The following is a 144,179-nucleotide window of genomic DNA, read 5'->3' on the forward strand; positions in this document are numbered from 1 at the left end:
TGTCCACTATGATTGGGAAAATGAAACAAGGATGATGTAGATTTTAAAGATATACATTCACCGTGACCTTTTCAGGATATGAGAAATTTCTATCAGATTTTTCTTGGTACTCTTTTGAATTTGTACAATTTCAAATGGCATATGTGGGTCTTAGAGGAATATCCAATTTATCAATAAAAGGGAACAGAACCATGTTAATTGAATTAAAAATGAACCTATAACATTGTTCTACAATATCACATACAGCACATGGTTGTTTTTCCAGATAAAACACATGTATAGTCCATACAAAAAAATCTTGCAAATGAAAACAACAGGGGGTTTTTGTTACTACAAATATAGTTTTGTTAACTCCGTGAAATGCATTCTCCCTTTTTTTTTTTTTCTTATTGAAAACATTAGAATCATCAAAACATTTTGAACTCTCGTTAAAACATTGTTTGCCTGACTACAGACAACATAAAAGGTAAGAACCTCTTGCTGTGGTATTGTCATTGTGTCGTGTCATTATCCGCAAGCCGCTTCTCCATTTTTGGGGTTTTGGAGACAGCAGTTTGAGTCCAGGGGTCCCAATCCCACCAGATCCTCCAGAGTTTCCTGGGGGATCCCATTGATACCAGGCCTGAGGAAATACATAATCCCCCCCCATCATAATCTGGATCTGCCTTGTGGTGTTCTCCCCGTTGGACGTGCCTGTTATACTTCCTGGATGCATCCAGGTGGCGTCCTGGTCAGACGCCAAAACTGCCTCAGCTGGCTCCTTTTAATTGTGTAGGAGAAACGATTGTTCTCTAAACTCCCTCCAAATGTCGTAGCTCCACACCCTCCAAAATACACCAGCATGTTTTTCACCAAGCCAGTAAGTGGTTAATAACAAACAATAAAACTAAGTTAAAAAAAAAAAAAAAAAAAGAAGCAAAAACTGAGTTTCAAGTATTTTTGTTGAATTGAATAATCATGACTAAATTAAGAACAATACAAGTTAAAGTTTGTAAAAAAAAATAAATAAATAAGAAAACCCCAGTTGGATATGCTTAATTAAGACATTATGACTCAAAAGTTCAGCTAATTCATCAAGACTGTGTTCGTGTGGTTTGATAAGATTTGATTGACGGTGCCTAAACAACCTACAAACTGTGATTTTAGTATTGATGCTGGCTTCCCTCATGTGAAATCACCCAGACTGTTCAAACTGCTCAAGCAGTGAAGAAACTGATGGAGAAAACAGCTTTATGGGGTCTTTAAACTTGTTTTCCTTCTTGTCGTAACAACAAAACCTGAAAGACTCCTTTCTGTCACGTTAACTATAACTGGTTAGGGACATCATTAAGTTATCCTCTGCATGACTCTGAAGTCATTTACATAATGCAATAACTCTAAACCCTAAAGTGCAATTACATTGCTCATACCACCATGCACTAGGAAATGATTCCCCTAACTGCAGTGTCAAAACGTATCACAAAACATATCAGAGCAGGATCTGAATGCGGAAAAGGCTACAGTGCAGTGTTAATTAGGTTACTGATACTTTCCACTGCACAATTACTCTGTCAGAGTGCCTCATCTTTCATTTTCTCTGGTCATCCCCTTCACTCTTTGAGAATTATTCTGTGGAAGTTATTCCGCTCCTGAAGTGAGCGAGGTAACGAGGGAGGTTGAAAGCACGATGTCATTTTGAGAAAACAGCAAGTGCACGCTGTGTTCAACCGGACTCATTCGGACACTCGGGGGGGGGGGGGGGGGGGGGGGGGGGACAGTGAGATACTTGAGGAGCTTGTAGAGGTGGGGGGGATGGGGGGGGGGGGCAGATGGAGGCTTCGGGGGCAGTTCTCAGAAGCTGAAATAAACGGTGCCAGGCAGCATCAGAGCTTTTGCTTCTTGGACATATGTAAATAGAGGCTTACCCCGCCAGATAGAGGAGGGCTTTGAGGTAATTGTTTAGAGATCCTCTACTCACCATTGAAGAGGGCTGATGCATTTTAGGAGAAACCTGGGGGATTAAAGAGAACCCAGGCAGAATCAGTGGGTCACAGCCTGAACCATCCAGGCCTGCAGTGAAAAACAGTGAAATCAAGGTGATGCAGCCGTTGCTGAAGCAGTGTGTGTATTCGTGAACGTGCACATGTAGGTGTGTGCGTACATGTAGGTGTATCCCTGCGAGGGAGTGCATGAGGCAGGGGGTAATTGGTATTAGCAGTGATGAAGCTCGCCTCGGACAGTCGGGTTATCACCTGCACTCCGAGCTAATCTCGCTGCATTACCAAAGCACCACAGACCAGAGCCGGCTACTACTCCATTAGCTAAGGCCAGTTGTTGCCAAGCCAGAACTCGCCTTTGGGACAAACCCGGCCTGTTATAGGAAAGAAGAGAGTAATTTGGCCCTTTATACGAATCCTCCCACTCCAGGGTGCTCTACTATAATTGTGCACATCGTACGTGTGAGAGTTTGAAGCTGTCGTTGCATGCAGAGTAACCTTGTTACAGGCCACTTTATGGCAAACTGGTTTGAATGGTCAAATCGGCCTGTGTGATGAATGGATGGGCAGAAATAAAAGACTGGGGTATTCCAAATATACTTGTTAATATGAGGTGACATGTTCAGTACCTGTCACATACTCACTGAAGATTTTTTTTTTCTGTATTTGCACTGTTTTACAGACTGGAAGAAAACAGAAGGAAAAAAAATGAAATAACATACATGCATTATACATGCAAAAAAAAAAAGTAAAAAACAACAACAAATTGTGTCATGTTTTTTTAGTTCCTCCTCAAAGTAGCCACTGTTTACATTGACAATTTTGCACAACTTTGTTAATATTTTAACCCATAAAGTATGAATCTAATGAAATGTCCTCCTGAAAAAAAGAAAAACAGAAAATCCCAAATTCATTCAGTAACAGCTCCAAAACTAAAAGGCTAAAAGGGACAAACTTGGGCTCTAGTTACAAGAGACACTTATTGTTTTTTTTGTTTTTTATATAACAAGTTTCCTTATTCACCCCATTACCAGAGATCTGAATTATATTTTACTTTTAACAAATCAAAACTGTAAACTAGAATAAATACCACCCTTATAACAACAGGTCAGTAAAAACTGATATTAGTAAACCTGTTCTAAAATGTTCAACTGCATCTCTCACAGAACAGAACACACAGAAATGAAGCACAACAATCCTACACCCATGTTTGTCATAGTTGTACTACTGTAGGTACCCTCATCATTAACTGTTCTGCACTAAACAATTTCCAGAAAAACAGAGTTTTTTTTCAAAATTTGTCAAAACAGACACCAACACAGTGCTCTGGTACAGGTTCAGTCAAGAGAAGCAACAGTCTGTCGTTAGCTTAATACATGAAGGTCAGTCAGTCTGGGGCAGAACCTTTAAAAGTTTCTGCAAGTACCGTCTCAAAAACCATTAAACTCTGTGATGAAACCGGCATTCATGAGGACCGCCACAGGAAAGGACGACCAAGAGTTTCTTCTGCTGCAGAGCATCTGTTCGTTCAAGTTACCGAATTGAAAAATCACCAATCAACAGCACCTCAGATTAGAGCCCACATCAATGCCTGAACATCAGCTGTTGGGATCAGAATTTGAATCAAACTGTAACACACGGGGTTAACAGAATACTCAATATGATATGGACCAGTGTCTGGAGTCGTAAGGGAGTGGTTGTAAGGAGATAACAGGCACAATAAGCAACTGGAGCCACAGGGATATGTTCAAAAGCAATTGTAATCAACTTTAGCAAGAAATAAACATGAGACTATTTACACTCACATTCTAGGTTTTCAACATATGCGTTTAAATGTTTAAGATGATGCCGTGTTGAGGTCGTAACAGCTTTTTCAGTCAGATAGGTCCAGTCAAGTCAGTTTAGTTCAAAAGAGCTCTTTGGTTCAACAAAAAAAAAAAAAAATAGTCCGAGAGGCAGGGCTTTGACTGTCCTCCCACGCTGGTGCACTCGGATGAAGGGACGAAGGAACGGACAGTCTCCTCCGTGGAACAACAGCTGATCGTGGTCCAACTCCTCAGGGTTAAAGGAGGCTCGCCATCTCCTTTGTTAAGGAGAATCCAAATCCAAAATCCACCGGGTTTTCCAGGTAACTAAAAAACCTAGCCGGTGTAAAAACAAGGCTGTTACTCCATGGCATCACAAAATTCACTTCTCAAAGGCCTGAAAATCACATCCACATTATCAATGTACTACTGTGACACAACAGTAACCAAATTAATGAATTGGTTTCATTGTGCAGTATTTCTTATGTAATAACATTTTTCTTTTCATCATGAATTGTTTTTTTTAAACATTTACTATGACATTAATGTGTTTACTTTTTAAAACATCTGCTGAACATAAATAAAGCATATTACATGCTCACATTCTTTCAAAAATGCAAAAAGAAAGACATTTGTTTTCAAATGACCGATAGACCGATATCTTCGAAGGGTCTCTTCATTTATTTAACTACTCAACAACACAGGTAACAGTCTGAGCCTTCTGTCAACAACATTATGACTCATCTGCACTATAGAGTGACTCCGCTGTCAGGGCGTTATCATTTTTAAAACATTACGTTGGAACACCACGTGACTGGTTGCTGCAGCCTGCAGTAAACCATCAGTTATCACTATCTGTTTCATTGACGGAACGGCCAAAGGAAACACTGTCCCTACTCATCCCTGAACTTCCTGAAGTCCTTCCCGAGGTGATACTCTGTATGGGCGTTCTTATGGGTAGGCACAGGAGAGCCAGTGGTCGGCCCTCCACCCACAATGGCTGTTAATGCCTCTTGGTGCGGTCAAATTAAGGCTATAAACCACCGCTGAGGCAGACCAATAAAAAGAAGAGAACTGCTTGGGTAAAGAAACTCAAGGAATGGACATTAGACCAGTTGAAATCTGGGCTCTGGTCTGATGCGAGATTTTTGGTTCCAACCATTGTGTCTTGGTGAGACGCATAGAAAAATGGATGCTATATGCATGTGTGGTCCCCACTGTGAAGCATAGAGTCTCAGTTGTAATGGCTTTGTTGGTCACACTGTTGACGATTTATTCAGAATTCAAGGCAATACACAACCAGTGTGGCGACCACAACATCCTGCAGCAAGACACCATCTCATGTGATTTATGCTTGGTGGGACTATCATCTGTTTTCAACAGGACAATGAAGCAAAACATACGTCTAAGCTCTGGAAGGGTTATTTCATAATGTGACCGACCTCCACAATCACCCAACTGAGATGGTTTAGGATGGGCCAAAAAAAATGAATGAAAAGCAGCCAACAAGTGTTCAGCAGATGTGAGAACTTCTTCAGCGATGGTGGACTTCCAAGTGACGACATCATGGAGCAGGTTGAGACAATGAAAAAAATAGCAAAACAACAACAACAAAAAATAATGACTGTGTGGTTTTGTTTTGTTTTTAATTGTTAACACAAGACCAAAACCAAAACTGTGCGACTTGGTCTCTACCTCTCTAACTTCCCCACTGTTTTTATCGCAATCACCTGCAGGTCTATTTGTCTGTACTTAGGGCATAAATCATCAGGTCTAAATAAATACAGTTTTATTTTTAAGAATCGGCTCAGCGATTTCCTAAAAAGGTGATTGAGTGCACTTTTAATCCAGTGGTACTCAAATAGAAGTAAGTAGTGCCTTTTTTGGGGAGCTATTTTCAGCTGTGGATAAATACACATTTGTTGCTGTATTGAGAAATTACAGCAGCAGTGTGAGACATTTGTCAGTTTTTTTTTAATTTATTTTTTGGACAACAAAACTTGCTACATAGGCATTATTTAATATGATAAATCTATTGTTGAAAGAAACATTATATAATCCTGCCAGCCTGATACTTTAGTGTGCTCAGAGGAAACAGACCCACATCCATGATACAGAACAGGACCGTGGTGACTCCTCTACTAAACATACTAAAGGTAATTTCACAAAAAAAACAGACAATTTCTGAAATACCATTGGAGTCGTTTTCAGGTTAAGCTGTTTACACGACTCTTTGATACCCTGTGATTAATGCTCCCTGTTGAAATGACTAAACCATCTGACAAAATATCCCCATCCACAGATATAGAACATCCGCCTGCAAGTATGAAACGTTACGCCCACCAGCTTCCCACACTCTCTGAGTGAGCAGGAGAAGGTTATATCTAATACATGGGAAAGAAATGGTGATCCTGTAGTAATGTGCTGTTTTTTTTTTCTTGGCATTAGAAAGCAGCCAATATTGGATTTGTTCAGACAGTGAGGATCAAGAGTCAAAGCTTTATGATGTTGCCATGGAAAAGTAGCCAGTAAGACAGTAAGTCAACATAGATAACATAAATTAAAGTGTATTGGAAACATGACATGTTACAATCATGTCCTACAGTACTTTAATCCCATTTCGTATCTCTGTTAAATGAGTGGGGGCATGTACATGGATTGAGTAAATGTCCAGAGACATGGTGCCATGATCAGATACCAAAACGATACACGAGTTTTAGCAAAGCAATTAAATTTTCAAAGCTGGTAACAACAACTTGTCTCCAATAGAAAACATACATTCATATTTCCTCAATTTATGTATTCTGTTTAATGTTTAGTTCAAGTTCTTTACCAAAAATGTCTGCACACCCCGAGGGCTCTTTTGGCCAGTCCTTGGTGGGGATTCATTTGCCACTGAAATGCTGCAGACTTTGCATTGTTAACCTCTGCTCTTTGCACAGTGATGTTTATCTACATGTGGTATACTGTATGGTCATACTATGTGGACACATGTTTCTAAATAAAACAGCGTATGGCTTCATTTTTTTGCCTTGAACAGGGTGCAGACTTTGGGACTTGTGGTGCCAAAAGCCTATTTAATGATGATGTTGTAAAACAATGTAAAGACTGAAGGCAGAGTTGTAGAGGATAACGTATAGCCTGGAAGTTGCATTTCATTGTGGGGAGATTAGATTTAGCAGTATGCATTTTTCCCTGACTGAATTGAATCTGCAGGTAGTTCAGGAAGCTGAAAGTAGTGCAACCTTCATCAAAGTCATCTGAAAAGTCTAGCATCCTTTTGACATATTTACAACACTAGGTTATCAGACAAGTGACACCCAATTTTACAAAACAAAAGCAAATACTAACTGCTGGTGCAAAGAGTACAACATTATTTTACTTGAAGAACGTTTCTGTTACCAGGGTAAAAATGTACTAAAGTAAATGTAAAAAAAATATTGTGTAAACAAACTTAAAAAGTTGTGTAAAACTTACTCATTTAGTTTCTTTATTTTGGTACATGAAGCCTGCGCATACAGAGCATCCGGAAAGTATTCACAGCGCTCCACTTTTCCCACATTTTGTTATGTTACAGCTTTATTCCAAAATGGATTAAATTCATTTTTTTCCTCAAAATTCTACACAAAATACCCCATAATGATAAAGTGAAAAAAGTTTGTTTAAAATTTTGGCGAATCTATTAAAAATAAAGAACGGAAATATAACGTGTACGTAAGTATTCACAGCCTTTGCTCAATTCTTTGTTGAAGCAGCTTTGGCAGCAATTACAGCCTCAAGTCTTTTTGAGTATGATGCTACAAGCTTGGTTCCTATTCTTGGGCAGTTTCTCCCGTTCTTCTTTGCAGGACCGCTCCAGCTCCATCAGGTTGGATGGGGAGCGTCGGTGCACAGCCAGGGTGGTATTGGCCAGGTGATGAGCGGTGCCTGGTTTCCTCCAGACATGACGGTTGGCATTCAGGCCAAAGAGTTCAATCTTTGTTTCATCAGACCAGAGAATTTAGTTTCTCATGGTCTGACAGTCCTTCAGGTGCCTTTTGGTAAACTCCAGGTGGGCTGTCATGAGCCTTTTACTGAGGAGTGTCTTCTGTCTAGCCATGTCTCAATGATCACACAAACACAGCTTTCTCTCATGTCCCGCTCTATACATGTTCCTCTATACGTATATATTATTCTCTTTTCATCCATTACATTTCCCCCCCTTTTTTACTGTTCGTGTGTGTGTGTGTGTGTGTGTGTGTGTGTGTGTGTGTGTGTGTGTGTGTGTGTGTGTGTGTGTGTGTGTGTGTGTGTGTGTGTGTCATGTATTTTAAATCTTTATTGTAGTCTTACTGTGCATCACTAAAATCTACTGAGTTAAAAAAAAAAATACATTTTGTGTTAAGTAAACAGATCCAACGAAGCAATGTTATCCAAAGATGATTTCACCATGTATAAACTACTAACTACCGTGTTGGTTTTCCCCGTGTCTGCACACACACAGCTGTAACACACAACTCGGTGCACCATGGTACCAACAACAGCTGCTTCATTCGTCGTTGAAAATTGAGAAATAAGTAGGAAAAGTTGAAGAAATGTGGTTCTTTAATAAAAACAAGTTGTTTTACCTTTCAGCTGTTTCTGTGAAACATTTGACAAACTGTGGGACAAAGACGCATCGCTAACGGCCAGTGGACGCTGGATCAATACACAATAGAGAACTTTTATGACGGCCGCCTCTCTCTGTGTGTTTTTGTGTCAGTGTGTGTGCGCGTGTGGTGTGTACAGGCGTGCGGCCACATGTGTGTGTTGTGTTGCATGCGTGTATGCCTTAAGTAATGAAGGCTCTGCGGCTGTGTTGCCTGTATGTGTCACAGCCACTCTCAGACCGCAGGGGAGGAGAGGACGGGCTGCTCAGAGCTTAAAATATGGAGCTCTGGTATAAGCATGTAAGCATCTCGCCTCCAGCTCCCATAGTCATGACCCCTCTCTCAGCCCAAGACAATTACAATGGATGAGAATCAGAAACTCGGGAGCACAAAAAGCCTCCTGCAGAAACAACACAATAAAAAGTAATTTCCAATTCCACCTCTACCCGTATGTATTGGAAACACATGAATGTATTCTCTTTGCACTATCTGCTTATTCAACACAACAGTGGAGGGGAGGCAACGCTGGTAATAAGAAGCTGCTGGGTTTTTGGGCTGTACTTGAGTGAGCAACGCTAGTGTGACACAGATAAATAACAGAGAAGAAGATGACAAGGCTGTGCTGTACCTGGAGCAACTGAGCCGGAGCCAGAGGGCTGCTGGAGCAGCATTGTGTCGCAGTGTAACAGTAGAAGGAACCACCTCTCTGCTACCCGGCTCCACTCCCCTGCTTTGATCACCAACTGGAGTGCCATTCATCGCCTACAGCGCTGCTGAAGGGTGGCGATGGTCTGTGTGTGTGTGTGTGTGTGTGTGTGTGTGTGTGTGTGTGTGTGTGTGTGTGTGTGTGTGTGTGTGTGTGTGTGTGTGTGTGTGTGTGTGTGTGTGTGTGTGTGTGTGTGTGTGTGTGTGTGTGCAACGTGCCGTTTCTGAACACCAGTATTGTCTCATTTTTTTGTTTCAACTTTTATTTTCCTGAAGTCCACACAGAATGTGAGAGCAGAGAAGGAGCCTAGAGGAGTAGTGAGGCAAACACAGACAGACAGAGGGAGATTTCATTTAAAGTTTTCATTTGGAGAAGATTGAAAATTAAATTTTGACACCAAATCAATATTCTGATCCCTTAACCAATTATCATTTGACATTGACAAACACAGAACATTTCCCTTTTATTTGATTTTTGAGAAAATACAATAGAAATAGAAATAGAAAATACATTCAGGAATTATGAATTCCTTTTAGTTGACTCGAAAACTGTGAAACACACAATACAGGACGTGAATTGTACAAACAAGGATGTTTATGTCTGACTATTTGCATTTCACTGCTGCTAATAACACATTTCTAAATTCTGAATAAACCCCCACCAGTGACCTGCTAATGATGCAGCTTCAAGCACCAGCTCTAACTTCTGTGATATCCTCGTTGCTTTCGGTTAGGCCTTTGATATTGGGACTGAAATAAATCGAAGCTGCTGTTGTGAACTTCATGAAATGCCCGCTGAAGTTCAAATCTTCGCAGTAACCAGAAACCCGAGGACAACAAAGTGAAGTTATTTTAGTCTGGAAGATAAAAAGTTACTTGACAGGAGATTAGAGATGGAGCTCATTAGCATGGATGCATGTTTGCTAAAGCCTCTTGGCCAGTTATACAAATACAAAACTGGCATTTGTCTATAATAGTAATTTATAACAGCTAAATATATGTTGTGGGATAAACTCTGTCCATGCTGAGCCTGGTTTGAGGCTCAGTCTTTGAGTATACAGGCTGCAGAAGAGTTCAGCTCTGAGACCACCCAGCCCACCGTCAGCTAAGCAGCCACAGGGGAGCGCGAGAGGCAGAGGGAAGCGAAATCTCAGAAGCAAGGCGGGAGTCTGAAGCTCAGTGCGGAAGCCCTGGTGGGGAGCAGACGGGATGCTCCACATCAGAGTCTCTGTAATTTGAGACATTTCCTCGCCAGGCGGTCTCCAGAACACCAGCCAAGTGGCTCCTGACCAGCTGACATAAAACTAGTGTAAAACTGCAATACACAAAAGCCTGTGATAACAAAATATTTTCTTTAGGATTACTCTTCCTCACAAAAAAAATCTACAAAATGAGGACTTAACACCGCACCTACTATCTTTAATTCGTTGCACCAAATCAATGAGAATTGATGACAACTACACTCGTTATGCGACTGTAAAAAAAAAAAAAGTACCATAAAAGGCTAAAGTTTAAGCTATAAATGGACAAAGCTCAACTTCAAACTTCTGAAAACCAAACCAGAATATCAGCATTTTTAAAATGCATCCTACCTGTATGCACTGAACGGGGGGTGACGACTCACCCCGCCCTCTCAATGCCGTCTTCCTAGTGGAAACACTGAGCAGGGAGAAGAAATAACCTTCACAAGTAAAGTATTCCAAGTTATGTCGCTTGATCATCACAAAATGTTACGTATGCTCTCTTCTGAAATCATAAATGTGTGCGTACCAGCAGTCACAAAAACATGCACAAGACAAACAACATTCTTTTGTCGTTAAATTGAGTCAAGTCACCACAAAACCTGTTAACACAACCAAATGAGCTGTAAATGTACAGTATATTCAATATGCAAACTCTACTCATGTGGCTGCTGAAGAACAGATGTTCCACTTTCCAAAGTATTCCACTGCATGTTGGAACCACAGCAGTCATAATGGAGCTGTGGTAACAACACGACACCCATATAATACAGCACAACTGTTCAGGAGGCAGAATGCCAAAATATAGATGGCAGCTGTAACAGAAAATGATCAACATATAACACATATTTTGTGACTTAAGTAAGGAATATCATGTCTGATCCATATGACTATTTGCTTGCATGCGCAGGGGAAAAGCTAATACAATTTGAAATGGATCAGTTTTCCTCCCAGAACATACAGTGTATGGTCCCTCTGACATGTATGTCGAAGTAATGCATTCTGAAAATAACAATACAGTACGTGACATGCCTGGCTGAGACATGTTGTGACTACCAGGGCCTATAAATAAAGAGTCAGAACTGAAGAAAAACAGCCGAGGGTTCCAAAAGTGACACAGTACGACATTTTAATTGTCATATAATTATATTGTTAATGTAATTATGATTGAACAAAGTTCGGTATTTGTTGTAAATCCACTGTGCATTAGTTTGACACCTCCTCTGTGGCAGCAGCGGCTTGACAAAAAACTGGAAATTGAATTACCAGGGGAGCTTTTTGTTTTATTTGTGCCCAATATCCTGATTGTGTGGAGTGCCTTTGAAATCACGGCAGGCTCCATGCCAATAGATTTAGAAATAATCACTCTGACAAAATATGCAAAGACATACAATGTCACATTACAGCAGCGAGAGGAGAGGATAAGCAACTTGCAGACAGCAGTGTTGGAGCGTCAGTTGAGACAGAGGGAATGGAGAAAAATGCCATACCCTCAGGTACATTGTTGCTTTGTTGCTCATTAAACTTGCATTGTTTGAAGTGTTTAGCTGCTGAGCTTGTTGACACAGAGGTGCCGCGTGATGCATACGAGGCAAACAAGTTCTACTGCCAACCAGGAGCTGGGAGCCTGGATGCCGGTGCAGTAATGAGCCTGGAGAAAATGTAAAGCAGGGGAAGATGAAACAGACTGTGTGATCCATCAGCTGTTCAACCTCGTGGATTTCTAACAGCTCCTCTGAGCTGCGATGAAAATGCTGATTGACGAGTGGAACGGACTGGACGGGGCAGAACGGTGGCTGAGACGTGATGGGGTATCAGGTGGGAGAGAGCTCGGGGAATTTCACAAAAGCACACGTCTGAAATATTCAATTTAGCACTGATCAACAATTGCCTTTTCCAGGCTCAGATTGAATTATCCTATATGGCAATGCCGTTATGTTGGGGATTATTACATGCTCTCCAGGAGATTTGGTTTATTCATCTTGCCTATTGTTGACAATGACTGGAGCACTCCCCTGAGAGCAGCCCAGTGAATTGATTTCTGACAATCCATGATTCACCTCTTCGAGTCCCCCAGTCTTCTGTGACACTCCTGCAAATCAACTTAAAGGAAGAGGCTGACAGCTCCTCACATCACATTCCATATAAACAGCCATTATTTCTTCTGAAAGCTCTTTTTGTCTTGTACGGGGGCTTCAAAGCCAGCACATCCCTGTTAAGACGAGCCACGCTTTAGAAGGCACACAGTGGGACTTTGAAGCCGCCGAGACGTACAAGACGCCGGAGAAGGGATGAGGGCGGGAGAGGCAGGTAACTTTCTATAAAGCCAGATTAGTAAAGAGCTTCCTCTGTTCAGCATCGCCGGGGACAGCGTGATGTGTTTGAGCAGGGGAACGACCTCTAACACCAAACTGTCACACGGTCAGGACACGCTGGTTAAGTATCGGTCAGATGGACAGTTGCTTTTATTATACTGACATAAATTTAATTCACTTACTTGCAAACTCCTCCCATCTGCCTCCCCGGACAGATTAAAGGAACGGGTCAGATAATACATGAGCATTTACAATTTATTGCCAGGAGTGACTGCATGTCTATTTCTATCATGTATGACTTTTTCTATTAGTAATTAAACTAATCACTGCTCACTGCATTTTCCAGCTCTTTAGCTTGTTAAACAAATGCCAGATTTGTATAAATGATACAGAATATTTGGTCAAATGATTTCATGTTTGACTATTTTGTCTTTTATTGAAATTAACAGTAATATTTCTATAATAATGGATATGATTTTGAGCATCTAACTGCAGGTTATTTTAAAATGGAGAAGTGTTTTTCTTCACCTGATAGTTTTCCTGAAAGTGAAAGAGGCAATCCATCATGACATCACACATTCATTTTTGAACTACTGTTTTGAAGCCTCTAGTCTGGCATTTTGTCCGTCGCCATTTTCTTTTGTTTTTAAACAATCATATTTGGATGAGCTGGGGAGGAGTGAGGGGTGGAGCTGACTGCGAACCCTCGAACCCTATAACCACCCGCAAGCTGACTTACCCCAGACATGCCAATCAAACAGAGAAGCCCAAAGCATAGCTCTCTATGAGGCCTAATATCCAATTAATCATGGAATATTTTTAAAAAAAAAAAACAGAACTCTGATCGGAAGGAGTGAATCTAGCAGACAACACCATATTGACTTGTGTAAAAAAAATATTGACTTTGCATTCAATGAGACAAATTGAATGGGAGTCTATGGAGCCAGAGGTTTTTTGGAGCCATCCCCGAGCGGCCCTCGGTAGTTTTGAACTTTGTATTAGCCTCACTTTTTACACCCCGAAGCAACACTTTTATACACAGTCTATGGGTGGAAGGAGCAGGTCATGTGACAAAGTACAAAGAATGAGAAAGTCCGAGTGGGGAAGAGGTCAAATGTGGACTTTATACGGACAATCTTTTTTTTTTTATTGAAGTCACACTCATAACAATTCAATTTCAATTCAATTCCTTTTATTTTGAGTGTAAAATCGTCCCCGGTACACTTTACAGACAAAACAAACACCATTGGTATCACAAGGTATCTAACTTAAGTCACACAAACACCATACTTTTCATGCCAAGATGACATTGACACGGTATATCATCTCGTGGGCTGACTGTTGTATTATATGTTTTGGTGTTGGAAATTATGCACAAATTAGTGAACTTAATGGCTTTCCACCTGCTAGCATAAAAACTAGCCAATCTTTCTGTTATTTTAAACTAAGTTGTCTCACAAGCTGCAGCTTCAGACTGAGGCAACAGTTTTGAGAGCGGTAAACCTGCATATTTATGAATCCTTTTAATTATTTATATAAGAGCAGCTTTTCAAAGGTGCACACGTGCAACAGCCATCAGAATCACAGTGTTTTAAGAATAAACCCAACCAAGATCATCATTTAGCTTTTACTCACTGTAGAATATGTGATAAACAAGCTTTGCTCGCTGATCAGCCTAATCAATCACACACTGAATTTGAGCCAGTACAGATTCTTATTTAACGGTGTGGGGGAGATTCAACTGTGTCAGAAGACATTGTGATGGATAAATGGCGTAAGAATGGGCCCCCCTCCAGTCAACATCTCTATGTTTCTGACATGACCATTCCACGTCACACTGCTTGAAAAATGAGCTCCGTGGAGGCATGAAGTCCTGCTATGAGATTGCACTTCATAAAGGGGAACAGCACACAGGGGTGAAATTCCACTGTAGGGTTATGGATTTTCCAGTACATCACTGATAGATTGCACTAATATAACCTCAATAAAGAGTTTGAGAACAACTTTATGGATGTTTTCCCTCTTTTGTCATCTCATTTTTCTCTCCTTTGATGTGTGCTCCATTTGATTTGTCTGTTTTTTTTCTCGTACTTTGCCTGGCTGTCACTCACGGGGCGCAGAGTAATACACTCTGAACACATTAGTCATGGGATGTGAACCATGGAGTGTTTCATCCAAAGTTTCACAACTAGAACCTCAAGCAGCTCATTTTGTTTGTTTTTGCTTCAAGCAGCAGCAGCAAGATGTTTTGGAGACTGTGATGTGTACATTTCACATAAATTCCTAAACAGCACCACTTGGCACAAAAGGGAAGAAGAGTTCTTTGTAGCTTTCTGCTTGAGTATCTCTCGGAGCTGTGCCTACAACTCACGATCAGCTTCAGTTGGCTGTAATTACAACAAATAATACAAAGTAGACTGTGATTAGTAGAAACAAATACATTAAATTGCTGCTTTAGATGTATTTTGTGCCAGTCACATTGTACCATGACCTCTTTATTTTATTATACACATTTGAAGTTTTATGATATTCTGCTTTATTACACAATGTACTACAGTACAGACTGTCTGTGCTGGGAGAGAGAAAAGGCAATACTGAGATTGAATTGAATGTGTCTGCACCATGAACAAACACCAGTTTCAAAATAAATATCATATTGAATGTAGGTTTAATACTGTAATCAGCAGGTGAAAGTCACAGCACATTTCAAAATAAATATCTGAAAGTACAGTATTTAAATACCTTTCACAGGTATGTGTACTTTATTTGGATAAACCTTAAAACGTTTAAAACGGCAATTATTTCTGTCATATGAACATTTTTACATGAATTGCAACGTTTGTTTTCAAGACAGACTCACGATAGATTAATAAGTTAGCTGCCTGGAATCACCATTTTCTAAACTCTATTCAGAATCTCCATCTAGGACAACTTGATATGTGAATATTAGTCTTTTTTGGAATAGTTATATTGGTTATTGAGACAGACACAGACAACCTAGCGTGTCATTTTTGATTTGTTGTGCTTTCATTATGTCCCTCCTTTTATTAAAATGAGGAAATACTATTGTGTTCAATATTGTATTGTATTGTATGCTGTTTATGTGATCAAATGGAAAATATAGAAGTTTTTCATTGTGTTATGCAAATTAAACTGTGATGTTTTCATGGGAGTTACTAAAATACACATTTCTGTCTGGAAAACGGAGGAAACTTTAATCCTGTCTGAGATGCTTTTAAATAAGCCAGCAGCTGCAGTCTGTCCATCGGAGGCCCTGTCTGCTCAGTCACCAAGTTTTACCTGCTGAGCCCATCTCCAACTTATCTGACCGCTTGCGCCTTCCTCTCACTTCCAGTCCAAAACTCCGCTGTGCCCTTCCTCAACCCGGTCAGCAGGACCTCGCCGCCCCCCCCCCACTGCAGCCTGTTACTGAAGCACACAACCCTCCATCAGTCTCCCCGTTTTCTCTCTATCATTGTCCCTGCCTGCCACCTGAGGGAACGGTTCAATCACCTATGACCCAATCCATCTTTTAATGATGTTCGGACACTTCAAGGCCCACCTGCGCCCTGCAAAAGGCTCCTCTCTCAGTTTGTATTCTCTCCGTGGCGTATATACCAAAACTGGTTCTGCAGGGTACGTGTGAGCGTGTGTGTGTGTGTGTGTGTGTGTGTGTGTGTGTGTGTGTGTGTGTGTGTGTGTGTGTGTGTGTGTGTGTGTGCGCGGTGGATCAGATGCGTGTGTGTGTGCGTGTGTGTGTGTGTGTGTGTGTGTGTGTGTGTGTGTGTGTGTGTGCGCGCGCGTGTGTGTGTGTGTGTGTGTGTGTGTGTGTGTGTGTGTGTGTGTGTGTGTGTGTGTGTGTGTGTGTGTGTGTGTGTGTGTGTGTGTGTGTGTGTGTGTGTGTGTGTGAATATCCCCTTCAGCTTTTCCCCATATTCCGTCTCTTCTGAGACCTTGACCAGTTTTTGGTTTGTTTATGAGCGCATGTTGGGAGAGTCCGGAGGTGGTGAGCCTATGTGCCAGGAAAAACATATGGCACTGCTGGGATACCGACACCTGCCGTTGGGCCGGTGAGAGCGCTTTCAGAATCATTAGGAATTAAAAGAATTTAATGACTTCACAAACAATGCAAATTAATTTCTTGGTTGGTTTCTTTTGCCCCCACATGGTTAACTTGTCCTTTTTGCAGCCTGGTGTGCCTTTGCTATAACTCAGTGAATATGTGTGTGCGTGTGTGCGTGTGTGCGCGTATGCGCGTGTGTGCGTGTGTGTGTGTGCGCGTGTGCGCGTGTGTGTGTGTGTGTGTGTGTGTGTGTGTATTAAGAATGTGGTGTTTCTGTGGTAATAAAGGAGTGGAAGAAATTACAACAAGGAGCAAGTGTGCAATATGAAACAAACTGAGGCAAATTGTTAGTCTGCCATTATAACCCCTCCCTGACTCCCTGACCCGGCAACAAGCGTACAGCACATCCATTGTAGTATTTCCAAGCTGTTTGAAAGCTGATTGTGGAATTTAACATTAGCAGCTGGGAATGACTCATCTTCCAAAACACTTTTCTCATCTAATATTAAAGTTAAACATTGTGTTCAAAAATACAAATGTAAGCAAAGTAAACAAAAAGTGTCAATGTTAAAATAAACAAAGCTTTTCTTAATTGTTTACTTATCAAACAAGCATAATAACAGAGACAAGAACAATGTTTCTTTTCTAATAACAGCCAACTTTAGCCTCAGTCTTTTAGCACTTTATAGTATAATTTATGTTATGGAGCCATTAAGTGCATATTCACAACTCTCAGTTTTGAATGAGAGAGCAGTTTAACCAACATTAGAGGCTGGCTAGCTACAGCTGATACAATCTGATAATGACAGTCACGAGCTGCAAAGTAGCTTGTCCTCACAATTTAAAGAAAATGTCATTTGGAGTTTAAAATCAGTCATGGCTATAATTGTAAACATCTGCAGTGACAGGCAAGCTTGCCAAATCGGTCAATAAGTATTGCATAATAATATTGGCTCTTGTGGCTCTTTTTTGCCACGGACACTGACAGCCAAGAAAAAAAATGTCCCACTGATGTCCACTTTGTGCCATTGGCCTTGCATAGCCACACCTACTGGATCTCCACCGCACTGAGCCAGCACCAGAGACAGTGCCCTTGCGAAGAGTGTTGGGTCGGAACTGGCGAGACCTGGCATAGAAATAACTAAATCCCCGCAAAAGTCACAAAAGAATCAAGCAGGCCTGCCTTGTGGCCTGATCTGAGTCTTTGTCAAACTTCAAGGTTGCTGCTAGCAGGTTGTTGTTTCCCATTGCAGGCTTAGATCAACATTCTGAGGCAGTCTAATGTGCTATAATGAAGTTGTCAAATTAATTTACACTACACATAAGTCTGTCATTATCTAGATAACAAAGAACACCAATGGGCTTCTATAACCCTTCTGTCAACAGATCTGTTGGTGGGGTTGAGTGGTCCAGCATGGAAAACATTTTTGCTCCACTGGATGCCAGACCAGGCACTTCTAGATTAGCTCCAACTCATCTGTACTGCTATTAGGACTGCTCATGTACAACTTAAGCCATATTTTCATCAGTGTTACACTTCCTGATTGTGGTACAACAAACTTTCACACCTGATTGCTATAACCCCGGAAGTATGTCCGTTCTAAACCTGGATCTGCCTCTTCAAAATATACCTGGGCACATACGTATGGCCTACTTAGCCTGGTTACAGTGTGGAATGGAGTATCAAGAACCCTACGAAGAATGTTTTTTACTTCTATTTTTATTTAAACGTGTTCAAAGCCTGTGGTAAGAACACAAATTATGCACTTTGCATTTTAACCAGGGCTCAAAGCAACATTTCTAAAAGTGCAGCATTCGCTAAATCATTTCATTCCATGCTGTCGTTTGTGGAACTCACAGGAGAGTTTTTTCCTAAAAATTTGAGCAATTATTGTAAAAAAAATCAAATTCCATTAAATTAACCAGGCAACTAGACTAAGTATTCAACTGTTACAACTGCAGATTCTATATGGTTAGAAAACAGTAAGAAAGTGCCTGGCACGGCAACGTTTTAAATCTCTATAACCACAACTGTGCATTTGTTTTTAGACATGTTAGCATGGATGCAATAGCTTGTCAAACAGTCAAAGTCCAACAATTTTGAACAGCACAACTACATTGCATGTGTGAGGTTGTCAGACGATTAATCCGACTGAGCTTTCTGGTCCCCAACTTTTTCTCTATCACCACCTGATGGATGACATTTGGTATTTAAGTGAAAGACTTTCTTCGGATACTTACAGGACAAAAGGTGAGCAACAACAGCATCATTTAAAAAAAATATATAATAAAAATATAATAAATACAAATCTCTGTCTTGGGATGGACCCTCTGTCTTGTCATTACTCTTTTCAATTAGACCTGAATGATTATATGGCTTTTAATGATTATATGCTAAAGCAGTTACACCTTTAGTAATGATCTGTTTTCAATAAATGTACAAACACCATTCTGTAGGAGGACATATTTATGCCAAAGCAAAATTCGAATGGTGCAGAAAAACCATTGATGTGAGTCAGCTTGTAGATTGCTGTTGTTTCCCCCTGTCACATGTTGTTTTTCCTCCAGTGAGCATCATGTTTATGCATGTGCAGCAGCCAGATGTGTTCGCTGACTTTTACACCTAATAGACTTGGAGGAGCCTCGGTAACACTTTGGTAATTGTGTCTGTGCGGCTTCACTGGTAGCATCTCACTCTTGTTACAGTTTCTTCAGTCACCCAAACCTGCTTGACAATGCAAAGCACAGGATAGTTAGTGTTAGATGTGTTGCAGGGATTTGCATCTAGTGTAGACTGTGACTGTGTGCAGAGAGGAAGCAGGCTGTTGTGAAACAGAAGGGGAGTCAGTATTTTAATTAAACATTCATGAAGGCTCAGGAGGAGACACTTACTGTCAGGTGCTAATTAAATAAAGGTCAGCCACTCAAGTTTTGTTTATTGGAACACGTTGTTTCCTTAACCATTGTACAAGAGACTGCCCTTATGTTATTACACTGAATACCATAGAAATGTGTTTTACTGAAAATGAACAATTTGCCTCAGCGAAATCTGTCTCTTCAACAAATAGGTCAAGATTTTGAAAAATACGATGATTTGCTTTGTTGCTGAGAGTTACAGAAGATAATTACAAGTGTCATATGTGGCAAGGAAATATGAGACAGAAAGACATAATTTAGCTCAGCTTAGAACACCTACCAGCTCACTAATTAACATGTCAGATTTGTTTAATTAAAAGAATAATATTATAATTATAAACTATATTTAATTTAGCACCTTAAGGTGGTGCAAAAGGCTTTACAATTAAAATAATTACAGCAAGTATACAACACGGTTGAATAAAATACCCCAACTAGAATAAAAAAAAGAAAAGTATCAAATTCAGAGAAACTGAAAAAAAAAAATTGAACGTTGTACAACTGTACATTTAATAAAATGTTCATTTTAAAAGAACGTAAGCATCAGGTTTTCGGATATTATTCAAGTTTCTATGCATATCTGGGCAGAGTGACAACCAGCAAAGACTCCAGGAGGTCACTGCACCTAGCCAATAAATACTCCCCACATAATCCTTACTAAAACCAACATTTAACATTTACATATTTGGTTGTTGTACAGATTAAACAAACATATAATGTGTGGGTTTTAAAGGTGCTGGTGCAGTTTGTGTTATTGTTGGACCGAGACATGCTGACCAGCTAGCCAGTGGTTACTGGTTAACCTGGTGGGTTAACCTGGTGGGTTAACCTGGGTGGTGCAGATGTTCTGATCCATCTCTTAATAAGAAGGCTAAAAATCATGCTTCCCAAAATAATGAACTATTTAGGTACCTGGCTGCTATGCTACTCAGTGCTGAATGCAAAGAGTAAATGGATGGTAATCAGTGCTGTACTAATGTTATATATACATATATATACATGGCACACCAGTGTTTATGTGACAAGGGATTTCTTTACCTGCTCACAAATTGCAGTGCTCGTACACATAGCAATCAGGTGTTATGTAAGGAGTTAGTGTGGCTGACGTAAATCATTATGAATGACCTTGATTAAAAAAAATAGAGTTGCAAATATAGTCAATGATTTAGTAAAGCTTTTAATTGCTGTTTTGTCATAACTGAACCTATAAATAGTGAAAAGAAACGTACTCAGAATGATTGTGAATGAAGTCCAGGAGCTGATGAAGCATCGGCTCTCCGATTAAGTGCTCTTTTTTTTTTTAGTGTATCGAACTGATTCTTGATTAACAATTGTAATCAATCCCGGGCCTTTACTCACCGAGCCCACTCACAGTAGGGGCCAATCTAGAAGCCTGTGAATATTTTTTTTTGAGCACATTCACCACATGCTGCCCGCTATCACAAACCCAGAGCACTTAACACCAATCACATGAAGGGCCATGAATGCCGAATGGAGACAATCAGCAGAAACTCACCCAGAATGAATCTGTTGTCTTATACTCTTGGTTCCCCTCTTAAATTTTCAATGAAGTTTCTTAAACTTTGGAAAAATAATTTTCCACCTTTTGTGAAACACAGTATTGCTTTATGTACATTATGTGCTTAAATGTCAAAGATGCTTACTTTTTGTATCTTTTGAAATTCACCCACCAGTAGATCCTGCAGAAATGATGGGGACACAGACTTCTCTTTTTTAAATCAAAGATTTATAGCTTCAAAGCATTTCTTCCCTCCACTGATGTGACAGGTGGTAGTATTGGGCTCGTGATAAATAATAAAAAAAAAAAAAGGCAAACAGCACAGTAAGCTAATTATTCCTGGGTTTTAGGGATTGTATGCTTAGAGCTGCAGACCTACCTACAGTCTTTCTGTATGCTTAAATATTTGCTTAGCGGTCATGTTTGTTTGGATGTGTGGCCATTGATTTGCTGTGCAAACAAATTCCATGAGCAAGACCAAAACAGCACGTTCCACTTCACTGCCTGATTCACATTAAAGTAAGGGCTGAGGAAGAAGAGGAGATGTTGACAGAAAATAATGCCATGTCTCAAAAACCCAACAATGGTTAGCCGAGTGGCTGAGGTAAGTGCTGTTGCACTCCATGAGAGAGGAGGGGTTACATTTAATGGACCTGCTGATGAATATGCTGATGTGCAGAGCTCCATGGCAGAGGGGATGCTGTATGCATGGCCACATTTATCTTTCAGAGGGGAGGGGACCTGGTGCAGAAGTGAACAGTCGGCTTCTATTGACCTCATCATGCATGTACCTGGACATCTTCAAGCACCCATCAAGTACAGAACAAATAGCTGCCTCCACATGGCAGCATAATAATAAACCACCAGAAACCACCACGACTCAACTGCGAATTCCCCTCGGCCCCAAGTTTGCAAAGTACTAACTATTTGTAGTAATTAATGACTTATTTATATCAGAAAATGCACCAATAAACAACTTTACCCAGCAAATATTTAAGCACAATAGCAAGGGAGACAGAGCGTCAAGATGAGGTACTAATGTAGGACCGTCTCATTACAGTTAGGCAGTACAAGTGCACATTCCCAAACAAAACTGTATTCAGGTTTATAGAGGTGAGGTAACGTGTGGGTGAACTCTACCTAACAGCAGCTACTCTATTGTGGGCCCACAAATAACCATAGGCCCACGTAAAAGCTTATAACGATCTGCTAACTTTACAGCCTTTCTTTAATAATGTGATTTCACAATTTAAAAGGTGGTTAAATGACATTTCCTTCTCTTTAGCCTCCAATATACCAATAACAAGTACGTGCACATCTGTGGACTTCAGCAAAGAACACACGTCAAATTTGATGTCAAACTTGGGAAGTCATCAACGCAGACCTATGCAATACTTCAGAGGTGATGAAGCGATGAGCTGGGTGAGGTGTTCTGAGTGACATTCATGTTTCAAGAGGGGCAGAACATCACTGTTCCAGACCGAAGAAGGTCAGGACCAGTTGGGTTTTCTTTGACATTCGCAGGGTTGTGCACCATGAAATCGTCCTCCAGGGTAGGACTGTCAACGCTAAGTTCAACTGTGTTGTTCTGAAGCATCTGAGGAAAAACATTTGTTGGTGCAATGGCACTTCGGTTCTCCAGTGCAACAATGCACCTGCTCAGTACGTTGAAACAACATTTCACAATAACACAAACCTCTCACCTCACCACCACTACGCACCTGTAACTTTGACACGAAAGGTTCAGGTTTATAGTGTGATTGCAAATGTGCACGTCTCAGTGGTCATAAAAACATTTGTAACGCAGATGCTGATGTTGATGAAGAGACGTAACTTGGAATGCTAATTCAAAAGAGTTCTTACTTCCCCTGCATGCACATTACTGTGTTGCTTTTTGATGGACCCTCGTATCCTTAGTTCTATTCTGATAAACTTTTTGGCTCTTTTATTTTTCTTTCTTATCCTTCATAATATGTGCTTGCTATGTTCAATTGTCCCTTCACCATCTTCATTGTTTAATATGGATGCAAATGCAGCCTGTTTGACTATAAATGTGAGACAATGTGGACAAATGAGAGGGAATTTGTGGCTGAGGCCTGCTGACTGCTGCAACAGCTGCTACACATACAAATTATCCTCAGGAAGAACTCTCCGTCCCATAATCCCCCTCTCCCCTCTCTCTTTTTTTATTGTGTCTCTGGTCTCTCACTCCATCCTTTCTGTCTTTGGATTTCCAGTAGCGCTTAACATTGCACTCACATTGTTCCGAGTCATCACTGAGAGGGGAAGGTGGAAAATCATGTTAATAGTAGCTGCATAGCCGGGACAAAAGGCGGGGTGGGGTTGGGGGTGTATTTATTCATTTATTTTATAGCTTATTAAGGATTGGTCTCAAGGACGTGCCAACATTGTCCTCACAGGCATTCTCATACAGACATGACCTTGGCAGTAACCAGAGGTGTCCTACCGCTCATAGAACATACTGACAAGTTATTTTGTGAGAGAATCCATTTTAATTTATGATACTCTACTGCATACCATGTGGTGCATTCATGTTTAATGATACTACCATACATGAGCTGTTCCATACTTCTTTGTGCACGTTATCAATACAAACATCCATACAGATAATAAAATAGAATATTTCAAAGTGCAGCCTCTTTAAAAAAAAAAAAATGCACCCTCAGGCATGATAACAATAAGTTAGCCTGTTTATTCATAGCTGCACCTGCTCATTCGTTGATTATATAGTCATAGACTATCACCATTGGCTAATTCTCTCTCCCAAACAGTGAGTGTCCAATCATAGATTAGCAGCAGCAGGCCTGTCCACACATATAGATATACACAGATAGTACACTGACATATTGTACCGTAACTCCAGTCAGTTCAGGCAGTAGAAAATGACAGACCTTTGTGCTCCTTCTCCCAAGCTAACACAAAGCGAGTGTTGATCTCCATAGATGTATACACATGTATATCCATAGTCCACACTACAAAAGTCACTGTATGGAAAAATAAGCAAACTATCAGGGGGAAAGAAAAAAAAAAAAGAAAAAAAACATGATACATTTTTATTTCCATGATATAACAGTAAGATGCTGAAAATCATATTTACCAATCCATTTGTGGCTTTCGGTTGTCTCCTTGCTCCGATGAGCGTCAGCTGGTATAACAGAAGCCAAACATCACAAACACCTGCCTGATGTCTGTCTAATCTGTCTAAGAGCTATTTAGTATGCATTTCTGTGACAAGATTCACTGTATTTATATATATTTTTTTAAATAAGAAGACTTAGACTTGGGTATGTGTTGGCACTGTATATTTTATTAATTAAGCTTTCCAAAGTTATAATTTTACAATGTATTAAAACATACATTTTATGGATTTTAAATATCGTAATACAGAAATATTATTTTTACAAGCTACATATACTGTATATGCAGCATATGTATTATTTAACCAGACAGTTCTGATTCAGATTAAAATCACTTATCTATAAAGAGACAAAGTAATCTGCCATAAAAAGACACATTTTTAATTTAACCTAGTATCCTGTTTGATTGATTCATATCTGGTATTTGTCACAAACCAAACATTTATAAAAATTGGCGACTTGTGCTTATTGTAATTATGGATAGATATCCTGTCCTCATCCACATGCATGCATCAGGAGGAAGGGGGATTTACTGGAGCAACATAGCGGACATGTTGATGCTCTGCTACAATGAACACTAGCAGCCAATAAGGTATCTGTGTGTAAATGCCGTTTTAGTATTGCACATATGTTGGATTTCTCTGCTCTGTAAAAGCTGGTCTGAGATCTTACTTCTGTGTTTTGGTGTGTTGAGTGACTTTAGAAGTTTGGTTACCCTTTTTTATACTGTATTTGGGGCAAGTTTACCAGTCAACCGGTGAGGATGGTGCTTTACATCTGTGAGCGTTAGCCTCAGTCTTCTAATATCATATCATGTATGAAGCCATCAAGTGCATATTGAGGACGTTTTTAACAGCATTCTTGTTCAATTTAGTGGGCTGCAAACATTCAAGAAGACCTCCCCTGACTCCTGGACCTCACATTGGCTTAACTAGGAAATAAACTACAATTTCGGTGTTGGATTGTTTTTTGTGTTTGTCTTGTGTGGCTCTATGTCATCCGATACGTTGAAGAATTCGGTTGTTTGCTAATATAATCTGTCAGCAACAGTCCAGATGTTAAAATCAATAGTTGAAGGCTTGAAAAAAATAAACCTGGGTTTGTCTACCTATGTCTGAAATCAAGGAGTCATTGTTTCAGAAACCGAATAAGAACTGTGAGAGGTAAGTCTGACACTGAGCTCACTGTAAACTGATGACGTGGTGAGGGAAAATGAGAAGCATAACAGTCAAAGCAGCTAAGCAGAGTTGTTGTAAATCAGAGAAAGTTCTTTGCAAAGTTCAAACACATCCACGCTCGAAATATGTAACGCCTAAATTTCTGCTATTTTGCACCAACAAAGTGCCAAAGTACAAGAAGAGCTTCTGCTGTTCTGTAACTGGGCATCCCTATAAATAAATACATCCAAGATACACATCAGTTGGAGCAAATACAGACACTAATCCCCCAATGCGTGACATTCATTGAAATCTGCCTTCACAGCTCACCTTTATTTAGTCCTTAGAGCTAAAGAGATGTGAAACTATTTGACTTTCCCCTTTTTCAATGAACAAACACTTGTTTGATGGGAGGGATCAAGTGTGCCCTGTGGGTAGAATCATCTCTTCACCATCCCTGTGAGATCTGAATGTTTGGCTTATGGCAGAAGCACTGGGGATGCAGTTACACTGTTCAAAAAGTATTTTTTACTTTGACTGTTTAGCTTTTATACATGTTAGGCTTTGTCTTGGCATGCGTGTCTGGATGTGTCCCGAGAGTGAATTATCGCACCTCACTTGTCTTAAGCTGTGATGTGTGAAAATAAGTCAAGGCCAGCTAATTGATTTAGTTCCTGTCCCTGGGGTTTCTTTTAATCCAATTATTAGAGTGCACTTAATGCTTTTCATTTAGTTTCTGAGATGGAAAGCAAATATTATCCTGCATTTTCTTGTCAAACAACAACTGATGACAATAAAATAATATGCCTTTGCAGTGACACTGAGGTAATATGATCACACAGATTTCCCTACACTGTTACGGTTGATTATACGTATATGTGGCAGATCCTTGCCGCATATGTCTGGTAATTTTGTGTTTACTTTGTGTGTGTTAGTTGTTTTTTTCACAGATTCAGGGCTCAGGTGGTGCAGAGAGGTGAAATTCAACAAGACAATTATAGCAAAAAAAAAAACTGCCCAATGCTGTGTGGGGCTTGTAAATGAATTTCCCCTATTATTTCACTGCTGGCAAGAATTTTTAATAACTGCAACCCTGCTTTTTTTTTTCAAGGAATAGATTAGTTAAATGTCATGCAAAATGTAAATTAATTAATAAACAGAAGCTGCGGATATTAGGTTTTGTTTTATTCAGCTTTGCTGTGTTTAATGTGGTGTCCCGTCCAATCTGATTTCTTGTTTGGCACCCAGAGCCGGGGACGCATGTGATTGGCAATGTGTAAGTTTTACTGAAAAGGAAATGGAATTACACTCAGAAATAGTGTCTGGGTCAAATATGTGACATTCACATACTGTTCATATTGAGCCTAGACAATTAAAAATGCCACATGGACTTTACTGCATGTCTGCAGAGCGGAGTGTACAGCTCGATAATAGCTGTACACTCTGTATGTTCACCTGCCAAGTGGCCAGATTGCAATAAGGGCTGCTATTAACTTCCACTTTCTTCAACTCCATGTGGATGTATTGTTCCTCTGTGTTGGAGACCCATCTTTCGATCAGATTTACAGTGTGGGGAAATTTGCAAGTATACAAGAGCAGACTGTTGCCTATTTGCCTAAAACTCATACTCTTAAGTAAGCATGGAGTCAAGGTCATAAAAGACAAATGAACAGATTTAAAAACTAAGGAATACATCCAGTATAGCTGGATGTTCATAGTGTCCTCAGTTAGATCCTCTCCTCGCTTCTTCACAGCGTATCAAAAATATGGCCATTTGGTCCCTAAAAACCAAGATGGCGACAGCCAAAATGCGAGACTGTTGGCTTCGAAATGGCTCCTTACAAATCAGTGGGTGACAACATGGTGGGTGCCGCTTGACTGTAATGAAAAAACGTCCCTGACGCCCATAAAGCATTTTCCCCATTGACCACCATTATTAAAACACACTCTTGTAAAAACTGTGCAGAACTCGTCAAACTGCAAACATGGTTTTTTTTGTTAATTCTTTCTGGTTTTAATCCATGCAGTTGTTACATCAGTGGGAGAAACATTATTGTGCATGTTCAGTGGGACGCACAACATGAAAGCAAATCTGAAAGGTAGAAAACGTTTGTATCAGCTGAGTGAACAAACGAGCATTCAAGTGAGTGGCACTGCCGTTTAGTTTCCAGTTCTCCTCGACCATAACTTTGAATGATAATGAGTCCTTTCAGATAGTGTTGTTGAGTCATGGTCGGATTCGAGTAAACTTTTAGATTTAGCATGATTTAAGTATTATTTGTTTGCAAAGTGTGGTTCTGTGAGAATAAATGTTGCTGTGCTGGATTGTATGATATATATACATACATATTTATATTTTCAAAGAGATCAAACTTGAAATTGACTACTATTACTACTTTTTGGTTAATTTTGAGTAGAATTACAATTTCTTTTTTTCAGGTTTTTAAGATGATACATTCGGCAATAATAAGCACTTTTTTCCCCCTCATTTATAAAGAGACAAACCTTAGTGGTAAACATGTGGTAATCTGTTGAACTGTATCATCTTGTGAGCATGTACTTCTTAAGCCTGTCATAAATACAATTCTGCTTTCAGCAAGCATCACCATTTCTGCAGCCAGTGTTTGGACACAGTTCAAATATTACAGTTTTTACACAATCAATAGACCCAAATGTTCACAGAGAGCAAAGAGCAACGAATGAAACCAAGACCAGGAGCCTTCCTCAAATCTAAACAACAAATACTCTCACAAAAGCATCCCACTGCGATACACTCGCAGACAGGGAGATGTAAAATACCACAGGGGAGGTTGTCCTGCTTCCCCGACATGTAACTTATTCACTTCTATTGTTCAGGACTCCATCAACTACAGCAGCGACTGTACCATAATTAGAGCTAGAAGGTTTGAGCAACATGAGTGATGTTTTCATAACTCCTTTTGCTGCTCTTCATCTCCCTTAACTTTACCCCATCTATCAGAGCTTAAGAATTAATCAATGTATTTATAATGGCCTTCGAGCCCCGTGGCATGTCTCACGGCTACGCAACCAAATAGGATGCAAAGCTGTGATCCTCAAAGAATTTCCATCACAGGAATAATGCGGTCCCAGGGCACCGCTGCAAACGCTTGCCCCGAGCATTAGGCACAGATAATTTAAACACATAAGCAGGTTCTTAGCGCACCTTAATCAATGCCAACGGTGTCTTTTAGTTGGGAGGGAGGGGAAGGCAATAAAGAGATAACACTGGTATAACCTGGGGACTCGCTGCAGAAGAAATATGGAGCGCTGAAGCCCTCTGGGTAATGAGAAACAAAACTCCTGACAAAGACTTCTCCTACTGGAGTTTCTGCACCACAGAAAAGTCACATAATGAGCAGGATCACACCGCATACATTTGATGAATTCTTATGAGTTCAGGAGAAGCTTACCGGAGTACCATTTGACTCAAAAATAAACAGAGCAATAGAGTTAACAGGAGCATTCACCAAATCAGTGTGTGGCACATGATGTTTGGAAATAGCTACTTTGGAGGAGACGTGTCAGCGCGGATATTGGCAATCCTCTCAAAGTCTCATTGTGCTGAAATATTTTATGATATTGTCAAAAATAAAATGCATAAAAAAAAGCAAACAAAGCAGACAAGTGGAATTCCATATTGCAGTGTGTAATAAAATAGGCAACGAGTATAATTCAAAGACCTTATCGAGAGAAGTGAAATTCCTCAATGTAGCACTTCCTGCTGTAACCAGGCATCCACGCCGACAGACCCCCCCCCCCCCACACCTCCCACCTCCCTCCCATGAAACTGATATATGAAACCATTTCCCCAAAACCAAACATGCCCGAAAACATTATTAGTGCCATTTCCTCTTCCGTATTAAGGCAAGAAATGCTGAAGGCAGATCGGAGAGAGCCTTTCCCAGTGATGAAGTGCCTTCCTCTTTAGGTCTCTCTCACATCACAGAGGAAATGTGTTAGATTTATCAGCGCCGGCCCTCTCAGGAGCTTTCTCTGTGGCAGAGCAGCTCTCCGAGGATGCTGTTGTGATGCTCTTTCTCAGGGAGCAGGTGTACTTTTGCCACATCGGGGCTTTGAATTATATCTTTGATAGCATTGTCAAAAACACAAAATGAGAGATAGATAACTGGAAAACAGCAGGCGTGTGTGTGTGTGTGTGTGTGTATAAATAGAAAGCTGCATCTCCAGCTAAAAAACACAGCAAAAGATGAATCGATAGTAAGCCCATGCCTCTGCTCATGTATAGCTTTTGTTTTAAAAGTTAATTTAAAGGCTTTTCACTTTTTGTTCTTTGACCTTTGTGGCTCTTTTGTTCGTAATGCTAACCTCTGCATGTACTAGACCAAACTGTGCACCACTTGCTGCGCCTTAATTATAACAATGAGGTCACAGCCTTTACTCGCTGCACATAATTAGGTCAGCAGTAAATTACATAGGGACCTTTAGTTGGAACTGTAGATCTTTACATAAGATTTTTACATACCTGTAGGAGGAGGAGTGTGTGTCTGATCCTCTTGCGGTTTGAGATGTGCCTCGATAAATGGTATGGTGTGTTCCAGAGCTGAATTAATTCAACCAATATCCTGTTATGACTTAGCTTTTGTATAACAAACTGTATATGATTTATGGGATCTGACAATAGACTGTATATAAAAGTGGACATAGTCTTCGAGTCTGAAAAATTAGGCTAATGCAGAAGTGCCTTAAGGTGCGATACCACTGAGTGCCACTAGAGGTTGGCTCCAAAAAGCCTGCGGCTCCACAGACTACTATTTCACTTGTCTCCTTAATTTCAAAGTCAATACATTGTTATTTTGGTGTTGTTAGCCAAAGTCACTCCTTCTTATTAGTTGTTCTGGTGGTCCATCTGAAAATAATCCCGTCATTAATTAAAAAAACAAGCTTAAAAAAAAAACTTAAAAAAACCCAGTTTTTTGGGGGGTGTCTGTTTCATTGACATGGCTGTAGTGCAGTCAGGTTATGGCTCTCGGCGGGCGGGACCTAGTGTCATCGGGTTTCCAATTCGACCGAGTCGGTGGTTCGTTCCCCCACCAGCTCGTCCAAATTTGGTCACTACCTGCTCCAAACTAGCAAGATGGCGACGGACAGAATTCAAACTCACCTTATAACGACCCTTCATACACCAATGGGTGACATCACTTAGGTGCAGTGATCTGACAGAAGGAGTTGGTGATTATGTCTCTTTAACAATAGTAAAGTGTGTAGTTTTGTACAGCATTAGTGATCCAACCTTTTATTTTTTTTTGCAGTGTAAACAGTATTATACATTTTATAATAACATGTGAAAAAGTGAGTACCTCCTATGGAAATTGTCGAGTCTTTCAACTTATTTGAACAGGAAAACGTTTGCTAATCAATAATGCTAATAGACTCAAACAAAAGGCCCATACATTTGATATTTTGTAGTCATTTTCATAATTTGAATAAATATACAGCTCTTTTGGGGCTGCAATAATCCAGTTTAAACTCATTTTGTTTGTCATAACAAGGAAATGATTGAAAATTCAAACAGTGTCCTGCTTTATCCCGAACAGCAGGTTGAAAAGCTCTGTGACACCTTTACTGCTCATTGGAATTCGTGGCACGACAATCTGCAAAATGTAGTCCAAACACAAAATTTACGACATCTGCTTTGGTCAAAGGACCACAATACTTCTTTATGAACAATTTACATCAGACAGACATTTTTTTTTCACAACTGTAATACAAAGTTTGAAAAACTCGCTAAAAGTTTCAAAGGTTGAACAGACAACATCAGCCTCTTCTTCATATCTGAGTATCAACATTGCAGTATTGTGCATATGGATGTTTCCATAGCTACACATGGGATATGACATCTCAAATCAATAAAGTAACTAACAAAATAGGAAACCGGTAGCCTGGTACCAATGAGAACATATCCTTTTTGTGCAATGCATTGCTGTAGTTACATAAATTATCATTACACATCGACAGCATTTCCAGTGACATAAACAACAACAAAGATTTAGTTACAAAGATATTTGGTCAGATTATTATTCATGCATTATTTTTGAGTATTATTGTGGTTTGTTGAAGCTTCAAAGAGATGAACTTCTTTCACGTGAAACACTGCAGCGTCTCTCTTTCAGGACTACTTAAAGGAACAGGTAACTGAAATTACTGAGGATAAACATTCTCTCAACAAACTCTGGTGATAAGATCTCCATTCGGCTTGTTCGTCCCAAACCAGTGCATTTACTTAAAAAGAAGACAGACATAGATTATATATGAAAATGGATGTAGCCTCCATGTCACCCTTACGTTTCCCGGAGAGATGTTTTAAAGCTCAGATCTGCGCAGGCCTAGCTGTTTCCAACCTGGCTGATTACACCTGGCTCTTCCAAAATTGAGCAAAGAGGTGGTGCATGGGTGGAGATGAGGCCGGGCCAGTGCCGAAGAGAGTCTCTGTCTGTATGCGTGACAGGTAGTTAGTCAACTATGATGGCACCCACCTCTCACTCAAAGCAGCCCAGCCCTTAATTTTGGGTAAATGTAAGCCTTGATACAGTTTAAACAGCTGAAATTAATTGAAGGGATTAATCTGTTTTTTGTTTTTTTTGTACCATGCTGTTAATTTCTGATGTACTATGTGGGTATTTTTAACATTGACTCACTTTTGGCACCAACCTCAAGAGGTCATTTTAGAAACTGCAGCTTTTGGCACCTCTACATTGGCTTATTTTTTCAGCACCAGAGTTTGCCGCTTGTTTAATACGTAATGATGGTGCTCAATGAACAAGAGGAGTGACCACCGAAGTTATTACAACTTAAGGAGGAGTTGATTATCTGCACCAATTCGAATGGTAATCCATCCAATAGCTACTGAATCAGGGATGGACAAAACCAAAATGTCCATCCTTTGAGTTAAACCTCTGGCTTTTTGAAAGAGGAAGTATATTCTGACCTTCAAACACAGCAAAAAAAAAAAAAAAAAAAAAAAAAAAGCTTATAGTTTAGTTTTAGTTTAAAACAGGACAGAACTACAGTAAGTGTCTAATTTAATGATCTAAAGGTCCACACAGGTTGACTGTCCACATCTATTTTTAGGGCTATTTGGCAACTAGAGAGCTTTGGATTCTCAGCTCATGTTCTTAAAAAGCACATCAGACATGTACTCCAGCTGCTGGTTCGACTTCACAATTTATTTAAAGTACTGCAAGGTGTTGTTCGCATTAATTAAAACTTACTGGACCGAATCGTCAACACATCTTTGTGGCAGGTCGGTTCAACCTCGTGGTGCTCATTAATAATCCCTATCACTTGTGAACGTTGTTGACAGCCTGCAACTACAACTGTAACCGTGTCAATCAAGCAAACATCAATGAAATCAAGCAGCTGAGCGAATAAACTCATATACATCTCAGGAGTGACTTAACAAAGCTCCATGTTTTAGACAAGAGAAGGCAGATGAAGTCATTCCTTACTGAGAGCGTGTCCTAGGGTTGCATTCCCTCTTGCTGGGAAGCATTTAATTTCCCCTTTCAGCATAGTGACACTTCAATCTTTTCCCTCTAATTACACATTATTCATGTACTGTGATTTGGCGAGACAGAACCTTGGATGCAGTGGCACCGTTATTGACATTAGCCAGTGATGCTTCTTTTCTATGGCTTCAATGAAAAGACTGTTCCTAATTATAGTCTCTTTTTTTTTTTTTTTTTTAATGTGTGAGTGTGTTACTGCTGACAGCACATGGACACAACTCCACACTGTTTCCAGTGCCAGGAAGCTTGATATTTCCATCATGTTGGATTATATAAATGCTTCTAGTCTTAAGTAATGCATTTACCTATTCACTTGTTGTTGTACAGTGTGAGTCTGTCCACACATCATCTTTAAATTCCCTGTTAATTTAACATCTGATTGATCTCTCCAAAGTAAAGGTGGAGAGCCGATGTGGAAACTTCAGAAACTGACCCACATTTTATCGTCTTACGCTTTCAGGAAAGAAGACAAAAAAAATTTGCATCATCCTCAGAGTGCAATAAATAGCGGAGTGAAAGATGACATTCTCAGATGTCATTTCTACCAGTAATGGCTCCGTAGCTCTGACGTCTTAGCTCTCTCTTGTAAGGTAATTGAGGTATTATTGCATGGTGAAATTGGGTCAGTTTTACCCTGGGAGGAAATAGCCAACAAGACAGCAGACCTTTCTTTCACAGAGATTGCCATCAAAAGCACATATAGAGCTTTGTGGCGATGATCGATACTCAGAATCAGAAGCAGTGACTGGAGGTCGTGGCCTCGAAGATCATTTCAAAACCCCAGTGGTTTGTTTGTGACCTTTTGTAATAGATCATTTTGTCACATGCGTAATTTTTTTTGCATTGGCACTTAGTTTTATTTCAGACTGAAGTCACTTTTTTGTTCCAATAATGAATGTGTTTGATTTCGACCATTTTCAGGTCAGAGTTTAAAGGTCCCATATTTTAAATTTCTTTTGTTTTGTATTTGTACTCTTTGTATCCATTTTTCTGTGGTTTTGAGTAGCGAAAATCATCTCAACATAGTTGTACATCTCCTCTCTTAAACTTCTCTATGGAGCTTTGCCAAGAACAGGCTGTTTTATATCCGTGTCTTTAAGGCGCATTGATTTCCGTGCCCCTTTCTCCTGATTGGCTGACTTTTTTTCTGAGTGCCGCATAGCCAGGCAAACCACACGTTTTTGTGTAGTAGCGTACTAGCTCCACGATGGAGTGAATCCTTGGTCTTTTCTTCTGCAGAAAAGGTTGAACAGTGAGCTGTGCTGTGGGCGGACTGATGGTATTAGCACATGCTTATGACATGTCCAAATGGCACAGTCGCTGAGTACATCGCCGTGGACTGAGGGTTTTGACACTTTCACAGTATTTATTCAGTGTATAGACCTGCTTTATTATCAAAAAAGAAATGGAAATGTGATTTTTTTTTTTTTTGATATATATATATATGATCTTTAGAGCTCCCTACCAGAGTTTTGGTGAATGTTACCGCTCTTTGATGTTTGAGCATGGCTGTACAGAGTGGTGTATGCTCAAAATTTGACAGTAGAAGACTGTTCTCTGACTCTTCTGCTCAAAATGGAAAGTTTCTCTGAGCTCAACTAAAATCTGAGTTTAAGGCACGGTCCTATGAGGAGAATATGGGACATCACCAAGTCTGGAAGCTAATCCTAGCCCAATGATCTACTCTCACAAGTGTGAAATAGAAACCTAAACACTGGGAATGGTATTTCACTGATATAGGAGACATCGTGTATTGGGTAGCAGCAATTTTCAAAAGCAAAAAATATTTTAATATTCATAAAATCGGAATATTTCCATGAGGGAAGAGGTGTTGATGTGATTTTCATAATTTCTAACCGGATAATTGAAGTATGACCTGCAAACATGCCTGGAGGATATTGTATGAAACAGTTTTAACTCATTGTACTGTAGGATGGTTAAAGGTCACACTCGTGAGCACATCATAATGTAGCACTATCTCATATTTTATATCATAGCATCTGCCACTTTTTTTTTTCACCAAAGATGTATTTATTTATTTTTGTATATACAGTTTGTGTGTGTGTATTTATTCATTGGTCTTTATTTTTTGTATACTTTTCTAACACTTTTTTTTTTTATCCATCTTATTTTTATTGTAATTTTATTTACATTTTTTCCCTAACTGTATTCCTATGCTGCTGTGATGACAAAAAAAAAAAAAAAAAAAAAAATCCCCACTGCAGGATTAATAACGTCTTATCTTATCTTATCTTATTTAGAAACTCATGAAAACATGTTATTGTCCCAGCGCTCCTGCCACGCTTGGAACACTCTGTGGAAGTCCCGTTCTCTAAACACGTTGGGTCGCCTCCACAGCATCAGTGTGGAGACTGTTCAGCTTAAACTTCCTTTCGGGCGGACATGTCCAAAGTCCGGCCCGCGGGCCAATCATGGCCCGAGGTCAGATTTTAAACGGCTCGCAGCTTCCCTCTTAAAATGTATTATTTATGGCTCGCCAGCACGGTTAAACAGAATGAATAAATGATCGAGGTCCAACATGCAATTCCTCTTTTTACATCATGGTGGCAGCACCACTCTGTCACTCTGTCTGGCAGTGTAAACCATACTCTGACCACTGGGCGCTAATTTCTGCCATGACGACTGTAGATAAAAAGAAAACCGAAACAATTATGTTTGCCTATTTTGTAGAGAAAATGTTGCCTTATTTAAGGAATTGATTGTAAAGAGACACTACCAAACAAAACATGCTAACAGGGAGCGACCATGCTGAAAAAGTGAAGCAACTTCCAAGTTGTCTTGGCCTCACAACAGCAGTTCTTCTGGTGGGCCCGTGAGTCAAATGAAAACAAAGTTGGCATGCTAATCGCTAAACATGGCGAACCTTTTATGGAGGGTGAGTTTATCAAAGACTGTGTAACGCAAATGGCGGAGAACATCTGCCCCGGGAAGAAGCAAGAGTTTGCTAATGTCTGCATGGCTCGTAACACTGTGGCCCCGAGAATGGAAGACATATCATCAGATATTAAGAGACAACCGGGGGACAGGGGAATGGATTTAGATTTGTTTTCGTTTGTCTGTGATGAAAGCAACGCACTTTTAGAGGAGCTGACGATGACATGAACGTAGCAGAAGAGCTGCTTGACCTCCAAAGCCTTAAAGGCCAAACAAGAGGAACGGATTCATTTGTTTCTGTTTGTTCAGCTGTTGATGATATCATGGAGGAAAGTTAGTAGGATTATTATTTATGCCGCGCCTGCCATGACTGGTGAAATGGATTATTCACACTGATTTGTAACAAAGTCAGCGAAGAAGAACTCCACTGTATAATTCACCAGCAGGTTCTCTGTGCGAAACATCTCAAATTTGATCATGTTATGAAACCGGTTGTAAAGACAGTTAATGTCCTTCGCTGTGAAGCCCTGTCCCACCACCAGTTCCAGCAGTTCCTGCTTGAAATCCAGGCTGAATATGGAGATGTACTATATCACGACGATGTGAGGTGGCTCAGTCGGAGGTCCGCACTGCAGCGATTTTTCTCTGTCGGGGAAATTGGAAACATTTTGGCTCAAAAGGGAGAACCAACGCAACAACTGTCAGATGCTGCACGGCTGACAGATTTGACTTTTTTGGTTGACGTAACAAAGCATCTGAATGTGCTCAATGTTAGCCTTCGAGGGCAAAACGCAGTGGTGAGCAACGTTTCTAAAGACACTTGTCACAAACGGAGCCCAGCACCGCACATTTCCCAGCACCGCATGAGGTCATGGGCCGTTACCCACAGGACAATATCGGTGAGCAAATGAAGAGGTATGCAACATCGCATCTCTTACTTTGGAGTTTAACGAATGCTTTCGAGATTTTGCAGCTATCGAAAAGGACATGTTGCTTTTCTCTTCCCCCTTCGTGGACCCTGATGAAGTGTGACGACAAGCAGAGCAGCCGACACCAGCAGCTTTTTCTTGTGAACTTTTACCGGCGGTTGGACAAGGGCAGGTTTAGAGAAATGTGAACATTTGCAAAGAAAATGTTGAGCTTGGTTGGCTCCACATATTTGTGTGAGCAGACATTTTCGGTAATGAAGACTCATCAAGACTAAGTTACTCCCACCTACGTTTTACGCATCTCAACCACTGATCTCAAACCAGACCTGGCCAGTGTACTGAAATCCAGATCTCAGTATCACCTTTCTCATTAGTGTCAGTAAGTTACCAGTTTCTTGGACATCTGAAGTTCTAGTTTCTGAGTCTTTTGAATTTGTGTTAGAAAGATCTATGCATTAGCTTTTTCAAATGGTAACATTGTCACTATTAACACTGAAAAGCAAAAAAATCACGTGGACTTATGGCACTTATTGTGTTAAACTTTTGAATATGATATGTCTATAACTGTTGGAGTTTGTACCTGAAGATGTGACACAAAAGATTACTTTCTGAATGATCTTGTGTGAAATACCAGAGCCAAGTTTCATATGTTTTGAACTTAAATATTTCATTACCCATAATAAGTCATGTTTAAAATGAACCTGAGGTAAATATATTTATCAGCTTCATGGAAGTTTTAGGTATTGTAGACAGCTTGTTCATTATGTTATCTGACTCTAGATGTGAAAGAAAGGCAGACTATTTTGTTTTTGATTTGTCACACCTGAATGGCTTACATTTTCATTTGAAGAAATTACAGTTATTGTCTTTGCAAATAAGATTGTTATAGAACAGTGCATTTGTATGTAACTGTTATGGTTCAAAAAGTGTCAGGAGGGACCGTTGGCCCTTTTCACATTATCAAATCTGGCCCTCTTAGAAAAAAGTTTGGACACCTCTGCTATAGGGGAACGGAAATATGTCACAGGAGTAAATTCAACGAGTAGGGGGAGAGGGGAGTGATGATTGAGGGAAAACATTTGGCCAAATGAACTGAACAGTTGCACCATGGCGGTTGGGTTCTCCAACTCTCACAGCACTGACTTCTCAGAAGGTCATAGTAGAACTCAGTGTTAACGATCTGACCCTGTAAGACAAATTTATGGTGCACAACCTCACTAATGGAAAAGAAAAGGGTTTCGCCCTCTGGACACACCTCACCCAGCTCGTTGCTTCATTGCTGTAGACTTTCTAAAGAATTTCAAGGGTCTTGGTTGCTGATTCCCTAAATTTGACGCAAAATGTGATGTGTGTGCTCTCTGGTAAAGTTTCAGGTCCATGGTGAAATCCCAAATGTGGTTGCAACAACCAGTGGTTGCAAAAACACGTTTAAGACAGGGTACTGATTTTGGTCGAGCAATGTTTCATTTCCCGGTATCTCTATAACAAAGATGGAGATCCTTTAAATGCCTTTATTTTCAGTTGTGTTTAGTTGAGTTATCCTATAATATTTTAGTCAGGCCTGACTTTTAAATCTTAATCTGAAGGAAAATAGTAAAATCCCATTTAATTGTTGCGCTTTCATCTCACAACTTTTGCATCTTAATATTAAGAAAGGGGCAACGTAAATAACTCGCATGTCATGACCAAATACAAGTCATATAATATTTAATAATTACAATCTGCCTATAAAGCCACTTAACCAGTGGGAAGTCAGAAGCAGAAGGCTCCATTCTGAAAGCTATTAGCCTTTTAGGGTTGATAATGTGGGGGCATTGAGGGGTACTTAAAGGCTTTTTGATCCAGTTCACACTGACATGTTTGGGGCAACCATGCAATCAGCTGTCTGTTACTTCGCTGTAATCCATCCCAAACTATTACAAAAACCACTTGTGTACTCACTTGCGTCATGTGAACTGATGTAATTTTGATGGCTTACAGTTACTGAAACATTTCCTTGTTGTTGGATGCCTGTGTAAGTTCAGTGTGAGAAAGCAAGCTGTATTGTTTACTGAAGGCTCCCGACCGAAATTGAAAAGCAAAAGAGTAAGCATCCAAAGATAACTCTGATCTTTTGGTTGCCCCTCAACAAAAATAAATATGCTTATTGCTGCCAAAACATGTCTTTGAGCAGCTATTGCTAGAAGATAGTGTGTCAAAATAAGACACCAAGCCTTATACAATAAAATGAGAAAGAAAAGAAAAACAGGCAATGGAATATGTCAAAGGTTATGCCTTTGCTTTTTTTAAGCAGCAATACACTGTCATTTCCAAGCCCTTGTCAGACAGGACACAACATGAGACCATCTAAACATGCTTGTGCACTGCAAGGCCAGGCCAGCATAAAACCAGCCATTCTACAATATGTGTAAATGGACTGCTAGATTCACAGGTGACTGGACACTGCCATCATTTTGAGAGAGAAAAAAACTAAAAATGTTTCCAGCCAGCTGACAGGTTCACAACAGAAGTACTTACGTGGCTTCATTTCTGTGTTTTTTCATGAACAATTGCAGCGGCGTGTCCCTGAAGTTCAAATAATTTACTGTGCAGAAAATGCAGCATCTGTGGTGTGAAAAGCAAGGATGTGTGTCTGTATTTACTACAGCCTGTGTCGTTTGATGCCACTGTAACCTGTCATGTTTGAACTCTCCGCTCTCCTCTCATCCCGACCGGTCAAGGCAGACAGCCACCCACAGTGAGTCTGTTTCTTTTTGATGTTTCTTCCTGTTAAAAGGACGTATTTCCTCTCCACTGTCGCCAAATGCTTTTTCAAGTACAAGTGGTTGGGTTTTTCTATATAATACTGTAAAGGCTTGAACGTAGTGTACAAGTGCCCTGAAATGACTTTTATTACGATGTGGCGCTATACAAATGAAATTGAACTAAATTAGATGTGGTCTATACTTTTTACAGCAGATGTGAATTGACTATCTTGGCTGATTTTAGTCTCTCAGATTTGTGCCTCACTGTAAGCATACAACAGTAAAATGTTTGACATTTATTATGGAACTTCATGCCAATTTTTGAATTGCATCAAAAGACATGTCCAGGGCACATTAATTTAGTCTGTTAATTAATTTGTTTTTTGTTGTTGTTTGTTTTGCAGACAAAAATGAAAGAACGAAACAACGAACTGCTTTCGCCTGTTTTCTCATTTTTAATTTCTCAGTGTTGTAGGCTGGACTTGGAGTTAACTGTTACACCCTCGTGAGAGAAAATCACTACTGGAGTAGCAGCAGGGAGCCATTAACTGAGAAGGATCAAGTGATCTTCTGAAATTGTTAGTTTCATAAAATGGCTTTTTGCTTGAAGAGGACCAGTGAGAACCATTTACATCTGCAATTGATTTTTTTTTAAACCAGGGTACATCTGATTGTTCAGAACGGCTTTATGCCCTGAACATACTGTATAATAAACCATAAAGCAAGTGATGTAAGGCAGCACAGGTTGGATGACACAATGGACAGTCTGCTCGTAGACTCCTCCCCTTTCAGTGGTGCCCTGTGCTCTCCCCATCACCTCTTCCTCATGCTCCTGTCTCTCTCCCTGTTTGTTATTGTCTGTCATGTGTTCTTGTTTTGGTCTTTGTCTGGAGGGTGTGGACTCGTCCCCTGTCCGCCTCCAGACACCTCCCACTATCACACCTAATCAGGTTGGCACAGCTGTCTCTCATTTCAGTAATCACCACCTGGCAGTATATGAACCCCGGTCCTGCACTCCACCTGCGTCAGTTCCTACGATAATCTCGCCTGACACTACGCTGCGGTCTCGTAAGTCAGTTTGCATGTTTTGCAATTCCGGTTCTGACCCTCCTGTCCGTCTCCGGCCTGCTGCAGTTCTACCAGTGTGCCTGCCGATTTGACACCCCGTGGTACAAAACCTGCTGTCCAGTGTCGATCCACGGAGATCACCAGCGAAGTAGAATCCGTCCTGTGTCGTTCCTCGGAGATCACCAGTGACGTGTCCTGCTGTCTTGTGCCGGTCCAGGGAGACCACACGGTCCATCCGGCCCTCCAGCTCGGCGTCGGTCTGGAGAGACCACCTGCCTGTCGCCGGTGCGACTCCTCTCGGAACCAAACCACAATGGTGTAGAGCGCTGGGCCGCTCAGACCACTCAGTTGGACCAGTTTGCCTCAGCTCCGGTCACCTGTCTGCTCTGGCCCGGCTCACTCCAGTGAGGACTAAGGGGGAGACTCTCCCCTTCCGGACTCGGTCTGAGTACCCGGCCTGATTGTATGTTGGCTTTCAGCCATTCCGGACTTGGTTCTGTGCTCACGCACGATTCACTAGGCTGTTCTTCTGCTGTCCTGTGTTTAATAAACATTCTTATCTCAAGTCTGCTGTTGTGCGTGTGTGTGCTGCGTTTGGGTCCGTTTACACCTCGTATCATAAGGCTTCTAAACTAGGTTCCTCTGTTATACTGTCTGTCAATAAATACTGTAGCATGAGCACCTTTCCTGCAAGAGTTAAAAACTTCCATTGCTCACCTCTAAAACAGAGACATCTGCAATGTTGTTAGAATATGTCAAATTCAATCTTTCAAAAGCAACCAAACCAATTGCTATGGGAGTTGTGATAGCAAAGGATGAAGTGGCACGAACTCATAATGTGGTCCTTCAACGTAACGTGAAGTCTTTCATTTATATGGTCTTCAACTTCAAAAGTAGATGTCCACGATTGCGTTCTTACATTAAGTGCAGCAGGAACCTAACACTTAAGCAAGGACAGGTTTATGCAGCAACAACAAAACACATTAACTACCGGAAATGGACACCAGTCTTAGATTGCTATTGCATTTTCTCTCTCTATAAATGGTTGGTAAAAACAGGATAGTGCATCATTGAGGAGCTCTATGTGTAGCATTTGATATTTGCTCTTTGATATTGATCACACAATCAATAGAGCTTTCCTATAGCAGAGCTGGTAATATTACTCAATTTTCTCAGTTAGGTAATATTAGTCCTGTAAGAGCTTACCTATTGATCTGACCGCACAGACCTTGTACTCTCATGAGCACTGCTTGGAATCTAGAATGGGAACTCCAACACTGTCCAGTTACGAAGGCAGCAGCAGACTTCACGTTCAGCAGATGAGTTCCTCGTTATCTCATTCTGTCTGTTATTTGGCAAAAGTAATTACAGCTGGACTGAAATCAAAGCAAGGAAAATATTAATCAAGGAAAGACAATCAACTGTGATATAGTGATTACAAACCACCAAATGAATGTAATATATCCAATTTGTACATTAACCATGAAAATGTTTTGGCTTTTTTATGTCTAATTGCAGTAGAACATCTATTCATCCGTGTCGCTGTTGTACTGCTTATTATGTTAACGCCTTTGTGCAGCAGCTGTTTTGTTTCATTCCTCTATGTCATGTTTAGTAACTTGTCAAACAAAAAAAGTACTGTTTTAGGACCTTCAATATTGTTCGGAAAAATACATTACATTATTATATGATAATTACACAATCATATAATCAGAAATACATAAGTGATTTCTCCTGTTTCTATGGGTCTTAAATAATTTTGTTTTCAAGGTAAAAGTGTTTAAGGTCTTTTTACAGATGTAACATAAATACTAAATTGTTGGAAGACACTTTTGTTGATAACAAAACAACAGTAGAACTTATAATCTTCTGAATTGATGTGTTTCTAGGATATACAGTAAGATGATAATATTTTCAAGACCATACTTTTAATCATATTGTATGAGACTTCTTTTGATTATACCAGTAAGCAACTTGTTTCACATGTAAACAGACTGCAGATGCTGGAATCCACACACTGGGGAGCATTGCAGACCTCAAGGGAAATGTGCAGTTTGTTTTGGTGAGAAACACTGAATGTAATTATATCTTTTGTTTGTTTACAAGAAAACTACCGGGTATGTTCAATTTGCAAAATTTTCATGCAAGACAATTTCAATTTTCCTGTTTTTACAGTGGCTGATGCTGTAGGGTACCAATCCAACCTGGTCTGAAGTTCATACAACATTATATTATGCATTTGCTGTTTGAAATACTTACTTTTAACTGGGAAAAAGTCTCTGAGGATGTTTCTTATGAATACGTGAAGCAAACAAAAGAAAAGGAAAAAAGAAACAAAAAGAGACTATAACTGCAACCATGAATATTACCAGTCAGAAATGTGGACACATCCATTGTACTGCCATGTTTCTACTGTGGTCTGGAACAAACAAACGAAACACTGGCTCTAGAGGGGGCCTAAAGACTTTATTCTCTCTCTCAAACACGCTGTAACAGGAGGAGTGAGGGGAAGGGTAATCAGGGGTTAGCAAACCTCAATGTCACTACTTGATGCCACTACTGATCCTGTAACTTTCAACATGGCTCACCTACTAAAGGAAAACCAGCCCAGGTAACGGCTTCCCAAAGCTGGTTAACATGTTGCCAATAGTTTACAAAGACAAACCATTGTTACGTTGAGGAATCTAAAATGTGAAACACATTTTAATTTGGTTCCACTATTTTGCTCAATATATAATGACATTTTTGGATTTTCATTGTTTTTATGTTTTCAATAGAAATAATAGAAAGTAAAGAAAAAACATTGAATGAGTAGGTGTGTCCCAACTTTTCACTGATACTTTGTTGCATATTGAAAAGTGTTTCATTGTTTAGTGATTGCAGGCTTCAAAATATTTCCAACTAATATTAAAAGAACTGACAGGTATAAAAACCGATATGATGTCAGTGACGTTTACAGTTCCATTTGCTGCATCTCTCAATAAGCCTTTTTTTGTTTTACTACACTATAGATTTTCAAAATTGCTATGTGTCTTTCCACTTTCACTTCACTCGTGATGTCACTTTTCATACCTGGAGCGTCTTCAGTTCAAAATACTGTACACTATGCTCAGTTTTGAGTTCTTGTCTGCTTAAAAAAAATAACATTGAAGTAAATTAGCAGTGGTGCTTCTGTACTGAAAAGAATCACTTCTCTAAATAGTTACCTCCATTTGGATTTATGTTGTTTCTGCCTTGCTCCATCTGTTGTACGTCTGTCAGCAGAATATTTGAGAAAAGTTTTCCATCCATTTCTTGAAGTGAGTGGGTGAAGTTTCTTTCACAAAAAGGTATTTAAGTTTGACATATTCCAGAAGTATTGTTAAAGTTTGTTTGTCACCAGAGGTGGAAGTAACGGATTACAGGTATTCTTGTTCCATACAAAAGTCATTAACTATACTTTTACTTTGCAGTCATAATAATAATAATAATAATAATAATAATAATAATGATAATAATGACAATAACTTTATTCACATAGCACCTTTAAAAACAGAGTTTACAAAGTGCTCTACAGAGAATCAAAGCATAGTCATACATAATGTCAATACCGGTAAACATTTAAGAAAACAGGAGGCAAAAAAGACCAAACCATGAAGGTAATGAATACAAGAAAACCAAACAAATAACTAAAATGAGCAAATGGAATAGAAAACAAATAAATCAATAAATGAATAAAATAAACAAACAAAACAGGGGAACAAAAGAACTGCATAAAAGGACATAAAAGGATGACATCATTTAAAAGCAATTCTATAAAAATGTGTTTTAAGAAGTGATTTAAAAGAAGTTAATGATTCTGCAAGCCTTATCTCCTCAGGTAGGTCGTTCCAAAGTCGAGGGGCTCTAATGGCAAAAGCACGGTTACCCTTTGATTTAAGTCTCAACTTTGGAACGGCCAGTTGGCTCATATGGGGCTAACATTTCAACAATGTAGCTCGGGGCCAGACCCAGGCGGGCCTTAAAAGTGATCAACAAAATCTTAAAATCAATTCTAAAACCAACCGAGAGTCAGTGGAGAGAGGCCAGAACTGGAGTAATGTGATGTCGTCTGTTAAGACCAGTAAGAAGCCGAGCTGCTGCATTCTGGACTAGTTGGAGGCAGGAGATCGATTTTTGGTTTATGCCAGAAAGGAGGGAGTTGCAGTAATTGAGTCAAGAGAAAATGAGTGCATGAATTACTTTTTCCAGGTCAGAGTGTGACAGTATGGGTTTGATTCTGGAGATGGTTCTTAATTACAGAGTAAAACACATGAACAAGCCATTTAAATCTGTGAGATGAGAACAAAAGGATGGCGTGAATCATCAGATGCAGCAGAGAGCAATCTGATGGTGTTTTTTGTGGCTGCTGGAGGGCAGAGGAGACACGATGAGCATATCCCGGCTCTGCCCAAATGTTGCTCACAGCTTCAGTCTTTGCTGTGATTATAGTCTCGCAACCCCGTTCGCATACATGTTTGTTCAGCCACTCTGTAAGGCTGGACCAATCAGAAACCAGTGGGATTGGCTAAATGTGATGACGCTGGAGTCGTTCCAACAATGGTGGCAGTTGCAGTTTTTACACATAACGTATGGTATTTTTGGTCAATGTTGATTGGTTACAGACTGCCCATTTCAAAACGAATCCAAGGTCTTCACCAATTAGGGTTCAACAACGGAAAACAATCCTCAATGGAGGGCGATCAGACTTAGTTATCCACGCATTGAATTTATGTCTGTTATAACCAGGCCAATTGTCTGCCGTTCTTACGTCTCATTCTATATAAGGTATGCATTCTAAATGTGTACTTGTGTTCTTGAGGCTCAGATGACTGAGCAGGTTTTCCTCTAATCACAGGGTTGATGGTTCAATCCCTGCTTCCGCCTGCCCATATGCCAAAATTTCCTCAGGCAAGAAATTGAACCACAAGTTGTTCTCAATAGCATCTGATCGCCTTGGCAGCTGTGTTGCGAGTGTGTCTGTGTTTGTGTGAGTAAATGGGAGGCAAAAATTGTAAAACACTTTGTACACCTCGATGGTAGAGTCGTCACATAAGGGCAGACTGTGAATGTAACTGACCAGCATTGCATTAAGTTTAAGGCTGGCACCATTATAGACATTGTGGTTATGGTTAGTTACCACAGCTAAAAAAAAAGTTGACTTTACCATAAAATAATCACTAATTTATAGCATCTGAATACGTGACCCAAATAAAGCACAATGATGCCATGACCAACAAATAGGTGCTAGGTCTGACTAAATGCTAAAATGCTAATTATGGATCCACCTGCTTTGATTATGCAGAATTACTGCACAATCTAACTTTACTATTTGCCCAGCAAGATAGTTTTATAAACGTATCAGAATAACACTCCAGTGAAGCTCTTCTTGATGTTTCAGACTTTAGTGGACAAAATAATGGTGAAGAAGCTACATAATTTCTATGAACTGAACAACACAACTAGCAATTGCAACACACATAAAGTGGTAGATAAGAATGATTGAAAGAAATGACCAATAAGGAAACACGATATTACAGTCTAATATGTGTGCAGATTAAACAGATGAGAAGACCGTCACCTGACAGCAGCTGGTGATTTAGGTGCTAATTTGGAACTTGGGGGAACTCAAGTTTGCAGGGAGAGAGAATTTAAAAAGCTGCACCTGGTTATCATCGTGTGGAAGTTTACTTTGTTGTCGTGGTGTTGCAACAATGGCAAGGAAAAAGCGATGAGTCTGATGATGAATGGATCTGTTGGAGGTCAGATCGGCCTGCTGGCACCAGTCGGAGTAGCGTCTGGACAGAATTGAGGTCTTTATTGGTCAACAAGATAACTTAATGATGTGTACAAGTAACAGCCTTCAAAAAGAGTTCTTACATGTTTATTATCCAGGAAGGTTTCTGAAAAGAAGCCTTTTCTTATCCAATGGTACAATGATTAATTAATTCCATAGAATATAATTGTGTTACAGAAAACAGTTCTCACAAATGCACTCCAATGAAGGATACATTATTTGTTAATCATTTAAATATTTTAAAAATGAAATGTGCCTGTCCGGGTGATATAATGTCATGTTTAACGTTTGCATGCAGTTGTCGGATTCTGACTCCTCTGTCACTGATTCTATTACAGGATGAATGCAATTCTTAAATGGGTACAAGTTACAAAAACTAGTCAGGAAGCAAGTGACAGCGATGGAGAAAGCTGTAGTCATCACTCATTAAACTGTTCTCTACAGTCAATCGCAGCAGGAAATCAAAGCAGACTTCCTGGGTTATGACGTGACACACTATTCTAACTGTGCCCCACTGTGCACACATATTCCTTATATTTGTGTCTGTGACAAATACACTCATGAATTGTTCCACAGATCAGGAGTTGATGGCAGTAATGTGCAAAGAAAACATATTTACACATTATAATTTTACAAAGAAAAAATGAGCAACACAAACAGTTTGAACTCTTAACTTTCACATTCCTCCCTTAACCTTTTTACTGTGTTAAAGTGGTGCGTAAATACAGTGAAATTGCATGAACTTTTGCGTAACTTAAGCAGGAATATCTTGTTTGAATCCTGCAGTAAATACACCGATATAATCACCTCCTTGTCTCCATAAGTTATATGAAGAACAATCAATTCGTGTGAGGACGGGTGAGTGCTTCTGTGATAAATTGGAATGAAAAGTGTAGCAGCTGGATCCAGACTGACAGCTCCAAGTCAATGAGCAGCGGGGTATAGACGCGTAATATCTCCTAAGAGTCAATTCTTCTGACTGACAGACAAGTTCACCCAGGTTACGGTTTTCACAGCGCAAGGTGATTCTTCAAGCGTGCAGATCCACGACCCTCTGAGGGAAATAAGAGGAGACGATGCTGTCAAGCTGCTTCTGGAGGAATGAACACAAACATGAAGAGTGAGATTGAGATGTGGATGGTGCCGTTTAAAAGAACTGACACAGGTACATTGACTGACAATCCCAGCAAATACTTTTGCCACAAAAACACTGCTTTACAAGCTGTATTTCCTCTCGTGAGCGGTGTTATACTGCTCACTGGATCAATTAATTTCATTCCTAATTGTGTGTCTGTGCACCGACAAATATGCTTAATTTCAAAATGGGTTCCCAGTGGAAAGCATGCTGGGAATCACACAGACTGTTAGGAGATCAGTGGCCAGAAAATAACCGAGTATTATATGGCTAATTATTTTAAAAGAAAAAAAAATAGGAGAACTGCTGGCATAGTGTACAATTATATTTTTCCATTAAATTTGACTTTCTTAAAAAAGTTTTAAAGTTTAGAACTGCAACGTAGTTTGGCCCCTGATGCTGAACTGTAGGAAACAGAATAAAGATCTTGCAGACTGAATATCTTTGAAATTTTAGAAAGAAAAAAAATAATAATATTGATGATTGCTTTTTATCCTGGATATTTAACATTTTCTGACTGTTCTCCACAAAGGGAGCCAACTTGAAAACATTTACGGTCACCTTACCTTTCAAACTCGTATCTAATCTTATTGTTTGTGCTGGAGATTGAGGTCTTTATATTTTCCTCCAGGTAAACCATCATCTCTGCGACACTACATTTTTTCTCAAAGGATTCTGACAGAATGTCTCGCCTTGAGTGAGGGAATAAATGGGCTTGATGGGCTTGCATATAAGGCTCGGATTAGAATACCTATCAAAACTGCAAATTCAATGGTTGTGGCTACACATTCATTCATGCAGTCATCCAGGTCACGGTCTAAATAAATGTTATTCAAAGGCAATTGGACTTGCTTTAGGTTCTTGAGATAAGTGAAGAAGCCTTTCGGAAAAGAGCTGAAATGTCTTTTAGAACTTCAAGCAAGTGCAGTTGCTTTCACATAATGCTCAGTGTTACTTTGAGTTACAGCTTACAGGGATTACTCTCATTCATAGAGACTTAAAGATTTGTGCAGTGTGGCATCAACAGGGCCTTTTTCCTCAGTCTTCCGAGTGTCACATACTTTCCAGGTCTGACAAATTAGACCAACACGGAAGTGCCTTCAGGTGCAATACCACGGAGTACCACTAGGGCTGCCTCCAAAAAGGTAATTTATTTTTCAATACATTTTTACACAAGTCATTATGGTGTCATTAGCAAAATTCACTCCATCTTAGTAGTTTTCTGGTGAAAATAATTGAATTGTTAATTAGATATTAGGGCTAAATAAACTGTCATGTTGGGGGACGTGTTTGTTTGATTGACTGGTCTGCAGTGCAGTCAGGTTACCATGGCAGGTGGGCGGATGTCAGGTTAGGTTAGGTAGGTTAGGTTAGGTAGTTACTTTATTAATCCCCGAGGGGAATTTTTTTTCACTACAGCAGCATACAGAAGCAATAAGATAATAATAGAAAAGCAATAAAATAGCAGTAAATAGCAGTAAAAAAATATAAAATATAAAATGCACAGTATATACAGTACAGTATATATCTATATATATATTATATACAAACAACCAAGAAACACAGTCAACGGTGTTATTGTTGTGTGATGGATTTTGCCAGAGGTGAGTTATTGTACAGTCTTATTGCGGTCGGCAGGAATGATCTCCTGTATCAGGAATGATCTCCTGTATCGGGAATGATCTCCTGCATCGGTCCTTGTGACAGCGGAGCTGGAGGAGTCTTTTGGAGAAAGTCCTCCTCTGTCCCTGCAGCAGGTGGAGAGGGTGGACAGGATTATCCAATATGGATAATAGTTTGTTCAGCGTCCTCCTCTCCACCACCTTTTCCAGGCTGTCCAGTTTGTAGCCGATGATGGAGTCGGCCTTCTTAACCAGTTTGTTGAGTCTGTTGGTGTCACCGGCTCCAATGCTGCTCCCCCAGCAGACCACAGAGAAGTACAGTTCACTGGCCACAACAGACTGGTAGAACATCTCCAGCATCATGCTGCACACATTGAAGGATCGAAGTTTCCTCAAGAAAAAGAGTTGACTCATCACCTTGTAGACAGCGTTGATGTTGGTCTTCCAGTTCAGTCTGTTGTTGATGGACACACCCAGGTACTTGTACTCCTCAACCATGTCCACCTGCTCTCTTTTATTTATTTATTTCACTTTTATTAATCCCTGAGGGGAAATTTCTTCACTACAGCAGGGGGGAGCTGCTGCAACAGGCTGCCACTAGCGCGGCGCCAGGTAACCGGACCTAAGGTGCATGTTCTTGGATGATGGGAGGAAGCCGGAGAACCCGGAGAGAACCCACGCAAGCACAGGGAGAACATGCAAACTCCGCACAGAAAGGCCCAGGACCAGATTTGAACCCGGAACCTTTTTGCTGTGAGGCGACAATGCTAACCACTGCACCACCGTGCCGCCCCAGACTCAAAGCAGTCCTGCAGGGCTTCTTTAGCCTCCTGTGTCCACCTCCTCACAATCCTGGTGGTCACAGGCTGCCTCTGCACCAGGGGGACATACCTGGGGGTCAGCAGGACCAGGTTGTGGTCTGATCTACCAAGGGGGGGGAAGGGCAGTAGTACTGTATGCATCCATGGCATTAGCATACAGCAGGTCCAGAGTTGTATTGTTCCTTGTGGGGCAGTTCACATACTGGTGCAAAGTTGGCAGTACTTTATCCAGACTGGTTAAAGTCTCCAGTAACTGCCAAAAATGCACCGGGATGCTTAGTCTGCAGTTTAGACACTGTGGAGTGGATGGTGTCCACTGCTGCCTCTACGTCAGCTGATGGAGGAACGTACACAGTGATAAGGATGGTGGACGAGAACTCCCTCGGTAAATAATAGGGGCGCATCCCCACGGCTAGAAGTTCAATGTCCGGGCTACAGAAACGTTCCTTCACACACACGTGGTCAGGATTGCACCACCTCTCGTTCACATAGACTGCAATCCCTCCACCTTTCTTCTTGCCGCTCTGCACAACGTCTCCGTCCGCCCGAACAGTCCTGAAGCCGGGTACGGCCGCGCTGTGGTCCGGGAAATGTGAGTGCAGCCACGTCTCGGTGAAACACATGATGCTGCACTCCCGGTATTCCCTCTGGGTCTTGACCAGCGCGCCGAGCTCATCAGTTTTATTGGCCAAGGACCTCACGTTCCCCATTAAGATCGCCGGTACCGCTGGTTTATATTTCCTCCTTTCCGCCTTTAGCTTAGCTCCAGCTCTGCAACCCCGACGTCTTCTCCGAAGTTCGTCGGGGATCTCAGGCCTCGCTCCGGGCAGCAGCAGTAGAGGGCTACTCAGTGCGATCAGCTGATCACGCGAGTAAACAATAACAATGCCCTCTACCAGAAAAGTGGAAAAATTACGGGCCATTGTCTGACCGTTTACTTAACACGTCCACGGAGATCGAGTCAGATTGGCCGCTCGCTCCTCCCCAGCTCATCCAAATATGGTCACTTCTGGTTCCAAAATATCAAGATGGTAAGTGCCAAAATATCAAACTCGGGGCTACAGAACGGCAGTTGACAAACCAGTGGGTGATATCACTGTTGATTGCTGCTTGGATTGTCCTTTTTTTTTTTTTTATTTAGCCTCGCAGAAAACCTACATTCTGCAATCTCAGTTTTCCACAAGCTTCGCTATTTGGGAGGAACTCGTTCACTGTGAATCAGCAAAACCAGAAACTGGACCTTTCAGAAGACCAACAAGGTCAGTTAGGTGATGATGATGATTACGATTAGCTCTGCTGCCTTTTGAATTAGAGTCAAACAGAACCATCTCAACTCCCAATTTATGAAATATGTACACGTCTCATTTAAAATTTACACAGAGGCCAACCGGTCAAATTTGAAAGCATTACAGACCGATACCTTTCACATTTTTCCAGGAGAAATCCTAAAGCAAAAACCCAAGACTGTCATAGTTGCAAGCTCATCCACTCAGGTGGAGGGACAGTTCAGACTTCTATTTCAAAAGAGGGAGAGCCTTCAATGTGTCAATCATCTCTTGACTGGTTGAAAATCAAAGATAGCACATACAGTAAACACACAACTCTGCAACGCTGAGTTGAACTATATTTCACTTTTGAGAGAATTGTACTTTGTTTCTATATGCTGCTTTAATTCTACCTTCCAGTGCATCATCTCTGCCTTGCTGCATATGAGTGGTTTGATATAGTGTGAGGGGCCTTTGGTAAGAGTTCAAGCTGTGAAATTCTCTGCATTCAGTGATTGGCCTGCATCCCCAGGCTGCAGCAGCTGCTCTTGCTGCTGCTGACATCGTCAGAAGTCCTGATAATCTCCCGGTTATTGAGTCGGCTGTTTTTAGGTGTGCGGTAATTCACTGAACCTCAGAGATCAAGGATTACAAGCCACTTTGGGCCGCTGGCCAAGCTAAACAGTCAGACATTGAGGGGGGGAAATGAAGCTTGGTAAAGGCCACAGCACACTATCCTACATGACTGAGGGGGGAATATGGAGCTCCGACTTTAGTCAAGAAAAATACTATTCAGTGGAAATGTTTAAACTGACTTCTTACGTGTTTTTGATGTCTAATAAGTGCCTTTTTCAGTAATTAAATATAGATTTTGTGTTTTTTACTTTTTTTTTTTTTTACAAGCAGAGGAGGTTTAAGGATTTTAGGTTTTATTTTTAGAGTGGGCAGCATTGCTTTTGGTGGCTTGTGAACATATGTGGGCAGTAACAATTTGGATTTACTGTGTTATTGTATGTAATTAACTAGTTTTACATAATTTGTTCTAATTAGGCTTGATGCAGTATACTTGTTACTTTTGAAAATAAAATACGAATCGTAATGTGCTTTGTTCATTTTTAATACATCTCTCGTGCTACTTTCATTTATTTATTTGTATTCATCCACATTATATTAAGAGGCAGGTATGCTGACCCCAGGTCTGCTGGTGGTCTGTATCCTGCCACAGCCATGCCCTCTCATGACTCTGTGCATAGCAGAAGAACATTTGAGATGCAGTGGGACCAGCAGAGCATATGTTGCTTTGCCTTTTTTCCCCGCTGTTGGAGTTTGACTTTCAAAATGGAGGGAGCATAATAGCGCACAGTGCAGTGAGCTTCTGGTCTGACATCAATACATCAGAGAACTGTGCTGACAGAGGGCACAATACAGTCACTTCAGACAGTATTTAGATCCCTTCACTTTATTTGTATGTTTTTCCATCAATTTAATAACCCCAATATAAAATGTGCCCTTAACTCTGTACTTTGCAGCCAATAAGGCTTTGGGTCTTCTTTAGACATCTGGATTTGGGAAGTTCATCCCATCTCTGCAGACAGATGCTTCTGTGAACTGCTATCCTCAGTTCTCTCCACAGATATTTGATTTGGTTTAAGTCTGGACTTTGGCTGGGCCATTCAATGACAGTCAGAGCCTTGTCATGAAACCAGTCAAGTGTTGTCTTGACTTTATGATTCTGGTCTTTGTTGTGCTAAATGGAGAAAAGTTACCTCAGTCTCAGGTTTGTATTCAGAATACGTTTTTTTCTTCACATCTCTGCTTTTTAGGCTGCATTGAATCTGCCTTCAATTCTGACCCTTGTCCTTGTCTCCGTTGCTGAGAAACAGCCCATATTACGATGCCACCACCACCATGCTTCAATGTAGGGATGGTATTAGCCAGGTGATGTACAGTGCTCAGCAGACATAGTTGTTGAAGTTATTTTAGATTATACTCTCCATGTCCTTTCAATGCTGTTTGGTGAACTCCAACTATCCTTGTCACTCAAGAGCGACTTTTGTCAAGCATGCAGGCCTGACTGATGAAGTGCTGCTGGGATGGTTGTCTGTCCAGCTGGTTATCCCATCTCTGAAGACTTATGAAGCTCTGTCAGAGTGGCTGCTGGGCCTCTCTGACCAAAGACCTACTTCCTCCGTTATTCAGTTTGGCCGGACAGTCAACTCACAATCATTGCTGCCAGTTTGTTTATGGGAACACTCAATGCTTTAGAAATGCTTTTATACCATTGCAGTGATTCATGTCTTTCCATTATTTTATCCTTCGTGACATGGCTTGTTATTTGACCTGGCATGCAATGTGACTCCAAATATTCACACATATGTGCCTCTCTAAAATTACAATGGACCTCAGGTTCGAGGCACATCTTAAGGATTAATAAGGAACATAAGGCTCTGGCCATAGTCTGAAGCCACAGCAAAGGGTCTGAATGCTTCTGCAAATTAAAAATAAGTTTTTGATTTAATAGGGTAGCTTGATGGGAATAAATGCCCACTATTTTTGATTTGAAATGAAATGTATATTGTGCTGCAGTCTTCAAAAAAGTGAAGGGTCTGAATACTCTGTGTATCATGCCTCAAAACCACTGCTCCTCCTGCTTTTTATTGTAATGTAAATATTGGAGCTAACGATGAGCATCTTTGCTTAACTGTCATTACTCATGTTTACTGATGAAGAGAAATAGAACACTAAAGAGAAAATTATGCACATGAAAAAAGACAGGATACTTTTATTTCCATGAACATGACTGATGAGTGTTTCAACCACGGATGGTCTTTGTAAGCTAAAAACAAAGAAGTAAACACACCTGTATTTAATAAACAACACATGATAAATTGTCACCTTATTATCTAACAGTGAGCCTGTAGTCAGTCATCTGATTTGTATCTGAAGTCATTCTTATTCTTGATTTTACATTCTTATTTGTTTTGAAAATATTTTCACACACAAATAAACTGTAATGTTAGAATTAAGCAAGCCAGTGTCCCTCTGTTGTTCTAAAATGTGCTGCCATATCTTTTTGTGGATGATTATCTCACCTGGCCGACTCAGTATTATTCACATATAACCCCATTTTCAATAGGATTATTGACTGATTTGGACAATGTCAGTGTTTAAGTAACTTGTAACAAGTCTGTCCATTTTGACGTGTATTAACATGTGCCATACATACCTGCTTTTCTGATTTATTTTCAAATACATTATATAACTTCATAAAGGGGACAGCAAGCAAAACATAATTAAAAATGTCCTCTCAGAGTATAACTCTAATTTAATATTTATTATATTAGTGATACCACCTTACAGATACAGACTGGAAGTGTTGTACTGGTGTTTATGTCACAGTTTGTTAAGTTAGGGGTTCGTTTTTTTTTTTTGCATATATTTAACGTAGTCGGATGGTTATTTGCAAGGACTACTTTTAATTCCACTGAGAACTTGTTTTCACTGCACTTTTACTTGAGTACCTGTTTTTCTTTTCCCAAAATAATTCTAAATAAACTGTCTTAGATTTTATCAGATTCTTTCTAACTTAATTTCATTGTTATTTGTTTAACGCTCATATTGCATTAATGAGTTTTGCTGCGAATTTGTTTCATTAGGGAGTTTCAGTTCAGAAAGTTGGAATAAAACTTGGCATACTGCATAAACTGGAGGTTCACAGCTGATAAAGCACATAGAAACCCATAAACACACCAAAGTACATGCCACTTGAGAAATCACTAGTCTTTAATCTATCACCCCCACTCGAAGCCAGTCTACAAACAGTGTTTCATGAATTTTTTAAAAGCACACTCAACCCTTTGTGTCCCATTTATAAGTGTCCAGGTTCATTTGCCCTCTCTCCTTTACACATCGGTCCTGAGCAGATAATTTTTTTTGTTGCTCAAGATGCAGTGGACCTTTAACTTAAATTTCCTGGTGCTGGCAGACGTAAATTGGAAGAATGTTTCAGCAGAGAGTACGGCTCCCTGGCCTCCACTGTGAAGGCTGAGATAGAAGCTGAGGGAGGCTGTTGTAGTTACTGAAGGATGACCCCCTCACCATTTAGTCTGCTCTGCTCCAGTGTTTGGGCTCTGGGACCTAGTCATTTTAAAAACTTCACCTTTTTACAGGAAAACAAGATGCACAGGATCAGACAAATTCAACAAGCAGTGTTGCCAAAATATGAATCCATTTTCCATGACTCACCTGAAATACTGCCATTTTGCCTCTTAAATAATGACTTCGCAGTTCGTTTTTCTGTTATTAACGTCCGATATTTCAATATGTCTCCTTCTGTAATAAAGAAAAAAGGCCAAGCAAATGATGAAATAAGTAAATTATGAGCTTGATTTACAACATTGGTAAGATATAATCAAATATGTGGAAATTAGGACAAAGGTAAAACTATCATCATGAAATGTATATACAAGTTCTGCTGACCTCATTCTATCAGGACAACAATGTTTGGATTGTCTGATTGAGTGCTGAGATACACAGCCATTTGTGCCTCTTATGTAATCAGCATTTATTCAAATTTGCGCCAGAGATTACATTTGAGTCACAGCGTCCCTATGTCCATCAAAAATAAAGAAGAAAGTAGAAGGAAGGTTTTAAAATGATGAAATTAACTTTAGCTTCAACACCAACAACAGCAGCCTTTGAAATAATTTTAACTGCAATCACAACTAATTAAGCAGACTTTGATGAAGCAACATTAATGGTGTCTGTGATAGTTTATTAGGGAGAGTGACACCCATTCATGAAACTAGTGGGCTTTAGCCTCTGTCAGCATGTTGTCGTTTACAGACTGTGGCCATCAAGTGTATACTATATTTAAGACCCACAAAACAGGCAAACTGAAAATATCCATCACACAGTGAGCCACAACATTAAAGCTCAGACCCGTCAAGGTATGGACTCCACAAGACACACACAAGTGTTATTTGTCCTTAAAATTCTAGAAATTGCAAAGTAAGGCCTCAATGGATTGCACTTGTTTTTCCAGCACATCCTACAGATGCTCCATCGGATTGAGATCTGGGGAACTTCGAGGGACACGTCAACACTTTGAACTCTTTGTCACACTCCAAAACCGGAAGGGTTTGAAGAGCATGACAACGTGTATTATCCCACTGAAGGAGGCCACTGCCGTCAGGGAATATCATTGCCATGAAGGAATGTACCTGGCCTGTAACAATGTTACCTGTCAAATTCACGCGAATGCCAGGACCCGAGGTTTCCCAGCAGAACATTGCTCACTGCCTCCACCATCTTGCCTCCTACCCAGAGTTCATCCTACTGCCATCTCTTCCCCAGGTAAACAATGCAAATGCACATGGCGGTCTACACAATGAAACAGAAAACACGATTACCTTCTTCCAGTGCTCTATAGTCCAGTTGGAATGCTCACATGCTAATTGTAAGTGCTTCTGGTGGTTGACATGGGTCAGCATGGGCAATCTAATCTGCACCTACACAGCCCCACAGGCAGCAAGCTGTGACACACTATGGGCCGGATTAACTAAAGATCTGTGTGTGTAAAATCACGTGCAAACTCTACACCACCTGCAAAAATGCAGTGAGGATCGCGTCTTTCAAATATGCAATTTAACACACGTTGTCCATTTTGTGTGTTTGCCTGCATGCATATGTAATATTTGGCGTTTCTCCTTGAAGGTGCAAAATATTGAGAGGGAACATGCAAATAGAACAATTTAGCACCCGCAACGATATTTACTAAACATGAAAGTAGAAATAGGAGAAGTGATCTCGTGTGTATTTTAGTACGACTGAAAGGAACTTATTAATCAGGTGCGCAAATCTGGAGAGACGACTGCTGTTGTTGTGGTGAGAAGGAGATGCAGGGAAACCAAAGAGTATGTAGGGAATGTGTTTTACACCCGTGGAACTGGGGCATAAATTATTCAGACATACCGTTTGTCCAGCGATGACATTTCTGAGTTATTGAATGAACTGAATGATGATTTAAAGCCAATATCAAGAAGGAGCCACGAAATACCAGCAATGTCAAAACTTCTTACGACTCAGCAGTTTCTTGCCTCTGGGCCGTTCCAGCGTATCGCTGCTTAGATATCCCCCCCAGTCCTGTTTGGCAGGTGTGCTGTCACAGGTCCTGAATGTGTCCCGCAGAATTCACGGGTAGCTTCATCAGGTTCACGAGCAGTCGCGAGACACCGAATGAAAAGTCACCTGCTCATCACAGAAAGATCTGAACCTGCTGATCGGTGTTTGTTGGAGCATCTCATCCACGTTTTATTATAGGCCCTTTTTATTTTGTGCCTAGTATCTTGCCATTTTCTCATCATTTCATCTTTTTGTTTTTCACAGTATTGACTTCCTCGCTGATAATCTCCTCTATAGCGCGTTGTTCTTGTTATATTCATATTTATTAATTTCAATGGGATCAGATTTCTTTTGCTTTTACGGTCGTTCTGTGGTTTTCACGGCTGGAATCACTTTAACACACGCAAACACCACATTTAAATACAGCGATTTGCAGCTGATATTAAAGACACAATTACTCTCAGTAAATCAGGCCCTTTATGCTCTGACACCTTTCTATCATCGCCAGCATCAATGTTTTCAGCAATTTGTGCTTTTGTGATCACATGTGCAAGCCTGACCTGCATTTTCCACTGAAGACGTGTCCGTCGTGACTTTCTTCCGTCCTCTGCGCGGCGTCCTACTCCATCGGCAGCGTGTCAGACGTGGAGCGTTTTGTCTGTCTGTTTTATCTCCCTTTCTGATTTGGTCATGTGTCCTTGATTTCTGTGCTTCTATCGCGGGTAAATGTTATTAAACGGCTTCTTTTCTGTCTGTTTTGTGGTTATTGTTGTCATTCCCTACTTTGTGCTGCAGCTTACAGACACAGTTAATACAGCTTGCTGTGTTTCAGTCATTAAAAACATGAATCCTTCTATTTATTGAGTAATTACTTGACACACCATGTCTGTAAGCGGGAGGAGAATGCAATTCTTGTCCAAGTTGAGACAGCGGGGGAGACCGTGATGTACTAACGTTTTTGACGACCGGGAGTTTGCACATAGGTGTTTTATTTAGAAAATGTTTCCGGAGTTTTATTTTCTTTTCTCTGCAAACTTCCTGCCCGGCCAATCTTCTCAACTCGAGACTGTCGCGGTCCCCCGAGCGAATTCCGTCAGAAATACACTCGCCGCCGATCTTCAGCGGGGCGAGCCGCTCCCGGGATGCTGGTGAGACGGACCTCGGCGCAGCCGGTGGGATATGAAGCGTTGACTTCAATGAAAGCAATTCACTCCGACAGCCACGTCGGTGACGGAACGCATTGGACACGGAACCAATGGAAAATAGCCTTTAAGACGCCAATGACTTTATCGGTGGTTCACCAGTTGTCTTTTCTTGGACCACTTGTGTAACTTACCTCTGCATGACAGGAACACCCCACAACTTTCCCATTTTCCTGCTTCCAACACATCAACTTCAAGAACGTACTCTCCAAGTACAACAAGATAATTCATGTTAAATCCTTTCACCTGTCAGTGGTTTTAATATTGTGGCTGATTGGTGTCTGTGTTTCTGTGATGGACGGTGTACCCGCCTTCACCCAAAGTCAGCTGGAATAGGCCGAGATGTTTCACATGCTTGCCCTGCAGGATTGGCAACGTTCAGCAAAGTTGATCTTTTTGCTACTTTCAGCATTTGACGTTGCGATCAAACGATGTCAAGTTGAAGCACTGAAAAAAGTCGGCCAGTCATACCATTTTCAACCAGCTCACAATTGAGTTCATGTTACTCATGCTTAATTTGCTAGCTAACCACAACAGAGAAAATATGCCAGCTGACAAAACTGGAGGCTGTCTGCTGGACGAGAAATTGAAAGTGATAAATCTGTCTCCGTTAACAGGGCGACTGCATTACCTTGTATGAGCACAAGGGTTAAACGGTGGAACAAAAGTTAGCACTTGTCAAGAGTTCAGCAAACTGTGACTATTCACCAGATGAATGAATAACATGGAGGTCCTGTATTCATTCACCTTTACTGCAAAAACGTACTCAAGCATTTTTTTTTTCTCCAAATACTACCTTTTTAACCAGCTTTCTTACAACAAATGTAGTGAGATGATCTTTCATGTTGCTTTTGAGGTGAACACAAACATGTCATGCTCGTCTGTGGCATCATGTATAACGTGAGTAATTGTTTACAGCCTGTCTGACGGTGCGGCCTGTCATGCTGCTTGCCCTCTGGGACTCCTGTTTCTTTTCCTGTAGCAGTCTTCCTGCGTCTCAGCTTGGACCGTGGCTGTGACGGGAGGCTGCTTTCCTTTTCCCCGGTGGGTTAGTCATAGTTGCTTTATCCATCATGGTGTTGTTCACAACCGCCCCCCTGCTGTCTGTGGTATTAAACGATTAGCAATCAATGAGGCCGTGCTGTTAGTAGAAAGCTGATCGGGAGTCATCTACCTCAGGTGTTTGGGAGAGGGAGGTGGGTGGTGCTATCTTGAGCAACGGCACGGTGCTTCATGGCCTGCTGGCGCTAACGGTTTTTATTTTCTTTCAGTGATGTCTATGAAAGTTGGAATCTAATGTAATAAATAAACACATTTAAAAATATCTCCTATGTATGTATTTAAATGTATCATGTGGCACAATGTCGACTAAATACGATTTACCTTGTGTTCTTTCCAAAAGTACAATGAAACATTTCCTTATTCATGAGCACATTTTAACAATACAATGCAACAAAAAGGAAAACACTTTCAAAGTAGACGTGTAAGGTTACCTGTCACAGGTGTTGATGCATCTACAACAGAAGCAGCAACAGCATATTTATTAACTTGTTGTTGTGGGAAGGGACATGTAGGGAAATAACATGATAAGTGAAAATACAGACAATTTTAGTGCAGTTTCATATAAAGATGAAATCCCCCATGGTGATGTCTGCTCAATGGAAGTGAGTCACTCAAAAATGTAACAGGTTTCTCTTTTTAATGTAGGGAGGGGATCTTAGAAGTGTATTATTCAAAGGGAGGAGGACTGGGTTTGTATCATTGTAAACCCTCTATGTTATATAGAGTATATGGTTACTACTATATAAAATAAATCACACTTGAAGATGGTTACAGTGGATGGCACTAGGTGTCAGGGTCTGAATAAGTTAAGTGCTTTAAAGCCCCTTTGTCACAGCGGTCGCATCCCGTCAAGACTGTAAGGTTCCCTGTGTTCATTCATGTTTCAGTTTGTCTTATTTCCTGTATTATTTTGATGAACTCACCTCTCCTCGTCTTCCGTCCCTCGTGTTTCCGGCCTTTGTGATTGTTAGCCCCGCCCTGATTGTCTCCACCCGCGTCCAATTGTCTCCCCCCCTCGCGTGCGTATATACCCGTGTCTTTCCCCTTTGTCTTGGCCAGTTCGTCGCAGTTAACAGCTCTTTGTTCCAGCGTTGAATTTCAGTGAGTTTTTCCTTGTGTTTGACCTCTGCCTCTTTGTTCCTGGATGTTTTTTTCTTTTCTTTGCCTGCCCCTTGTTTGTGCATTTGCCCCGTGGGGATTTACTCTCTGGTTTTCCTTTGGACTTTTGGAACGTACCTGCTATTCTGAGTTTTGGATTTCCCTTTTGATTCCTTTGTTGTCACTTTGGTTTTTGTCAGTAAAGATATATAAACTGACCTGCCTGTCTGAGAGTCTTGCACTTGAGTCCGTCCCCATAAACGTTACACCCTTTAACCACCGAGGGCTGCCTAAAAAAAGAACTCTGGCTCCAGTAGTCTCCCATTCAAAAAGTCTCAACTTCTCATGAAATACAAAGCCAATCTGTTTTTTCACAAGTCATTACGGTGTCATGAGGTAAATTCACTCTCTCAGATCATTGTAATGGTGATCCCTCTGAAAATAATTCCTACACCTCAGGTGCAGTCAGGTTGTAGGTATGGGTGGGTGGGCGTAGTGTCCTTGGCTTCTCGGTCAGACCCAGTCCTAGTTCCTCCCCAGCTCCAATCCCCTTGTCCAAATACGGTCACTTCCGGCACCAAAAAAAACAAGATGGCAATGACGGCAGCACTTGAAAACACATGTCCACAAACCAGTGGGTGACATCATGGTACAGTACGGTACAACAGAAAACTATGCTTGCTGGAATTAGATGGCACAGCCAAGACAGCATGAAGGAAGACCCAGACTTATCATGACAAAAATTTGAAATGGTTTTCATTACTTAAATGGTGACTTGCATATGACCATGAACAGCAGAGCCCATCGGTAATGACATGTATAAAGGAGGGGAGGAATATGTGGCAATTTTCATTGGAGCTATTGCAGTTCACATTTTCATTTCTCAAATGTCGGCAGTAGACAGTATGGCATGTTTTCTGTCTTATATTTGTTCATTTCTTCGAGATAGTGTTGATGGTTCAGTGACTGAGAAGTAGAAATTAACTTATATATAGTTTATAAAGAAATAGATTTACCTTGACATTTAGGGACTTTCTACATTGTGAAATGTCATCTCTGGACATATGACATTTCTGAGTTATTGAATGAACTGAATGATGATTTACAGCCAACAACAAGAAGGAGCCACAAAATACTAGCAATGACAGAACTTCTTACGAGTCAGCATTGACCTGCCTCTGGGTCGTTCCAACGTATTGCTGCTTGGATATCCCACCAAGTCCCCTTATTCAGGTGTGCTGTCACAGGTACTGAATGTGCCCCGCTGAATTTACCTTTCACTCACGATGCACTGAATGAAACCAACAACACCTGCTCGTCACAGGTGCTCAACAGGCTAGACATGTTGCTAATTTTTTGTTGGAGGCAACTCATCCACCGTCCCTCCTGCTTTATTTGCCGACATTTCATTATTAAGCCATTTTAATTTGTCTTTTTGTTACACAAATAAAGATTTGTTACATAAATCACCCCCAAAATGGGTGCAACATAAATGTGGAAACTTTTGGAATAAGGACGCAATTTAGTACCCGTTATTTGAGATTTTAGTAACTTGGGCCCCTAGTGTACAATTTGGTTGAGTTTATCTCAGTGCCATTTCTAGTCTAATTTTTGCATGTTGAATTAATTTTGAATCGTATATATAATATAATTTTCAAACTCTGGCCAGTCTTGGCACTTGCATCTGCATTGTTACAAGTTGCAGCTTCATTGACAGAGTAATGTGATGGACAAGAAAGAAATCATGCAACACACTTTACATGGGTAAACATATGTCACATGATACTATCTAAGTTAACAAACTCCATCCTTTGAAGGTCATGATAGGAGGCCGAAAGTTAGTGGACACTGATTAAGGCTTTTAAATGTAGAATTATTTACCAGAAAAGAGAACAAATGCTGTTGAATTTGCAGAAGATAAATTTCCATCCTACGGTGCCAAATGGTAAAACAAAATCCTCTGTATGTGTGTGTTTGTGTGTGCCCTCAGACACTTGTCAGATCTGAATGTTACACCAGAGCAATGGAAACCTACTTAACTTTGTTTTCCAATCCCTCAGGGGTGGTCAGCATAACAGAATGCAGAACCGTCTGTGTGCACTGAGGCTGCACTAATGTATCAAACACAAGGGTAATTCATTGCAATTAGTGGCAACTCATTTAGGTAAGTAATGTCACCAGAACCGCTGATGAACAGCAATCGAGTCAAAGACACAAGGAGGGTTTTCTTTGTCTGAGGGGAGCAGGCCATTGATATTCAAAGAGAAAGTGCCTGCAAAGCAATGTGACATCTTAAACACAGGAAATATTTAGAATCACCTCATTACTTGCCGTGTGTGTGTGTGTGTGTGTGTGTGTGTGTGTGTGTGTGTGTGTGTGTGTGTGTGTGTGTGTGTGTGTGTGTGTGTGTGTGTGTGTGTGTGTGTGTGTGTGTGTGTGTGTGTGTGTGTGTGTGTGTGTGTGTGTGTGTGTGTGTACATTGTAAGGACTGTCAGGGGTCGTGGGTACATCCTAGTTTCTTTAAAAAGCTTTGATGGCTCCATTTGACGATTAGGATTATGTGTTTTATCGGTTTTAATGAAACAAAACAAGTTATAATGATACGATAGATGTAATACTTACACGAGTAAATACAACAAAAAAAAAAAAAGACTGCTGCTGAACCTGAATGGTGAAATTAAAATCATAGAACTAAATCAAGAGTCACAGAGACACAACAGCAGCCCCTTGAGGCTTCCGTTGTGAAACCGTACACTTAGCACTTACACCAGCATGCTAAAGTGTTGGCGATCACAGTGTGAACATGTTTCAAAGGAGTGTTCACCGTGTATGTTTTGTGTGTTAGCATGCTAGCCAGTGGTGCATTATGTCTTTTCATGACACTTTCTATTTCTATTCCAACTACATTTGAGAGGGAACTATTTGACTTTTTACTTCACTATATTTGACACTATTAGTAACTTGTTACTTTACCAAATACAAGTTTTGCATATTGCAAAGTGCTTCTAAAATATGATGTTATTATAAATGTAACTACTTTACTTGCAATATGAACAGAGCTGAAACAATTAGTCCATTAAATGTTTTATTTGACAGAAAAGTTATCAGGAATTATTTTTAAGCTTCTCTTTACATGATGACTTGCAACCTTTCCTTTATATTTCTAATTGCGTGTTCATTTTAATGAGGTTGGTGCAGCACCATATTGCTTTCACCATGATAAAAATAACTTGCTAAGTTTCTGGTTACAATAAGAACATTTTAATATTTAAAAAAAAAAAAAAAAAAAAAGTAAAAGAGAAAGTTTACTTATTCTAATGAGATCATTTTATTGTTTTCATGTGATAACCCTCATTATAACATTACAATGAGCCTCTATAAAAGGAAACTGTATTTCCCGATTACAATATGAACCATAATAGCAGTTTTAAGATTTCTTATAATATGAGGTGCTTTTGTGACAAACATCGGCGTGGTGCAATTAATTTATTGTGTTAAACAATAATAACAGATTTTTTTGACTTTAGAAATTCACTTTCTAAACTTGAACTGTCAAGAAATGATTATGTATAAGCAGTGATCTACTCTTGTGTATGTAACCAATGTAACATGCATTACTCTAATAATTTTTATAATTTGTCAGATTGATCCATTAATAAAATCAGTAGTGGCTGTCTTATACATAATTGTTAAATGTTTGCTTCAATATTAATGCATCAACAATAGCAATCTAGTAAGAAATGATAGAGTGTAAACCAGAGGAGCCATTTGTTTCACAATCAGTAATTTTACTTTAAGTACATTTGCCTGATCTTATTTACATGTTTTATCTTATGTTGCATTATGTTTACAGTTTTGTAACATTGCTTTGACTTAGCTAAAGGATCTGGATACGTCCACCTCCACTTCCAGAGATGTTATCAGTTGCTAATTAGCACCACATTAAAGCACAGGTGTGCCATCAGTGTTTCAGCTTCAGATCAAACCTGTAGAAAATGTAATCTTTGAGGTTAGTGCCAAAGGAAAGGTCATTTTTTTTAAATTTATCCCCAGGGAACATGCATATCTGTAAATGTATTTTTGTTTTGGCAATACATCTGGTAGATGTTGAAATATCTGAAAATACTGACCTCATCAAAAGTCAGGGAATCAGCGATGTCAATATTGTCTGGGGAGCATGAATGTCTGTACAAAATGTCATTGCAATCCATCCAGCAGCTGGAAACCCAAGGGCCAATCGAATTACAGCACTGTCATCCCTAGATTGACACTAAATCTTTATTGGAATTTCTCATTTAAAAAAAATGAATTGACAAACCTAATTTCAAGCACATGTACAGTCAAAATGCAAGATTTTATCTGCCAATTGTATTTTTCAAGTTGGTTTATTCTTGTTGTGACCTACAGAGCTAAAACAGCTCTTACCAAATAGTAGCATATTGAAGCGTATATTTACAAGTGCAAAAAAAAAAGCAGTCGTATATCCATACAAACACTTGGCTGAAGGATTATTATTTTTTTTTTTCACATCTGACTCGTTCTTGCTGCAAGGAAAAAGCCTGAAGCCATATTTTCACTCAGGATGTAAAAGTGACACATTCTTGATTCAATGAGTAATCAGTCTACCACTTGCCTCTTGCACCATGGTGTTTGCTTCGTAAACATAACATGCGGTCGCTGCATCTGTTGACCAACACAAGCTGTTTGGAAAAAGCCTGAAGAAATCTGACTAAGGTGTTCACATGCTCCATTAACTGGAGAGATTTGGCTGAAATCTGGGCTCTGCTTACTCTAACTATGACCTGATCAAGATCATTTCTGGAGTGCATAGAAAAATATGCTGACTTGTGTGTGTGTGTGTGTGTGTGTGTGTGTGTGTGTGTGTGTGTGTGTGTGTGTGTGTGTGTGTGTGTGTGTGTGTGTGTGTGTGTGTGTGTGTGTGTGTGTGTGTGTGTGCGTGTGTGTTTTCCTGTGTCAGTGTGCATTTCACCAGAAAAGACAGGCACGCATATTTACAGACAACCAGGGAAGGTGTCCTACTGATTTCATCAAACCCTCAAATCCCTCTCTGTCAAAACAATGGAGCCTCTCTTCTGAAATAGAGGGGAGGAGCGCGCTTCCCTCAGGTAGCCACCATGAAGAGCTTAGCAGATGGAGGCTGCAGCTGTTCATAGGTAGGAGAGCAGGCTGGAGATTGGCTTGCATTCCCTCTGGACCAAGCCCATCTCAGTGGGGAATTCACTGCCAGGCCTTTTCACATTGGCAGCCTCTTCGACTGGGCTGCAACTGGAGCTAAAGGTTCACACTTCCCCCCTGAACTGTTTCCTCCCTGGGCCTTTTTTCTCCCTCATTTGAACCTCAGCTGAGCTGCTTTTCTGCTATGAAGGCAAACACATTTGAAATTGTATTTAATTAGAGTCACACAGGAAAACAAATTCTGTGTTCATAACGTTTGTATTAGATCGACTCACCAACAGACTGATAGGTAGATTGCTATAATACTATAATAGTTTGTGTATTATATATATATATATATATATATATATATATATATATATATATATATATATATATATATATATATATGGAGTGTATATAGGAGATGTGCCTATATATTGGCACTCAGAGGATGGTCTCACCACCCGGCACACTGTGAAGTCATCGTACACTGCTCAAAAAAATAAAGGGAACACTTAAACAACACATCCTAGATCTCAATGAATGAAATATTCCAGTTGAAAATCTTTATTCATTACATAGTGGAATGTGTTGAGAACAAAATAACATAAGAATGATCAATGGAAATCAAAATCATTATCCCATGGAGGTCTGGATTCAGAATCATACTCAAAATAAAAGTGGAAAAATCAGATCACAGGCTGATCCAACTTCTGTGGAAATTCCTCAAGACAAGTCCAAATGAGTCTCAGTAGTGTGTGTGGCCTCTACGTGCCTGTATCACTCCCTACAACGCCTGGGCATGCTCCTGATGAGATGACGGATGTTCTCCTGAGGGATCTCCTCCCAGACCTGAATCAAAGCATCGGTCCACTCCTGGACAGTCTGTGGTGGACGTGGCGTCGGTGGATGGAACGAGACACGATGTCCCAGATGTGCTGGATTGGATTCAGGTCTGGGCAACGGGCAGGCCGGTCCATAGCATCGATGCCTTCATCATGCAGAAACTTCTGACACACTCCAGCCACATGAGGCCGAGCATTGTCATGCATCAGAAGGAACCCAGGGCCCACTGCACCAGCATATAGTCTTACAATGGGTCTGAGGATCTCATCCCGGTACCTAATGGCAGTTAGGGTACCTCTGGCTAGCACATGGAGCAGTGTATATTTTTGAGCAGTGTATATTTGTTATTGTGGAGGGCAGGAAAAACTTCCTGTCGCTGCAGTTGAGAAACCTCTGACTGAAAACACCCTGTTGTCTGACTAGTAGGTCGTGTAGGGGATGTGAAGTGTTCTCCTTCATGGTGAGCAGTTTGTGCAACGTCCCCCTCTCAACAGCCGACTCCAGGGGCTACAGATCAGTTCCCATCACACAGCCAGCCTTCTTTACCAGCTTGTTCAGCTTCCTAGTGTCACTGAATATGACGCTGCTGCCCCAATACATGGCTGCGAAGGAAAATACACTTTCAACAGACTAGTGGAACACATACAACATCTTACTGTGCATATTAGAAGACCTAAGCTTCTTCAAGAGGTAGAGTTTCTTGTGTCCCTTCCTGTAGACAGCCCAGTCTTTCCTTTCCAGTCCAGTCTGTTGTTGAGGTAAACATTCAGATATCTGGAGGCCTACACTTCTTCTCCAGGAATGGAAATGGAGTCCGATTTAAAGTCTAAAACAGAGAGTGGCCTCAGTGAAGCAGGTAGATGATGGCACCAATAATGCCAACCTCTGAGCAGTGGGCAAACTGCAGTGAGTTTAGAGAGGTGATCACCTGCCTCTCCACGACTTGTGGGATATCATGGTGACTGGTCTGCAGTCATCAGGGGCAGATGGACTTAAAGCTGTATGCATCCCTTGCGTTTGCATAAAGGAGATCAAACTTGAAATTGTTTCTGTCGGGGCAGTTAAGAAAAAAGGTCAATTTAAAAGGCGTGTCAGAGTGAACCATGATTGAGGGTTTCAGAAATGTCTTTGAAGGTATTTGGTACCTTTACCCCATGCGTGTGGGGGTGAAAGTGGTTAGAGCCTGGCTCAGGGGCACGTCCATAGTTCTGGCAGGGTGGCCAGTGTGCTGGTGTGCAGTGCATGAGTACCGGCCATCGGTATCCCTGAAGACTAGGGTTGATTTACTCAGATCTAGTAAGGCACTTAGAGTGATGTTCAGTTTGGGAGGTTATTTTTTGGTCATGGTTACACACAGGTAAGGTCAACACTTTACCTTCTTTTGATTACCGGTGACTTGTTGGTGCTGGTTAGGTGTTAATCATGACAGGAGTATGAATTAATTGACGCTCCCTCGTAGGCATTTTTAGACCGTTGCACTAGAGATCAGTTGCTTAAGATATCCGACCACTATAAAATACATGTTATAATAAGAAAATGTGACCGCAATTATATAGCAAATTTGTACGACATGGTCGTTGTCATACAAATTTGATGTGCTTGTGGTCTGGTGGTGTCTGAATTGATGACATCACACAGCACTGGCATCAGTGTAAGCAGTAACGGCACATGTGAACTCCCTCCAGCCTACAGAAACACTTCAAAGTAACATGTCAGGGATTACACCATCTTTATTCCCAGACATCTTTCCCTCTGTTCTTTTTACTGCTTTGTCTGCAGTCTCTGTACAGTCTAAAACTCGGGGACGACGGAGTTGGAGTCTGGAATATGTTTCTGCAGCCATGTCTCACTGAAACACAGAACATGGCACTCCCGACATTCTTGTTGTGTCCTCATCAGCACATCGAGCTCGTCCTGCGAACGATACCCCTACTCCTGTTGACCTGAAGACGTGGCACAACAGGGTTAAAAGTAGCAGGATGACTAATTGAAAATGGTTCAGTTCAGAAAATGTTTTAACAGACAAAAACAAGTTTAATAAAAAGCAAAATGTTGACTGGAGCTGCTGCAACAAGCTGTGACATCTTCATTAAATCTGTTGAAGAGTTTGTTCACATTTTTAATCTAATGTTAACACAACTTGGTCTGCTGCTGTTACAATAATATAACATTTAGGTAAATATTCATTAACAGAACAAATGGAAGCTCGGTTTGTAATCGTCAATTAGAAGTTATTGGTGTTAAAACAAGAATGTCTGTGGGGGACAAGCTGAATGGCACAAGGACACAATGTGCTGAAAACAAGAAAGAAAGAAGAAGAAAATCCATTCAACTATTTAAAATGCCAAGGAATAAACAGTGGCTACTGTTTAGTTCTGAAATGACTCAAGGTTTCAAATATTGATTAACCAACCTGAATAAAATATAAATAATCAAAGCCCCTTTACAGCAGTCACAAAACTGAACTCTGTTTCATTTGGGGGAAAGTCTGGAGTTACGACAAATTAAAAGGGCTAATGTGTGAGGAAATTCAGCATTGATTATGCAGAGATCTTTTACTGCAACAGTAAGGAGACTGACATGCAGGAGGAAGCCACTAGTGACATTTTAAAAAATAATGGCAAGACACCAATCCTCTCCACAGCTTAACATGTTAAGTTTCACTGTGCTTAATTTCTTATCTGCAGGAACGACTTCATTAACTTTAAAGGTTAGCGTACCGATCAAAACCCTGCCAGTAAAAATGCCTTGCAGCCTCACCGAAGCACTATGGGGAAAAACCTAGATATCGTCCAACTAAGTCTTTATGTAAATGCAATTTGTGGAATATTTTTGTGGAATACTTTGTATATATTACTGACAATAAAATTATTCCAATGCACAGTCAATGCACAAACAGATCTGAAAAGACAGCTGCAACTCTGGATCCCCAGTTGAAAGCCCTTTTGCACACTTCACATCTGATTTGTCTCGGAGCTTAAAAATCCTTCTGTAACTGTCTGCTGCCCTCCATCTACATCTCCTCCTTTGTGACGGAAATAGATTTAATAAGGGAATCAGTAAAATATTCGGCCTTTTAGCGGATTCACCTCATCTATCTGCTTCATGCCAACAATAAGGGTCCAAAATAATGTGTCCACTTAGTGTGTGCCTGCTAATGTGTCACTTTAACCTGAGTTAAAACTACTCACAATGGTCAGTCTTTGTTTGAACTGATGTCATTACTGCAGTGGTACAATAATAAGCTGTTACATATCTATATACATCAAAATGTGTGATTGTCTATTGTGCTGTGGTTTTCCATCCCTTCCAGGCTACAGGTTATTTGTTTTTATATTTGAATCCTGCGCTGTCTAAGCATCCTTTTTCACATCTGATTCTGTCACACTTGCGAGGGACTCACTCGTACTTTGTCAATTCATGAGGGTGAGAAGCTGAGAGCTCAAAGGCTTAAAGGAACACTTTGACATGTCAGGAAATATGTTTAATTGCTTTCTTACAGAGTCAGATGTTTGTTCTGCTTCAGCCAGTGCCCATGCTTTTAAATATATAAAACAACTTGTTTGTGATACTTTTCTACTTTTAAGCTTAGATTTAACATGTTCCTTTTTCGTGAAGCTTATATTTTGAGCTATCCCTTAGTTTCATTGCTTCATGACAAGGTTGTTGGAGAACCTCTCATGATGCATTGAGCACCTATCCTCTTTTCCCTCTTTCACTCTCCATGCATTCATATGTCACCATTGCATCTCATTAAGTTTGTGTCGTAGTCTGTGCTTTTCCTGAAGATATCTCTGGCTTCAGAACTGCATGTTTCTGAGCTGTGGGTACTTCCCTCACCAACCGGCCCAGGGTAAATTTGTTGTTGTCTCTATGTTGTTCTTGTCTCTCTCCACTCACCCCGACTAGTCAAAGCTGCCCACTTGTGAGTCTGGATCTGTCTGAGGTTTCCTCTTGTTATAAGGGAGTTTTTCCTTCCAGCTGTTGCTCATGGCAATTTCTGAATTTTGGGATTTCTTTCTATGACGTTGGAAGGTCTCGACTTTACGATAGAAAGTGCCTTGAATTGACTTATGTTGTGATTTTATACCTACAAAATAAAGTTCAATTGGATTGAAAATACAGAGGGTTATGCATCGCTGGACTATTTCATGGCCAAGTGCAGTGATGTTCAGGAGTCTAAAACCTTTTAGTCATTTACTGTGCCTGGGTAAGAAATACTGTAACATATTGAAACATACTTATGTTAAACACAAGCTTATCATCTTTATTTAATTTGCTTTCAAGTTCAAAAATCAAAACTTCCCTTGCCTATTCTCTTTATGAATTAAATACAATGTACAGTTCTTTCACTTGCTAGTACAAGTGGTTTCTAGCTTAGCTCAGTTACATCAGGTTCACAAGGAAACCTAAAGATCAGGAGAGCACACCCAGAGACGTTCAGTCAAAACTATTTTACATGTGAATTTTAAAAGTAATAATGATATACTATGTAATAATAAGACTTAGCTAACATTCTGGAGGCTTTTGCGGCCAGTGTGATTTCAATTACTTTATTAGGACATTAGAAGCTGGGAGAACGTTTAACTATGTTAGACAAAACAGTAAAGCTGTCTATAAAGAAATAAGCCCGTAAAAGTGCAGCCAAAGACCAGGTCTCTTCTTTTATCACATTCATCGTACAGCATGTGCTCCACTTTCCAAGTATATTTGTAATATGCTTTTCTGACATAATAATTATGCTGCCACCTTGTAACATGTTTAGAGTGATTTTGTTTGTATGATGATGTAATTATTCTGATTATTTTCTCTCACATTGACCCCCTCCAAACAATATTATCATCATATAAGGAATATTAGAAGCTCTGTTTTTATTTGTTGCTGTCTTTCAGAGTACTGGAGCATAAAATTGGAATATCATTCCATGATGGTACTTGCAGAAAAATCATTTGATGGCTGCAACTCAATTGTATATTTTATAATTACTATAAAAGGTACTGGGGAAGAACCAAAGCGTTTAAGGTGGATGACTTTTTCATTTTCTAATTTGAAGGCATTTTCTTTGCTGTCAGACCTTGTCTGTCAAGGAAGCAAGTCTGGGAAATGTACAAGCCACATCGATACTCTGAGACACACCATGTTTTAAAGGAAATGAATGAGCCCAAAGGTGCCAATTAACAACATTCAAACCTAACCCTGACAAGTCAGGGAAATAATTTGTGTCTATCGCACCGCTCAAGGATGGCTTCATAGCGTCATACAAAAAGAGCTTGAAAGGTACAGCAAATAAGTTTCATAAATCCCTTGTGCTTAGTGTAACAATACTATTGCTATAAGAAACCGTTGTCTGAACCACAGCATAGAACCATCAACAATGGAAAAGTGTCAAGAGCTCTTTCATATTCCTCAAAACACTGTGACCCTACCTGAATGGAAGCATTTCCCCCACTCAATTACCTTTCTGTTGTGACTTGTCTTTACATACTTTCAATCACTCCAGTCCATTTATGAAATTACTGACCTTATGCCATCCAGCAATAAAGAAGAGCTCTGATCTTCACCTTCGTCTTCTGTCTGCAGCAGATGTGCGGTTGTTGCATTGTGTGACTTGACATCTGGTGCTTGCGATCACCCCGCGCCTGCATTTCAGCAAATATATGAGCAGTTTTCTAATATAGTCTGCAGCACTAAGGAGGAAAATGGGAACCATGCTAATTAGATTGGTTCTGCTGCACAGCACTGAGGTCACCCACTTGTCACTGTGTTTACAGTCCTGCTGTCTGGTCTGAATATGTTTGTACTTGTACATAATGTGTATTAATAGTCTGACATCATAACACATAAAACAGTTGGATGAAAAGCTGCATTTTAATTCATATCTGTAATTCATTTTTACGACAACACAGCAGCTTCAGTGATTGTTTATGACAACTGCATCAATTGCACTTAAAATTGTTCACCAAAACAGAATGCAGCTAATGTTGTAAGCTAGTTAATACCATCGGTAACACTGACCAAAACAAAAATGGAGACTTTCAGGACACTTTGAACCTGTCATGAATGTCCAGCATGGTTGTATTCAGAAGAACTGATACCACGTTCAAAGATGGCAGCCAATTCATTGGAGCCTACACTGAAAGAGTCCACCATGTTTTCGCTGAATGTTTATGACATGTACAGAACACGTGAGCACAGTTCTCCAAGTTGGAAAAAAACAAATATGGATAAAACGTGAAAAATATCAAAAGACTGAGATCAGATTGGATACATAGCCAAACACTTCATAAAGAAACTATGGAACGAGGTACACATCAGCCCCCCGATGGGTAATGTCAGGCCTGATTATGCGAAATACAGTGGGATGTAGAATCGAAAAGCTCAAATACAATTGGAAAACACACGCATTAAATACTTTATTGAAAGAAACAAACACTTAGAGTGACACAAACATTTAGACAAATACTCAACCTCATAATTACTGCAAACATCGTGAATAGAAATACACGATTATAGATTGTATTGGTAGCACTAAAATACCTCTTCTTATATAGCCTGATTGATAATCACTGTAGTCCTTTTCATAATTACAATATTTGGATCTCATATTTAAAAGAACAGATTTCGTAATTATAGGATTTCTATTTCCAAAAATTTTGATTGAGCAACCCTCATTTACATTACAGCTGCCTGTTACATAACTCCAGGAATTGAGGAACCATAGTGACAGACAGGCACACATCTCACAGAGTTCAGGTAAGCTACTGTAAATGAAAAGTGTTTGGAGCAACAGTTAGGAGGGAGTGCTTTGGAAGATTTCCCATTCAAAAGGTGTTTGAAAAAGTTAGAAAATTCCACCTCCTACCTACTCCTACCCACCACTACCTACATTTTTGAATTAGCATTAGAGTTTTTGACAGTCTTACTCTGATTGTTGCTCATTCAGTCAAAAGTGTTTAATATTTTTAGAGAAATACATTTGAAACCAATTGTTCATGCACTTTAACAAGGAAAAGGCTCAATTTAAACCCTCTGTTCAATGTTCAGAGAGGAAGATCATCATGGTATATGATGACATCATAATTTAAAAAGTAGGGTTTTTTTTCCCCCCATTTTTGTGTGGTACCAGAAAAATGAGTGGGCAGCCTTCCAAACGGTGAGCCCAGCCCATCTGCACATGTCCTTGTTCAGCTCCAAATCAACATCATCTTGCAGACTTGCTTATGGTAGGCAATCCATCACAGTCAACATCATTTTGAGTTACATTATCATTGCATGGTAATGCAGTTTAAAGTGTGTATTGATTTGAAAAGCCTGCTGCTTTATTGCATGTGCAGGCGCTCTCTGGAGTCTCCCGCAGTACATTTCAAACTTAAGAGCTTGTTTAAAGAATTTATCAGTGAACTTGCTGGAATTCGTGAATGGAGCAGTTCACAAATTTTTTATGCACCAGGAAATGTTCAGTAGGTTCCAGCTCAAATTTTTAAGATAGTCTGGAGAGAGTGACCTTTTTTCCCCTTCACATGAGCACTTGTGTTCAAAAGTTGACTTTGTTGGCCATTTTAACCTCAGATTCACTCTCAACCATGCTGCCTAAATTATTGAACTCCCTTGTAATGCCTCAAATAAAATGTTGTGCAGCGCAGTGTTGCTGCAGTCATACTGTTGAGCTGTAGATTTAAAGTGTTTGTTCATAAACTACTGTAGCCTCAGAGTCATTAGTGACTTTTTTTTAGCATAGTTGGAATGCATGCACATACTGTAGAGGCAGTAATGCATAACAAATTGTTCAACACTGCAGTAAGTAATTGGCTTCCTTCTACATTTCACTGTACACCTATTGTGTATAATTTTGGTCATATGCTATTATTGATTTTTATACATTACAGAAAACATACTGAGGCAGTGGAGAAAGAGATGACCCAGAGATAATTTACAATCTGATGTAGGGTTACAAACATTATGCTTCTGCGTGTGTTTTTGACTCAGATGCTTGTAAAGCATAAGCATCAGTCTGCTTCTGGCTGACTGCCCACACATACAGTATAGCATGACAGTAACAGCTTTATGATGAGGTCCTGTGATCCTCTGGAATTAATTATTGATTTACGGTAATTTATTCTGTCATTTCTTAAAGTATATATATATAAAATAAATATATCCTTCTGGTTTGCAGTTTGAAATTTGGCCACTATACCAAAAAACTATATCAGCTCAATCTTTGCTTTGGGGGTTCATTGGCACATACTGTAGCTCTTCTACACATTTGAATTTGAAGCATAGACTGTATATAAAAATAGTGAAGATAATGCAAAGTGCCTTAAAGTGCAAGACCGCTGAGGGAATCTAGGGGCTGCCGATAAAAACTATGGCTCCAATAGACACCCATTCAATAGATTTTTCCCATAAGTCATTTAGCTAAATTCACTTCTGATCTGTTCTGGTGGTCCTTCTGAGAATAATTCCATAATTGATTAAATATTAGGCCTTAGAGAGAGCTGTGTTGGGGGGGGGATGCATTCAGGTTCTCTATCGGTGAGCAGGAATAGTGTTTGATTTCAAATCTTAAAATCTCCTTCCTTACTTACAGAAATAAAATATCCAAAAATGACCAAAAAGCAGTCTTGTATTTTAAGAAGCCTTAATAAATCAAATTATGGAGATATTCATGAGAAAAATGGCAGAGAAAAACAAAACAAGTTTTTGTGATTCTGCCTCCCCTTCACCTCACGACCCCTCAGCTTCATTAAGTGACCCCTTGGTAGGGTCCTCACCCCTCGTTTAGCAACGTCTGTACTGCAGTATGTGTTGACGAAAAGTGCTCCAAGTCTAAAACACACGTTTTGTCTTCGCATTCTGGAAATGTTGACCATCATCTCCCTGACTTTCAGGAGGGATGAGAAGTCAGTCCAATTAAAACGGACTTGCCTCGTCCTGTTTGAAGTTAGTTAATTTCTTCGCTGTGCCTAATTATTTCCATTGTGCAGAAAGTTGTAGCTCAGCTGACTACATTTTCAAAAAAAGCTTCCTCACCACCGCTGAGACATTGTAAAGGGGCTTAACAGTTTCTTTTTTCTCAGCACTTACACTTTGTGACAAAGATAAGTGGATGAAAGGGTTTTGACCCTGCAGTGTGTTTCATAAATTAGATTAGACATTGATTAATTTGTTAGGTCAAATTACCAATAGCTTCATTAAATGACAGTCTCTTTGGACTATAAATTATTCATGTTCATCACAAGCATTCAGGATTTTAAATTGCACTGGAGGATGTAAGTTGATGACAGTGTCAGCTGCCTCATAAAACTGCATGTTTAGCAAAAGATTACCGGATAAACAGCCATATAACCAACAACGAGCCATAATTCAATCAGTGGTATGCCGGAGGAGGACCAGTCATTAAGCCTGTAGTCCACTGTTGGGTAGGCAGGTAGCGGGGAGCAGAGCCAACAGAATCCTGGACGGCTTTTCGGTTTAGCAGCTTTAGCATCTCTCCCCGGGGTGGTATGCTGCTGTTGCAGCTTTTGAATATGTATGTCACTTATTGGTCCTGGGGGAGCCACTATATATCCATAGAGCGACGAACGGGTGACAATGGGGGCCCGGTCTTCTTTTTCCTTTATCTGGGGCTGTCGTCCTCCTGATGTATCTCTCAGCACAACTTGTTCAGATTGCCTCATCTATCATTGGCCTCACATATGAAAATGTGGATCCCTGCATTGGGGCCCAGTCACATTGTTACGAGCGCAATCTGGAACCATCATGGGGGAGGCCCTCCTCCAAAGTTAAGGTGGGAGGGAGGAAGAGGCAGGTGGTGGCGGAGAGAAAGTCTCAAGGAGAAACAAGGCGCTACTATACATCTCTTCTTTTTTTTATGACACTAGACTGCAGTTTTTTGTATTATTATTTCCACTTTTCCTTTATTGAGGAAAGTAATGAACAATATTGTTGCCTCATCAGTAGTCTTTTTGTAGTTAAGAGCTTATTGCATTAGTGAAAGCACTTGTATATCACTCACTTTATGTGTGTATTTTAAAACTAATAAGTACACAATGATTTGGTTACAGTCTATTTTCAAGGACATATGGCAAGCAGCATGGCGGCAATCAAGACTGTGGTGTTGCTGGGAATTAAAGACGTGTTTATGATGATGCTCCCATGCCAAATATTTCATACCCAGCAAATTGTTTATTGGCTTTCCTTAATAATGTGTGAAGGGGGGGATCTTAATTAGATTAGGCTTAATAAAGGAGTTACCAATTTGCATTACACAAGTTCATTCATTATCAGTTCAAACTTGGAAGGCCAAGTTATCTGTTGGTGAAACTTGTTCTAGCTGCATGAAGTAGACACAACTCCGGAACTGGCTCATACACCTTTGCTCACGTGAATGGCCGTGTGCCATACAGTGAAAATGGCTTTTTATGGTGACAGTTTGATGTAAAGTCTGGGTCTTCTAGGTGTCAACCAGGCTATGTTACAAAGAAAGAGAGCTATATAAATGAGTGAAGTTTAGAAAAATGGTTTACATTTGTTTTTAACGTGTTTAGGAAAATACTTATTGTTTTGATTTTTGATTGTTTTCCAAGGTGCCTGTCAGACCATATTCTCTTAATATTGAAATAAATACATATTTGAATTATATTAACTACACTGAAATACATTAATTTTACTGGAGTTAAAAGCTAAGATGGCAGCTACCAGTCCTTTGCAGATCTAGTTACCTGAAGCATGGCTTTCACTATAAATAGATTTTGCTCCTCTTCCTTTCATTATATATAATAACTGACAATGTGAAAGATGTTGCCTGTAATGACAAAGTCACAAAAAAGTCTAACTTTACTTTTGCAGCATTCATGGAGACTTGTGAAATTGCTGATGTCCTTTTTTTCAGTTTGAATAGATGGAGGTCAAATTCTGAAGCTAATACAAATCTTTGGCAAACCCAGTTATTGACAAATTAAAGTCTGCGTAGTCTCTGTGTTAATAGTTTTCTATAGTATTTGGAAGACATTTTTTTCTTAGAACAAGATCTGTACATGTTGTTCCCTCATCAGTAGAAATGACAGTTCTTCAGAAAGGAAGCTTTTATTGACCAGTATGAACAGGAGGAATGATCACATCAAGCAAAACCTGTCAGTGCTTCTGTATTCTGTCTGGTATATAGTTTTATAAATTGTGAGAAACTCAAATGCCAGAATCTGTTCTGAAAAATATGTTTTGACCTTGAAGGTCAGCAGAGTTTAAAGGTCTTCAGGAGTTCATTCGCACACGTGCACTTGTAGCTTTCCACCTAATTTGTGCCAAAATTGAGGTGTGTTCACACTGGGAGAGATTACAGGCTTTTGATGCTTCATTATTGCTGTACTTTGGCCAAAGAAACATCCCTTTGCAGTGCCCCTTTATTGAAAAAGCGCACACATTACTAACGATTAGGTTGTTGCGTTGACGACTCCCTAATGATGTCTAAAGCAGAGGTCTGCGGTCCGGAGCTGTCGAGATTGTCATGAAATACGGCTGAGGTGAGAGCAATGAACAGGGGAGGAGACCTGTGTGCTAATCCCACAATCAACGGCGTCTCCACGGAGGGGTTTAGCATAAAAGCAACAGCTGCGGCGCTGCGCCGGTCACCCAACAAAAACCCCTGGTCATCTGGCAGAGGTTTAATGAACACCCAAATCACAGCAGCTCGACGGAGCAGGCTGAAGTCAATGTTTCCTTTCTTTCCCTTTTTTCTTTTCTTCACTCGCTGGATGTCTTTAATACTCACACGATCAAGGCTAAGATTACTCAGGAAGCATTAGTGTCTAATAGATCTGTCATAAAGGGAGGAACAACGTTATCCACGACTAGTTGATTTGTCATTCGAGACACTCTGAAAAAGTCACTCAGCCCGTGAAGCTGTTCTGATGTTTAAATTGCAGCTTTTCTGCACCAAATACTTTTCACTTAAATCTCTGATTAACTGTAATGGGTGGTACACGACATTCTAATGCCAGCTGTCTGTAAGGCTGCAAAAAAATTATACAGGACAAAGGTAAATGTCTGTTCAAACAATATGAGTCTGACATATCATTTTCCATATACCAAATGGATCAAACTGTTTAAACAGTAGCCAGGATACCAATTACAATACGACTTGTCACTTACCGTTGCCTTCTGTCAATTGTTGTGTGACTTAGGAAAAGGGGAATTAATGTTTAATTCATGTACAAATAAACCTTTCAGCGCAAAGACAAATTTATACCAGCGTCACCATGGTGCAAGATTGACACAATGGGTACGAGTACCTCCCTCGTGAGTGCGCCTTCTGACAAACTTTCTCCTGCCTTTCCAATTATAATGACTCTGGATTCAGCGCTGCAGTGGATGTCAAATGATATCTCAGTGGCTCATCTCCTCTCTGGAGACTTGTCGCTGGTGTAAATACGGTTTGCTTTGGGGCGTTCCACAACTTTGTTGTGTGTTTGGTGTTGGGGTTGCAATTATGCCCAACAAATATGTTTGTTTGTTTGTTTGTTTCCAATAACCATTATTTTTCTCAAAAATGTATTTCCAGACTTTAGGCACTGGAATGAAAAAAAGAACATCTGTCTACTTTCTCTGCCAGTACCCATCTCCTTAACAAGAACTCTTTCTTCCTATGCAATTCCATTCATCACTCTTCTCTCTGTCAAATGCAGCTTTCTTTTCCTGATTTGCACCAGATTTGTCTTTTTCCAAGTTTTCCTTCTCAGAGTATCTTCATCCAAACCTGCACCCGATATACCAGTCATTTGCAACAGCATTTTCACAGGAAGTGTCATTCACGGATACTTGGTTTCTTGACAATACCTGCTCATTGCAAATAACTTTTGATGCTAACAGCAGGACTCAAGGGATGCCAGTCAGTTGGTTGGTCCACCACTTTTGTCCAGACTGAAGAATTTCAGCAGTAATGAGGGATTTTCATGGACTTTTGGACAGGTACTCCTGATCCCCAGATGATGAATCCTGATGACTTTGGAACTTGGATCTTTTGACTTGTGTAAAAAAATGTGATGCGTCTTAAATGGGAGTGTTGTGGAGGTTTTTTGGAGCCTGCCCACTTTAAGGCACTTCAGCTTTTGCTTCACTTTTAGGACTAGTTCAATTGTTATATACCGTCTACGGTTATACTGTGACTTTAAGTACCCGAGTTAGGAACAGTAGATCTATTTGATAGATTGCATTAGAATTGGGTACAGACATACATATTTGTCTGTTGGTTTATTCAAATGTCCCATTCGCTAATGCACTGTGACAGTAGCTACTCCTGGGGTCCACTTCCTGGGGCCCAAATCAATATATATACAGTCAGTGGTAACTGGTGATTGTGGGCTGCAGGGTTGTAACACTACCTAAATCTGTTAAAAACAAAGTCATTATCTATTTCAAAGTAAACATTAAATAAATGCTGTTTATTAGTATTTGTGCCTTGGTGGTCATGTCAGCACTTGTTAAAAAATAGTTTTCAAATTATATGTGGTTAATTTCTGTGGGAATAGATGTATTTCCTGTGTGAGCGCGACCAAATGAGTGTGCATGTAGGTCCTTCAGCAGGTGGCCTAAGGCTCCTCACTGAATGGCTGCTAATTAGCAGATGTTAGCATGCTATCACACTAAACCAACAAGGCCATATTTGGTCATTCTTAAAGGAAAAGGGTCGCTCCATCTGTTCTTCACTTCACATGTCTGTTTAACTCCGTTGCCAAAAGCTTCTGACTTGTTAGCACTAGTGAAACGGAGCACCCGACACGCGAATGTAAGAGCGTTCTGGGTGATTACAGTGCTGCGTAGGACAAAAGGGGACGTGCATCAGGCATTGTAATGACTCTCATCACCAGAAAAGGCGCAGCATTGGGGGACGAGGCGAAGTAGAAATCACAGTTTAGAGCCAGAGACAGATCCAATTCCCTTACACTGTGTAATTACTGCGGATCAGACGCTATCAGTGGCAGACATCAGCCCTGGGATCTAGGCGAAAATGAGCAAAGAAATGTTCAAGGGAAGCGAGAGGAGGGCGGAGAGAGCACTCTTAAAAAACACGAGCTAATGTTGAATGAGGGATTATCAGGTGGACGTCAAATATCGTGCTTCAAACAGAGCGGATAGGTAAACCCTGAGAATTAAAGGAAGGCTGGGTAGTCCGCAGGCCCTTATCTTTTGTCACATGGCTTTTCTCAGAAGGACTACTTTGATTGTAAGCTAAGGGTTGTCCAATGGCTTCTATTTATTTTATTTTATTTTTAGAGTTGATGAGATACAGTGGATCAAAGGATCACAAGGGAGATATTCAAATGCAACGTGCTTCTAAGAGATTTTTGATAACATTCCCTTGCTCACATGAATTTAAAATTGCATAACTACTAATACTTACCAAAAGGGATACTTAACAAATTATCATACATGATTATACATCACTGTGATGCACACACAAGCATAATATAATACTACAACTCATAATTAGTCATGCTGTATTTGTGGCTTTTATCAACCACTTCCCCTGGAACTAATTGGCTGTTCAACTGTGCAAGGCCACTGGCAGCTGCTACAGCAAAGACAAGAGGAGTGTCCATGATTTTCACTACGAGACAATGGAATGCCTTTAACAAAGCACCGAATCAGCACATTGTCCTCAGTCTCACTAATCACTGCTCTATCCTAAGGATTCAGAACTCGAGAGCATTCCACAGCAGTCAAATTAATGCATTAATGATTATTACATTTTCAAAGCACCAGTAGCAGAGGGTTGTCCTGGCTGATCCCTGGCACGAGGATCCGTGTTATGTGATGTCGAAGAATGCAGACCTTGGTACCAGGCACAATATCAGTTTAAGGTGATGCTCACCTTATTGTTGAGATGGTTTCATTTGGTTTTATTGCGTACAAAATGCATTAGACAGTAAACAGAGGGGCACCTGAAAATGCATTAAAAGAATCAGCCACAGAAATATGAAAATTCATGAAAAAAAGATTTGTGAAGCACTTATACTCAATAATAGTCTGCTACGGTTTTCTGTGAACCAGAAACAGACCAATCGCTGTCAAACCTTTCTAATCAAATTGTCATTTCAGTATGTGGCTATAGACTGCGCTTAGACCACAATCAGTATCTTACTGTCATTTTGTCTCTTAAATTTGGGTCAAATGTAATTCCTCTAGTACACTGGTCAGATTTTAACTGTTTAAGGTTGAACATAGTTTCACTGTCAACACTATCATGTTGCTGTTTCAAAAATATCTAAAATGGTAACTCAAGTATGTTAAATGTTAAGCAACCAAACATGTCTATATCTACAGTGCATGAGACAAAACAAAGCCAAATCTGGTTTTGCCATCACGTGGTAACCAGTGGAAACTATTCAGTGTTTTACTTATTCCGTGTTGGGCAACAAAAAAAACTGCCCTTTGGTGTGTGGCAGTTTCTGATGACGTATGTTTCATCACTGCTCATAAGTTTGAAAACAGACGGCATTACTTCCTCAGCAGCAGAGGTGTTTCCCATGAGAAGCAGGACTGTGGTTGTAAATGTACATAGTGAGCAGCACATAGCTTGAGCGAGCTTTACTCTTATTACATTATTTAGAAAGAAGCCTAGAGTATTAACATTGTTTCTCCTTTTTTCTCTTCTGGATGAATTCATGTTTTCAGACATTCATCAGCCTCTGGCCTAAAACCAGAAACATGTTCCTGCAGATAAACTGTAACACGACTGTTAATGCCTCCTGGAAAGCTTGGGAACATTTACCCAGCTGTGTGTGTGTGTGTGTGTATGTTTCCCTGTGACACACCATCCAACTTTCTCTCGTACAAGTTGTTTTGAAACCATTCATTTCCACTCCATAATGGAAAGCCATGCTAATGAATATGAATTGAAACATCTGCAATTTCATTCCTGCCTCATATTGTCCTTTTTTGTTTTCCCTCCTGGCAGCAAAAACATTTCCTCCAGCTCTTGGTTTACTGCCATGCAGCGCGGTCTGGTGCTCTGCGGGCTTCATATGCTGGGAAGGTCATGTCTCCTGGCGATGGCTTTCATTGTCCTTCAGCAGCTCCTCTGACACTAATCTAGATGCATCAGTTTTAACTGCACCCCTCCATTGCAACATGCATCCATGGAGATCAATCAATCCGTCCTGTAATTTCATCAGGATCTCTCTGCCGCTCTTACACACCTAGCCTCCTCACCTCCCTCTCCTCCCCCCCTCTCTGTCACCTTCCCGGAGCGCGAGACAGGCCATTCATCAACATTCCCATTCAGCATGGGTATTTAAAATAGTTTTTAAAATGCATTGGCTTGGGTACCACGAGGGGTATGTAGCACGACTGTGGTCAATGGATTTACAATGACTCTATGTAAATCCATGTCATAAATATCACGCCACCACTCCTACATGATAGGTTATTCTTTAAGCAATGTGAATCCAATAAATCAAACAGAAGGCACTAAATAGCTGAACTGAATAATAATAATAATAGCGGAATAATATGGCAAACAATAAAGCACACCACTCTGTCCTTTAACAAACTCTCATGTTACAGGAAGTGGAATTAAGACCCACATTTCACTGCCTGGTCACAGGTGCGTCTTCTTTTGTAGAGACTCTCACATGTCGGGAAAATATGCTGATATCTGTGTCCTCCTGTGTCCACTCCACCCCCTCCTCCCTCTTTGTCATGTGGAGCACACACACCAGTTCCTCTGCATGTTTACCAATGACAAATGGAGGACTCTGGTCTTTAGGGGCATGAAGAGGAATCAGGTGGACTAAGGCTGCGGGGCCTATAAGCTCCAGCGGCTGTAGGGCCCAGGGGCCACCGGAAGAAGAGAGCTGTTATAACTCTGGACTGAAGAATGAATACGTTCACATGGGACGAGGAGGAGGAGGACAATTGGCCGCATTGTTTTCTCCAGCCTGCTGTTGCATCACAATGCACACTCCCACCACACACTTCATGAAAATGGATTTAGCTGTGGAAAAGGACATCTCATGTCTCAGTGGAAAGAAGCCACTTTCCGCGTCCAATACACTTTGGGAGGATTTTTTAAATTTACATTTATTTTGGTCAGTAAATAGCACAAATGTTAGAGCACAGCGATGAAAGCAGAGAAAAACAAGCAGTCCGGGTGATTGTATAGTTTTTCTTCCATGCTATGGCGAATGTGCTATGTATCACATTATGGATCACATGTATGTTTTACATTTTTCAAATTCATGGGTCAATGTTTCAGTTCTCTTTTTCAGATAGTAGACCTGAAAATCTGTTTCTTAAAGATACATATTTTTGGGATATGTTTATATTTTCAGTTGTTTTTTACTCAAGTCTCTGAATGTTAGAATCCTCAACAGCTTGTTTTTTATTTATTATTTTCTCACTATATATAAATATAAAACTGGTGCTGTGTTCCATATGGCGTACTTGTGGACTAACTCTCACTATTTTGAGAGCAGAAGTGACATTGTCAGTACAGAAACATTTAGTGCACTACAAGTACCAGCCTGATGCACTCAAAACAATAAAAATAAAAAATAAAAATAAAAAAAAGTTTGAAACGCTGGACACTTTCCACCCTAAACGGTCGCCATCTTAGCTCTGTAGAGGAAGGAGCGGGGCCACCGGCGTAAAGGATTTTCAAATTTAGGCTCTGAGGAAGCTGCAGCTCTTCCTGAACACCACATAAAAGTGTTTATTTTTCACGACTGCTGCTGGACAGAAGAATCAGTGTGTTAAAGAGAGGGCCTGAAACTATTTTGATTTCTGGATGAAATAATTAAAGCTGCAGATATTTTGGTGGGCGGTGCGTTCGGATGCTGAGGTCATTTCCAGTCAGTGCAGAAGAGCAGTGTGCAGATTGAAACAACACCACCCTGTCAAAGTTTCTGCACTACCCTAGTAAGAGTCCTAACATGGAAGAGTACAGTTAATTAAGTAATAATCAACAGACCTGCAAAAATGACTCCATGCTTCACAGAGGGAACCACAAATAGCAACCAAAAATCCTCAAATTGGACTCATCAGTTTAAAGCCAATATTTCTTTTGGTTATTCTCCATTCTTTGTCTTTTGGGTCAAGTAATCTCTTCCTATTGTTGGCCTTCCCCATAAATAGTTACTTTGCAGCAGCTCTGCCATGAAAGCCTGATTCAGTCTGATGAAAGTCTTATCCAAACAGCTGATGTTGAGATGTGTCTGCTACTTGAACGCTGGGAAGCAATGATATGAGCTCTAATTTGAGGTGCTGTTGATTGGTGATTTCTGAGGCTGCTACCTTTAATGAACTTCTCTGCAGTGGCGGGAACTCTTGGTCATCCTTCCTTGAGGCGATTGTCATGAGAGCCAGTTCCATCACCTTGTTTGAAGCTTTTTCTGATGGAACTTTTGGAAACTTTCAAAGTCCTTGAAATGTTCTACATTGACTGACCTTAATGTTTTGTAGTAATGATGAAGAGCCATTTTTTCTTAGCTTAATTAAGTGCTTCTTGCCATAATATGGATTACAACAGCAAATTAATATGGCTATTCACTGTGTATCAACACAACTTGATGGTTTCAAACACACAAGACAATAAATGTCATCAATTAATATTGGTATTTCCGTGCAAAGCTATCATCAAGGCTACAATATGAAACATGTTTTGTTTTCTTTTTATTTCAGTCTTTCACATCTTCAGTATTGTTCCTCACTGTAAAAAAAAGAAATAATGAAAAGCTAATGGCTAAACTTTTGAAAAATACTTGAATGTACTGCGAGCTTCCAGCATAATTTGTTTCAGCATAATTTCAGACATTCTTGAAATGTTAACATTTATTTTGATAAAATTGAATTTTGTCTTGCTTTAATTGAACAATCATAAGTTATTTACATGTTTTACCAAAGCAAAATTGTTCATGTACAAAATAAATAATAGGTCCATGACTGAGCCAAGAGGAGTCCCACTAATGACCTTCCATTATTTCAAATACATATTATCTATTTGAACATATCTATCTCAATTTTCCAGGTTCCTACTATAGTCTGCAACCCCTCTAAATGTATTTATAATTGTTCATGTGCTAAACCATATTGAATTGCTGTCATTGAAACCCGTTCATTTACTCATATACACACATTATTTTGTATGGCCAGACCTGAATAACATGAGCAGCTCATAAAATGGGCCTTCAACGATTTATTAATTACATCACAACTGCAAACACTGCAACAAATAAGGTGCATGTTCAGTTTAATGCCAATTAGCAGCATTTTTCAGCTATAAAAGAGGTTTGGCAATGAATGCTTTGATATTGGTCTTTTCAAAGGACCTTGAGGCGATGAATATGTCTCCAAAGGTGCCAAATGCGCTGTGTCTATATTCTAGTTACATCAGTTTTAAATCGTTTCTCCAGTAATGATGGATAATGTTGTTGTAGAAGGTTCTGACTTTTGACCAGTGATTTGCATTCACATCAGTCGTCAAGTGCTACAAATTAGACTGCAGATGCACTTTAAGCAAAGAACTCTGAAGTCTCCATCGCTAACAGCATCATTTTCGAATGCAATTACTGTAAATCATGATCATCTTAAACAAGGTGCACAGACAGATATATCCAAGGAGAGAAGCAAATAAAAAACACCTACATATTTCCTTGCCCTGTTCTCATCAACATGTATTTATGAACTCAGGAATAATTGCACCATTTAATTCAATGTTCATTTCCTTGTAAAGTACTGTTGTGAATACTTACAAGGGTCAGCTGTGAAAGAACAGTTTGTCTTTGGACAGCTTTTTATGTAAACTGATTGAAAGATTGTACACAAGAGCAAATTCTGTGAAACTAATCTGCTCACACTCCGTCAAATTTCGGAAGGCACTTCTGACCCACTGGTTTTTCACTGTCCACGCTTCTCAAACACACACTATTATTTTTCCCACCTTATTTTTCCATTGCCATCATGTCTCCAACACAATTCCTATTGCTATGCACAGAGCGTAACACGGTGAGCTCTGCTGATTACGTAATGATAATAGATGGGGAGAGAATAGAGAGTCTGAGTATCTCATTTTCTCCCACACCTGTGGACCCAGACACGCTACTGAATAGTTTGAAGCTGTTAATGTTATTGGATTAAAAATTAAAAATAAAATCTGAAGTTTATGCGCATATACATAGAATCCAGAAGTCCAAAGAAGATTAAGTCCTGTCGAGCAGAGTTCACCTATTTATAGCAGATTGGCTTAAGGGGCGTCCGTCGGTCTGTCGGTTGGTCCACCATTTTAGTCCAAACGGATAACTATTACATTGATTGCCATGCAGTTTTGTACAGGAGTTCACCATAAGGGTTGATGTCGGTGGTTATCAATTAAATGTGTTCATCTCCTGTTGGAAGGAAGAGCCTGGCTCTGTCCACCTCATGCTCACAGCTTCAGTCGTCACTGTAATTACAGTCTGGATTGTTTGCATTATGGTTTGCTCTGCCACTCTGAAGGGCGGACCAATTGGCAACCAATAGAGGTGGCTAAAGTCCGACAACATTAAAGTTGTTGCAACAATGGTGTCAGTGGTAGAGTTTCACAACATCCTGTATATGGTGGTCAATGCTGATTGGTTAAAGGCTGTTCCAGCTGTTTTAAAATGGACCTGAGTTCCAGGCCCATTAAGATAAAACAACTGGAAACAATCACCGATGAAGGATGGAAAGACCCGTGTATTCACAGTTAATTTGGGTCTGGTGATAGCAGACTATGGAAGGTTGCCATGACATTTTGAGGAAACATTCATGCAGCCGTCTGGATGTGCTGTGATAACTTAAGTAATCCAAAAAACTATTGACATTCCAATCAGCCTGAGCTGTATGTAGGTCAACCAAGATGTTAACAACAGTAAACACTAAACATCTGTTAAACCATTGTGACTGTAGCATTTAAGTCAAAGCACCACTGTACCTACAGTAAATAAAGCCTAACAGAGGTTCTTAGTCTTGTTCTGTCTGTTTTAATTGGCCAGGTTTCAGAGTTAATGAGCAAAAATTATGCAAAGTGCAGAGCTGCTGGAAGTAGAAATCCAGCCTGAGTGCCACATTTCATTGTCCTTGTGTCTCATTGGTACGTTGTGACTCCAAATGAAGCCATTTGTGCTGTGCAAAGGGGCATAGCTCAGGCTGTGTTTATGCAGAATACGTGGTACACAGCAAGGTATCCATTTTGGTTTAAAATATGTATCTGCATCTCCTCTTGCTCGAACCACCTCTTACCGAGAACACAAATGCAGTGTGGCTCAGACAAGGGACGCTCTGTTCTGAGTTACATTAGTGGGTTACTTGGGCTGATAAGTACTGCTGCAGGTTGAGAGTTATAACTGTGTAGTTATGCACATGACCAGCCACATGAGGCTCAGTATCAGGCAAAGTTATAGAGGAAATCATTATAGCAAAAAGGACGTGACCTGACCTCCACAAAATTATGGTTTAAAGATTTTCATTACTCAATATAGTATTATTAGAAAGATATGTCCATTTGTGCAGTCAGTTGAACTACATAAATGAGCAACTGCATTCCCAGTAGAAGCACACACAGAGACCTCGGTGTGTTGAAAAATATCATTAAAAATAATTGAGGCACGCTAGTAAGGTAAAAAAGGTAACCAGTAATCTTGCTGGGCCAGATCACAACTGGAGGGTAGAAGTAAGAGTCAGCTGAGCCTCTATCATCTCTATTTCTTAAGACCAGTCAAATAAATTCTGTTCTTTCTCTTATAATAAACTCTATTCTTTCACCCTTATGTAAAACACTAAAGTAAAAAGGTGAAGCAGAATTCATAAAATGTTAGAAAAAAACAAATTCACTCAAGGAATAGTCCTGTTTTTCCTGAACTACAGGATACATAAAAAGAAACACTGAAATTCCTTTTTTCATTAATTTCCCTAGCTCTTGTCATGGCTGCCATTTAGATTCTTTCAGGTGAGTTCTGTCAGGGAGACTCCTAATAAAAAAAAAAAAAAATACTTTTCCTTCCACATCAGCTCTTTCTGCCCATGGCTTGATTAAACTAATCTCCAGCAGCGGGGTTTCCTCCAGATCTGCTGCATTTGCACCAGGAAACACCGCTCCTATGGGGTCTCCTGTTTCCCTTTGTGGAGCACTCTGTGTTCCCCCGCTGCTCCATAGTTAACTCACAGGTGATGCTCTCGTGCTATTATTGAGCCACATTAACTGAATATGACATAAATGCTACCTTTTACTTTACTAATCCAGAATACCGGTTGATTAAAGGCAGTTTCTGAGTTGACAGGCAAATATTAGGCTGCATTAGGGTAACTTACAAATTTCAAAAGCATAATGTGCCCATACTTCATTGTATAAAATTAGAGAAAAATCCTGCACCCATGAGCCATATCCTGCAGTTTTTAAGTTTGTATTCATGCTTAGGTAAGAAAATAAGTATAGACCAAGTCACCTGACCTGTTAAGCAGCAGCATTTGCAGTGTATGTGTGTCTGCGTGTGGCACATCCTAGCAACAGGTGCATCAGGTGGTTGATGCTTCAGTTAGTAAAATAATGTATTATAGTGCACATCACAGGACATAACTTCAAAGTCCTTACATATTATATTCTATACGCCTTTATCCATGCTCTCTTCAGTGTCTTAAAAGATCATACTTTGATTAGATTGGACAGGAAGACTTCTGAAGTCCATGTGGCAATACTAACACGTTAAAATGATTTCTGCTATGACTGCACTCAGCACAGTTAGGGATTTATTAGACCAGGTCATTTTAAATTGTAGATGCATATATGAAAGCTGCATTTGCATGAAATGCCACTTTATTAATATTACAAGCCATTTTGTGTTTTATTCATACTTATGTTGTTAGATGACAGGGGGACCTCACCTCAGAAATGGGTTTGAAACCAAGATCCGGTGGTCGTCATCTGTTTCCATCCTTCTCAATGAAAAGAAAAGGGATCCATTGTGTTTATCTGTGCCTTAAGGTAGTGACTAGCGGACACTGTTCTAATAAATCAATCATTAGCGTTGGTTTGTTTGATCAAAAACTTTAAAAGAAGCACCTAAAGTTACACTTTGCATGTGACAACATGAAATAAATGAAGTGTGCCTATGTAACAGGTTTACTCAGCACGAGTTGGACGCAGCTGTCCCTCTGGATGTCACTGTTTGAGTCAGCCTGCATACACTTTACTGATAAACCTGATTTTTACAAAAGTTTGCTACTAGATTCAACTCTCTCCCATCCTCCATATTCTCTGCCCTATTCTTATCTCTTTTTCAGGGAAGGGGGTAAAGTGAAGTTTAAATCAATTTCCATCTGTGATGGAAACAATATTCACTTAAACTGGAAAGCCTCCTTTTAGCCTTAAAGAGTACCTTTGAGGAGAAGCATAACTGTGACCCTGCTTGGGTGTGAGGGTTCCCACTGTGGAACCTACAGACATGAATGGTTCTGACCATAAGAATATAGTTTATAACTAAGTGGAAAACTTTAATACCGTCCAATCTCATTCTTCTTGCCCTCACATTTAAAGCGTACTTTTTTTTTAAATCATTATAGCCAAACAAATGTCTACAAAATGATGTAAATGGTTGTTTTGGGGTACAGTAACTTTAATGTAGCATCTTGGAACGTGAACGGCTTAAATAATCCGTTTAAGAGAAGTAGAGTAATGTCAGAAATGAGAAGGTAAAACCACCAAATCATATTTCGACAGGAAACGCATCTATCCCAAATTGAACATGAAAAATTAAAAAAAAATTCAGATACAAAAAAACAAATTTTACGGCCTAATGAAAACTGGAAAAAGAGGAGTCGCTATATTATTACATAATTCTATTAATTTTGACCTAGTTAGGGAGATCAGGGATAGTGAAGGCAGATATGTTCTTGATTGAAAACAAATTGACCACACTTGTTTGTGTTTGTTTACCCCCACAAAGTGATTAAAGTATTATGAAAAAAAATGCTCTAACTGATTTCCTCAGAATCACAAGGCACACTAATATGGGCAGGAAACTTTAATATAGTAATGAGTAAAAAATGGGATACACCTAATAATAAGAGAAATGTGTCCTCGCTGTCTACATTGTTGAGAAGCGGTTTGGATGATATGGGCTTACTTGACGTTTGGAGGGATCTACATCCATCTGAAAAATATTATACTTTTTACTCTGCTCCCCATGCAGTGTTCTCAAGAATAGACTATATTTTTATGTTTCAGAATGCTAGACATAGCATTAGGAACTGCGATATTGGGACTAGAGATATCTCTGACCACTCACCAATATATTTAACACCACATTTGGACAGTAGATCAAAGAAAACAATTTGTAGAATTAATACAAGTTTGCTTAAAAAAGCAATAAAACAAATGTAATTAGAGATTAAAACTTCCCTTGACCTTAATGACAATGGGGTAGTGAATCTAACTATATTATGGGACCGTTTAAAAGCAGTTATCAGGGGTAAATTAATATCTCTCAGCTCAGCTCTCAAGAAAGCAAAATAAAGTAAACTCAAACAGCTTGAAAATAATCTAAAGGAACTGGAAAAACCACATAGAGAGATTCAGGATACCCAAATGATGATCACAATTAAAGAAACTAAAGATCAGAACATTAGATATATATAAAGAGGAAACAAAAGACATGTAAATTCCTAAAACAAACATACTACGACGTAGGTCCGAAAGCTACAAAAGTACTAGCTAAGAAAATAAGGAAAAAGACGATCTCACACTCAGTATATATAATACTTCACACTGAATCAGGACAAATATGTAAAAACTTAGATGAGATCGATACAGTAAATGGTTACAAACCGACCCACCTTCAGTAGAAAACTTGACTGAAATCATGAAAGAAATTAATGATATGGAAAGGCTGACTTTCCTTCTGAGATTAAGAAAATACATATACTTAGCAAGATGGACAAAATGGATCAAATATCTGTCAGAATAAGGAAATCAGCTGGTGACTTAACCTCCCTGGCAGTTTTTTTTTCTTTTCTTTGGTGTTGCTGTTGTTATTCATTTTGTGTCTCTTAAAATATCAATTACTTTCCTCATGCAGGATGATATACCATTTGTATATATTGATATTCAAGTATAAGTAATGGTGTGTATAGACCCCCTTGTACATATTCCTCAAAATCTATTTGTTTGACTAAATTTATGGTTGATAAAAGTGTCTGGCAATCTTGTTGATGTGCTGCACTATTGTTTTGATGTGGTTTCCTTTTGATGCTTGGTTTATTTTTTATATATTTTTTTTAATTAAAATGTGTTGCTTAGCTTTGTTTTTCTAATTTTGCTTTGTTTTGTTCATTGTTTGTCCAAAAATAATTCAATACAATAAAATAAAAAAAATTAAGTGTCAAAAAACAAATATGTAAATGGTTTGAGTTTAAGGTTAATGTTCAGAGAGCTTTTTCTACTTAAAGCCAACACAGCAAGTCACATGAGATTACAACATTAACACCAGTGTACATTTTCAATTGTTACCAGCTGCAGGGGCACGTCCATGCATTAGTCAGTAGACCTATGCTTATATATTATCTATTGTTCAACACGTTTTTCAGCAGTTACTGCGCCATCTTCTGACTACAGTGCTGGAACTGATTCTTTGGACGTATCAGGTTATATTTTTTTAGCAAAATTATTCATCGGCAAAAGAACCATTAGGTTTTGATGAATAGTACCTTTTCGGGATTAATTGATGACCAAATCCCCAAGGCCTCCTCGGCACACTCTGAGCAGGTAATCGCTTCTTTTCAGACAGCTCAAGGTACACCCAGGTGGCAAGGATGGGTTCCATTTTTTAAGCTTCAATATAGGGAAAATGAAGACATTTACGCTGTCAAGCTGCTCCATTACAATCCTTCACTCTGCAGACCTTAACCCTCTCTTTATTAGCACTCTGATTCTCTTCTGTGGCCCACAGAGGGATGCTTGAGTTGTGCTGAAAAACAGCTTTCAACCAGCGCTCACATAGTCAGTGTAGGACTCATTAATCAATGTTGAAACATGACTTGGAGTCAATCCAAGGCTGCAACAGCATTTAGTAAAGAAGACGCTAGTCAAAATGACCAGGAATATTCAAATCAGCAGTAAGTGGCATACAACTTTGACGGTGGCGAAGGCAGTTTGTCTTCGCCAGATCACATGTGATGAAGTCAATTAAAGATCCTTTGCATTGAAAATCGTTAACGTATCCATGTGATAAATATATATGTATGTACAGTATATATATATTTTATAATACGTTAGAAGAAATATCGTGAGCATAATTAACAGTCATGACTGAGCATTTCTGTTTTGCAATTGCAGTGTTCTGAATTCAGTGCACCAAATATCTCAAAAACATGAAAGAGCCATGTTTTCATACATCACATACCTAAGGGACCAATCGTGTCAACTTGCAGGTTTTCCAGAGTTGCCAGCTGAAGCTCTAGCCATTTCTTGCTGCTTTCATAAAATCTGTGATTCATAATTAAAATGTGTCATTTAAATGCTATTAAAGCTCAGATCCTGGCCGTGCAGGAAGGTTGACTAAATTGTAGTACGAATTAACACTTGATACATGTTTTGTTGAGTGAAATGATCAGTGTCTGCCCAGCTTTCAAGGTCAACCCTGCTTTCATGCGAAAGCTGACAAACAGACGCACTGCCAAAATGTTCCAAGCGATGCTCGAAAACTTTCAGTCGCGGCAAGATCCCAAATTGGTAGCTGGTATGTCACTTCGTGGAAAGTGGAAGCAATTTCTGAAGCATGCGGAACATCTGAGTACGACATGGTAAAAGCATGGAAACTTTTTGTTCATTATATGCGCCACTTAGCAACTTTCATTTGAATGAAAGAGGCGTCATCTTGTTATGCTGTGCCCAGGTCTCCTGAATACATCCATGAGTACAACCCATGCAGATCATTAGTTTCACAGTTCGTACTACCGGGCCATGCTGCCATGAAACTAGAGGCCATAACGAGAGACTGTCTTTTGTACATTGTTTGTATTTATATGCTACATAGAGATCCAAGATAGGAAGTGTTAGAAATATATACATCTGGATCTGGATCAAAATACACAAGGACATCCACGGGATTTTTTTTTTTTTTTCATTTGGTAGCTCATAACAATGTAATAATATGTCAAGAAATTCACAACATTACAAAATGCTTTGAAAATCCTGGATCTGTTCCTAGAAATGAATCCACCGCAACAACAAATCACCTGATCGTCTGCTGGCCCATGGCCAAACTTTCCACCAAATTCAATTACAATCTGTTAAGCACTGTTTGACTAACTAACAAACAAACAGACAAAAAACAAATTGAACCGATGACACAACCGCCCTGGTGGAGGTAATTATGCAAATAAACAGAGGAGTGATCCATTTCAAAAGGACTCATACAATGATGCATTTCAGACATCACAGGAGGGTTACCCAGCTTTCCCCTCACCACTGCAACTCACCACATTTGTAATGGTCTAACACAAATCCCTCCTCTGTCTCTCCTTTTCTCTCTCTCTTCCTCGTCTCTTTGTGTCTGACACTCTTCCCTATTTTTTTCTCAGCGGAGACAATTAAAGTGTGACAGGCCTTCATTTAACAAGTGCAGTTTCACCTCGTAAGGAAGAACACATGGCATTCTAATTACTGGCGGACAACACCGGGGCTCCCTTGCTGTTTTACTGGTTCTCCAATGCAGCCCTAATGTACCTGACAGAGAAGACACACCAGACCTGAAATTACAGGGATTAATGTTTCCAAGACTAAACACTTCAAATGGGCTCTCTGATGTGAGCGCCATGCAGGGGAGCAGGCAGAAAATCCACTTAGAGCATCATTGCTTTGACATTATTCACTCTCGAAAGCGCAGCACGTTTCAGCAAACTTCATTGATGAATGTGCGCTCCTCGCCAGGCAAACTTTCATTTGGAGTGTTTAGTGTTAGCTGCACAATAATTGTCAGGATAAGGATAAGGCAGAGAACAGGCCCAAAGGATGAGGTCTTTTAGCTGAAGCTAAATAGAAATGTTAAATGGTTTCTTTGATCTACCTACACTGGCTTCTCACTGAATGATGTGTGATACTACTTTAATAAAACATTAGGATAACAGAATATGAGGTGAACTAATTCTTTGAAATAGTGACACCAGCCAAGATGACTCCGTGCAAGTTTGTTTTATTTACACATTTATAGACATAAATATGATAACTTTGCAAGCATCACATGTTCCAGGTGTGCACTGAAAAGAACATTCACTGAGTTCACCTCATACTGAGAGGAGGTGAGACCGTAGTGTGGGTCAAAACGAGAAGCTGAGAACCGTGTCTGCTGACAAATGAGTTGTTCATCCAAACAGCCACGGACTCTGAGTGTGAGGGTTGAAACAAGGAAAAGCCAAGAGGGAAAGAGAGGAAAACCAACTGCGTGATGCTCAGACGATTTGGTTCAGGGTTTGTAAAGCTGCTGTAGTCAATATTTTTACAGTAACAATGGAACACATGGATAACTGTATAAGAAAAGCCCTGCTCGCACCTAGTATTAACATTTCTTCTGGGTGATCTGTCACCAGTGGACACCTTAAAGTGCAGGTGTGACCACGCGCGCAAGACACATTTTGGACGCATCGATATCTGATTGGCTCAGACCACATTCGGAGGTGTTCGAATGCAAATGCATCTTGAGCATTAAAGGATGACCTACTCAAATTATGTCCTCTAAATAAGCAATAGGAAGACTATCCAATAGAAAAAAAAAGCTCCCGCTTGTTTCTGCTGAGTGCAGCTGATCTGAAAGTAGGAGAGATTTACTTGCAAACTACAAACTGAACTTGTTATAAAGCAGCTGTTTGGTGAAACAGGGTATTGCTGAGTTTCCATCATCTGTAATTTCTGACACGTCAGACCCACAGCTGTAAAAGCGCTGGCGCCCACTTGCACAGTTCATGTATCTACCGCAGTGCAGAGCCCAACCTTTTCAAACCCTTTGGAATAATGAAATAATCTGAACCTGAACCGATGTGATCAGGTTTGCACTCAACGGTTCAGGTTATGAATTACAAACTTGAATGTTCAGACATTTACAAATGTGAAATGTGACATAAGTGGGCTTAGTTGATGGCACATTTAAATGAGGAAGGATGTCTCATTTTGTTAAATGCCTGTTGCTCCTACTCCTCTCTCCTCTCGTTTCTGTACGTGTTCATTTACATATAGAGCGTGGAACTACAATCCGATCACAAGTGGTCACTCGAGACTCTTGTGGAGACGCATTCTAATGTCAGATGCACTTATTCCACTTGTGATCAGATCACTGAGGACATATGTTAATGACGGGTATCAACTGGGCCATTCACAGGGTTGAAGTCACTGATAATGATCAACTCTCCAGGTCCCCCCCACAGTGTCCCAGCTTCACTTGGCTCTTTGTTCTGGTTTTGTGGGCCCAACATGTACTGTTTTGAGTCACACGCACTGCTACCATATCATTGTTTCAAGGTGTATCAGGCAGACTTTACAATCTAGTTAAATCACAAAGTGGAGCATTAAGCAATTACACTGCTAGATAGTGGTGTGCTTGTTAGACTGACCCAAAGTGGGCAACAAATCAATAAATGCAGGTTTTAGATTAGCTTCTATATTATACTAATAACATGTCATTTTGTGAAACCTGAAGGCAGTCTGACATTGCGAAATCTTTCATACACAGCCCTGTTTCCAAAGTGATGATGCCAACTGTGCTTTTATTTGATCAGATATGAAGCCTCAAGCTTTGCTTGAGGCTCAACTTTTTGGCAGTTGAGTTAAGACATTTCTGATGGAGGCAGTTTGGGAACAGTTTGGTCAAGTAAGGCCTTTTGTAAGCAGACACTCCAAATGATAACCAGTCAGTTACATCTATGCTATTTCTACTGTAATATATTACCTTATAGACTGGAAAACATCCTCCTCAAGCTACCATAAACACACACGAAACACGGCCCTTCCAGATAATGCTTAGCTAAAGGTTTTTGTAAAGTCTTTACCAATATGAGCATATAGTTTCCTTTGCAACATCTTGTACCCACCCTTTGTTAAGTTCTCACTTGTTCATCACAGCGCTGCATCATCTCCGTTTCCACTCCGTGTTTGGAACTGGAAGTTAAAGGTCCTGTATTTCCCCCTTCCCTGGGGAAGTACCAAAAATCATCTCAGTATGGTTTTACAGGCTGTTCTGTGACATTAAGGTGAAATATCAACAACCCTTTCTTCTGATTGGCTGACTCTCTTTTGAATGACGCATTCCCAGGCCAACCACAGGTTATGTCTTTGGTAGGTAGGTAGGTATATACTTTATTAATCCCCGAGGGGAAATTTTGCGAGCTCATCAATAGAAAGACTCTGTCCCTGTGTTCTGAATTGCATACTGTTTCTTTTTACTTTTAGTACTGCAGCTACCCTTAAAGAGTACGTACTGTTACATGTAGTATGCATACAGCTGGGGCATACTATTCCATCATAAAAATCAGGCTTGAACTTTGACCCACTACATTTGAAGCAAAAGCAAAATGTGGAACGAGCAGGCTTCCTCTTTAATCTCCCTTCTTCTCCTTCTTCCTCTTGTGGGTGGAGCATTTGCGTCTCTCTTGGCAGCTCAGTTGATGTGACATATCGTCAGCCGCACAAAGGATTGTGGGTCAGAACAGCCATAGTAGCATGCTGGCCTGCATACTGCAAAATACGACCGGACGTAGTAGGACATCCTGGTACTTTTGGCAAACTACATTTAACATACTATGTAATGGGACATACAAAATCATTTTCTGGCATACTAAATATTATTGTAGTATGGATACTGGAACACAGGGTTGTGTTTTCTTCCATATAAGAGGTTGGACAGTGGGCTGAGCTGAGGGCGGACATATGACACAAGCGTGAGTTTGTGACATCAAAAATGTGTGGTAGACAAAACAGCCCATCCGAAGAGTTGGTCCAAATGACAGAGGAGCTGAATACGGGCTGTGTGCATTATGAACTTAGCATTTTGACACTTTGACTTTATTTATAAACCAGACCTATACTAGACCTGCTTTATAATAATTATTTAAAAAATAAATCAGAATTTATACAATGTGGAACTTTTATGATTGACTTGAAGTTACCGATATGCAGCTGGATTGTTTTAGGCTTCTCTGCTTGGACTTTCAGTGAAAGAAAACCTCACTAACTGATGTCAAACATGAACAGACACACATCTCTCTGTAAATATCAAAATACTGAAGTAAACAACATAAACAAGGCAGCTGAATACAAATGTAACTCATTTAACAAATCATTACACCTGCATCTTTTAAATGGCATCATTTCCTTTTATTGATTACCTTTGATAGTAAAAGTTCCTCTATGTTTACTATTTGTGTGTGCCATTCTCTGAGATACATGAGGATATATTTATTGTGCATAATCATGGAGTAAATCAGTTGTGGTTATGCTGGTGGTGCTGAGAAATTAAAGTAAGTGTCTATGCTATAATTAAATGATTATTGGGGAAGAAAACAGCTGCTTCACAGTTCCATGTGGGCGAGCACCTTTTCTTGGGTATGGCAGACAAAAAATAACAGCATTATAGATTCACAGTTTAGGGTTCTGTTTGTCTCTGTGGATGTAAAAAATACACTTCAGATGCAGTTTGTGCTGAGTGGCCATTTTTCACTTGCACGTGGTGTGCATATTGTATATTACAAACTGATCATATCATACTTTATTAAATTACAGCAAACAGAATTAGAATAAAGATCAGCCCCCTATAATAAAATGCCATAAGGTTACACCCCTTGGTTAAACTAGCCTCAGGTCACATCAGTCAAAGACTTTGTGCTTAGCTGCCACTTACAATGACTTTTTTATGCATCTCTTACACAGATTTTTAAGATGGTGTATCGGTCAACGCCCCAAACATATTCCTCACAAATGATATACAGAGCGGTGGGTCCAATATAAAGACATGTATAGTTATTATAAACCTTGTGTACGTTATCTCTGATGCTGGACAACATGTTGGTATCAGCTCAGTAGTTTCAGTGCTGAACTGTCCAAATGAGAGTAGGCAGATAATGATGTGTCTACTGTGTTGTGAATACGGGCTCAGATCTCATATATCCTATGTACTGTGCATGCGAAAATGTGCATATAATCAGTATGAACAGGTTACACAGCTCCAGATCCAATACCCTCAACAGAGGGGTTGTATGATTTTAAAGCCATGATTCAAACACATGATTCCCATCAGTTGCATCCAGGTGGAAAAAAAAAGGCCCGGTGGACCAGTGATGGGCAAACAGAGGGCATGGAGCAAGGGAAGGCAGCTGCTTGGATCCATCTGGTGTGCTGGAGCCGAGTTGGGATCGGTCAGCGGGTTCAAGTATCACAGACGAAGAAGAATTGGTCCAATGTATCTGCCTTCTCACGGCACTCTGTTGTACATTACATTGTTAGAATTGTCTTCAGCCGCCAATGTTATCCTTGTTTGCTCCCTCTGCACATTTCTGCATGTTCATATTTCCATCCCCGAAGGCTTGTTTATGTTGATTTAATAGTACTTTAAAAGCCATGTTTACAGGAGTTGGGGGAGTCACCACAAAATTGATGCAGTCTGTCATGCAGCTTATAAAGCGCGTCAGTGTCCTCCTTGTGCACATCATGGAGTATTTCCCACTTTTCTTCCTCTGAGGCATCTTTTGATTTTTTTTTTTTTTTATGTGTAAAATGGAAAGTTAGTTTTACATATATGAAGGTACTCCATGTGAACACACATCCATTTATTTCTCTCTGATCAGAAATCTGCACAATTCCAAAAATATGTTATTAATATCCGTTGGTCAGTTTTTTGTGGGAACCTTAACAGTTTAATGAAGTACGTCCTTGAATATATCAAAATCCTGCAGGCAAGTCACCTGAACATGTTGAACCCAGCTAGCTTTTTCTATGGGAGTAGCTGCACAGAGCAACAAGGAAATTGACTGAATATATATTACTGCAAGAGTTGTGCAGTAGTTTGAGCTTTTGGGAGCTTTGTTGCCAAGAGTTAATTGAAAAGATTGACGCCACCTGAAGTACTTGAAGTGCTGATTCTTTGTCCAAAGCAGGTTTGAAATCATATCTGTGATGTCACACTGAACACAGCTGGTTCTACAATCTTAAAAATCCCTTGGATTAGTTATCTGTGTCCTATTTGATCCCAATCGCTCCTTTAAAGAGCATATGAACAGTATTAAAACACTGCATATTTGCACTTAAAAAAACATTTACAAGATGTACCACTGTTCTTATTTCATGGCACTGGCTCCACATGCTAAATATGACTTTAAGATGACACTTTTAACCTACAAAATATTACAAAGGCTTCCTACTTATCCCTTTTGGTCACTCCCCATATACCCACCATGTGTTTGCATATACTGTATATGTTGAATATTCCAATTCAAATATGTTGTGCGTAGTTTTGGTCTCTTCTATGCGTTTTTGTTAGTTATAAGTAAACCCTTTGCGGTATGCTCTGTAAAATTGGGCTGATACAAATTCTGAGTTGACTTCACTGTACTCTTGATGAAAGATATCAGAACACTAAAGTGCCACCAAAGTACTGGTTGATAACATATATTTTCATCTTCCTCTCAAAGGTTATATTTTTGATGTTTGGGCACTTTATCTGCAGAAATACCAAAATATACAGACCCAAAAATGACCTAGAAAAGCAACGTACATCTTTGTATCAAGGCTGATGCTAAAGGGGCTGATTTTACTGAAAGAGACCCAAATACAAACAGCAAAAAGTGGGGTGGTGAAGGACAGGCATCAGCAGTTGAAAGCACAACAACCCTAAAAATAGCATTACTGAATTTGTGTGACAAATAGTTTCGGCTCAGACCAAACACAAGTGTAATTTTGTCACTCATCTGGGGTTTGACGGCGAGTCAGTACGCCTCAGGACACGCGGTTTACTGTTCACAAGGATGGTCAGTCCTCCGAGTTCAGCAGTGGAGAGTCTGGGGAGACAGCGATGTCCTACTAAGTCAGAAAAAGACCTTGTCTGTGGATCCACATCCATTTCACTTCTACTTCTCTTGAACAGTTTCACTTTTCAGTGTAAACAAATAGGTGTAATACAGAAAGAAGCAATACGCTTCTGTGTTAATACTGCTGTCTTTTTACTACGTTCTCACAATGAGAGTAATAAATCCTGATGAAACAGCAGAACCAGAATATTGTTTGAGATCTTGTTACTCTGAACTGACAGAAATTACAAACAAAAGACATAAAGAGCTAATTTGACACCAAATACAAATCTGCCATGATACTCCTCTGAAATGTAAGCACTGCTGAGCACGTTTCTTCGTTTTTGTTTTAAGACTAGATTCAGGCACTTACTTTGTGTTCCTTAGTTGTAGATCGAAGATCATCTGCATCAGTAGGAGTAGGAGCAGAAGATCGGTGCGGTTACACATCATTATCACATACAGTTATCTTTGTAGATGGTCATCCGCCAACTCACGCTGTCATCATTCCACCCTCTTTCTTTAATAGAAGTAAAATCAACTCAAGTAGTTGTGACTAGGTTTGTAAAAAACATTTACTGTTTTACAGTAAGACTTTTACATCATAGCACTTTTTCTCATTGTCAACATCAAACAACACATTTAAATCTAGGACCTAGGACCTTTTTTTTTACTTCAGAATGTTCCTCTGAAAGGTAGAATAATTTTCTCTGTATCTCAGTATTCTTTTTTGAATGTTCCCAGGATTTTAAATAAAATGGTTTCCGAATTTGTTTTAGATTATTAATTTTTTGAGAACGGTTTCCTACATTTAACAAGAACGTTATAGGAAATGGTTAACTTCATACTTGGTGAAAGATTGTGTTTCTCCAACCTAAGGCCTGGAACACTGCTTGGTTGGCGTGTGTGTTACCTGTTGCTGCGGGCGTCATTTTATTTTGCTGTCCATATTAACGGATGAGAGCAGCCAACTGCCTGTTGAGAAGTTGGTAGAATAGAAGCTACACCTATTTTTCACGCGTGCCGCGGGCAGTTCCCAGTTCAAATATCGCTCCCCTGTCTTGGTGTGAGTACCTGTCTGTGTGTGTGTGTGTGTGTGTGTGTGTGTGTGTGTGTGTGTGTGTGTGTGTGTGTGTGTGTGTGTGTGTGTGTGTGTGTGTGTGTGTGTGTGTGTGTGTGTGTGTGTGTGTGTCTCACTCTGAACGAAGGTAAACACTAATCAGGTACCCGCTTTTTGCTTCCTAAACCTAACCACAGAAGGAAGTCTGAGGGTGGAGCGCACTGTACGCCCAGTGTCCACCCCAACCTCTCCCTGGGGAGTCTGGCGTAGTTCAGTTTCATCCCTTAAAAAAAAAAAAAATATATATATATATATATATCGCCAGCCAGTGATTTCATAGCACGTAAATGTAATATAGTTGTGAAATGTAATTTGTGGGAGCTGGGGTTGGACACATGGCTGCAATTTGTTGATAATAAAGCAAAGCCTAGAGTTCTGCAACTTAATGCTGAGCAAGGAATCTCACAAGTTTCAGGACAGACAGTGTGTGTGTGTGTGTGTGTGTGTGTGTGTGTGTGTGTGTGTGTGTGTGTGTGTGTGTGTGTGTGTGTGTGTGTGTGTGTGTGTGTGTGTGTGTGTGTGTGTGTGTGTGTGTGTGTGTGTGTGTGTGTGTGTGTGTGTGTGTGTGTGTGTGAGTGAGGTCATCATATCTGGCTTTGGGTCAGTGGTTTTATCTTTGGAAACGTGTGAAGTTAACATATTTTGTTCTTGACAATCATAAGCAGCAGCCAAATCATCATGTCTCAGCCTTCCCTCCCTCTTTCTTTTTTCCTCTCCCATCTTCCAGACTCTGCACCTCAGCCAAGGTTATCTCTTCCATCGATTCTTATCATCAACTTGTCAATTGATCTATTACCCCTGCACCCCACCTACTTAATGCTAGCTTGATTAATTATTGTCCCCCCACAGGGCTGGGAGTCAGGAGGCTGCCAGCTAGAATTCTCCAGATTAAGATGAATTTTCATTGTCTTTGTTCCTCGGAGTGTCGGAGCCACACAATCGTGTGTTGAAACAGGCTGATTTAAAGAAGCGTAAATGGGTTGGCTACTCATGTAGTCACCGGACATGCACTCGGGCTGTACACCCTACATTCTGTATGATAGAGGCTTCCGTGCTTGCCAGTTGATTTTTTTTTTTTTCTTCTGACTTCAATTCTCGGTGGCATACAGTATTATTTAGAAGCATCAGATAATTTGTGAAATGGAAATGAAATTCCCAAATCCAATTTACATTTTCATGACAAGCTTCATTGACACTCTGATATGTTTTATTCCCTGGCAGCACAGAGGAAACAGAGCAAGGTGGAGACAGGAGGAGAGAAATGGTTTTAACTGCATTGTGAACAGCGTTGGTTTCATCCCATTTCAGGGTTTTTTAGCGTTAATACCCTCTCATTTATTCTGCTTTGAGAGTAAACGGCAACAGCTAAAAATCCAGTCAGAGGGTTTGTCATTTCAGAGTTATATCACTCTCGGAATTTGATGCCTATTTGTTCTGGCAGGAAAATACCTCGTGGATATGAAGAGATCAACATATTAACAGTCCATTAATGCTGCTGAAAATGTCTCCGGCTGCCAACAGCTTGTAAAAGACACTGCTCTGCCTTCAGCAACAGTTACTGTATATTTGCAGTGGCAGGTGATTTGAACATAATGTACATACCATTTCAGGAAACATTACTGAGCTGGAATATGGATTCCGAGATTCTCTGACAATTTGTGTTTGTTCAGGTCCTGTTGTGACAAACCCATTTCGCTCACCCCTGCTGATATAACAACATCTTACTGCACCATGATTATCTAGGATATATGCGTTCACTAAGATATTTTGGTCTTCTGAAGTTTGCAGTGTTTGAAGATCATTAAATGTGTTTACTTGAGCCTGTATATTGGAAAGTTTTGAGGAACCACAGCTCAGTATTCTCATCCTATATGAATGTACTTACATTCCACTGCAGGTTTTTTATAAAACACCTTTATTATATATGTTATACAATACTCAACAGTAGTTAAAAGTGACACAACTGCATTACAACTACAACAAATAATACTTCAATCTGACACATAAAAGCACAACATATTAGTGGGTTAGCAACACTACTCCAATACTATAAGAACTACTTCTGATATTTACAGTACGTTTTCAGACCAGTACTTCTGTATGTAGTTTTTTTTTTTTTTTTTTAAGATTTTACATGTTTCAGAGTATATGTCTATGTAGTATTGCTACTACTGCTTTTAATAAAAGATCTGGGGCCCATTTCACCAAATCTGCAACATGAAAGCTAAAATATAATATCATTTTTTTATGAGAACTCTGAACGAGGTACACTCAGAGTTGCCCTTGAACACATGTAGAACACAACAGGAGATTGTTCCTGTCAGACAGCTGCAACAGTTTACAGCTGTCAGTTTTATAACGGAAGTCTATGGGACCATGGAGCGCAGAGGATATCTTCAGTGCAATACTGCAAGTCACCACTGGGAAGAATTGGCAGGGAAAGGCTTAGTGGCAGGGCTGAATACAGCCCTCATAATACATCCATGCAACAACCAGACTTTCTCCTTTTCCCCCAGCATAATTACTATGGCCACTAGAGGTCACTTTCACAGTAAACATGAATGATGTGTTTGGATTGTCCATTAGTCTATTACATACTTTGTCACAAAGTAATACTATTTAGTTTCAGTATTTGTTGGGATTATCTGTCCTTTACTTGAGTTTTTATATTTCTGTCAACTTTCACTTTTACACCACTACATTTCCTAATTTCCACTACGTTTCCTAAATACAAAATAAAATCTAAAGAAAAACCTGAAGATACAGACTGCACAAAAGCAGGTCTGGCGAGTCGTTGTAGCGAGTTGCAACAACATCATCATAACTGAACAAAATAAATCAACATTTTCACTTGTATCCACAGTGGCTCCAGTTCAGCAAGTGTTTGAGTATTGTTTTAAAGAATTAGCATTGTAATTCTCAAAATTATTCTTAAAAAAAAATACTATTAATATTAAATGAGATAGTTAAATATGTTTATCAAAGTTCCTTTCTTAGATATCGAATATCTGTTTACATTTTCTTCACAGGCTTTCAGGTACATTATACCACTAACTATATAGCATTTATTCAAAGCAGTGGTTACTGAAGGCTTCACAGGGGGGAAATAGAAACATGTCCTACACAAATAACAACAGACTAATGGATCATAAAAATATCACACATGTAAACACACCTGTCACATATATTTTCATTTATGTACATTTTCATAGCACAAATTGTGCAAGTCTAAATTCATTATTCCAAAATTTTGACCGAATTTAACTCCAAGACGTTCTTTGGACATTTTTGGTCATTTATATAATGTTTGTCTCCCTATTAAGATATTGGTCCAAACATAATTTCATAACATTCTGAAGATTAGGACTTGTGTGTAGCCTCCTTTTTACGTTTTCTATATCTGTATTATTTAAAACATAGAATTGTTTTTGCTTCCCCTTAAGGAAGGCCCTGATAGGTACAAGCAGAGGAGCTAAATAAATATGTAATTATGCAAAAGTATTTATTACTTTAACACCTTTAATCTTGCGTTCAGCTTTGTCTTTGTATGAGGTCAGTGTGCTTGTTAGAGACACATCCCCAGGACAACTATTAAAAGGAGTTGTTTTTCTCTGCTCCACTCTGTGCTGTCGCTCAGTCAGACAGAGAACTCTTACTTAAAGACATCTTCAAGACTGACATACAAGCAAGTCCAGCGAGAAGGAAGGAAGTCATGAAACGGCATCAATCTCCACTTTACACAGCGGAGGAGGGGCCAGAGCAGGAAGGATGAGACACGTCGCCACCATGAATAATAAGCAAATGCAGCAGTTGAACCATACACGCACACTTAAGCAGGGTCTGTCTTCTCTGTTGGGTAATGATATGAGCCTGACAAATGATCCACACGGCGGAGCAAAATGATAAACAATCAGGATGTACACACCCTGTTGTCCTTGTAGGTCAGTAAGCCATGTAGGCCTTCTGGTGCTGCTCGCTGCATAAGAACACTTCAAAAAGACAAATTTCCTGCTTCTAGATGCGGCTGCCTGTGTGTGTGTGTGTGTGTGTGTGTGTGTGTGTGTGTGTGTGTGTGTGTGTGTGTGTGTGTGTGTGTGTGTGTGTGTGTGTGTGTGTGTGTGTGTGTGTGTGTGTGTGTGTGTGTGTGTGTGTGTGTGTGTGAGGCCGAGTGAAGAAGAGCTCCCTCTCTCACTCCTTTTCTCAAAGCATACAATATTCATCTTTGCTCTCAGATGCTCAACACCTACTGAACCACGTAAAGTCCTCTCAAATGATGATTAACTGCAGTAATTACTGTATTGTTTGGTGTCTATAAGGGGTGCAGATTCATTTACTCAGTTATTCGCCCCTCACATTCAACTGTTACAGCGAAAGAAAGACACTTTTGTGTGTGTATTTTTTAATACCCACCATGTGCCATTCATCTTGTCATCTGCAACAATCAATTATTGATGTCTAAAATTCTGAGAGTCAGTGAATTGAAAGGGCAGATTTCTATCTTGGGTACTGCCAGTCACCAAGACTTCTTATAAACTCATCTGAATGGCTGTAATAATCCTAATACCACTTCATGTGTAATTATTTTGTACTGCAGCCAAATGTGCCATGCATCTGAATGTATAACTGACCAATGCAAAAGCCCAACCTGACTTAGTAATTGTTGCCAAGTCTTTCATCTTTCTGTTCTTGCACAGCACATAAACTGTACATTTTACAGTAATAATGGTGGCAGATTTACACTTCAAAATCTGTAGTTTATTTCTAAATTGGCGTGGGAAATGATTTCAAACAGAGGTGGGAAAAAAACAGTGCTGTGTTCCAAATAGTGTACTTACGTACTAACACTCGCTATACTATACGGTACTATAAGTGCATTCAATCCGTCAAGTAAAGACACATGCAGTGTGCTATAAGTACCAGGATGACGCACTCAAAACGATCGACAAAATGAGTGTGAAACGCTGGACACTTTTTCACCCTAAACGGTCGCCGTCTTAACTGCGTAGAAGAAGGAATTTTCAAATTAAGGCATCTGAGAAAGCTACAGCTGTTGGACAATGGCACAAAAGTGTTTGTTTTTCACTGAGTACCACCACACTGCTGCTGGATAGAAGCCATAAGTGCATTTATTGTGTGTTGAACACAATAGGCACGAGAGTACATTGATTTCTGGGTAGAACAATTGAAGCTGCAGATATGTTGGCGGGTAATGCATTTCCTGTCCGTGCTAAATGGCAGTGTACAATTTGAGACAACACTACTTTGTTGAAATTCCTGTACTATTTGAGTAAGAGTCCTAACATGTAAGAGCACTATTTGTGAGTGTACTAAGGGAAGGATACCATTTGGAACACATTTGATTTTGTTAGCTCGCTAATGAAGCTAATGTTATGAGTGAGTTCCTTCAATATGTGCTGGTGTCGAGAGCTAAAAGTCCTGCAACTTTAGAAGAGACGTTAAAATAGACAAAACAAAAGCATATCAAGAAATACCCTCACCAATTTGCCATCGCAGGCGCAGCATTTTGGAAAAACATTGCAGATACAGCAGACACAACCAAATACTGAAACAATGCTGCACATAGAAATGGGATGCAGTTCTAGAAATCAAAAGAAAATACTAAAACGCAATAAGACTACAGCGAAAATGTTTCAAGGAGCCACTCCAAAGTGATGGAAACAGCTGGCATTCAATTATTATCGCAGTTGTTTGTGACTCATGAAGGGAATGTTAAAACAAACAAAATGTTTGCTGTATGAATAGTCAACTTCAGTAGCTTCACGAGTCACCAGCAGGCGTGTCCCACCTATGTCCTTTCACTTTTCAGTGCCCCCACTGCAAATATTCTTATGTAGTCATCCAGTGTGTTTGCAGTGTGTTTCTGTACTTGATGGTGTCTTCTGTATTTGCATTTCATTTCTAAAAGCTGTGCCTGGCTTGTTCAGGGCCACCGTATAAATATGCAATTGATTGCAACAAAAGTCAGAAACTACGAGACCCAGCCAAAAAACACGCTCGCAAGGTGGAAATGTAGAAACATGGAAATAACAGCATTGTTCTTCCAATGCAGTGTAGAGCAAGGTAGTCCTGGTATCATGAATATAACTATGACAAATACAACCTTCACAAATGTTTAATTTAACCTTTAATATTAAAATTGCTTAGCAGTGTGCTTCAGTTTAAAAGTAACATGATAAAACACTTTTAGGATGAGGTCTAAGTAATATGTTTTGTGCCTGTAGCTATATTTCAGATAATGTTTGGGTTGTTCCTCAAATCCAATACAAAGAAGGGCAGAGCTGTTAATGTTAGGCCACATTCTGCCTGGCTAATGCTAATGGTGACCTGAGCTTTTAATTAATAGTTTTAAAAGAAATGTATGACCTGTAATCCCACAAAGTATGATATATTTGCAGTCTTTGGAAGGCACGGTGAATTAGTGTATTTGGAGATAAGGCTAGGTTAATTAACCAGACATGCCAACAACTGCCTTTCACTTTAAGAGTGATGGAAGGTGAAATGTTTTCCAGAATTTAAAGCAAGTGCCGTTGCCTTCAGACAATACTTAGATTGACCATTAACGGGATCAATGAGAATCCTTACAGATATGTTGCTACGCATTTTCGGAAGATCACCCTTTGATTGGTGAGGGAGTATGAAAGGACGTCCAAAAAACGTGCAGATTACAGGAAGCATCTATGTTTCAACTTGAGATGCAGGCCACTCAAGATTATTCCCAACAGAACTAAAGAAGCCTTTCGGTTGAGAGGTGAAATGTCTTCAAGAATGTTAAGCAAAGCCAGTTGCCTTCGGAAAACGCTTATATTCACCACAACCTGGATGAAAGAGAATCTTAGATGGGAAGAACAGTTTAAAGGACCAATTTTGTTTTGGATAGCTGTTATTACAGGAACATGCACTCCACATCAACCCACAACAAAGTTTAAAACTTCATAAGCCTCCTGTGTCTGGATACGGTCGCTGTAAGTGAACAATCACCGACGAGTGATGACTTTTTAATTAAGGGTCAATTGAAACTAGACATTTCTTAGTTAATTTGACATGAACAACGATAAAAGAAAGAGGTTCTGAGAGAAAGATTGCAAATCGCCTCAGTCAGTCAACATGATACAAAGCTTTAACTAAACCAAAGACAAATCACAGCTGAAGGCTAAGCACCGTAAAAAAAACAAAAACTGTCCAAATGAAAAGAAGCAATGATATCTTCGCAGATACTTGTGTGGCCTAGCTTCACTTTATTCAGTACTGTCTCTTTTTTTCACAGTTCCACTTACTCTCCAAGTGTGAACTATCCAAGGACATCGCCCAGGTAAAGAAACCAGCACAATCGCAAAAGAGGCAGACAGTTCAACAAACCACCATATTATGTTTTATAATTTTTTTTTGCACCTTTCTTTGCTATCTTCCTGACAAACACCACCTACCCTGGCGAGCTCCGTCTCTTGCTCCCTTCCCCTGCTTGTCATATGTGGTTTCAGAGTGCCAACCAAGCTTTGTGCCTCCAAGGGAGCTTCAGGCAAATGTCACTTTAAGTTACACGCGGTGTGTAAAAGCCAGGCATCGAGCTGGCGGTCATAGATCTGTGCGAAATCAGGTCAAATGTCGGCGTTGCTATCCCACCCTCCTGGTGATTGTTACATTTGGAGAGCAAAAGCTGGTGATTTGAAAAGAAGGAAAGATGGAACAATCAGTGCGCTAACCCCCAGCCCGCCACCCCCACTGTCTCTGTGCAATCTGCCGGAGAGTGAATAATGCAGACATAACATTGGACGGATGGAGAGCCACGGGGAGGGGAAGGAGGAAGTACACGGTGCTTCAAGTTATGTTGCCTATTCATATGACCCATGTCCATCACTTTTATATATAGAGGAATGATTGCAGGGGACAGCAACTGGACAGAAACACAAAACCTATGACATTCAGCATCATTTTCATTGACAGATCTGAAGGAGCTCAACACAAATAGCCCCTGACAAGACACATTTGTGTAAGAAACAAATATTAACACATGGTTTAGTCATTATATAATTTGATATAAAAATATAAAAAAGTGGGGGAAAAAGCAGCAAAAAACCAACCTGCCTCTCAAAGACAATGACCCCACGTTGTATCCCTTTGCAGTGGTACTGTGGAAGAAAAGAAAGCTGTAAAACCAGCATCGAGCTGGCATCAAGGGCAGCATGTTTCCTGAGCACGGTTCCTGAGAACTTCAGCTACATCTAGTGGCAAAGTTCCTGCCTGTGCATTTAATGAGGACCTGTGAATAGTGTTATTCAAAAGTCTGAGAACACAATGTGCTCGTCCTGGCTGCAGGGGAAAAAAAGAAGGAAGTGTACCAAAGGACAACACATTTTGTCCTTACAGTCACGAGGAGGGACGAGTATAACATATATTTCTGAGAATGTAAAAGACACAGAATGCAGATATGACTCTTTCTTTTTTAGTTTTAATGTCACTTTAAATGTGAAATGGAGGGATGTCATACCTTTTTGTGAGGGTGATAGTGGTTGAAAATCATCATCTGCCATTTTGTAACTATGCTATAACAGCTCCCGCATTTACTTTATTCTGCAACTCAACAGAAAACAGAACTATCGTGAAGTGAAACAAGTCAGAAAAATATGTTGTATGAATAGAAATTGGTCTATTTAGGTCTTGGTTTAGTAATAAAGAATGGTTGAAATAGTTGCTAAAAAGAATGCATACATTTGTTGTTTTGCCCTAACCCAATTTCTTATTCAGCTTCTATCACCTTTTTTTTTGGTTTTGAAAACATATTTTCTCTAATACTTTATTGATGTTTAAATTGGGGTACACAGTTTAAAATTCTTCTGGAATGAATGTTTAAGAAAGAAGTCTTGAAAAAAAAAATCCCAGTAAGATAGATGACATATAAAACCTCATTTTTAGTGATAGTTCTCAGTCCCCTTTAATCAAATACTCAAAAACATTAGTCTGTAGAATATTTGTGAATGTGTGTGTTTAAATATGTACAAGAAAAAAAAAAGACATAAGAGTAAAGATGCATGTATTCATATTGAATACAAGAGATGTTAGGCTGCTAAACCGTAACAGCCATAGTCAGCAAAAACACATTGTGTCTGATACAAAGCTTACAAAACACTATTCATACCCTATGGACTGTGTTTGCAAAAGACTGCGACAGACAGCACCGTGATATAATGGTGATCTAATGGAATACATTTTGGCTCTGCAGCGAAGATGAAAGGACCACATGAAAAGGCCCTGTGATTCAGGAGCGTCGGTAAAAGGCATTCGGCTCACATCTCTCAGCAAGAGTGTAAATAAGTGGCAACATCAGCCGAGGTGTCAGAGTCTGTCCTGACCAACTACAGGGGGGTTGGTGAGTGGAGGTGGGTGTGGGGGTGGAGGACACTAAGTGACAGACTGAGTGAATGAAACCCTTCCTCTGTCCATGAGAACAAATCAGTGTGCATGTAGCTGAGAGTCATCAAAATTCAACTTGGTTTTGATCATTCTCCTCATTCCTTTTGGAGTGCCATGTTCATGACCAAAATAAATATATTTTTTGGAAGTCCAGCACATCCTGATTATTTATAATATGAAGCAGTAACACTCCTTATGCCTTCCCTGATGGAGGTTAGGAATAAAAATCTGTGTATGATCAAGGTGTGAACATAAATTTTGGTGGCAGCACAGAGCAATAAAGCATATGTGAGAGGTAGATCTCAGCACCACAGGTCAACAGTGTCTCTGGTGCTTACCTTCACATTAAAAGTAATGACAGGTCAGGGGAGGTGTGAAAGAAACATTAATCTTATTGTCACATGGGGAAATGTTGATGTCAGATTTAATGATCTGATACTAACTTGCTTTTGTTCTCTGTTTTAACAACAAATGAATAACTATTCTTGACAGCTGCCATCGTAAAATAATATAAATTTTGACTTTCAAACTTTTGATCATAATTTTTGCTTATATGCCGCTTCTAGAGGATGCATTGTGAATTGGGAGCAGTCTTAATTTAGAGGTAACATTTGTACATTCGCAGGAATCTAGCACAACAGGGAAATGAAAGCACTGCTCTGTTTATTTAAATGTGAAAGAGCTAAATATTTTGTCCATAATATCAATGAATATTTGTGATAAATAATCACGAGCTCAATTTTGAGCAAAATATTCATGATTATCTTGTTGGTCATAATCATGCAGACCCATCTAAAAACAATATCCAAAGATGATTTGAAATAATGGAGTAATTTATATTAGTTTTTTTTAATATTATTTAATTATGTGGTGAGAATTTTATTATTTCTGTTTAATACGATTGTTAAAGTAGCAAAACATGCTTTCGGAACAAAATTCCTTACCCCTTCGATGCCTACTTACTTACAAAATGTAGTGAGCCCCATGGTGCTCCACTTATGAGCCCCAGCCAACTTCATCAGTAAAATAAAATTAAAACCTAACATCCCTGATCAAGTCCACACACTCTATAGTAGACAAATATGGATGAAAGACAATTAGATAAAAGAGAATTGTAGATTGGTACAATTTAAGTCAGAAAATGTGCATTAATCTTACATGTTTTTCGATCTCTCCAGGTACCTATGTATAATTCCTTCAGTAGGTTGGTGTGAGACTCACTCAGTGGCCCACCTTGCCACTGAGACTGGAGGTCTCATCTCTATAGCGGAAGCCTCTGGATTTCAAGTCGAATTTGTCTTTATGACTGTTTGCCAAGAATACTGAGCATCCTTCACTGCAACTACTTGTGGTTTGGCACAGGATGAGAGCAACTACCATGCTGGACTAGCTCCATTACAATGTTTTACTGGGTTCATGTGAGTTCATGTGTGGCTTTACATTTATTACCCCTTTTAAACCTATGATCTGTGAACATTGCAGTCAGCTGATGTGGATCCGAGAATCATCCGGCGCGACCACCAGAATGGCTGCGAACTCCCTCGGCAGGTAGAACGGCTGCCATTTTACGAACATAAACTCTGCCAGCCAGCGGCGAGCAGTGTCTGGTCTGCAAACAACCACAGCATTCCACTATATGCCTGACACTTGAGCCAAGAGAGAACAATACGTTTTGGGGAACAGAACGAAGTCACAGGAACCAAAGTATGTTTTGTGGGGAGCAATGACAGTGTTTATTCTTTCACATGTTAGGCAAAGGTTTATAAACGTGTTTACGAATTTCCCAAAAATGTTATATTCATAAAGTGTTTGGCATCTTTGCACATCACACAATTGAGGTTTCACATCTGTGTCCATCTGTATTGCATCAGAAGTGGCTGAAAAGATATGTGCATCGTGTGTCTATGATTTATATCCTTTAAGTCTGATTTGGACATAAGGCTTTTTAAATCAACCTCAGGCTTTCTGGGGCCCCTTCTGCTTAAATTAGACCTCAAAAGGCTGAGCAGTGAATCAAAGCTGAACCCCAACGACAAACAAAAACATTAAAAACAGGCAGTGACATCATTTGTTTAAATGGCTGAAGTACACATGAAATATTAAAACCTTTTGTTTAAAAAACAACAACAACAACAACAACAACAACAACAACAATAGAGCCTCTTATGTCTTTCTGAATGGGGATCAGTGTTATTCCTTTAGTTCTAGATCAGACTTTGTGCTGTGCTGGAGTTAATTGTGGTTCCAAAACATTAAGTGGGTCATGGGCTGCTCCCCTTCCCAATGGTAGATTGTGTCAGCAGGCAATGGACCAACTGGCCAGGAAGACCCTGTTTAATGTTTCACCATATTGCAATATTGTATGGTATTAAAATGCATAGAAAGAGGGAAGTCATTAATAAAGCATAGTACAGTTAGTCATACACACAGATAGGAGCCATACCCCACCCTACCCCCCAACACAAACGCACACACAAGAATACACTTACTGCATTTGACCAAAGTGAAGAAAATCTATGTTAATATATTACAAATTGAACCGGTGCATAAATAGAGTGTTTGAGTGCAATTTTAATTGATAATAATATATTTTTAAATCACATGTTTGACTTCCATTGATCTGTTCACTAATATTAGCACAGAGAATGAAAATAGATCACTTCATACGCGACATGGTTCATTGTTGACAGAGCTTGGCCTCCTTTGTTTTTCAAGAAGTTCTCCATGGTTATTTTGGGAGACGTTAATTTATGCTAAGCCCGTGTTTGCCCCTCTGCGGGTGCAGTGACATAATGCTATAAGTCACACTAGACACTAACAATAGCCACAGGCCACTGGTCAGCTCTGTTTTTAGATGACTGTTGAATCATTTGAAAAAAGATGTCACTTGTTGGCTATTAAGTGTTTTACCATTCCCCGCCCAGGGCAGCAGCTAGCCAAGATAAATAACCTTCTTGCGATGCTAGTTGAATTCTTTCCCTGGCCAAACAAGTGAGCATGACAAGAGCTGCTGCACACTGTTGTTCTGGTGCTGCTCCTGATTTTGGTGTCAAACGAAATGGTTGACAAAGACATTAATGTTTTATCACGGCCCATAAACACACTGTCAACACAGCCCACTGAACTCTGTATGTCAAATTATATGGCTCATGCAGTGCAGGTGTCAGCAAAAATATGGTTTCTATCAATATTCTGCACTTTCCTGTGAGAATAGACCCCCGGTTGTAACTCAACATGATGATCCCACTAACATAATAGTGGAATTGCAGAAAACGATGGCACTCAGCAGAGTACATGCTCTACATATAGCAATTTTGCACAGCTTTCAAGATATGCCCCATGTTGTTTATGCCCCAAAACCTTTTTTTTTTTTTAAGTGGTTCCCAGCTGATGAAACTAGCTGACTTTGGTGATCCCCAGACTTTTCCTCAAGCCCCTCCAGGTTTTATTTGGAAGGCCTATTATGACATAATGTGGATTTATTCAGATATTAGTATATATTAAACCTTTCATTAAGTCAATTATCACGTGAGTAAACCATGGTAATCACCACATTCTCCTTTTATATTGATACAGCCCCAAATCACGCAAGTAGCGCAAGTCATCTCAGGGCTCTTAACATGACAGAGTCCTTACAACGGAACCTTCCAACATTACAGAGGATACAAACAATTCAACAATTACCACGAGCTGGAAAGGAAAAACTCCCTTTTCACAGAAAGAAAACCTCAGATAGAACCACACTCATAGGCTGACGGGAGAGCAGAGGGGGAAAGAACAGCATAGAGATACAAGAGACAATAAACTGTTGGTGGGGGCACCAAATGCAGACCAGAAACATGCATATCCACGGCCGGGGACACCTGCAAAAAAAGAGCGCAAAACTATGCAAGCAAGGAGAATTGCATAGAGGGACAACAAACAAACAAAACTAGGAGAGAAACAGGAGAGGAGCTCAATGCATCATGACAGGTCCCCCAGAAGCCGAGGCCTAGATCAGCATAACTAAGGGATGACGCAAAGTAACCTGAGCCAGGCCTAACCATAAGTGTTACAGTATATATGAAGTTATGCTATGGCTTTATAGAAAGTTTTAAGCTTAATCTTAAAAGTAGAGCGGGTGTCTCCCTCCTGGACTCAAACTGGGAGCCGGTTCCACAGGAGAGGGGCCTGAAAGCTGAAGGTTCTGCTTCCTACTGTACTTTTGGAAACTTTCGTAAACAGCAGGCCAGCATTTTGAGAGTGAAGTGCTCTATTAGGAGCATTATTAGCAGTATTATACGATCTATAAGAAAACATGCAGTTTGGGCACTCAGAGGAGAACAAAATGTAATTATTCTTGATTGTACGGGAAGCCAGCTGGGAATGTGCTATCAAAGATTATGTATCTACCCAGGACAGACGACCAAGCCACAAAGAACACCTTGTCCAAAGTTATAAGCAGACTTCAAGAAAAAAAGAAAATCTTGACAGTATTCCTTTAGGAGCTGTTATATTCATATCTGTATTTGATCAGTTAAATAGCAGGTCAACGCCCTCAAGGTCAGTGTGTCTTCCTGGTTCAAACTGTTCCTTAAGGGGTTCAGCAAAATGTTGTGAAATTACCTTAGCTGAAACTGAAATCTAAAAGGAAGCACTAATGACTTTATACTGAGGATTTTTAAAAAAAGGCTGTTTTATTATGTCATCTCAAGGGCCATGAAATGTGCTATTTTTTGTCATGATTCAAACCGGCACATTATTACTATTAAAGCATGCCAGATGATCATTGGTTTGAGGGACTAAAGTGGAGACATGACTCACTGAGGTCTGCTTTAATGGTGTATGTTTGATCCTTTGCCCTGGCACAAAGGAGAAAGATTACATGGTAATTAGGCCACTTGTTGAAGGAATAAGCCTTTGTGATCATGAAAAGACCCTGTCAGTCAATGCCATAGCGCGCAGACATTTAGAGAATAAAAAGAATGTTTAAAATACTTCAGATGTTTTGTAAGTCATTACTTTCCGCATAAAATGTCTGGCTGTCCTTTAATTATTGCCGCGTACTGACAGAGGAAACCATTGACAAGCTGACCCATTCAAATGTATAGAAACAGTCAGAAAATCCACCTGACCAACGGGGTCATGAAGACACTGGTTTCAAAGATAGACTAAATGTATGTCTTGTTTTTATTAGGCAAATTTATGCATTCTGTGTGTGGAGCAACCCTGAAAAATGATTTAGTTTGTTTTAGAAAGGGCACATGGACAGATGGCCCTGCACCTGCTGGACCTCTGTCTGGGTATATGTGCCCAATAAATCTTTGCATTTTATGTCTTTGTGTTGCACATACTTGTTTTCAGTTTTATAAACAAAAAAGTAACAAAGTCGGTATGATATTTCGTCACAACAATTACAATTTGATGAGACAGGAAGGGCATGTGGTTGAACAAGCAGACAAGCAGTTACCATGCTCTTCCACATCTCACATTTCAAAAAGCTGTCTTGATTGTGTCCGTGCACAGCGACCCAATCAGTGATAGCAAGGCCGGTATGGGAGGGTGGTTGAAGGGTGAGTACAAAGCAATTGTCACTATGATTGATGAGTTACACCAGAGAGAAGGCTTTTATCTTTGCGCTCCCTTCATTTGAGCCTAATTTTACTAAAACTGCAGGCACAAGGGCCGTAGCCAGCTCATTTTTAGTGAACAGATGCACGGGTACAATCCTGGCATAGCGCACCTTTAGGAAAAGAAACTGCAGGATGAATACAATGGTGTACATTCTCTACAGGTGTAGTTCTCATGGGCTTCATTAACAACCAATCAACTAACTATAGTGGGTCTGACTCTGAACCATTGTTTCATCACTTTGTAAGCCAGACACATCAAACATTACAGCATCTTTGCACCGGGCCTCTTTTGCAATAATGCACTCTGTATTTGTTCAATTCCAAGAGCAAAGTGTTACAAGTGTTGCATTCCAGCAGCACCGACATGTGCACATATGCAGACTTGTACTTGCTAATTTATACACAAAAAAGGATACATGATTAACTCCAAAATGAACGATATCAATGCACTGATTTCATACACTTTAAAATAATTGAATGTCACACATAGCAACAAGACGCAGAGTCCAAAGCCAAGCTAGCGACTGCACATCTCATTAAACACAAAGTCGATACCTTTTTTACAGAAGCTTTGATGGTGTCATTCGTTAAATTCAATCCTGATCGGTGGTGTGGAGGTCCATCTGGAAATAATTCCATAAGGAATTTTATATGAGGCCTCAAAGAGAGGTATTTTTGGGTATGTGTCTGGTTTGATTGACATGTCTGGGGTGCAGACAGGTTTCTGGTACAGGTGGGCATTGTGTCCTCTCTCCAGCTCGTCCAACGTGGTCTCTTTTGGCTACAAAAAACTAAGATGGCGAAGGCTAAATGCCACGATCAAACGGGAGTTCACAAATCAGAGGTTGACAACACAGTTAAAGGCAACTTGGGCACAGCTCGATTCCTGTTATGTTATTATATGTTATATTGTAATATTATCGTCTGTTATGAAAACTGTACAAAATCTACATCAAAATATGTTTCCCTAATATGAGCGAGGTGGAGCACGGTTGGAGCAAAGTGCCTAAAGTGTAAACTTTAACTAAACTTTAGATGTTTGCCTTTTGAACAGTTTGAACAGCTCTCTTATTTGTGGTTGGGTCTTAATAAAAGGTATATCGACGTGTAAATTTGGATTCATTTGGAGTAACTTTGTTGCAGTGTTTAATTCCACATGGAAGTGAATAGGTGTTGCATTAATGTAGCGGTAATGTACTGTGAAATGCACACTTATTTGGGACAGGTCTACTTTGCGATTCCTACTCTGCCACATTTGTTCATAATTCATTCTCCTATATGCATTGCAGAAAAGTGTGGAGTCAGACAAATGGGATATTGTATTGGTGGTCTGTTGCCCAATAACTATGATCTCCAAACAATGGATGCAAATGACAAAGTATATAGGACTATTATTCTTCATGAACTTTTTTTCTCTGCATTAAAAAGGCAAAATGATAAACACACTAGTGTGCATCCACCTCTATCGACAACTGTTCCTCTCTGTGGCTCCTATGGAAAATCCAATTTTACACACCATGGCCTTTGTAGATTACTTTCTGTTTCCTCAACCCAATTTTTATGAAGACATTGTGATTTTATTAACCAGTAAATACAGTTCTGTGTCACATAGTATGCATAGACATACATAAAGATCTATCAAACAGAGGCTGAGAGACAGAGATCTGGCTATTAAATCAGAGCAGTTAGTGCAAACCTGATATGGTGCACCATAGTTATAACTCCACACCGCCATCAGAAGACTCCCTGAAATGCTTACACATTAAATTGTGCCTCATCATTGTATGTATGTGACATTCGGAAACACAATCATTTATGTCAAGTGAAGGCAGTAAGAACATTCCCTTGACAGAGTAGTTCTACTTTTTACACTTTGCCAGGTAATTCCTGTGAAGAAATGTTTGCCATCTTCTTGTAAAATGTCATCATGACCCAGATAGAGTGATGGATGGGGTGAAAGAAACGAATAAAAGAAGTAGCAGAAAGAATTAAGGCATGGAAGAGATACAAAGATAAAGTATGTAAAAGTAGTAACATTTGAGTCATTCTCCCCATCTTTGGTGTTACTTAAAAATGAATATAAAAACAGAAAAAATAAAAATAAATGTATGCAATTTATAATATGATGTCATGTTCAAGCATTGCTGATTTTTATTTAAATGGTGATTGTTTTTTCACTTAAATGACATTAATAAATGGATTGGTGACAGAGGAAATAATAAAATTAGTCACAAAGAAAAACAACTATAAAGAATGCATTTGTTTCTGTGCAGCAAATACAGTATGTAATTTAAAGGCATCAGACTTTTTTTTTTATTAAAAAAAAAAAAAAATGTATTTGCCACCTGTCAGTTTTTCCAATCGTTAAAAAGACTTAGGGCCTCCTCTTACACCAGTGGTTTACCACCCCTTTTGCCCTGGAAACAAAGAGTGTTATCAACGAAAAAAGCTCTAAAAATCCAACACAGTTAGCAACTGGCTGGTGAACGCAGTGAAGCATTTAGCAGGGGAAAAACAATCCAAGGTTTCTGTCAGGAGTTGGTAGATACCACAAACACAGCTAAAAGAAAGTGATTATTGAACCTCTGGAGAAACAACTTAAAAAAAAATGTTGTGGGTGATATGAAGTTTGTAAAGCACAACAGACTTTCTCCTCTAAGAAGTGCAATGCACCTGCTTCAAGTGTCTGTTAATCAGACTAATCAATGACATATTTAGAGTCACTACAAAGGCTAATACAGACACTATAATTTATAAATACATTGAGTAAATGATTGCTATTATCGTAGCATGGAACTTTTTCTAGCAGCGTTGACATTATTGACACAGACGTCGGGCTGTTTTCTCACTATGATCTTCAGATTGTCTGAAATGACCGTGTATGTGTGCTCTGAGGAAAACTAGCCGATTACTTGTGGCAGGTATCTCCAACCAGGAGCTACTGGTTAAATATGTGTGTTGAGTATCAATTTGTTATTGTTCACATAAAAAAATGCTTACTCAGCTGGTTTGGTGGAGCTCAGATTAGCTCTTTCATTTTGTAGTTCCCTGGGGGAAAAATGGATACATAACTATTGTATGTATCAGTAAAGTTGTGTCAATCATGTTATTTAAGTAGTGTGTCATTTTTCAGCCATCAGTCCACATTTTCTTCGACTTTTGTTCCTTGACTTTAGCCTTGCAACAAGGCAGGGGAGAAACGCTGCCTTGATGACAAACTGACTTATGGTTCACTAGTTTAGACATCAATGCACTTTTAAACTTTGTCAAAAAGTGAAAAAAAAACATTGTCCAACAATTGTAGTGATGATTGCTGTGGTAGAGGTTGATAAATCGAGTGAGCTGGTGCAGAGAACGCCAGCAGTGGTGGAGGAAGTATTCAGATTCAGAAAGTAGAATTGTTGACAACCCACCTGCCAAAACCAAGCTTGTTTTTCCAGGTAAATCAATTATTTGAAAGTGGACTGGTGCGTCACCACGGGGTGCACTTAGGGCCTGATTTATTAAGATTTTACTCAAATATCGGGTACTAAATTGCGTGTTATTTCCAAACTTATTTCCCAATACCGTGGGGAAAAGAAAAAGGCTTAATGCACATCATTAGTAGATCAGTGTGGACATTGTTTTGCAGGTGGTGTGGAGTTTGCACATGATTTTACACATGCAAACCTTCAGTAAATCAGGCCCTAAGTGTTCAATGTCAAGCTTATTAAATCAGAATTTTTAGACTGTAACCGAGTAGAAATATCTTCTGTAGTCCGAAAGCGTGCTGCTTGCGTCATAGAACAGTGGTTGTGATCTGCTTGCCTTAGGGTTAGTTACAATTGATTACAAAAGTGACGAGTCAAAGACACTCATGTTGCACAGTACATACTTCTTTTTTTTTTTTTTCCATATTTTGGCCAAACAATTGGTGTTCGTAACGCAATACATTTAGATGGAATTTATTTGCTTCATAATTCTCCCCTCCATCACTTGGCCTCATAGCCTCCTCTGCTTCCTTCCCTTTTCTTCATCCCAACACTGGGTGTGTGTTGAGTGATGAACCATCCTCCATTAGCCTGGCTCACCTTCCCAGGCAGCCTGGCACTGTGAACAGTGATTAAGCATACTTTCCACTGTGTAACATCCTAATTCAGAAAAGGGCCCAAAGCATAACAGCTCCCGTCAGTGATCATATTTTTCTCAGTAATTAGTGTGGCATTTTTGTCTCCTATGAGAGTAATCTATTTTAGCTATTATAAAGGGGTTCTTTGTTTAAAAGTGCTCATTTATTTCGCAGCCACAAAAAGTCACAAAAGTAAAGCTTTACCCCAGATTCTCTTTGGATGTGTGTGCTTTCTATTCTTATTTCTGAAATGTGATTCTTTGCCCAGGTCTTTAAATGCAACACACATTCACTTGCAGTCTGTGCCATTGTTAATTTGCACACTGACTGGACAGATGCTTAACTAATACTTGGAAATTTTACATCATGACATTGTTCTGAAACTTGACTCTAATTTTACTTGTTTAACTACACTGATATGTTTTAAACTATTAACGATGGATCAAATTAATAGCTGGATATCAAAGCGGTCACTCAACTTTACATGTGTATTTTAGAGTCTTTCAGCTCATTGTTTTGGTTTTATGGCCCAGAACGTAACTCTGGATCTCATGCTGCTATCACATTTTATCAGAGTTACCATGGTTACCATATTCTCACTTGTTAATGGAACTCATGTCAGCATCAAGATTAATCACTATTTAGAAAGTCAAGATTGCTATAAAAGCATACGTGATGAGATGTAGACTGCTAATGTTGCTGGTAGAGATACAAAAAAGAGCTAAGTGAGAATAGTAGACTTACATGTATCAAGGGGACATATCTGCTGGACATGTAAATGGGTACAGTGACAGGACACTTGCAAGTTTGCCATACCAACTAAAAAGTAATCGCTTAATACATTATTTGATGTTGTCAATATGTTTTTGCTGCCTCCAAGTGGCAAAAAAAAAGTAATTTATGCAGGTTTAACATTGCTACTGACCTGACATAGTAACACTTAAGAGTTTGTCTTATGTCAATGTCCTTGCTGGGTACCAGCTTTAGGACGGTAGATCAAGATAAGACTGCATCACACTAATGGAAACAAATATGTGTATTCTGGTATATTCATGCATTCACACACAGTATATAGCACAGTGTCTCTGTAATCTATTATATTTAATATACAGTGTAGTATTTTACCTGCTTCATTATTTTTTTTTCTTTTAAAGTAAGAACAATCAAACTGCTTCATTGTCATTCATCTCCTTCGCTCTGTGATCATCCCTGTTTAGTTTGTAAGAACAGCTGCTCAGATCCGGCAGCTTCATATGCCACAATCAGAAAATCAACACATTTCCAGAGACCCCAGGTGGTTTGACCTGCTCCGAACACTGACATTACATAACACACGACTGAAAACAATGGATGTGTACGGTGATAAAGTACGATGCACATCATGCTTCCTGTCAGAGCATTTAAGCCTCTGCTATTTCCTCAGCCTACTGAGACTAATTGTGCACTCCGCAGCTCTGCATGTGACGCTGTATTTGGGCAAATAGAGGAGCCAGAATATTAACATCAACAAAGTACAGAACTTTAAATTGCTATCAAAAGAAATCTTGATGTATTTTGCATCACAACAACCCTCTGAAAATCCTTGTAACTTTAATTGAAGGAGCTTATGACGGAAGGATCTTTTTGACGAGCACAAGTTTTTTTTTCCTTTCAGTGCTTAGAGATCCACACTCAGGGTGTTTCAGGAACTAATGTGCCGTACATTGTTGGTTAGTGAGGTTCGTGGAGCTTCCTGTCAGATGTCAGGGGAATGTTCCATTTTGTACTTAGAAATTCATCCACTACTCAAGACGAATTGTAGTATCTGGGGAGTCAACTTTAAATCTAGTGCCATCATTATGTCAACATTTGATTTGTCCAAAGCTTTGGTTTATGACTCAATATCAGGACAAGTAATTCATTTCTCATCAGCCTTGGTTTTGCTGACCAAATGTCAGCATGCTAACACGCTCAGCAAAAATCCTTAACGAGGTAGCCTAAACATGCCAGTACTGAGGTGCTCTTGGATTCTGTAGACTATAGAAGACCTTTCCACAGATGCAGAACTGGTTTGGTTCTGGTTCACAAACCTTTTGTAGAACCATTTGAGGAAAAATGTAATGTTCAGAACTCAAAAGTTGCTTTTTGAGGACCAGGACCTTATGTTGTAAACAACAAGAACAGGCACATACTAATACTTTCCACCTTGGTGGTCCCTGTCCAGGTCCAGCATCTGTTTTCCAGATCAATTTTTCAAAGGTCGCAGGGCATTGCACATTCACTGAAGAGGCTACTTAGTGCTTCTATGAATAAAATGGGTTCAGCATTTGTTGTGCTACATTTATGTTTCGTCAAATTTGGTAAAGTTGCTGTAGAGAGTTTTTAGAACATGTTCACTGACTAATTTTACTGTACAGCTGTAATCTTTTATTTCCAGTTTAAATCCATAAAAAGTAATGTCACTTTGGCCTGGTGATGGACACAAGGAAACTTTTAGTTTTTTTTTAAATTGTCTTTAGAGTTCATGTTTGGTTGTACAGCTGTTACTGATTAAACTTGTGGGTTTTTTTCAGCAGGGACTGTAAAAGGGCCATTTCCTTTTTTTAATATATCCATGTTCTATTAGTGTTCGTTTATATTTTTTTCATTTTATGACCCTTCATTCTTTTTTTTTCAAGTTCATTGTTTCATCATCTCCTTTATTGTGAAGCACATTAAATGAGCCTATTTCAATATAAATGCCATTAACTAAATATTACTGATTACCTCTTTCATTTTAATGGCTCTGTGTGCTGTAAAGAGGCACCGCTGCACTTAAGGACCGCTGCTCCGGTAGTGCTCGTGAGCCTTAACAATGTAATAGACGTTTGGGAAAACTTCACTTCTTTAAAATTATTATAAAACAGAAGTAAGCTGATGAGAGATGTGTCTATGTCTATTTATGGCTGACTCTGACTGGTGTATAAATCATACTTTTTAAATGGAACATTATGTAAAGCCTTTGTGAAATTGACATACTGTACTTACTAATAAATGCGATGTGGTGCAGGGGAGAGCACAACCAACATTTACTTATATGAAATTCTTGGAAGTTCTTACCCTAACCACATAAAAGATCACATTAATTCAAGAAAAGACTGCACAACAGTCATCTATCTAGAAATACAGAGTTGTGCAACAATGGAAACGACTACATAAAATAATCCAGCTGTGAGATGAGACAGATCGCTGACGAGATATGGAGGAAGAGATGAATAGATAACAAAATTACCTGAAATATTTATAACCTCTCCCTCTTTCATCACTGCTTTTCTCATAAGCCATTAAAGGGCCCTTTTGGGACCTCTTAATTGAGTTCCTTTTCGGAACAGAATATGAAAGGCTTCTTTTTATTCCCCCCCACCCCTTTTCATCTGAAGAATGGGGTGATTAAAACATGCAGAATGAAAGTACTAGTGGGAAAGTTCAGAGCAATCAGGGGTGCAACTTGAGTGATTGACTCAGTCTTCTGTAAGACATGAAGTGGACGCAGTTAGTGAGCCTGCAGACTGACAACTGCAGTTTTACACATATACACACACACACTGTCCTCCTTGTAATTTTAAAAGGCATTAGACCAGCATTTAGACTCTATTCATGCAACCATATCTCCTAAAAAAATATCATTAAATACTATAGTTTTCAAAAACGATGTTTGAAAGTAAAAAGTAAGAATATAAGAAGAAAAGAAAATAACGTATAAATGTTCCATACATCCATTAGCTATACCCGCTTTATCCTGAACAGGGTCACGGGGGGACTGAAGCCTATCCCAGCTCACCTAATGGCAATTTGTAGAATCACCTGAGGTACATGTTGTTGGATGGTGGGAGGAAGCCAGAGTACCTGGAGAGAACCCATGCAGGCACAGGGAGAACATGCAAACTCTACACTCCGAAAATTACAGAGACAGCTTGGATATCTGATGGTCTGTTTCTTGACATACTATTGTGTTTAAGAAACAGTTCAAAATGTTACATAATACAAATATAATCTTGGCTCCTGTTCTTCCCCCTCCTCCTATATAACATATAGATGTGATTAAACATAACAAACTGAACCAGACATAAAAAGGTAAATTCATATAAAAAAAAAAAAAAAAAAGTTAAAGGCAGTGTATATCTGGTGATGAAACCTTTAGTGCATTGCAGTTGTTATAATAGCTCCCACAGAATGTCTATCGCTTTACATCTGATCTTCTCCAGTTTTATTAGAAAAACATTACTCCTACTAACACACATAATCTGAATGGGGCCTGCATTTACCTGCCTGATCAACACACACCTCTGCAGTACATTGCTGGACTAATTTCTCTCATTGTCTTCTGACATTTTCCTCAACATTATTGACAGTTTTGGAGCCTTTATATCTTATTATTATGACTTTATCGTAATTCATATTTTCTATACTTGAGAGGACAGGGCCAACGGCGCTGCCTTTAAACTATGCTGAAAACCATGACTCAATTAGTAACCCATGGAGTAACTTAAAGTTTGCATGTGCAGGAACTGGAAAGCTTCAGAACTTGCCTGAGAGACCTCAGGTTTTTAAAATGTCTTCAGTATCAAATACTTGATACAATGATAGATGTCAGTACATCCAACAGTACACAGCAGGAAAAAAAAAAAAAAACCTGCTGACAGATATGTAAATCTCAATAAATACAGATACAAAGGCTCATGTTGCAGCCCACACTGCATTTGGTGACAATATACTTCCTGTTTACTATATATCTGTTCACACAAGTGAAGACATTTCATGTCACATTTTACAAAATGCTTTAAAAAACAAACACTTAGTGTTCATTGACATTCAAGCCCATATTCATTACATTAAATCAATCAGCACCATTACCCTTGTTCTCTCAAGTAAAGCAAATGACATAATTATGACACTGTTTTTTCCCCAATAATTATTAGATTTAAAGTCATAATTATGAGATGAGGTCTCCACATTTGTTTTTCTTTTCTGAATGCATTGCGCTTCTGTAATAATGTACCTTGGTGTTGGATTCCTATATGTACGTGTGTTGGCGCAATAAAGGAGTTGTTGGTGTTTTGAGTGTGCTCGCCCGTTTAATAGCGATCCACAAAGCTTGTGTGTAACGGTTACTGAAGGCAAGAAAACAGCAAGGAAAGGAACATTTGTTTAAGAAGTCCTCCTTAAGCTTCATTGTTGTGTCATTTAGCATTCTTGCAGGTCTAATCCATAACTATTGTTTTTCTTGGGTACTACATAGTGGAAATATTTAAAAAGCAGGACCTATTATTCATATCTATTTTCATGATGAGGCTGTGGTTCTTGTTTTGTGTATTTATCTTTCCAATAACCTATGAATTGACACAAATTTGCCTAATGTATTTCTCTCCATAAAGAAGATTGTGGAATAATCTCGACTGGATTTTCATTCTCCATACCCAACCTACACATGATCATTTACTTATGACTGATGACGGAACAGCAGATGCATTTGCCTTCTTTTAAAAGTGGAGATGAAGAGCGGCATCCCTGGAAGTAGTAGTTTGACTGATTTATCGCTCCTCACTCTGCCGCCTACAAATGCCGAGCAGATGGTCTGGCATCGCCAAAATTAAATTGTGAACAAATACGCAGGTAGCGTTGCAGACGTGCCCTTTCTGGCAGCCGCCGTGTTGTCGCTGAGCTCTTCCGTTGTTCTGCTGCCTGTGAGTAAGCAGAGATGGTCAATGGATTGTAGTGAAGTGCAAAAGCATTGTGTGACAAGTGTGCACCTGCATGTGTGGAGGAGGGAGGAGAGAGGAGAGAGGAGGGGGTGTGGGTAGGGGTAGATTGTGGTTTTGCAGAGGTGAGAGATCAGGCTTATTTTGGCCCTACTATGATGAGGTTTGAAAAAAAACATAACTCGGGATGTGATTTATTGCATTACATGTATAGTGGAAAAGAAAATAATTGATATTCCTGGAGGTCAGTCCGGACACTTTTTTGAAAACATGCATTTCTCTTTCTGTGCAGCATATAGGAATATATATATATATATATATTCCCATATATCCCTATATATATATATATATATATATATATATATATATATATATATATATATATATAAAATAGCTGTTTTCACAGGACTCCGGTGTGTTTATATGTTTAAAAAAAAAAGGCTCTGAATGATGCTCCGTTGTCTAGAACATCAGCAAACGCATCCATCCATCTGAGTGGATGTGTCTGAGGACAGTCCCACAGTGGATTTCCTGTGCAGGAGAGTGTATGGGTGATACAACAAAATGAGAGCCCCAACTCTCCACAGATCTCATTAGACTGGTCATAACACTGCAACAATAGTGGAAGGCATATTCATCTGACTCCCTCCCGCACATTCCCAAAGCCTCACCATCAGCTCTTTTGCACCATCACGAGCTCTGGGTTAAAGCCACAGACCGTGCGGTGGCTGACTGTGGTTTTCTGCTGACATGTTTGCTGATTGAGAATTCCACAGCCATCCTCGGTCTGTTTTACTGTCACTTACAACAGAGGGAGTCTGTTTGAGGCAGCACATCGGACACATGGACATTCGGAGGAAAACATACAGGATTTCAAGGGCGATGAATAATTACACGCCTGCTTTGGACTTGGGGAAGGGTAGAACGGAGAGAAACCTTGGTGGGGTTTGGATATTTTTAACGTAATGGCATGGATTCATGCATCTATTTGTTGTTGTTTGTGTTTTGGAATAAATCACCGGCGGTTAAACTTTGATCATGAACAAGCTGATAATTGTTAGACGTAAGGGGCAAACCTTGATCAGAGTTGAAGCCTTCACGCCCGATGGGCAAAAATTCCTACATCAGAACAGCGATTTAATGCTGGTGAGTGCAGAGGGGAGAACACGTTTTAAGAAAAACAAAAAAAAGTGATATTTGTGCTGCTATTTGCCAACACTGATACTACTCCGCTGTGTATTCTCCATATTAATGAACCTTTCTATCACACTAAAACAGATTATCTCAGCTCTGCATTTATTACAGACACCAGTGTAAAGGCAGCATAATGGCAGGGTAATTATGAGCTGTGAATTGAAATATAGATTCACATCATCACTATGTAAAATTGTCAACAACAATATGCGCTGTCTGCAGGGAATAGATATGGGTTTCTGTGGCTGTGCTTCTTTTTGTGTCTCAATTACATCCTTTCTTTGAACTGTAGCTTCACGTGGAAATGAACAAAATGGAAAGGAATTATTTTTGTTTGTATTCATTCCATCATTTCCCTTTGGTGTCTTGATTTAATGTAAAATAATTATGGCACAGACAGATCATTGGCTTGTGTTATCGTGGAAGCAAGAACTCTAATGTATTAAGTATTGCAAGTTATGAGTTTTTAAGTCCAGTTGTACATGCACATTTACAATTTCACCATTGACTTGCGCAGGTTGCTAAAGTCAGATTTTATGTTAAACTCTGGAAATCAGCAACAGAGAAAACAAAAATGCTTCAAGAAATCAATGAATCAGTGAGGTGGACGAAGTGAGTGACATTCACATTTCATGAGGGGCAGAATGTCACTGTCCAAGACTGAAGGCGCTTTAGGTCAGGAGCACAACCAGGTCAGGTTTCTTTGACATTTGCGTGGTTGTGCACTATGACAGAGTTCTACTGTGATATGCTGAGGCACATAAACTGAGTGTGTTCAGTGATCACCACAGTCTCCAGAGACCACAAGTGTTTTCACAGCAATTTGTCCATTAGTTGTTGACTTATTCCAGTCTGGGAAAACAGACAAACGTACATTACTCACACTGACTGTTGGTAGTTCAAGGAATTGTTTCCCTCTGCTTTATAAAGCTGAAATTATTTAATTTGAATAAAAACACAAAACAAGACATCTGTCCATCCGCAACACATTCTTACAATGTGTAATACCAACAATTGATGCATTGTCATTTTTCTACTTTTTTTTAAGGTAAAATTGACAAGTTCTGACTCCAGTCTCCAGGCTCACTAGTCAGAAATGTGGTGTAGGCACAGCACATCTAAATCTAAAAGGGAAACAGCAAAGATGAGCAGAAGCATGACAGAAGCCCTTGTGTTTCCCTTATGTAAGACTCTGCAGGAGCACATGTTTAGTGGTGGCTGACACACAATCTGCGATCCCACAAAAAGAGAGAGTCGCATGAGTAACTGCAGCTCTCTCCTCACACTGCCCACAGTCTTCTTCCTTCAGCATTCAAAAACACACCAATGAACCTTGAACCCACCAGCAAGAAGCCCCTTGGCCCCCGCCGACTCTACCTCTGCTGCTCTGCTCCTGTCAGGGGTTCTGTGACCTGCTGTGCATGTCAAGACCTTGAGAAGCTATCATACCGGAGAGGGAACCGGGCTCCAAGCAGCACCTAATGAATGTGAGATGGTCCGGAGCGCGCCTGAATAAATACGCACCATTGCAGTGACAGCGCCTGGAGCTTGGCGTGGAGTGTTCTTTTGGTGGCACGGTAATCTGGAGGCCAACTGGCCTTCCCTTCTTCTCCTGCTTTGTAAGTACAGTGTGTATCTGAAAAGGTCACAAGATGAATAGATTTAGCTTAGGTTTCTCTTTTTTTCTAATGGCAGGTGTGCGACTTGGGTAATATGAAACATTTTCTGTCAAATGTTGACTTCAAGTGAAAGGCAATTTCAAAGAAATACTGCATGCTGAAAGTTGAGCCACTACAAAATATTTTTCTTTAGATGCAGTTGCCAAGATCTACCTGAAACTGATATTCTGCTAAAGCAAATTCACTGAATGCACAAATGCTCTGGTAACTAGACAAGGAGAAAAACGTGAAAGGAAAGGAATGCTATTAAAATACTACATTCCTTTCTGCTTAAATCCGCCAATGGATTGACTAAAGCATGTAAACCACTTTCAATGAGACATTAATCTACTAATTTTGTTCAGATTCTGATGTGTAAATCTTTCAGTCTCCTCTGTATTATGTTCCAATGAAACTGTTTTGCATCGCTGATTTATGCCCAATAGCAACGCTCTATTCAGATATTCATGTAGTACAGAAAAACAACAGAAAGCAGAGAAAGCAAGCAGGTTCATGTTTCTTCTTAAATCCAGCTAAGGATTATTTCTTGTCTCATACCACGTACTACTCACTGTTTATATTTTAATTATTAAATGCCTTTGGCCAACCCTTTAATCTCGCCCCTTTCTCTGTGGTTGTTGTTGGCTTACCTAAACCAGTGTTTAAAGTAACGAAAGTCCCCTTTATACTAATTATGGGTCAAATGGCTGGAGCTGTGTCTCAATTAACATGTTTTCGTTAGTACACTTAAATGTTAGTACACGTACTTTTGTGTGTGAATTTCAACAGGGAGATGCTGCATCAAATTGTACACTGCACTTACCAGAAGTGACCAGAACATTTGACTGCATCATCACCCGACATGTCTGCAGACTGTTTTCTCAAATAGTTTTGGTGTCCTCTGTTTCATGCACACAATAAACATGCTGATGGGTTCTATCCACCAACAGTAGCGCGGTACCAAGTGAAAAAGCCATGGACGTGTACATCTATAGTGTGGCATTTCGTGACTACTGCAGTCAAGGTGGCCTTGATGGTGACCATTGAGGGTGAAAAGTGTCCAGTGGTTATTTTGAGTATAGTACAGTGCGTCTTGCTATACTTAACAGTGTGAATGCACTTTTAGACCCAAAATATCAAGTGTAAGTACATTCATTTAGACATGTACAGTGTGACAAGGTTACTTGTAGGTATTAACCTGTGCAGAATTATCACAAACTATCCAGTGTGTTTCAGCTCATTGTTTTGGTTTTCCTGGGTACATTTGCAGTTTGGACTTTCACCGCTCCCGTGGTGTTGTTCTTTACCACAGCATGCAGCTATTTTCATTGGAAAATCTGAGCGCTTGCTGTATGCTACCTGCCCAGAGCCAAATATTAAACAGGCAAAGGCAACAGCCAGCTGGTGAACCGAGTGGAGGATATAGCAGGTAAAGAGCCAGATGTAATGATATATCTCCATTACCAGAGGTAATAGAGATCAGAGGTATCGGAGACCAAGAATCAGAATGTAATTCCCCGTGAGAGTTAACATCATGATCAAGTTCATAGAATAACCTGTTTATTCTCTTAGTTTTGGCCTGGTCTGTGTATAAAAGACTGTTCAGATTCACAATGAGATAATTTAAAACATGCAACTACCTGCAATTTCCCAGTCTGCAACATTTTGAAACCTGACAGTTTAAATCAAAGCAAGTAGACAAGACAGTGTGACAACTGCATAGCAACAACTTTCTCTACCTGTTTTAACTGCTGGCGTTCATGTTTTTTCACAGTTGGGTATAGTTTGTAGTATTTTAAAACATGAATGAGGACAGTGACAGTGAGTTACTTGCAACAGTTGCATGTTTAGTAGTAAAAAAAAAAAAAAAAACAGGAGGGAGGGAGGGTAAGGGCAGAGAGAATGCAGAGCCACCCATTCGGTGCTTCATCGGAAGGCTTGTATCATACAGACACGGCTGTTCCTCAAATAAAAATATGTCTCTCTTACTTCCATCCAATACTCGCCCATTTCAGTCATCTAACACTTTGTAACTGACCAGCTGTCTTTACTATGAGCTGACACGTTGTTGAAAGAGGTGCCTTATGTTCTAAAACTACCCACAGGCGACTTGTCAAGCTGAGTCGCAGGCAATACTGTCAGCTGACTTGGGCTGAGGTGGGCCAGAAACCAGATTGCAACACTTCATAAACATACAGTTCAACAGCATAAGCAGGCTCCTGAACATTAGCCAAAGTGTATTATCTACCAAATGCAGAAGACCTATGCTGTGTTCCAAACGACATACTTCCCTTAGTACACCAACAAATAGTTATCTTACATGTGAGGACTCTTACTTGTGTAGTGCAGGAATGTCAACAGGTAGTGTTGTCTCAAATCACACACAACTGTTCTGCAGTGACCTAATCAGCATGTGAATACATCACCCACCAAAATAACTGCAGCTTTAATTATTTTACCCAGAAATGATCGTGTTTTGGTGCACTCTGTTTAACACTGATGATATCTGTCCAGCAGCAGAAGTGAAAAATAAACACCTTAGTACAGTGTTCAGAAACAGCTGCAGCTTCCTCATCTTCATTTGAAAACTCTTTACGCCGGTGACCCCGCCCCTTCCTCTACGCAGCCAAGATGTTTAGGGTGGAAAGTGTCCAGCATTTCACACTTCTTTTTTGGACTGTTTTGAGTGCATCTTCCAGGTACTTGTAGTGCACTAACTGTTTCTGTACTTGTACTTCAGTACAGTGTGAACAAACTTTTGCACTCAAAATAGTGAGTCTTAGTACACAAGTACGCCATCTGGAACACAGCACCAGTGTCATCTTGGACAAGTAACACAAACAAGGTCACAAAGCAAGTGTAAGAGGTATTTTTGTCCGCTGTTTGATGAAGATATTTGTTTGCAAATGATAAGATCATCATAGCAAGTCATTCAATAAGAATGTTCTCCATCCACCAGCTGACCTAACAGTGCATGAATTTCATATGGCTTTTGTTACCCTGCTTGTGTTCAGCTCACTGTTTGGCAACGCTTAAGGCTCACTTGGTTGCCATTCTGCGAATAACATGAGAGCTTTATGAAGATTATGCCAAAGCTTCATGGCTCAAATTGGTTTTCAGGATGGAGAATGCACACACAAAGCGTCGACCACTGTCCTTTTCATGAGCCTCTGTGAATGTCACATGCTGGCGAGCTTGGCACCAAGTGTGCGAGCGAGGCAGAGCAGGCAAATGAAAACTGCCCACGAACGCAAATACCATCAGAGGAACGGTGACAGACGTGGCAAAAGGGCAAAATCTGACACAGTGGTTTCCACTGGGAACAGGCGGCCTCATGAAGACACGCACACACTGAGAAACTGCAGTTACTATTTGAAACACCACTTTTTCCACATATGACACTGCTGCTCTTAACTGCAAGCTTTTGCAGCTTGGAGTCATTTCTTACCTCTGACTTCCTATTTTTGTCCTACCTGCCAGTCATCTCAAATTCTCAAAAAGCCTTCCTCCTCTGCTCGTCTCCCCTTCGCTTCCCCTCCCTTCATCTGCTCTGAAGGGGTCACTGAAGTTACAGGGAAAACAGACCCAGAAGTGGATTTTCAATTGAATTGTCAGAAGCTCGCTGTTTTAATAAATCCTGCCCAATAAAAGGGCATGGTACCTTTTGTGAAGTGGCTTCACCCATGACGCTCAGCTTCGGCGGTCTCCGGTGAACCTCGTCTGCCAGAACCAGCTTCCCCAAGATAAAAAGCACCTGGCAGGGTCCTCGCTGGATAAAGGAGACTTTGAAAATTCACTGAAAGAATGCATGATTGTTCCCAGGTTCAGGTAGCAATAAAGCGACTGGCATGGGGACACAATACAATACAATGATTAAAAACAAGCTTAACCCTGTTAATAAATAATCAATGTTCAGCTTTTGAATTCCTGAGGCTCCATTTCCTCTTCCTTATTCTGTGGTGCAAACAAGCACATGTAGTGGATATTTAATTCATGCAATTACTTTATTCAAACAAATAATGAGACATCAGGTTACTGTCCATCATGTAAAGAGATTCGTACAGGTTCAGCTGACACGGCGACCTTAGCATTATTGTCTTTCAAACGAAGTCTGCGCTAACTCCTTCTACCCTGGAGGTCCCTGTAGTGGGACCGGGTGGTATCGGTTATGAAAACGGAACCCGCCACCATTCTTCAAAGGGTGCAGAGCGTGGCGCACGTAATGAAAAGGCCGTGCTCTCATTAACAGGGATGTATGCAGCAGTGTTGTACTTCATTTCTCGTGTATCAAATTTGGTAGAGTTGCAGTTAAGAAGTTTATAGAACAGGTTCAGTAACATGAGGGCTTACTGACTCATTTTTGGGAAGATGTTGTTTTCACAAATATTACAATTTTATTAGAAGTGAGTAAAACTGTCAATTTATCAAACCTTACTCTGAGTTGATGAGGAGGACAAGGAGACTGCCAGCCCAAATCCATTTGATTCATATCCAGATTGTATCCGGATTGATTTTACAAAGTCTGGACAGCAAAAAAAAAAAAAGAAAAAAAATTGCGTTTGGGAGTGGTTTGAAATGCGATGCCAATCCGATTTCTACAGATGCATCTCAGTCTGGACGCTCTGCTGGCTCAGATCGGATTTCTTGCCTCACTTGCACATAGAAACATACAATAAAAACAAGTAATTTTGTGTGAGCAGAATCTATGCTACCACCAGCAGAGGGCTATCGGAGAGTGGAGATTTTGGTGCTATGGAGGACAGCGAAAACAACAGCTTGTGGTCAGACGCTGGCATTTCAAATAACAGTTCGATTTGCCTGCACAAAAGAACAAAGCCTTAATGTATTTTTTTTTTAATCGCCCACAGAGCCCAAGGTTGTTCATTTTGGCCTCACAGTTGTGGAGCTGTGAGTAACTGAATTAGTTTTTTAAAGTTGGAAAACAAACCTTGGGCTTAAAGGGTTAAGATCTGCTCTGGCCTCCAACAACAATTCAAGGAAATATCTAGCTTTTTAACTGCACAATGCTCCACCACCTAATTACTCATTTTCTCAGTCAGCTTGGTTGTGGTTTACCAGAGTTTTTGTACTTAAAAACAATAGCTGCTGCTGCTCTTGGAAAGGACATAGACTCCTCCAAACACTACAGTTATGAACCATAACACTAAAACAATAAGTTGCAAGACACTGAAACACTCAGAGCTGAGGGAAACTGAAGAGTCCAATAATAATTGTCTGTGTTTTTCACAAGTGACTACTTTTACAATAATCATTTGACCCATTGTTAATATTAACATATTGTATAGAGTAGCTTTAAAGAAGGCCTATGTAACTTCTTTTCTTAACAGTGCAAAGGTAAATGCAAATTTAAGATACACAAAGACACAGTGCTGTGACTTTCAGAGCTCCCACAATCAAAAGTGTGTAGCTGCAAAGTCCCATAGTTTATTACACTGAGCATTGTATTGCTTATAGATGCCACTTTACATTTATATGAGATTGAATGTGCTATTTATCCTTTTAAAAAGTGATATCAGTTCCTATATCTGCAGTTATTAAGTTACTGTGTGACTAAGAACGCAGTCAATAAGAGCAGGCAACTGCACTTTTTCCTAAAAAAATATTTTCAGCCTTCCTGCAGTGGCTGCAACAGGACAGGCTTATTTTTTTTATTTACTTTATTTTGCCACGAGTGTCCGGGGAGCTCACCAAAACACTGACAGCCCCATGAGTACCTTGATGATGATGATGACCAGCACTCAGTGCGGTGGCCCCCTGCCTGGAGCAGCAAAATGGCAGTGCAGCGACTGAAAGGGAGGCAAGAGGACAGCGAGAGACGAGCAGAGGACTGGCAGGAGGAGGGTGACGAGTGACAGGAGGGTACACGGGGATCAGCGAAGATGCCAGCAGAGTTTAGTTAGAGAAGCATAAATCAAACTGTTTGTGTGGTCGCTGGTTCGCAGTCTTTGTTGCTGTTGTCTTAGAATTCATCGGGACTCCCATCACAGACACGATGCTGAGCAGGCTATGGTTGCAGTCTGTGGAGCTGTCGTTCATATGCAGCTCTATTTCATCTGATTTGGACATTTACACAGTTGTTGTTTGTCTGGTTTTATGTTTGTGCAGATGAAATTAAAAATGAAACAACAGATAAAACATGAAAGTGCCAAATCCCATCTTTAATTTGAGCATGTCTATATATTATTGAAGTAACTGTGGGAGAAGGTCCAGATTGTAAGAGTTCAAAAGTTATTGGACAGTTAGTAAAGAGACGATAATGCTAAAAGATTTCCAATTAAATTCTCCAACTTTCATGAGCGAGTAGTCCCAGTTATGTCACTTGATCAACATCAGCGCCAACGTTACGAGCATTTTTAGGGCTGGTGTTAAAGGCACAATTTGGATTTCACCATAAATTTGAGCAGAAAGTGCACATCAAAGTTTGTGTCAAACTTGAGAAATAGACAATGGATACCTATGGAATTCTTCAGAAAGCCTATGTCAATGAGGCAATGCGCAAGTACACATGCAAACATCACAAAAATGTGTGTAACTCAGGTGCTGATGTTGATCAAGCCACGTAACTTGGAGTACTTTCTCGTGAAGGTTATTGCTTCCCTCTGCTCTGTGCACATCACCATGCTGCGCTCCGTTCACAACTTTTGGATTGCACCTCGTAAGAAAGGATCTCTGGCAGATTGATTATAGCAAGCAAAACCTGTTTCAGCGCTACTGAGGGCACCTGATTGTTGCATTGAGGAGTGTAGGGCTCGTAGAACATATTACACTGTTGAAGGACTGTGAATAGCAAACCTTTAAAGAACAACCTTATGTTGTGCAGAGGTTTGGAGAACATCTTGTTGGGATAGTGAGACGTTTAGGAACGATCAGATGTGGGACTGAAAAGCTGCCTGTTTGAATAGAAACCGGTTTCTGTCTTTGAGCACCGTTGCTAGGCTCCACCCTCCTGGCATTATTTATTTTAGCAAATTTTATTTCTTCTGGCTACGTCTGACTAGCCTGAGCATAATAAAGACATATATATATATATATTGATAAACCTGCATATTGTATAAACCTGTATCTGAATCTATACAGCCACACAGTATCACTAACTTCATAAAACCTTGAACTTTAGGAAAATAATCACTTGTGAAAAAAATGCATTAATGTGTATTATTATGTTAAAAAAAAAAAAAAAAGACAAAGTTTTGCACCCATCCCCATTTCAATTACAATTACACTTGGCCTAAATAAATCCTGATGCAATGATCGGCCTGGTCATGCAGCAGCTCCCGGCCAGTCGAGTCCTCCTAAATAATTTGACATGGGCAGTAGGAAGTGAGATTACTTTATATCGACATGTATTTCTCTTATCTTTATGGTGCAGTATGGAGATAAGAAGTGATCGTCCATGCTGGCACTGTGTACTCACGCTGCATGAGATGCATACAATTATGCAAATGGTGCTGAAAGTCATAAAGCCTCGTTCAAGCCTGAGGAACACCCCCCACCCCCCACCCCGCCATCTCTCTCCTGTTCTCCACAGTCCAGCTGTGGAGAAAACCTACAGTTTTGGATGGCGAGCGAAGGCGGTGCTTGTGCAGCAGGCGTACATTTGTAATAAGAGACGCTCCGGGAAGGAAGGCGAGCCGGGGAAATATTTTCAAAAGTAGGAGCAGGATGAAATGGAGGCTCTCTGACAGAGCGCTGTCTGATCTGCCGGCCGTGCTGCGGCTGTGTATTCCTCGACATGCAGAGCGGTTGGTTAAGCCTTTCAGCTGGCTGATCACAGGTTGCCTCAGCCGCGGTCAAGTATCAACACAGTTAAGGGCCTTGCAGCATGTAGGTGCTGTAATTATACAAGCGTTGTGTGCACAAGCACCCTTACCTGGGACACTTTTTTCTGTTGAAGGAATCCAAGGCAACCTGTGTACAAATACGTCACCCGATCACATAACAGTACAAAAACATTATGGCACACACACTGCAGGTTCCTCACGTAACCTCCAGGTGTTCATGCAAAGATCAATAAGTTTCGTCAATGTGCTTGAATATTTAGCTCCCTCTCAGACCAAAGGTTTCCATACCTAAACCAGATAAATGTACATGAATAATTCATGTTAAGGATGTGCCGGTTACATCACAGCCATTGTCAATGATAATCAAATGACACCGATAAGATAATTTGTATGGTTCCCACAACACAAGGGCAGAGAGGATAATCATACTTTTAGATGAGCTGGGACAATACGAAGTATAATGAGCATGATGTGGAAACCCTTCAATACAGTTCTGCTCTTTCCCCGGCATCAAGACATTTAGGATGGATAAGATAATTATCAGACCGCTTTGGCATGTTCTACATTAGCTGTGCAGAGTGATTATAGGAACCGACTGAATTACGAGGCTGATTTCTGAGCCATTACAGTGGCAGTTGTCACAGACTGATGGTAATAAGGAATTCAGAGTTTCGGATGATGGAGCCGAGTTATGAGGGGATGAAAGTAGGACGCCACAGCACAACGCTTGATTTAGAAATTTACATGAATGTGATGGATTTGAGAGGACGTCTGGCAAGTGAACTGTCCATCAAACCAATATATTATATATATTTTTTGTGGAGACAAAGAATAAGACAAAAAGAGAACCACGAATCTAGAAAATCACCAAGCTCAGAAAAATAGTCCTGATTTCAGCAATGTGTTGATGTATTTTCCAGCTGATTCATAAGTGTTTATTTATTTAGCTCAGGAAGTAGGAGAATTATCACAATCCATAAAGGAACATTTAATCCTTAAATTGATCTGAAAAATTCAAATACAAAATCACCAAAATTGGACATTTTTGCTGGAGATGAAGAAAAACATTAATCTGAAAAGTAGCTCATACCCAACGCTATTAAACAAATGTAATGGAATAAAAAGTAAAATTTTTGCTTGACGTGGTGAAGTGAAGGTATAAAGCTGAAAGACATGTTAATAATCAAGCAAAGTAGAAGTACGTCAGATTTGTACTAAAGTACTGCACTAGAATACGTACTTTGTTAAATTCCACTACTGAAAAAGATTACAGCAAGTTTACCAGAATTCAGTAATAAGTTTGAACCAGTATCACTCACCTTACCTTTCTCCTCCTATTAATCATGTCTCTTTTCTCTCCCTCTGCCTCCCACTCATCGTTTTTATCCAATCACAGCAGGCGTCAGACCTTCTATCACGTCTCATAGCATTCAAATACTGCGTTTGCGCTCACCAACCATCTGCACCAGCCGCAATTACGCTGTCCCAAGTGTCTGCGCCAAAACCTGTGATTTCATGTCAAAACTTTGTCAATAAATAGTTTCATGTTGTATTCATGTGGTGAAGTCTCTTCTTGTTCAATAGGAAATGGGTCTAAGAGGAGAACGTCATGTTGCAGCTTCAGAGTTTGGGATGGAAACAAGATGCAAAGCAAGATGTTTTGCCTCCAGAACACATTTTCACACGTTTGTCAGCAGTCTGCTGCTCACTGAGAGCTCGACATGCCACAGCTACACGAAACACATGGAACTAAATAAAACACAACCAAATGGGGAAAAAAAACAGCAATTTGAGAACACATATGCTGCACATATGCTTCGACACAAAATATCTGCAGCAAGAGATATGCCACAGATGTTCATAATGTTGAAAAATAAATAAATAAACCCTTTTGATGACAGGGCAGTGTTTTGGGAAATATTTATTAGTAACGCTGAGGGAAACATCGTGGTTAGGGTTAAAGTAGGTGGTTAAGGTTAAAGGACCTTTGCTGTCATGATTACAATAACAAATAAAAGGTTAAATTCATGGTTGACTGTTGATTGTTTTCAACAGGAACTTAACCGTGGTTTCCAGTACAGTGTTCAGTCAACCCTCCATCCACCCAGACCTCCTCCCTACAAGGACTTTCTGGCTCCATAGATGTACAGTACACGTGTAGCTACACCACTGACCTCTGCTGTTTATTGCAGGGATGAGTCAAACCAGCTGTCATATTGATCCATTGAAGTCACGCCTACTCGTGCATGAACAGTATGACAAAAACAATCACCGTTATCACAATTCTCTGAATTGTCTACCTGTTTGGTTTGTTACAAATGCTGAATTTAGGATGCATGCCAATATACTTCATTTATAGAGTATTTCTATCATATAAAATATAACATATACTTTCTTGACAATTTATTTCTAAGTCAATTTTTTTGGGGATAAATTGTAAAATGGCTTGATTAAAAAAAAAGACATGCAATATTAACAAGACAAATGTGGCCCTAATCTAATGAATGAATGAATAAAAAACTGTTTTTCATTGAGAAACATGAGGCAAGTGTTTGTGCTGGTTGGATCCTGTCATACAGACTCATTCTAATAAAAGCCTTGAGACAACCTGAAGCCACAAATCCAATTTACATTTTCACTCAGTCTCGACGGAAAAGTTTTCATTTAATCACTCAGAGCAACACAACTTTTCATGCTTTATATTTAGGATACTCAACACAATGACACCTACAGAGACATATGTGATGGATGAAAACCCTTTACATCATGTCACTGATATACTGTATTAAGCATTCATCTGATAGTTAGCTCCCCCAATAATGAGGTGTCTGGTATTGACTGTGAATATGTGTTTTTATCTGTGTATCGTTGGTCATTTTGGTAGGTAAAACAACATTACTTACTGTGATGTCGAAAATTACACTTATTCATCGCAGTAAAACATTGTAAGATAACTTTTCACCTCTAAAATGTTTTTACCTTTTGTTCGGTTTTGACATTTCTTTCATTAGAATATCTAAAAGTAGCAACAAATTTGGGAATTTTCTGCTATCTTACCTGCTCAGAGTCCCGCTGTAGCAGCAGCAGAGATGTATCACACAAACCAGTGTGTGATATCTATGTATAAAAGTCTATGTTCTGGCCCTATGACAAGGTTAGTGCGAGATTGGATCAGCCGGAGGAATGGATGCTCTAAACCAGGGGTGTAAAACATACGGCCCGTGGGCCGGATCCGGCCCGCCAGGGGGTCCAGCTCGGCCCGCCGGTTGACTTTGGTAAGTGTGAAAATTACAGAAAGACATAAATTGCATTTCTATGAGAATATGGAGGTTTATGAGTACAAACGTTTTGTAATTGTTTTAATCGATCCAATGATTGCTCCAAAAACAGCGTAGATGTGACGTCTGCTCCGGAGGAAGAAGCGCTCGCTGCTAGGGAATCTGCAGAGGAGAGCCCAGGCAGATAAACAGTGGGCTGATGTCTGAGGTTTTGCTCTTTATGTTTCTAGTTTATTGTAGAAAGACCTTAAAATAGGGTTTATCATCCAAAAACCTTCACCAAGGATTTAAACATGGAGAAATATTGTCATTATGTATGCGTTATTATGCTATGATTTTACTGGTCTGGCCCACTTGAGATCAAAGTGGGCCGTATGTGGCCCCTTAACTAAAATGAGTTTGACACCCCTGCTCTAAACGCAACGCTGCTGTGACTGCTGCTGTGGTTGGTTATTTAGCTGTCAATCAACCTGGTCCTAACCCTATCTCTGATTCTAAGCTCAACCTTAACCCTCCCACAACAACTAATCGCAGGCAGAGCATCCCTCCCGCTGATCCGATCTAACACCAGCCCTATAAAAATAAAAAAACTATAACAATGTCACATGACTTCCTTTGCTTCTGTCATAATTACTACAGCCACTAAAGAGTCTCATGGACGTTAACATATGACATTTGCTCTCTCACACCAACACTAGTGCTGCTCTGCAACACAAACAACATGCAAAATACAAAAATATTGCAGGACACATGTCTTTCTTTGTATCTTGTTTATTTGTTTGTGTTGACTAAGTATGCAGAGCTTTTCTATGTTTAAATTTATTTCTGTGCTTACCCAATTTATTTCATTCATGTTGTCAAATGCTTTTCTCTCTTTTTGTTCTCATGTCTCTGTGTAATGCCTTTGCAGCTTTCCCACCCTAAATGTTGTAAATGTCAAATTAGTGATGGTGTTTGTTTTTTGTTTTTTTTATTCGCAAATTTGCACGAGCTCGCAGAACCGCCTCAGGATTCAGGTTCAATCTGAGTCAAATCATACCTGATGTTATGCACTGAGACAATTAGGCTAAACATCTCTGAACACAGTAGTTTCAAAAAATTGTGCAAGTCTGCACAGTAATAATGATCAAAGGAGACGTGACTATTTTCAAGGACAGAATCTCTTTGGTGTATTTGTTTGCCTCTGTTGCTGCTCCTGCCAGTAATCTCTGGAGAGCTGGCTGTGTTTTTGGATTGATGCGGACCGTGTATGGAGCCTGGAGAGTGCTGCAGGCAAGTGTCACTTCCCATTGGATGTTCCTGGTAACTACTATACATGTTTCAAAACAAACAGTCACGTGCCGGGTCTGAGATGTTTTTATATTTCCAATCCCCTTTTAACTCCATGACTTTGACAAACTAATGTAGCTCCTGGCTTGTGAGGAGGGTGATTGGGGAGGTGATCTGGTTAGAAAAGCAGATGTTTGAGTACAGAGATGTAACGTGACCTCTGAACCCACCAGATTACATCTTTCACTTCGACATGTACCACTTCTTACTGAACAATTAAGATATGTGAAAGTAACTCCAAGTGTTTTGAAGATAACATCCTGTATACCTGTCTGTGAAACACCTCTAATGAGGAGCCTACACAATTATCATTTACAATATTCCATAAATAAAACCTGTCCATTTGCATATTGCATAAGCAAAACAAATATAACAAATAAGCAGCACATAAGAAATTCATAAGGAACGAAATAATGGCACTGTGCTTTTTTTCTATACTGTCAGAGAGAATAAAAAGTTGTGTAGGAGGGGAAAAAAGTTCCTGGATTTCTTCTCCCACTGCAACTCCCGAGACATGTTTTCCCTCTCTCTGTGTCTGTGTAATTGCACTTCACTCTCAGATGCCTCTCAACATATTTGATACACTGACAAATTCCCCCTTTCAGTGTTCTCATCATGCCTATTCCCTGGAAATGTACAAGAAAGAGGAGGAGGCAGGCGTGGAAGACAAGCAGAGAGCAGGGCCTGGCTTCCCACATGGGTTGGACCACATCGATTGACTGGTGAAATATATCTCATATCATATAAACCCAGCTCAGGGCCGTGATATCTCTTTAGGGACAAAAACTCTGGGTCTCCCAGAGGCTTCTGGAAAACAACTGACAAGATGCGGTAGCTTTTACTGCAAGTGAGGAAGCTAAACCAATCACAGTAGATGTGCTGCATGTGTTACATGCAGCACATCAAAGGTTACAGAGGCACCAACAAAGGGTTGTTTTCTTTGATTTATGGGCAATTAAGAGTAGCTTTTAAGATGATTTGTTTTATTCCACCATCAGGGGAAATCTCTCTTGAAAGGAAATTATTCTGGTTCCCATTTGACAGATGACACATGGGTCTGGGAACAGGACGGACAGAAATTATAACCCACTCTTTCCCACTGAAGGACCATATCAATTTTTATACTATCAACCCAGTAAATACTGCGTGCTTACAACTTTTACTGGCAACCATTTACCGATGAATGCAAGTGACTCCGACATGTTTAAATGTTTTCCTGCTTTTCACACCGTAAATTGTTAAACTTGTAACTTCCCTTGCAGCCTAAAGGGAGTAAATAACTAGCTTGAGGGTTTGTTTTGTCACTAATGAGTTTTGGAAATGCTAAATGTCTCTGTATCTTCTTTTGCAGATATCCCCTGCCATGGAGCTGCGTGTCTCTGGTCTGTGATGACTGGACCCACCAACAGTTCATGTCTTGGATCTCTATGCTGTTCTGTTCTCTCTCTGATGGCCACCCACCTCTGAGCTGGCTCTGTCGGAGGTTTCTTCCTGTTAAAAAATGAGTTTTTTCCTTACCATTGCCAGAGTATTTTCTTACTTTTAAAGGGGAGGGTTTTTTTTTCCCACCCAGTCACTCATATGGCAATTGTTGATTTTTTGGGGGGGTTCCTTTCTACAATGTTGCAGTGTTCTGTTAATTGGACTTTATTGTGTTGAGTCCTATGAAATAACCTGTCGTGTTGTAATTTGGTGCATATAAATAAAATTGAATTGAATGTATTTAATCAAGCAGAGTAAACTGAGCTAAGTTCAATAGATTTTTAGACATTAAGTAGAATAGATTATTTGGTTACACGTGATACAGACTTGCTTTCCTTTAACAATTTCTCAGTTAAGTAGTCACTTCTTCATTTGACACGAAGACCAGAATAATTTAGGATTAGCGGCTAAGGAACTATTGTTGTTTCTTTAAAAACGTTAATGTAATGGGTTTAATGAGTAAACTCGTTTCAAGCCAAAAGTAGACAAGTTAGAACAACTCGTGTAAGTTCTAAAAATTGCAAATAGAAATTGTAAGTTGAATTTACTTAAAATTACCAAAGTTAT

Source organism: Brachyistius frenatus, unplaced genomic scaffold (genome assembly GCF_029030835.1).
Source record: "Brachyistius frenatus isolate BFR_SWC_R1_liver_20210118 unplaced genomic scaffold, ASM2903083v1 Contig_9, whole genome shotgun sequence".
In the NCBI taxonomy this organism is placed as follows: Eukaryota; Metazoa; Chordata; class Actinopteri; family Embiotocidae; genus Brachyistius; species Brachyistius frenatus.